At 39.8% G+C, this 144,179-nt stretch overlaps 1 protein-coding gene across 2 annotated transcripts; it reads right to left on the bottom strand.

Annotated features, from left to right (window-relative positions):
* Nucleotides 1–876: 876 nt before the first annotated feature.
* LOC122542742 (alpha-actinin-1-like) lies at nt 877–114,039 on the bottom strand. Of its 2 annotated transcripts, none has more exons than XM_043680731.2 (21): nt 113,540–114,039; nt 56,560–56,674; nt 53,662–53,781; nt 50,687–50,773; nt 48,036–48,123; nt 44,452–44,530; nt 44,144–44,225; nt 35,268–35,353; nt 32,005–32,097; nt 30,328–30,558; nt 28,076–28,223; nt 23,561–23,711; nt 23,178–23,286; nt 21,730–21,870; nt 21,309–21,491; nt 20,887–21,021; nt 17,973–18,152; nt 15,185–15,331; nt 9,629–9,709; nt 7,152–7,310; nt 877–3,245 (listed from the first exon to the last, which is right to left on the bottom strand). In XM_043680731.2, exons 1-21 carry the CDS (start codon nt 113,663–113,665, stop codon nt 3,087–3,089), a joined length of 2,700 nt encoding a protein of 899 aa, XP_043536666.2. In that variant the 5' UTR covers nt 113,666–114,039; the 3' UTR covers nt 877–3,086. The 2 variants fall into 2 exon arrangements, with proteins under 2 accessions (XP_043536666.2, XP_043536665.2); XM_043680730.2 differs by lacking the exon at nt 35,268–35,353 and adding an exon at nt 35,551–35,636 and having other exon boundaries at nt 113,540–114,037.
* Between the last annotated feature and the right edge of the window lie 30,140 nt (nt 114,040–144,179).

Genomic DNA, 144,179 nt, shown 5'->3' on the forward strand with positions numbered 1-144,179 from the left:
ATAATCAGAAACTTGGACTCTAGCCTTTGGGAGTTGCTGCACACCAGTAATGAACTCATTTCCTCACTTCTGTATTTGAAAATAAGCCAATGCCACTGGAATCTTTATGGATATTAAATGAAAAGGCAATAAGCAGTAAAGCAAATCCAAGAATATTAGTTGGCGTGACAAATCATTCACTTTTGGAATAAAACCATCTTTGCATTGTTGTACTTTGTAAGATTTAAGTTCAGAGTTAGCCTTTGCAACAGAGGATGTAAATAAAATTGGATGAAAAGTTTCAGAGCTCATAAATAAGCTGAGATATATTCCCCTCCTCAAAATGCATAAGGTCTCTGATGTCACTGAAAGGTTCAAGTTTTCGGGGCTGAATGGCTTACTGCTGCTCCAGCGTTCAGCATATGCATGGCGATTGCATCTCAAAGCTCAGTAAGGCTATAAATTCAGAATATCAATGATATGGATGTATGAGGTTTAAAAGAATTGCATTAAGAGTTCTTCAACAGACCTCTTAAAATAGAGGAATGCACCTAGTTATTACTGTTGGCAAATTAGTAACTGTGTTGGAACATTCCTCAGGTAGCAGTACCACTTAACATGCGCAAGTGTAATTTTTAAGCACCACAATTCTGCACCAGATATTCCATATATAATGAAAATGCTATTTTATGATAAGCCATGTCACATATGCAAAGAAGTCTGATTACTCAGATTGCTCACTCAAATTCCAAAATTCAACTGAACCAGCGGATAGGGTGGTGGTCCAGGAGCATGTTTATTAAGTGTGAAATTTCAAGTCTCATGCACATGCACACAGAAGAAACCAGTCAAAAAACTATGAGTTAATTTCAAAATAAAAGAAAAAAGTCCAGCACCTTTTCTTTCTCAAAAATATTGATGATTTATTTCATCTAATAGGGTTAAGGTAGCAGAGAGCAATTGAAAACACCCTTAGATCAAAATGTAGAAAGGCAGCCCTCACTGATCACATTTCAAAAACATGGTAATATAGGCTAATAACAGCAAGGGACAGAACATGTTCAGAGAAACTCCTCACCAATATTCCAGAAAATCTCATTTGTCCATTGCAATGTTCAATTTATTTCTTCTTAAAATCAAGCAGTAATTACAGTCCATGGAAGTGTTTCAGATGATATATATTTATATACTGTATAATAAAGTCCCATGTTAATGAAATAGAAAAAGCCCTCCATCACCACCCAAAAAAAATACTGCAGCTATTACTCTAACTCAAGGCCAGCCTGTGTCTCACAGCAATAATTCAAATATGGAGTAGATCCCAAAAGCAAGGAGAATCAAAAATAATTAAAACAAAACCCACAACAGCACCCGTTTTTTTTTCTCAACTAGGGACTTGTTTCTGCAAGAAAAGTACCTTCACAGAAAAAAGCCCAGCTTTGTTTTTTTTTAAAAAGGCAGTCTTCTCATTCAAATTAAAGGTCACTGCAGTATGTACAAGAAAAAAAAAGATTAAATATGAAGAGATAAATATCTTTTCTCTACCTCAAATAAAACGTGCTATTTTGCGCTCAACTGAACCGTCAAAATGATGTATACGGTGGTGGTGGTGATGGAAGGGGGAAGTGAATCTGATGAAAAATTTCAACCTTGTCAGGTGACCAATGTGCAGGAATGCAAGTGGAACTGATTGTTCATCATACACTTTAGTTAATGCTTCAAATATTTAAGTTTTTCTTTAGAACTGCATGATTTAAAATTTAAGATGCACAACTGGAATACCACAAGTTCATTTTAAACCCTTCTGATTCTTTAACAGCCAACTCACTGTTTTGCATTTGGTAAGTATAGCATGCCCCATTTCAGATTCCAAACTCAGTCATAACTTGGAGGTGAGCATGATTTTTGTTCACTGCAGATAATGTGGCTCTGGAGAAAGAATACTTAGATTCAGCTGGATTTGTGCAATTTTATATCCATCACCCTTGCTATTTCATGATTAATTCCAGTACCAATGATTTTGGTCCCACCTCAAATTTTGGTTATGCTTTAACACTGTCTCATCTTTTCTCCGACCTCACTGCACAACAACAACTAAAGTCAAACTTAATTTTAATAAGCTATATCTCATCATAAACAACTGACAATTATATTGAGGCAGCAATTCATCCTTGAGGGTTCTGGTGACCCTCAAACCAATTTGGCGTCATGGTTTATTGAAATGCCATCAGAAGCTTGTGACAAATTACAGTTTTCAAATCCACCACCAGCCTTCCATTTTTATTTTTAAAAAATGGATCAAAAGTTGCCTCTTCAGTTAGTGCCTTCCAACCCACCCAAACATTTGTTTTCTGAAGGCTTAACTCAGATTTTGTACAGTGAGTGCAGTGCAGAATATTTGGGACACCGAATGAGAAAACAATTGCAATCTGGATCAGTAATGATTTTCAGTGAAAACATTGAGGTAACCCAAACTCCTGCAAACAAATTATCAGCTGGGGATCAAGCACTGAAAAGCTCAGCACTGTAATGATAAAATACATTTGTGCTATTCATACATGGCCTGTCTGGTGCAAATTAATATTTATCTACCAGCTGCAAATAAAAATTTAATTGAAGCAGCTCAACTTTATCACACTTCTAGATTTTATGGGGAGAAACACGGGAGTGAAAACAGGAATACTAAATATTTATAGTAAAAAAATATTTAGTTTTACAATATCAAGTACAGTTGGAAAAATACAAAGGAGCCAGATTCCTATGGAATTTTCAGAATTTAAAAATCAAACCTCCAAAATTCCCAGACTGATTGACAGTTCCTGTGGCACTCAGTTGATATGCTCCAAATTGTTGTAACAGTTTGCAAAACATGTTTGCAGTATTACTACCCCAATATAGAAACAGAAAATGGAAATATTTGCATAGATTGAAGACTGAGAGTCATAATAAGACATAATGGAATGTAGAGTATAAAGGTTCTTCAGTAAATGCATGTGCTAATTCCAAAATGCTGTTTATAGCACTGACTTTAGGTGGCAGGGGAGAGAGCGCGCGTGCGAAAAAGGGGGAATAAAATAAAAGTGTGGGCTGGCTGCAGAAAGATCAGATTACAGGTCACTTTCCCCATATAAAGCTGTGGAGAAGGACATGTAATCCAAAGCACCAGGCACTGCGTCGGGTCCCCTATATGGTGCCATCCGGGCAATACAGTATTCAGCTTGATCAGGGGGAAGCTCACGTCTCAGCTCCTCTGCGGTGATGTAACTCTGAAAAGAAAAAAAAACAGGTTATCAATACCCATTAGGTGTTTCTGACATCCTAAGCAAGGGAAAAATGTTTCGACATATCCTGCTGAGATTAGGGCACCATTATTGCTTAAGTTAAACATGTTGAAGATATGATCAAAGCCACGTTGCTTATTCTGGGTTTGTGATCTGCATTCTAAACATGTTAATTTTAGAACAGATTAGTTTATTAAAGACTTTACAGAATACATTAAAAGATTCATCCAATTAGTAAGGATTGGAGGCATATATAGGCCAGATAAGCTTTTATCTGGATTTTAATTATGCTCATTTTCGTCCTGGGTGCCAGCCCACAAATGACCAGGTTTATTAATTCAAATATAACACTTAGTGTGGTGGAATTTGAACTGTACCTGTGTGTTACTGGTCCAGTACCGTGGCCATGTAGCTTAGTAGGCAATTATAAACTATAACATTAACTAGGGACAGCTTTTTGAAGTAATAATTGAGAGAATCCAACAGCTATATTTTGGTGTTTAAAAAAATTAAGCATTCCCAACCCAGATGCTCAGTTGCTGAATTGATCACTTCATACCAATTAAAATGAAAACAATTTTGGTAGATCATTGAATACATAATACGGAAGGCAACCAGGCAGTCAGCAGCTGTTTGGCAGAACTATCCAATTAATCCTATTCTTCAGTAGTCCTGCATACTTCTGACTTTAGCTGTTCACCAAGTTCCCACTTAAAGTTAACACTGTCTGCCTCCAAAACCCTCAGGCAGCATGTTCCAGGTAATAATTCAAAAACTTTCCTTTACTGTTACCAACTACCTTAAATCTCTGCTTTTTAGCTCTTGGTCCTTCACTGAAAACTCAATTCTATCAAAACACTGATCAAATCTCCTCCTAGTCTGCTCTGCTCCAGGGATAAGAATCTCAACTTCTCCAATCTTTTGGTACAATTGAGGTCCTTCATTCTCAAGGTCATTCTTCTCTTATACTCCTAGACAGTGGCATCCTTCTTGAACTGTGGCATTTAGAATTGAATAATATCCCAGTTGAGGCCTTAACTTCCCCCCCTCCCCCCACATAAACCAAGAAATAATTTCCAATATAACCACGCTGAAGCTCCAGATCAGAATGGATGAGACACTCAAATTTGGACAGTTGAGAGAGAAAAGTCATTTATTTTGCAAAACAATGTTCAGTCCTTAAAATGCCCAACCTGCTGATGAACAATAAATAATGCATTAAGAAAGAAAGCCCAATCAATAGATTGAGATTGATCTGCTCCTAAAAAAACTACAGCACCTAATATTATGGAGCCAATAGCAGTAGTGGTAGGAAACCACTTAAGACTGCTTCCTGTAAGACAACATTGAACTAGAGCTTTACTAGTCTTCTGGAAAATATATAACCATTCACAGAAGTTCGGGAAAAAGGAATAAGCCTTCAGGTATTACAAGTTATGACTTAGAGGTGCCAGTATTGGATTGGGGTGGACAAAGTTAAAAATCACACTAGGTTATAGGCTGGTGTTGTGATTTTTAGATATAATAAGGACTGCAATAACTAAAATGAAAACTTGAACGTTCATTTAATTGTCTTTGAAGTTGCATGGTTCATTCTGCCAATTAGTTCACATGAATAAAGATTTTCATATACTCAGAATGAATAAAAGTTGCATTTTTGCCATATGCTGCATTGTTTTTTCATGTTCACCCAGCAGATCTTGAAGGGACAATATTGGCAAATAGCAGTGGAAACCAGGTGAGTAAAGTAACTTAGTTAGGTTGGTAAAGATTTTGACTGGATCATGCAAGGCCTGAGCTTCAAGCGGAATTCTGTGAGCGACATGCTGCGTGCTCCTATGGGCCACATTAGCATTTAGATTTCCTGGCTACACCGGCTTTGAGAAACATGGCATCATACTTCCTAGAGCCCATCAGGGCAAGTATAACTGACCTGCATTCTCCTTTTCACAACATAACAAAGCTTGATCACTTCTGCTGTGGACATTACCTGAACTTAAAAAAATCATCTTTTTGGTGGCACTTAAAGCTAAAATTACAGTCTACCGTGTGATTAAGAATAAATTACTAGTTGATTGCAGTGTAGTGTTGAAATCACATGTAAGCCAGACGAGGCAAGAGCCTTCTCAATGGAAATCGAGAAACCTGTTGTGTTTTTTCAACAATGCAGAAGGTCTTTACCAATCTCTTTGGCATCAGTTCAATACTTAAGAGATTTTGGGATTTAACCCACAGGGTGGAGAAAAGACATGCTGTCAAAGCTTTTTAAATATACACTCGACAGTATTATAAATATACAGAATCATTAAATGAACGCTAACCTACAGAGTATGGATACCTGATATTCTTGGGACTCTAACCTGATGGGTGCAAAACAAACTTTAAACAGCATTTTCTTTTCAGCAATACTGAAGTCTTGAACTGCCAAGCAAATGTACGAATTCAATTTTGACATCGTTATTGTGTTGACTTGTTTTGAACTCTGCTTTTTGGAATCTATACTATAATAACTAAAGTGGTGGTAAATATCAGGGCAAATTAAACAAAAATTGAGACTAGGGTGCCTCGAATCCTAGATAATTCTGTTTTTGAACTTTGCTTCGCAACCTGATTTTGTAGATCCGAAAGGAAATTAAATGCAAATTTAATACAGATTATTTCTACTCTAAAAATAAATGGAGCTTTGAACCAACTATGCAATGCAGGTAGTTTTACTTGATTGGTAAAGGAGTAAATTTAAAATTACACTTTAGTTTCAAGACTTCTATTAAATAAAAATCTTTAACAGGCTCACTGTCTCTCCCATGCTTCGACTAGCTTCCTTTTGACTAATCAGTAATGAGGTATTTATAATATTTGGGCAAGTCAAGGTCCAACATTAAAATACTCAGTTATTTTGTCAGAATAAGAGTGCAGATGGATGGCTATGCCAAGGCGCAGAGTGAATTATTTAGATATTCATGCAAAATTAAAACAGGATTTAATCTGAATATTGTGCATCCATTTATGCAGATCCAAAAGCAGCCATTTACATTTAAACTTTCAGACTATACAATTAGTTAAATATGCCATAATAGTTAACTTTCAGACTACAGAATTAGTCTAAGAGCTTAATTTGTTTTCCTTGCCAGAGACGTTAGAAGTATTTCAATTAAATTTCAGTGCTTGCCATCCTCTATACTTCAACCAAATGACCAACTTTCCAGAGGAAAAAAAAAATGTTAACATGAATCTTACCAAGGCAAAAAGAATTCATACATGAGCATGTCCATTTACATTGTGGGATAAAGACGGAGAAGCTTAGCCAACCATCCAATCCTCAACACTAGGTTGCCAAGACCAGATGTAACATTTGTATAACCACCAACTCAGCTAAGATCACTGAACACAGATCTTGCGTGGTACTTATGCAGGATCTAATCATTTGATTGGAATAGGTTTTGTTTGAGCCAATGGATAAATAAAACATTTACTTGACACCACCAGGACAGGCTCAGACATGTCTTATGAATGCCTTTAACCAGACACAAAAGGCCTTTACTCCACTTGCAGATTGCATCTGGTTTCTAAAGCAACAGCTATAAATTATCACTGCAATGATTCATTGAAATGGAGACTAGCTGGAATTGTGCAAAAGATTAGGGTGGTGCTTTAAAGATCCTGAGAGGAACTTGAAAATTGCCTGTGCTGTTGCTTGTTACTTTCAGACTACCTTTGTATAGTCACTTTACTCGTGACAGTTTCAAGTCAAAAGCTGCAGAAAGCAGCAATACAATATCAGGGAGTGCTGAACAAATTTCAGGTCAAGAGATTCAACTGACTTACAAACAGAATTATGTTCTGGATCAAAGTTGTGCACCTTATAGTCATTCTGCAAGACTAATTTATTACCTTGTCTCCTGCCAGAATCTTGAAGGAGGCCATTACTTGTTCAGCTGTGTCAGTGTCTGTTGTCTCACGTGACATGAAGTCAATAAAGGCTTGGAATGACACTTCTTCAGTGTTGTTGGGGGCAACAATACTCATTATTCGTGCAAACTCTGCTTCACCCTGAGAGTAAAAACAAACTCATGACAGTGAGGAACTGACCAGAGTTAACACACCTGCTTGTTAATAAATAATCATTTTCTTTGTGACCATGTAGGATGGGTAACCTGTATCACCTATGATTACAAATTATTATGTTTGAAAACAATTTACAAGGATGTTGCCAGGATTAGAGAGTTTGAGCTGTAGGGAGAGGCTGAATAGGCTGGGGTTATTTTCTCTGCAGGCTATGGGGTGACTTTATAGAGGTTTATAAAATTATGAGGGACATGAATAGGGAGAATAGTCAAAGTCTTTTCCCCAGGATAGGGGAGTCCAAAAACCCAGCGCACAGATTTAAGGTGAGGGGGGACCTGGGGGCAACTTTTTCATGCAGAGGTTAGTTCATGTGTGGAATGAGCTGCCAGAGGAAGTGGTGGAAGTTGGTCCAATTACAACACTTTAAAAGGCATCTGGAAGGGTACATGAATAGGAAGGGTTTGGAGGGATATGGACCAAATGCTGGTAAATGGGACCAGATTAATTTGGGATATCTGGTCAGCATGGACGAGTTGGACTGAAAGGTCTGTTTCCATGCTGTACATCAATGACTCGATGACAGAATCAAGACAGAAAGATACAACAATAAACTAGTCTATAATTTATTCTATGTCCTTTCACTTCAGAACCCGCACCTCAAATGTAGGTCAAAGGTTATTCCAAGGGGGTTCTAAATGATTCCGGCTGATCAAGTGTGCAACTGCAAGCATGTTCCTTTCCATTTGACGTAGGAAGTTCCAAGCTTGCAGTTCACTTTGACTGGAGGTTATCCCAGGAGCTATGGAAAGCAGACAATCCTAGATCAGGTATTGGTCTGTCAAGTGGCAAGCGTGCTCTTTCTCCCCCCAAAAGTTACCTTCAGCTAAAGGGTCAGTCTATTAATGCAAAATCTCAGGTCACACTATACTAGGAGTTTAGGGTAACTTTGAATGTTCCTCCCAAAATATCCAGGCTGCAACTTCAGATCATAAACTGCCCTCAACAAGCAATTTTCAACAAGGGACATCTGCAAGCAGAAATGCTGGAACCCCTCAGTCCCTGGGTCTGGAAAGACAGCAGTGAATTATTCGGCTTCAAAATCCACCCTTGCTGAAGACAGTCATCTGAGCAGAGATTGGACATTCATGTTGGTGCATCTCTAGCCCACAAATCTTGAGATCAGCATACTCACTCCCTTCTCAGTCACTAGAGAACCCATATTTTCCAACTTTCCTTTTACTCTTCACTTCAAAAGGTTTAAATAGAAAATTTTTAAAATAAAAATTCAAACTCAAGGATAGACTCAGGATGTCTCACTTTATCCTGTCCAGTGATCTCCTCTGCTGTCCACACTCCCAACCACCCCTGCAACCTCAATATTATCACCAGCTGCAAAAAGCAACAGAAACCTCTAGCACAGAAACTACTGGAATGCCCAGAAACCTTTCATAGTGAAATCTAGCTTTTTTTGTTTGAAGGCGGAGGAGTTTCAGACACTGCTTGGAAAATGACCTCAGAATTATTCAAACTCAAAAATTCAAGGACTGTTCTTACACAAAGTACTGGCTGGGTTTTCAGACTGTTCATGCATCAGCCTCAAATCATTTTAATGGAGGAAACAGAATTGGTTGCTAAAGGCAGAAACAGAAAACCTCAACAATATCATATGCCTGTCTAAACAGCTCACGTGAACAAAGTCAGGAAACTGAAAAAAGTATTGCAATTAGTGAGAAATCATTTTATATAAAAAAAAGTGTCATATTTCCTAGTGACTGCCATTGGTTTCTTGGGTAATACAGTTTTTCCCGCTCACTTAAAAATTGACAAATTAATACTCAATACCTGTCAACACAAAGGTCAAGTCAACATAATGGCTTTGTAAATTAAACTTCGATAAAAGCAGGCTTTATTTACATTAAAATTAAATTTATTAAATTTTAATAAGGTCAAACCCCTAGTATTTCTGGCTGAAGATATGGAAAAGGAAAGAAGAACCGTACCAGACTGTAGCCCGTAGAGATAAGGAGAGCTCGAAAATCATCAGCGTCCATCAGCCCCGTTCGCTTCTACTCCAAGAGAAGCAAGCCAGAGAAAAAACACGCACACAGATGGCATTGTGCCACAAACAGGGGAGTTTAAAAAAAAAGACAAGTACAGAATCAAATTCAAAGATGGGAGTAAGCAAAAAGAAAAAAAGTAACATTAGGGAATAAGTGAATAAGTCAGGACACAGAATCCAGGAGAGAAATGGAGAAAAAAAGTTAGCTATTTACTGACTTTTATTGCATTCAAATCATCAATACCTGCTGGTCATTTCCAACATCGTAACCCAAGCTGATAAGGCAGGCTTTAAATTCTTCAGGTCCTAGTTTCCCGGTATGGTCCTACATGAGGTCATCGGAGCATGCAGGTAAAATGACGGGTACACACACACAGTGGAGATTGGTAGGGGGTGGAAAACACGGAGGATGGCGGCGTTGATATAGTTGGTGATGCAGCACAGCATGCACAGTACATGAAGCATGCATATGGGGAGAAGGAAAATAAAAATGTCATGTTAGACAAAGGACAAGTGAAAAACAGTTAAACCAAAAAGCAAAATGCAAATGAAACTTATGAATCTCAAACATCTTTTAGCTACAAAATACCATACAAAAATATTATATTATATTATGAGCAATTGATAAATGCAGCTTTATGCACCCTAAGATTTACACCATTTTGAAATTTCATGCAAAATATTTCAGTATTGCTAGGTACAATGTTTTGTGCTTCACAACTGCAGCTAGCATGATGCAGTCAGGCACTAATGGCCACATTGCAATTGGGCTCAGTCTTTTATCCCCTCAGAACAAGAGTGGGTTACTTATCCAATCAGACTTTTCTGGTCTGAGATCTCAAGGTAAAAAGGCACCTCAAACACATCGAGATTGTATTAAGTTAGCAAGAATTCAATTTTAATTTTTTTTTCCAAATACTTAAGTGAACAGAGCTGCAAGTACAATTCTATCATTGCAGCTTCACAGTAAATGACAACAATTCTGTTTTTCACCAAAAGATTAACATGCTAAGGGAATCATAGACAATAGGTAGAATGGTTATTTCTGTGGTGCAAATGCAAGGACATTTTTAGAAGTACTAAATATCATGAAGTCTCAAATAGATGAAAACCCAAAAAACATTGGACAATAGAAATATTAAAAGCCACATTTCAGAAACTGTGCTGCTGAAAATTTAGTTCTAATCACAAATAGCTGCAATCCATTAGATACTTGCTGGCAAACGAGGTGACTAATCTCAGCACCATAACAGTTAAGCTGCACCGCAACAGTGAATGTGCAAATCAAAAACCAATTATTTTCTGCATTCCACAACTGCAAATTGTGCCTTGCATGCATAACTCTTACAAGGTCTGGAGTATCTCTGTACAATTTCTGCTGAAACTGTTGGAACACTGGGTAGGGCAAAAAATGTACTTTAAAATTGCATTTATTGGACTCAATTTAAGACAAACTAAAAAGGACATTTGGATTAGCAGTTAAGCTGCTGTTGAAAATTTGCAAAGGGATGGATGGAAAATTGACATTTCTGATGGTCACTGAAAACATACTGCATTGAAGCTTACCATTTTTGGTAAATTTAATTTACACAAATGTTTTTGAATAAATCCAGATTTCCTTCTGCAAAGACACCAACAGGAGCCAAACACAAACTACATGTTGAATGAACATGCCCAGGTCATCCACTTCTGTGCCAACTGTTCTAAGCATTTTCAACATACTCGGGCCTTTCGCGACAGTTCATGTCTTGAGGCAATTTGAAAATACCATAAATGAATGTAATATATATTTCAGAGTTTTGGTCCAAGCTTTAGTTTTTGAACTATAATCATGACAAGATTGAAACAGCAAATCCCACTGAACCACTTGATGACGACAATGGGAGACATTTTGCCAAAGCTATTATGCAGATTGGGACAAAAATCAACATTATCTCAATATTTTTTCGATCATTTTAAAATCATAGCAAACAAACTTTCCAAAGGCAAATTAACATTAATGTTAAAGTGAACAATTTGTCCCATAGAACTGTTACGTTCCTCAAGGAGCAAACACACTGCCATTACAGTAATGACCAGGTATCAATGGTATCAGTCACAAAGTTTAAAAAAAACACTGTGCAAACAGGATGGTGGTAGTGGAACTGCACACTTGACAATAAATAGATTTCAAGTTTTTGCATGGTGTGGCATTCAACATCTCAATATACTGTGGAAAACAACAACAACATATTCAAGACTAAGCAATAAATGCTGACATTTGTTGATGGCACCTACATCTTGTGAATGATTAAAAAGAAACTATAGATTACCATGAACTGAACTAAACTAAATGTAATGCCACTACGTTACAACTTATTTGTGAAAAAGAGGCATGTTCTTTGCTATCAGTACACAAAAAACTTAGTGAACCATTATTGTCAGGGACGAACCAAGTAACCGCATTAAATGTCCCTTTGGAGTGAATCAAAAGATAATCTACAGGAACGTCAAGTGAGGAAAATATTCAGATTACAGGACATTTGATTCTAAATGATAGAGAGCAGCCCATTTTCTTTTTTCTGGTAATCACCCAGTAAAATTGGTTGAACATCCAATCAAAAGATGAGTGAGTGGTAATGGTTTCCAGAACCTAATGGTTGATATTCAAGATAGAATCATGGGGAGTGGCTAGTTGAGGGTGATAATGGAGGGTAATTAGAATGAAACCATAAATCTCAGCTATACTCACTTTTGTTTATTATATCTCTGCTCTAATTTGGAGACGTTAAGTCTTGAATGAGGTACCAAAGTAAGCATAGTACTATAATGCAGCTTTATCATGAGAAGTGGCAGTCCCTCAATGGGAGGAACAACCCCATCCTCCTCATTTGTCAACTACACAGGAGTTGAAAGATAAAGAGAGCTGTCATCCTGGTCAATTTCCCACACCTATTCGAGGAAACTTTGCATAAAACCTACCACCCTCCTAATGCACACTACTCTCCAATTGGCCAGATAAATATTCTAAAACAACCATAGATGCTTACATAGCACAAGTCTTGGATTGCTTTAAGTCAGACAATAGCCCCTAAATAACAAAGATAAATACTTTGTAATTTAGTACACAAAAACAATTTCCCATATATTCCAATTTAACGGACAATGAACAGAAACAGTAAGCAACTACTAGTCATTGCAAGTTAGACTCTTCATTGGTAACAATGTTCAGCATGTGGAAGATTAATTGATTAGTCAGCAATATGCTTGAATGGGAACTGGAAAAAGGCACAATTTGCTTTCTTTGAAGTATTCTGAAAAGATACACGAGCCATTAGATTAGAGGGGTGAAAAACAGGTGTAAGTGTTATGCCTCAGCTACAGAGCCCTGGTTAGATTACACCATGTACTGAGCAGCTCTGGGCTCCACACTTTGGAAATATAGAGATCTCCCTGAAAGATAGCTTCTGTTGAAGTTGAGGCGTGAAAAGAGATAATAGAAATTAGTGGTTGTACTTTCTGGAACTTAAGATTAGAGATAAGTTGATCAAAGTTACAGTCTATTAAAAGAGAACCAAAAAAAAAAGTGGACGCATTTTGGGGAATCGAGGCATGTAGTTAAAAATTGGAACCAGATCGCTTAGGAGTGAAATTAGACAATCACCTCTACTTGAAATTGAGGGAAATTTGGAATTCTCAATTGCAACTAGTCAATTACTGTTTTTAAATTGAGGTAGATTTAAGATATTAAAAGGGGCCCAGGATTTAAGCAGAAATGGAGTTATGACTCAGTTCAGCCATGACCCCTCAGAATGATGGAACAGGTTCAGAATGCTCCAACTCGACACCCATTCTTAGATGTTAACAGCAAAATTTTGTACTGCAGACACATCAGTTTCACATGTATCTGCAAGGTTAATGCCAACAGCTTTTCAAATGTCATTTAATCAGGACATACTATACCAAGTATCAACAAAACATTACCAATGGTATGCCTGTCTCCAATTTTTACATATGCAGAGATATTCCCTCACCCTCTGGTACATCTGATCAGAAGTACAACTCTAAACTAATCCAATTAAACCTATGCTAACCTAGATAACATTACAAGCACCAATGCAACTTCCTGATTAATCCCTGAAGCACTTCAAAACAATTTCAGATGTAAATTTAATAATGGAAATTAAAATATGCAGATAGAAATTACAATTCATGAATATGTAAATTCAAAAATTAATGTAATCATCAAACTTCATTTGGTGTAGAGGAAATCAAGCATAAATGTGGCATGTGCGAAGAGACGAAGAAACTATATGACTCAGTGCAACTCACCATTTAAGAGGAAATACACTTGTTAAAGTTAGTCAATAGTTTTGCAGCTGCTGGACACAACATTTCAATGTTTAAATAAAAGACAATCAATCAAGAAATCAATTGGTGATACAATACAACTCCTGCATTATCTGAAATGGCTAAATTAGTAGAGATTTTCTTTATTATAAATGCTGATTATTTGTCCAGAATAATTTGTCACAAGGGACTTTTCCTTCCCTTGTTCCCCCTCTTGTCCTTGCTCTCCAATTTACCAGATTTGTAGCAGTTAATAGTCAACAGTCACACCATTTGTGTTGACAACTGTTGCAATCCAAACTAGAATAAAATGAGAACAATTGTCTTGCTACAGCTACAACTCAAGGGGTGGCATTTATGTGCCTATGAATTGAACTCCTGACAAAAGGGGATTTTTTTTTCTGGTTTGTAAACCACAGGATGAAGGCAACCAGCAGATGCTTTCTGAAGTGTTCAGCCAACGACATTCCAAATTCATCCAGAGTGACTACATTGCTTAACTAAAAAAAAAAGCACTTCAAAGTCCTTTCTCCACTCATCTCCCTCAAAATAACGCAGTGAATTTAAGTTAAATGCACCCACTCCAGCTAGCAAATTGCAGTACAACAATGGGAATTCAGAACTTGTAATAAGGAAAATTCAAGAACAGTAGCTAGAGAGGGGCCATAAATGTCAGCCTTGCCAGCTCGTCCATATCCTGCGCATGAATGAATAAAAACATGAGTTTTAAGTGCCCTTGTGGAAGCAGACTTGTTACATTATTTCTGGGTTTGCACAAAGGGAAGCAGCTGTGATCCTCTGTTGCTGTTCAAGAAAGACTCAACGCAAAGAGGAGCTCTGCCCTGTAAACAACACTGGGCAGCCATATCACTCAACTAATGAACAATAAACCATTATTTTGCAAATCACAAACAGCAAGTTGATCAGCACAAATTCCTCTACTATTTTGAGATTCAAGAAATACATCTGGTAAAACAAATGCAGAGCTCGAGTGGAGAGAAACCAAAGGGTGATTGTGCAATTAGTTTTACATCACTGACTTCATTTCTAGTAACTTCATTTCTTTTTGAGCAAATTATTCAATATCAAAGTATAAACTAGATATTGCTGTAATGAGCATGGTGATCAGTAACGTACCGATTCCATGCCAGTCAGAGAAAACCAGTGGTATAATCTGGGTTTAGTACATAGAAACACTGAAGGTGGAGTAGTGTAGCTTCACAGGTCATTGTACAAATCACCAAATAATTAAGACCTACATCCATACTCCGTTTCAGCAACTGTACATTGGAGCTAAACGATCAAGTAATAAGACAACTTCAGCAGTATCAGCATAAGGGTTTGCAATACCACTAGTCACAGAACTGTACTAAGTGGTCACCTGAAATGCTGTAGAGCAAATCACCTTACATCTACCCGGTATTATTCATAAATTGATAAATGTCATGCACACAAGTGTCACAAAACGCACCTTGTCAAAGTGATTAAATGATGATCGGAACTCATTCAGCTGATCTTGGCTGATGCCTTTTGCGTCACGGGTGAGGATTTGGTTTTCTATTTCATTGATGGTTCTGGCAATTGTGGTCAACAGCTGTTCCCAGCCAACTCTGATGTGCTTTTATATGGAAAAAACCAAACTGAAGTTGTGGCATTAAGACAATTTATGGGGCATAAATCACAGCAGGAAATGAACAAACCATGAAGGTCAAAACAAACTCATCATCGGCTTTAAACTGCAAGTCTATTTTTGATTTAAAGGCAACATCATTATAAATTGGGTAACGTTATAATCATGAAGAGCTTTTGCCAGAAACTTGATTCTCCTGCTCCTCTGATGCTGCCTGACCCGTTGTGCTTTACTAGCACCACACTCCTGACAGCATGTTATAACCAGACATAATCAACACTAGTAAGTTGCCATCTTAATTAACCCTTTCCAGGTCAAAGTAGCACATAGCTCTGCTGAAAGCAAGATCTGGTGCAAGTTACAAGACTATCTAAAGCCGTAATTACATTAAAAACTCCATATTTGCGCTGTTTGCAACATGGCATCTCGGATTCGCCTGCACCATGCTTCCCTGAACAATGCTGCAGTGTGCATAAATATTTCAACATGAGAACTCTGCTCACCAATCCATGGTTGCAAACTTCTGCTTAAAATAAAAGCAAACTAATTAGACTAATTAGAAATTCAAAGCTAGAATGGTCCAGTTAAATATATTACAAAGTGCACAAAGTTAAATGTTAATGCTGTGCTGACTGCAGTACAAGTTCAGCAAATGTTTAGTTGCCTAAAAGGCCAATTCATGATCTTAATGTGGCTAATTTGACATTGGTAGTGACTCTGCCCTGTCAATATCAAAACAGTTAAGTATAAAAATGGGGCACCAAATTAGGTGAGCACAATATGCAGATCCCAGCATACCTCAACAATTATAAAAACTGGTTAGGTCTCACCTTGAAGTAGTGTACAACTGAGTATTATACTTTCAGGATGACACCAAGGCCTTGGCAGGGACAAAACAGAATTACAGAACAGAATTACTGGAGTGCTATCAGCAAAAACGGGGTTTGAATTAAGTAGAGTTTGAGTACTTTTGAGCAGAGAAGGTCAAGGGACGACTTAAAGGGATATCAAAATGGACAGCAGAGTGGCTCAATAATTAGCATTACTGCCTCAAAGCACCAGGGACCTGGGTTCAATTCTAGAGGAAATGCTTACAAAGTTTAAAAGACAGATGGTTAAGTACATGAATAAGAAATATTTGGAAGGATATGGGCCAAGTGCAGGCAGGTGGGACTCATTTAGTTTGAGATTATGGTTGGCATACATTGGTTGGACCAAAGGGTCTGTTCCCATGCTGACTCAAGGATTGCCTATTTGGAGTTTGCACCTTCTCTCCATTTCTGCATGGGTTCCCTCCCACAGTGGTTAGGTGGATTGGCTTTGCTAAATTGCCCATTGCTTCCACAGATGTGTAGGCTAGGTGGACTAGCCATCGTAAGTGCAAAGTTACAAGGATAGATTAGGGGTCTGGGTAGGACGCTCTTTGGAGGATTGATAGACTTAATGGGCTGAATAGCCTCTTTCTGCATTGTAGGGATTCTATGATTTTGGAATATTTATTCGCTAGAAAGGAGAAAACCATTTTTACTCAAGATGATCATAACTAGAATACACAACTTCAAGGTCAATTCGCAAAGTGGGGAGGACGAAAATAAGTTTATACAGTGAATTCTGATTTAATATACATTGCTGAAAAGGATAATGGAAACGGAGTAATTTCCAGAAAGGGAATTAGATTTTAAAATTCATAGGAGATGACCATGGCTGCCAAAACCAACAACTATTACACACATTAATACCCTGAGGGGAAGAATTGCTTTCTTGGACCACTTGAGTTAATCTTCACCTAAAAAGTGCTGATAGCAAGGGAGTTCTAGGATTTTGGCCCAACAGTGAAGAAATGATGTATTCACCAAGTCAGGATGGTGAGAGAGGAGATGGTAGAGGTGGCACTCATGCACACTTGCTGACCTTGTTTTGTTAGGTGGCAGAATTCAGCATCAAAAGGCAACAAGGTAAGATTAAATAGAGTTTGGGACTAATTGGTTAAGGCTCACACAAAAAAAAAAGAGTTCAGAGAGGCACAATGTGCCAAATTCTCTTCTTTACTGATTGCGAGCTTTTGGGAGAATTTTTGTTTGATTAGTCTTCAAATGAATAATGCTGTATAATGCTAGAGAGTTTAGCTTTTTCTTTTGGTATGTTTCATTATTTTTCCATCAGCAAGCTGCAATCAAAATGCATATTTTGCTTATTTCCTTCCAAACTTAGCAACTAAGAAGGAAAATTGAGTAGTGTGTGACAGATTTGAAATTTGATCTTTCACGCAAGATTGCAAATCTTTGGAATTCTGCAGCACAGATCACTGTGAACATACAACATTGAGTACATGCAAGTCGGCGATCAGTAGATTGTGGTAATCAAGTGGTATGATACTAGGGCAGGAGATGGGTTGTGGGAGGAAATCTTAACATCAGGGCAGGCTCAAAGGCCTACTTATGGCCTATTCCTGCTTATGAGTGCAAGATGTGCATTAAACCTCTCCCACAGAGATACAAAGCAAAAACAGCTGAAATGCACATCTGGCACTTACTTAATGACTAGAAACTTTCGAGCTCTACTGCAATCAGCATGTTGCTGATCTTAAATGATAGCCCCTACTGAAATTCCAAAAGCTTTAAATCAGTACCTCCATGGTGTAGTTGGTGTGTTTGTTATCAAAGATGAGTGCCTCCTGAATGAGCTGATGATCCTGCTCTAATTTCTCGATGTTGGGTTTGTAATTGATGATACTGCTCTCATACTGCTTCAGTTGATTTAGTTGGTCTTCCAACGTGCCATGCATTTCAATTGAAATCCGTCCGATTTCCTAAGTACAACATTTAAAAAAATTGAGTGCTTGATACAACTGTTGTGCCAACTTAGTGTCCAGTTTGACCCTCCTACCCCTTTCCCCACCCCCAAGGTGATGTTAGCTTGCATACAGGTGCTTTCAACTGAAGAGAATTGGACAGTTGCTTTGCAAATGCGATGGATAATTTAAAATTGAACTTTTATTTAGGTAACAAGTTGGTTACTTTTATATTGACCATTATATAATAAGTTCGGATACTTGTTATAAAGACCAAAAGCATCAGCAAATGTTCAATTTATGATCTTGCCAATCAACTTGCTCTCATGCAATAGATTAATTTATTTCTTACATGTGACAAAAGATGCATCATTTACACTATTTTGGAATTTGAATTTTTAAATGAATGTTGGCAAAACAGAGGCCAGTCTTTGTGGAACAATAACTAAACATAACATTGAGCCAGAAAAGTGATGGCAGACCCTTGGAGTATCAGAAAAAGATATTTATACAGTTGTCTATGACAGGTAAACACAAGGTATTAGATTGGTCTTCAGTTTGGAAGATTAAAGCATAAAGTCTCCCCCCCCCCCCCCCCCCCAAGTTCAAAAAATATAATAAATGTTGAGTTTAGATGTCAATTTAGTTTCTTTACCAAAATGGTGATTCCAGAAACAAGTCACCTCAGCAGAGTTCAATTTGTAAAGCTTTCAAATCCAAAGAGCTTGGTTGAAAATCTGAGAATGTAGAAAGCTCAGATTTGTGAAAAGGTCACGTCAGCAAATTTAGAAAGGATTAATGAACTGTCCCCACAGTCAACAGGGAAGAACCTGGAAGAGTCAAGTAAACCCTTTAAGTACCAAATTACAGGGTGCCATTTCTCTGAACTAGGGTCTCTAACAAATAATCTCAGTAAACAAGTTTAAACTTTTGTTTTTGCTGTGTTTTAAGATCATTCTTGCAAGGAGAGTTTTTTTCAATGTAGTTTCTTTTGCGTAAAAAGTTGTTAAACAATATCTGCACCCTTGTCTGAATAGAGGTCTGACTAATGACTACATTAACTGATTAAGAAAAAAAAGCCAGGTTTCATTCAGGGATCTTGCTTAAAGATCGTAATACAGTCTCTGTTCTAACTGAATTTGCATTATAGGCATTGCTCGATCTTTGTAGGACTATGTGGAAAACAGTGTCTAGAACAAATAGGGTAACTTAAAGGGGTCATTTTCTACTAATGTTCCTTCCATGCTTCCTCAAAGCTTCACTTATACACTTCTTTCCTCAGGTGGAAGTCACAAATCACATTACAATGTCATTTAACCATTCATTTCATCAACTTCATGAAATCTTACATTTTCAGACTATCGCCTGAAATTTTGGCATTCAGTCCAATCCAAAAGATATCGGAGTGTAGCTTTTTCAAACTTTAATACTTTCCCAACATTGTAATTCATGTTCAAAATTTTGTAGACTCACTAAATAAATCAGTTATGCTCTGAGCTACAAATAGTACAAATATAGAAGAGAGTTAGGATTGATGGATGCTTCAGGTTGGAAAATGTAACTTGGAGTACCATAAGGATCAGTCCTAGAGTCTCATTAATATTGACTATTAATATTAATGACTTGGAAAAGAGACAGAAAAGTAATGATCTAAATTTGCTGACAATACCAAATAAAGTGGGAAGGCACGCTGGTGAAGACGACACCAGGAATTTACAATGGGGTTTATAGATGAGTCAAGTGCGCAAAAACATGGAGTTTAATGGAGGAGGAGATGAGGTCATGCACTTTGGCAAGAAAAATGAACTATCATAAAACGATAAGTGGGATTGAACTCAACCTTATTTTTTGGTTCCATCCCCATTATCAATATGCCACCCATATCTAAACATATCAACAGTCAATTTATCAGCTGGAATTTTAGAAGCAATAAGTCTAATCATTGGTTTGTAGAATTATCACTAGAACTTTACAAAATTCAGCAGGAAGCATAATTGTAACAGTTGTACAAAGAGCCACTAATTTTAGACTGCAGGTAAGTAATGACAAAAGAAACATGTTAAGACCTAATGAGGGGTCATACTGGACAAGTCAAATCTCAGACTGAAACCCTGATAGCTAAGTTTTATTTTTGCAGTTTGGTTACTGTGACTGTCATTGGCAGCCAAGTGAATATGTTAAAAAGTTCTCTTAACAAAACAAGTTTAGTACATGAAGAACAATAAAAGACAATCAAGAAAAATCTTGAATAGCAAAAGGCACGTTTCAACCCTTGATGTCTTTTGTTTTTCAAACTAGAAGTAATTTTTTCTCAGATACATTGGAAAGGTCATTGAAGTAATTGGCGCCTTTGAGTTTTAAGAAAAGCCCTATCTACTTAAACCACAAAGTTTAAGACTCCTTCCAAGCATCGAAAGCCTGGTTTGCCAAAATTAAACTGCTCTTCTGCTGGTATGAAATGGTTCTTCTCAACCGAAACCAGATGGTTGCCCCAGTCCACCTTTCTGTATGTTAGGAAAGTCTGACTGTGCAAACTGTTCAATCAGTTCAAGGTAGTTGGTCTAGTCACTTAGCTCAAGTCATGTTTTCTTGAAAATGTTTGAATCGTTCAAAACAACTAATCAAAAGGAACAAGTCACATTGACAGAACTGAAAACAAATATTTTCCTCCACTTTCAAATCGAAGTTTTCAACTGATAAGAACCTTTACTACAATATACCGTCAATTGTGTATCCAAAACAAATTACCAACCTGCATCTTTGTCTGAATCCAGGGTCCAACAACATTAGCCTTATTTGCAAACTGCTCACGCAGATGTTCATTGGACTGTTGCTTGTTAAATTCTGCTTGCAAGGCTTGGTCCCTCGCTGGCACAAACTGTTGAACCTATAAGTCAGTGAACAAGTTGATAATACCAATTTTTGTTCTGGTGCAACATGCACAAATTCTTTTATTCACCCCTCACCCATCTACATTCCACCCATCCCATCACTCTTTAGGCCGTTGCATCAATTCATGTCAGGCTGAGACTTGTCCCCACACTGCTACAACTCCATGTGCAATAAATGGCATGTTCTCAGAATTCAAGACAGAAAAATCAATGATCAAATCAACAAAACTCTTAACTTTGTACAAGCTACTATGGATACTGATAGCCTTTAGCAGATTCTTACCTTATCCCATTTATCATTAATACTCTGCGAAGTGATGGATGTGTATGGATTTACACCAGATAATTTGATATTATAGGACTGGGCAATCTTCATCATTTCATTGTGAATACCCAGGATGGCCTCCCTCTCTTTGTCAGCATCTGGCAATGTTGCTTTGAATTGTTCATGTGCTGCAATAAGACCCTACAGGGAAAAAAGACAAATTAACCGAGACATAATGTAGTATTAGAATAGAATAGCAATTTATTGTTACTTTTATTTATGAAAATATAGTAAGATGTGTACAAGTTGCCATAATTCAGCATCAATTATAAAACTTAACAATTGAGAAAAAGTTCATCTTTTATTCAGTTACCCTACTTTATCATTTTGCATATACATACCCGAAAAGGAATGCAACATGTTTGATATATAATTGTACCTGAATCTCCTCAGTGGTATGGACAATAAACATGTCTTGCAAGTCTTCCATTGCTCCCTCCATCCAGTTATTGAAAGGTGCAGCTCTTTTGGCATATTCCAGGTATAACTGGTCAATTGTTTCCTGAAGCTTTTCAGTCCTCTATTGAAATAACAATTATTTATAAAAAACACTGCTTTATATTTGTTAAAGTGTTCGGAAAGCAGCCAATTACTTAGTAAATTAAAGCAATGGAAGCGTTTAAAAAACAAACATAATACCAGTGATGAGTAGGCATATGGCATGGGGATGCCGTTGTGTGTCTGGACTGTTAATCAGAGACTAGTATATTCTGGGGAACTGGGTTCGAATCCCACCGCAACATGAGGCAGAATTTGAGTTCAATAAGAATCTAGAATTAAGAGTCTAATGACAACCATGAATCGATTGTCAATTGTTGGAAAAACCCATCTGGTTCACTAATTTCTTTTAGGCAAGGAAACTGCCATCCTTACCTGTCTGGCCTACATGCGACTCTAGACCCACTAACTTGTTTGACTCTTAACTGCTGAGTAATTAGCATTGGGCAATGAATGCTGACCGAACCAGCCATGCCCTCAGCTCATGAATGAATTTTAAAAAAAAAAAATTCTGTATCTATAAGCATAGAAGAACGAACAAATAGACTTCTCTTGATTAAGAAATACCTGGCCATTCCTGGGAACAAAGTCAAATATGAAGGAGATTAGTGTTTTGCAATAAAAATATCTACTTGCATTTAAACAATATTTCTTACAAACACTGCATCTCATTAGGAACAGGAGGTAGGCCATTCAGCCCCACTGACTTTATTCCGCTATTCAACAAGATCATGGTTAATCTGTGGCCTAACTGCATATACTTTAGCCCATATCCCTCAATACCTTTGATTAACAAAAATCAGATTCATAATTAACTGATCCATTTGTAGTTTAGACATTTCCAAACTTTTACCATCCTACATGCATAGAACTCAGGTTTCCAATGAAGTACTTCTGAGGTTTAGTCATGGCAAAGGTAAGAAACAGTAGCCAATTTGTAGACAGCAAACTCCAACAAACCACAAACACTAAATGACCAAATGACCTGTTTGTGATGCTGATGGAGGAATAAATATTGGCCTAAACACTCACTTGCTCTTCAAAGTGTGATTGTAGATCTTTTATATTTATCCAGGCAGGAAGATAGCGTCGCTGTTTAAATAACGTGAAATATCTCATGTTGACTAATAAAATAGCGAAAAGAATAGGAACATTTTTCAACATCCAACTCAAAAAGGCTGAATATTGCAGACTTGGTGAATTGGTTGCTAAGCAAAATGTTTTCTGATCAACCTGAAGCTACCATCAAATGAGTTAGCTGGCACTAAAATTTGGTTGTAATATATTTATTATATCACATTCACATGAAATCCAATGCTCGGCTCTCACCTCCAGGGCATCCCTCCTGCTCTGTGTCAACGAGCCCAAAGTATCCCAGTGGTCACAGATAGTCTGGCAGCGTGCATTTACATTGGGAGAGTCATAATAATCCAGATCACTACAGAAGGAAGGATTTAAACATTAGTTAGCTCTGGTAACAGCTTGAGACCACAGCCACTTCTCTTGACAAGTATAGATAATTTGAATTGATGATAACATGTGAGCAACAGGGAGGCAACCGCCATATTGTTTCCTTCTCAATATCACATACTAATTGTTTTTGAATTTCAGAGTGTTGAATGATCCAAACTCAATGGCATCAGTTGCAAAAACAGCTCTTTAACATTGAATGGCTACATGGTTGGTGCAAACAATCATATTATTGTGCATACTTGAGCTCTTGCGCGATGGCAGCGATCTGCTCCACTCTATCTTGGTGAGCTGCCAGATCACTCTCAAATGCCTCATGTTTCTTCAGCAAGGCTTTAATGTCAGCCAGAGTAGCTGTTTCATAGTCTTTCTGTGTCAACATTGCTTCTTTATCTGAAAGATGATAAAGCAAGAGGTTAACCTGAGTTTTATCCAAGGAGGGATGTTACTCTTAAAAATGCTTATGCATACTTAAGAGCAGGTTTAAAAACCTACTCGAGACAAGCATTTCCAAATATGTATTGTTAGAAACAATGCCAAAACATCAACAGGTTCATACAGGTCATTCTGATATAATGCAACAGTAATGTTCCTCTGTAACCTCGTGCTGTATAAAATCACTATAGAAAATGGCACTGTAGATGACTGCCAATAGAATAATCACTATACCCATTTAGTAGCACATTTCTGTTATCCAAACAACACCCACAATTAGTCAACTGCCTTATAGCCAATTCGCTCTGATAGAACGTCTTATAGCAGAACGACCTATATATATGTTACACTGATTTCGCTAAAGTTTAATGGTTGGCCTGTGAAGGCTTTTCTATTCCAGTGGAATCTGTTACCTTCTTTGCAACTGGCCAGAAGCTTTACTGATTCCATAGCCCTAACATTAACCTCGTCTGGTAAGGAAGGTCAAACTTGTAGCCTCAATGGCCACAAACAGGGCTTAAGAGTATACTGCCTTTGAAATCCAGGCATTCAATCCTGCATTTATTTTCATATTAATACTCCTATTTGAATTTTTGCAAGTCTAGACTAGCAAAGGAAAATTGTAAAGAAAGTGCTGAAAATTAAACTAATTTCTTGTTAGAGTAATTTCAGATAATGAAAACAGACTTAAATTAAGTATCCCCCCAAGGACCTATGGCACTTCATATAACCTACAAAGTCAAAAAGTTCGGACACCTGGACCAGCTGTACAGATATAATCACATGGGATCAAAATGTAGGGACTTGTGTCGGGGAATAAATATTATAGGTTTCTGCATTAGAATTGTGAAACTACCAATAGTCAGTAGCATTAAAAATACAGTGACAGTTACAGGAATGAAGGTGGAAGACTGGAAAACTGCAAGCATTCCATCTCTGTTCAGAAAAAAAAAGTTTCAATTAAGCTCAGCTACTACCAGGTCAGACAGTTTAATCTTGGTGGTGGAAGAGTTCCTACAAACAATAGCCACACATGACTAATAGCTACTTGGACAAACGTGCACTGAAGAAAGCCTGCCTGAATTTGTTAAGAACAAATCCTGTTTCAGAAACTGGTTTGTTACCTCAAAGCTGGGAAGTCTATTCCAGTATGTACACAAACTTCCAAAAGACATTTGATTAAGTACCACATAACAGGTTTATTAGCAGGCACTTGTGGTTGGTTCCCTACCTCTGGGCCAGAAGGCCTGGGTTCCAGTCCCACCTGCTCCAGAGATGTATAATAATCTCTGAACAGGTTGATTGGAAAATAAACAGAACAAAGCTTGTGAGCAAAATTAAAACCCACAAAGTGGCAACTGAAAAGCAAAATAAAAATTAGTCAAGTGGCAGGTAAATCTAGAGTAGTGAACAGATGCCTTTTAGTTTGGAGGTCATTAGGACCTCTTTCTTGATTTGACAGTCAAATTTGTAAGTGACGAAATGAGAAAGGATCTTAACTACAGGGATATTAATAGATCAAGAGACAAACAGGCAGTGGAACAAGTACACACTGCAGTTTTAACATAACGCAGTCATGTCAAGGTTTGATAAGAGGAATGCAAAATTAAAGGACACAATTCTGAAAGAATGCAGTGGTATCTTGGGGTATCCATGACCAAAAAGCACAGGAGCAAACTTGATCCACCACTTACAGATCAGAGCTAATCATTCAGTACCACATACTTTTCCTGCATCATCCTAAGATCATTTAAGGTTACAGGAGAGGCTCAAGGTAAACAGGATCCCTATTTGAATAGGGAGAGGAATACAAAAGCAAGAAGGTCATTGTGAACTGTAAAACAACAATTCAGCTGGAGTCACGTGTTTACCTCTAAGCACCACACTTTGTAAATGCACAGGAGGGGGTGCAGAAAAATTTACAAGGATGGTTCTGACAAATGGGGATCTTTAGGTAAAAAGGATAAATTGGTAGAAATACCAACAGGCTGCTGTGTTATTGGCAAAGTTTTGAAATTTTATTTCCAGCATGCAATCTATTAAAATGTATTTTTAAACAAAATGAATCCATTCATTAAACAACTCTAATCTTACTAATTTTGCAAAAAAAGGCTGAAGGATTTACAAACAGAGACCAGAGAATCACGTCCACACCCTACACTGTGGCATTTCAAGTGCTCATCCAGACAATTAAATGCTGCACGAATACCTGCCTCCACCACTCCCTCAGATGGCACATCCGATATTTTTACCATCCTCAGTGAATTTTCTCTCCTCTGAATCACTAAGTTTGTGCCCTCTGGTTTTAGACATATTTGCCAGGGGAAAAAGGTTCTCAAGATCTACTCTACCTCAAAATTTTATATACCTCAGACAGCACTGATCCAAGGAAAACAAATTCAATCTCTTTTCACAACAGATTTTTCATTCCAGAAATCATGTGAATCTCCACTGCATCCTCTCCAATGAAATCACATCTTTAGGATTGCGTGGTACCACAACTGCAGTGTTCCATCTGTGACCGAACCAAAACTTAAATAGTGCGCTGAATTTTAAAGTTTGGGAAAGGTGGCATTAAGGGGACACAAACTGGAATTTGCGCCAACTGTTAAAAGCGACAATCAAAAAGACCTCGAAGTCTTTAATGACATCTGTTAAATCAGTTCCTGACATCACCTGGCAATAAGCTTTACCAAATTTGTCAACTAGCATCAACATGATGCACTTTCAACAGAATAAATTAACTGGTTTTCAGAAAGTAATGAAGGTGCTCTGTTCATGGATCCCACTAACATGTGCTTCAGGTACTGTAATGGGCAATGCAATTCACTTAGTTAAACTTGCATTAACGCTGTGCATTGAATGCAGAGAGGCATTCCACACATTTCAGATATCCATCAGAAAACCAAATGGTAGGCCTGGAAAGATAAAAATAAGAGTGATGTCCAAAAGCCTGGTTGAACAGATTTGTTTTAAGAGGATTTTAAAAAGGAGGACAGAAAAGCTGAAATATTTAGCAGCAATTTCCTTAGTGCAGGATTGAGAGACTGAAAATCTGACACCCAGTGACATAGAAGCTGGAGAGAGAGAAAATTAGTGTTCAACATGTGGCTTGACGAGATTACAGAAGTTGGTTAAGGCAGAAGTAAGATGACTTCATGAGTATCAGGGCTTTTCACTGGGAGAGAAGCAAGCAAGCTGTAGATGAGGCAAGTGCTACAATGATTTCAACTAGTTAGTACTGAAGGAGTGCAAGTAAGAGGCCAATGGCTAGTAAGGGGCTTCGTTTGCAGAGGAACCCAGTAAGAGGCAATGTTCAACAGGGTGGGTGTGTGGGGTAGATGGGATCCAAGTCAGTCTGGTGGGAATACCATGCTTCTAGGAATTCTCGTGCATGTCTCTGTTTCATGCCTCGTGTCGTGCAAGAACTTGTTACTGAAAGCTTGAGCATGAAAGCAACTATAATTCACAGGTGCAATTTTCAAGTTAAAAATTGGACACCATTAGCATTTTAATGGTTTTCTTTTCCAAAGCAGAACTAGAGCACTAAAGTCTTTACTCCTTTACATCTGTTCACCTATTTATCATGAGAATATATTTATTATGTCAGATCAGTTAAGATTCTCCAAGTAATTATTTTTCTGATGCTGAACAAAGGACAGTTTGATTATGGGGCCTTGTATTAAATACTACCAACAGGAAGCAAGAAATAAGTTTACTTGAGGATGCCTGAAAAGCTTAGCCTCTCTGTACGCAGTGTACATTACTATACTGCTGAGCAATCATGAAATTCACAAGTTGGACTGCCAATTTTTTTGTTTTGCAGATTATAGCCAAGTAGCTTTATTGATGCATTCACACAGCACAATGCTTAGATATTCCTGATGAAGAGCTCTTGCCCGAAACGTCGACTCTCCTGCTCCTCGGATGCTGCCTAAACTGCTGTGCTTTTCTAGCACCACACTCTCGACTCTGATCGCCAACATCTGCAGTCCTCACTTTCTCCACAATGCTTAGACATGCAGGAAATATTCCAAAAGTTAGCAGGTTTTAAGATGTTTTGCTCAGGTTGAGGTTATGGATGTAGGCTTGCTCATTGAGCTAGGAGGTTCGTTTTCAGATGTTTCGTCATTGGATGAAGCACTGGCGGTGTAGCCACAAGATACATACGAGGATTCCTAGAAGCACGGCATTACAACCAGAACTCTATCAACAAACACATTGATTTGGATCCCATTTATAACACACCCACTACATTTAACAGTTCTACATTAATTCTATTCCCATATATTATGTTGGTACAAATAGTAAACCATTATTACCTTTGGTCCAATCTTCATGAATGGTGGCTTTCTGCCTGAACTTTTCAGCCAAATGATCAAGTCTTTCCAGCCTCCTTATCTCATTCAGCAGCCATTCCTCATAACCCTTCTCCGCCTGCTCCAGACCTTGCCATGCATTATTAATATCCTACAACACAAGAGACTACATTACTCTATAGAAACCAACTAAAAATCAGTGACAAGAACGACTTAAAGCTAGGTTTGACCTCAAAAGCTACATTGCAATTAAGTGTCCCATACACAAAGGAACATGTGACCATGGACCCACCAGTTCAGGTTCCACTATTGGACTTCTCCTTGCTTCATGTTAGAGTTTGTTGTAAACTGCAGAAACTAATTGTTAGGTTAGATAATGATGCCAATATTGCATCACATTAACTACTAGTTTTTAAAAAATGAGCAAGATGATTGGTCTGTCGAGTGAAATATTGCATAATAGCATCCATGAAATGTTTTGCATACTTCTGGTTCTAAAGTATTTCAATTAACTGCCTTATGCAATTGATACTTGTGCGTAATATACCACGCATTAAAGATATCACAAAAGGAGATAAGCAACTAGTCTATTTATTTGTCGGTGGTGCTTTAAAAAAAAAGGAGGAAATGTTGCAGCTCTGACACCTGTAGAAATGTTTTTCTCTAGTGCAATATCTTATAAATTTCCACTGAGACATGAGGGCAGGGGACACTATTTAATGCTTTGGATGGATTATTAAATCTTAGGCCAAAACTGCAAACAGCAAATTTGCAATCGATTTGAGGTGGAGGTAAAAACGCAGGCAGATGGCGGCACAATGATAATGTTACTAGACAAGTAAACCAAATGATCAGGCTAATGTGCTGGAGACAAGAGTTCAAATCCCACAATGATGGCTAGTAAAATTCAAACTTGGTTAATAAATGTGGGTTAGAACTGCAATTGTGGCCATGAAACTTGCATCAATTATAAAATCCCATCTGATTCAGATCAGGACCAACTTTTTTAGAAAGGAAACCTGCCATGATTGCCTGATCTGGCCATCTTGCGACTCCAAATGCAATGTGGTTGCCTTTTAGTTGCTTTTAATTAAGGACAATTGTAGATGGGCAACAAATGCTGATTTTGCTTGGCAGTGCTTACACCCTGTAATAGAATAAAGAAAAAATGGAAATGGAAAATATAATTTCAAGCCCTAGGCTAGTGAGCAATTTGGAATATTTTAATTTTAAATATTTTAATTTAGCTCCATGTCAAAGGCAAATCCTACCCAACTAGTATATGTTACACTACTTGTATTTATTTGTGGAACCATTTTACATGAACATTGACCACTGATCTCATTCAAAAAACTTCTGCTTTGTCAACCAGTCAATTCAAAAACAAAAGGTACGCGGTCAGGTTGTTTTGACTACCTAAACCTCTAAGAAAATCAGAGTTTAGATGTTTTCTCCCAAAATATATAAATTCTATTTATAGCAAAATAAAAGCAGTATTGATGGATAGTTTCCAATGAACACAAACAACAAGCTCCAAGAATACACCACAGTGATGTCAAGCAAGAACAGAAATTGCATCAGCTATTACAATCAACTTAAACATAAATATTACTGGCTTAAAAGCCAATGAACAAAATGTTATGACTTTTTGGCATTCTAAACAGTGTAGTGCAAATTAAGACAACTATTTGGTTATTACTGAAGTACAGTATGAAAGCTCCTACCTGGAGCACAAGATAGCTCACTTGCCAAAATGCATGGTCTAGTAAAAAAAAAAAGGCCCATGCCAACCAAGTAGTTTCCAGATTCAAACCCTGCACCGTGGCAAGTTATCCAAACTCAAGGTGGTGAAACGTGCTTCAACTAACTTAAAAGCTTACTTCATAAGAAGGACCCAACAGCCATTTCAGTACATCAGCACACAAGTGGAACCTGCAAAATCTCACATAAGATGCCTTTGCAGGTGGAACATAAGAACTACGAGCAGGAATAGGCCATTTGGCCCTTCGAGCCATAAGAGATAAAGGTAAGGAGGATAATGAAACGAGAAGAGTTTATATATCTTCAAAATATATTATAGCTCATAACCCATGAACAACCTGGCTTTAACAGTGGCTAAACATGTGGATCTATAACCTCAATGATCATCAGCTGCCCCTCAAGTAGGGGATGACTTCAAGACAAAACAGCAATTTTCACTTCAAAGTTTGAATTACTACTTCGTAATAAAACAATAGGGTGAAAATTCTTCTTACCGAGACCATTTTCCCTTCAGATGGCATGAAGGCTGGTCGATTACTGAGTCGGAGTTTAGTCTGTAAGGTGTTGAAGTTGATCTCAAGCTGGCACTTCTCCTGCACTTTAGGTGGTTTATGGACACGGCGATAATCACGAAAGTCTTCTAGTTTTTGCTGCATAGCTTGCATTGTTTTCTCAGGCTCTCTGTTCTCTAGCCAGGGTTTGGTTTGACGAATCCACTCCAGCAACTGGAAACAAAATCATGAGTAAAAAAATGGAGGCTGTGCAACTGAAAACTTAAGAATTCAAAGGACAGCTTTAAAGTCAATTACTTTTTTATTTTAAAAAAAACTGTGCATTTATTTGGAATTGCTGCACTTGACAATGTTAACACCACTTCTATCCACTTTAACACAATGTCTGCTATTCAGTTATTTTGATCCCAGTTGTAAGGAGCACTCCCATGTTCAAATCCATTAATCAGTCCCACTTACAAAAGGAAACACATTGGCCATGCTAAGTTGCCCATAGTGTCAGGTGCATTTGTCAGAGATAAATGGGTCTGGGTGGGTTACTCTTCAGAGGGTCGGTGTGGACTTGTTGGGCAGAAGGGCCTGTTTCCATGCTGTTGGGAATCTAATAAAATCTAATAGCACTACCAATAGTACCCTCAATTTATTGGATGACAGATTTAATGAATTGAAAACCTAGGCCATTTCCTGCAAATAACCCTCAAGGCCACAAGACGTTTAAATATACTACTAGTGAATAAAACCCAAATTTATTCAAAAAAGTGATTATGTATGTTCTAATTTTCACTCAATTAACCAAGCATGCACAAGTAGATTTGACACTCAATAGCAGCTACAATGCTGTGGAGTGCCTAATTTACAAAAATAAACTTTTGTATAGAGACTAATGACTAGGATTTCAAATTTTGTTGGCATTTCATATGTAATTTCATGAATTCAAGTTATATTTACATTTGCGAAAAGGAACAGCATATATGTTCTGTCACAGCACTCAATTACATAGAAATCCTTGGACATCTCAATGTGAATTTAGAACAGAACTAGTTGAAGTGCTGCCACAGGATCTGAAAATAGGTGGGCCTTTAAGTTAATGTCTCACCTAAAATAGGGTAGCTCCAACAATACAACACTCCTTCAGTACTGCAGTGCAATGTCAGTAAATGAGTGCTCAAATCGTGAAGTGAGACTTAATATCACAACTGTGACAGAGGATGCTACCAACAAAGTCACAGCTCCTCCAGAATAGCTAAGAGGATAAACATTAGACAACATTGTACAAAATCAAACTCAAACAGAGTTTGTTAAATTCATCTTATACAACCAGATTTTGGATTCACCAATTCTGAACAATAAGCAGAAAATAAAATGGAACACAAACTGAATTTAGGCACATAGGACAGAAGCCAACCATTTGGCCCTTTTGGTCTATGCACTATACAAGACTCCTTCCAAAACTGAATCTTTAGAGCCATTCCATTTGTTTTAGAAGAATGACGAAAAAAATAACAACAGGAATCAAAGTAGAGTTAAACAACTGAAGAGTTTGCTAGTAACTTTTGGTTACTTTTTGGCTTAATGTCAAAATCTATGACTGCATTCCAAAATGCCTTTTAGAAAATAGATTGATTTGCACAAGTCAGAATACAAATTCAGAATACATACATCACTGGCCAGTTTTTCATAATCCTCCATCAGATGTTCATTTTCTTGGTTTACTGCCAGGACTTTGCAAATCCTATTGGCTGCAGTCTCAGCCTGTCAGAAATAGATGGATAGTTACAGCAACTTCAGTACATGTGTGAAATTACCATAAGTTAAAATTTGGGGAAGTAAAGTGGCAATGGAGAAATGTTGGAGAAAAATTGCCTCCAGTTATTGCAAAAATCATTGCTCAAGTCCAAAGTCAAAATGACAGATTTTGCAGCTTTTAAAAACATGGCTGCAAGAATAAACTCAAAATGAATCAAACAACAGATCATTGTCTGCAACGGAGTCTCACTTCCCAGTGAAGTAGACAGTATGAATGGATTCAGGTGGAAAACTGTTGAAAGATTGGTACAAGAGAAAAAGATTAGATAAGACAAAATGGAGGTCCGTTACAGTCAGAAACAGGGAGGTTATTATGGGGAAACAAAAACAACAGGCCAATAAGAGATCGGAGACACCTATAAAATTCTAACGGGACTAGACAGTAAATGCAGAAAACGTGTGTCATGGGACACATCCTAAGGAAATGAGTCAACCATTTAGGACTGGGATGAAAAGAGATTACTTCACAGTGTGTGGCATGCCTGTAAGATGCTCTGCCAAAAAGTGACTGAGGTTAAAATATTTTATGTATTCAAGAAGTTTGATATACTGCTTAGGGAGTAAAGGGTAAGGGAAAAGAGAGGGAACAATTGGATGATCAGTCACGATTATGCTGAATTGTGGAGCAGGATCAAAGGGCTGATAGCCCACTTGGTCTCATTTTATAGGCTACATTAACAGTAGTGGCAAATACCGTTTAATTTCAACGAAAGGTACAGCAATCCGTTTCCAGTAACTTCTCTCCATGTTTAAAGATGGGGGCACACAAAGAAAGACCGTCTGAAATTCTGACTACAAAACTTGTCAACAGTAAAAGGAGAAAAAGTAGGCTATTGAGCTCCTCAGGTCTGTGCTGTTACAGAAGAGATCACAGCTGGTCTGGAACCTAAACCCATACATGCTCCTTTGCACCACATCCTTTGTACCTGATTTTTACATTGAAGATATATTTAAAATTAATAATTTATATAGCAACAATTGCCATTTGCAGAAACAATTTTCTATAAACTTTGCAGAGAGTACTTCTTAATCTAAATTCCAAAAAAAATATAAGGGTTTATATTATGACCCTAGTCCTAGACTCTCAAGTCAATATCTTGGAAAACAAGTAGTCCAACCATTGTGAATTACCTCCATGTGGTGATCCAAATTAATGCAGAACACCGTAATAAATGCCAAGAAATTAATGTCAAAATGCCAATTTCTATTGTTAATTCTATGGTTAATGCTGGGCAGAACTTCTGTGCAACCAGCTTTGTACAATATGTTTGAATGGTATAAAACGACAAAGATTTGTTTAAAATGGAAACTAACTAGGACTTTTGCATTAAACATTCTTCATCCGAGGGTGCTAGGAAATCGTTCAAACAGATTTGAAGAATTACATATTTAATGCAACAGAACATAATGACTGGATGCAGAATTCTACCTCTACAAAAAGGTGTATAAACTAATGGGGTATTTTACCATGCGATCATGGTTCAGATCAGTCAGTCAATGACATTGGTAGCTATGAAGACCCTCAATGACAGTGATTAAGGACAGCAGAAACTGAAAATGAGGAAAGGGCATATTTCTCCAAAAAGTGCCAAGCTCTAAAAAGGCTAATTGCATGACATCCATAGCCAGAAAACATTAAAATGTAGTCAGAGCGGACAAAGGAAGAAATATCGTATGCATTAGATGGCCAAAAGCAGCATACAGGAAGAACAAAATTAGATGAGAACTGGCCAGAGATGGAAATGGGGTCTAGACTGAAAGTGACAGCACTGCATGACAGGTGAGAACAGGCTCAAAAATTATAGAAATGAACTTTTTAAAATATATACTTGTATTAGTATTTTTAGCACCAGTATCACTCAAGTTTTGACATGCCAGTACAATGGAAAAAATTAACTTTGAGTAAATCTTACCTTACCTTGCTATTGATGATGATTTGATGCAAAGTTAAGTTTGCTTTACAATTAGGGCAATTCAATGCTCAGTCATCTTGTAACGTAGTAGAAATTGGCTACTTAAAAACTAGCAAAACTGCTCCATTTACACTAGAAGTAAAAGTGTTTGTGAAGTGCAGCCAGGCCACTCCATATTGTAGACAGGCAGGCATTCAGAACTTTTTCACAATCAAAAATGTTCAAGAAAAGTTGCAAAAGAATTTAAGTCTGGAAAAAACTTCAATGATCTAAAAGTACAGTCCTGGGCAACATTTAATTCTTCACTGGATAATAAGATTATTCTGTGACACATTAATTTATTACAGAAGAGTTTTTAAGAGGTGGTTGAAAGTTGTAAAAATCAAAACTATCCTTGGAATATCCTACTTGCTCATTTACAGTAGATAGGATAACTTTTTTCTTCCTTCCTTAGACTACGTTTGTTTGTAGCTTTCTTCCAGGTTTCTTCCAAGTACAATGGACATCTACGTGTCAGCTACACAAAAGCAGCCCGAATTTTAGAAAATTCTCACCGTAACACTTCAGGGCGACCTATGAACTTTTAAGATGGATGGGAATGACATGATTTGCCCCATATTAATGGTGCATTACAATGACATTCAAATATAATCCGATCTAGTTAGGTTTGAACGTTCAAACAAGAGCAAAAACACAAACTCTTCCACTCAGATCACATGAGTTACAGACTATAGAAGGGAAAGCAGTCAACAAATTGATTCAGCCAACTAAATAGATGGATAAAGAATGAGGCAAGAGGGTAGAGAAAAAAGTGAGGAAAGGCAGAGTTAAGTGTTTAATGGTCCTTGATGCTCTACTTCCTAGTTTTGACTTTTCAATCAGGCATTTTCAGAGTCAGAGTAACTAAAGTATGACATATTAAGAAAACCAAATTTGCAGTAAATGCTTCAACAGCCCAAAACAGTAAAATACTACCACCAGGTTATTTTCATTTGCAACAAAAAAAAAGCTCATAGATCATCACAAAATATCCTGAACAAGGACAAGTATCATTTAGCCAATAGAAGATGCATAGCCTCAACAAAGAAAGATTGAAAACATCTAACAGTCGCTACTGTTGATCATGAGAAATAAGCAGCACACCAGATGACCAAAAGCTCTTAGGACAGAATGTTTGCAAGGTACAGGAGATAAAGAGCTCACCTTTTGAGCACCTGAGAAGGCATGGTAGTAGCATGAAACGTAAGTCATAATAGCCTTTTCATCTGGCCTGAGTGTGCCTACAATATCTGTGCAGAGAGAAAGTCAGAGCAGAGTAAGGTTGCATCATGCCACAAGCAGAAAAACGATTTATTACACGGTATGAGAGAGAACAGGTGCAGCATCATGCCTAGATGAAAAGAATATAAAAATCTGAGGAACAGCTGAAAGAGAAGCACGAGATCAGTTTTGCAGGAAGGGAGGGATCCTTGGTGACTTATGATACCTTCTGAGCTCCTGAAAAGGCATGGTAGAAGCAGGAGACATAGGTCATAATTGCCTTCTCATCAGGGCGGGCGGTGTTCACAATGTCTGTGGGTAAACAAAAATATTAGGAGAAGCTTCCAGTCGACATCTTAAGCTGCTGTAGTCAAACAATTCTGCATGCATTAGTCTCTCACCACTTAAAATGTCTAATTTTACCCATATTTTTACACCCTCCATGTTTCCATTCACAAAGGAGTAAGTGATGCAGTACTAAAACTCTTCCTCTGGAAAATTTACATGGGGATGCTCATAAAAGGAAATTTGAGGCACTTAACCCAAAATGCCTTTACTAGGTTCCGACCGCCAAAGGAAATGAAGCTCAGAACACTGAGGCAGATTGTTGCTGTTAAATTTTAATGTAACCTCTGTATTTGAGCCACAGGAGGAAGTAACCAGACATTAAAAGGTCACAGGGACAAGTGCAAAAGAATCAAGTATTTTTGCAGAAGATACATCCACCCAAGTAATTCAGAAGAGACAAAAACTTTTGATATGCCAATGTGCATGGAAAATGGTATGGAAATCTAGATGAAGATTTATCATAATGGGATGATAAAATGCACCAATTTATATTCTGTAGTCATTTTAACATTTCAACATCAATCTGCATTAATTATTTAAATTTTTTTCTTCAAATTTATTCCATCCTCAAGTTGTGCTTGCTTGTCTCATTGATCGAATGAAGGCCAGTACATTCAGTAGTCAAACCTCTAGAAGATGGAAGCCTGTTATCAGTTAGTATTACTACATGAACACTTTTTATTAATCACAGCCCGACCAGTTTCCCTATTGGTTAATAATGCACATAGTATTTAATATGAACTGTACTAGTTTCTCAGTAAGCTCACTTTGGAAGGAGCAAAAAAAAAAAACAAACCAGTACTTGCTCCTGAAAATTCTCTGAGAAGTGTTACTCTGGTTAACTAGGAAGGTACACTTCAGCTGGGCAAAACACCATTCAAAAGCAGAATTTAAATACTGTCCTCAATGTTCAACAGCCTTTAAAAGTATTTAAATTTCTGCATATTCTGATCTACAATTGATGCACTTTTTCCATAGGAAAAACATGCACATGAAAAAAAAAGGTAGCGATGTTTAAAAGGAAGTATTCAGTTATGTGGAAATGACCATGTGTGGTTAAAACATGTTGTGCAAGTGAAACAAGCATGAATTTCATAAACCAAGAGGTGGGTCAAATGCACATATTCTTGTTACATTTCAAGATTAACACGTCTCATGAGCAAGCTCATCTGTGGGTTGTTCAACCTACAGATAATTGACCACATTGAGCCGTGGTATCCAGCACTAGGAATTCAGCTTTTCAAGCCAAGGCAAATATTATCCAACCTACCTTCATATTTATTAATCCTGAATTTTGAGGGTTTGAAATGCAACAGGTATTTGGTAGACAAACTTCAAATCAATGTAAGAACAGTTAGTGTAAGCAATTTAAGAGATTTGTAAATTAATGGGAGCTCCAGCACGTACACACATGCAGTCTGCATGCAGTTGGATATTTCTGATTAGATTAGATTCACTACAGCATGTAAACAGGCCCGTCGGCCCAAGTAGTTCACACCAACCCTCTGAAGAGCAACCCACCCAGACTCATTCCCCTACATTTACCCCTGACTAATGCACCTAACACTACGGGCAATTTAGCATGGCCAATTCACCTAGACTACACATCTTTGGACTGTGGGAGGAAACCCATGCAGACACTGGGAGAATGACAACTGTCTGTGTGGAGTTTGCACAGAGGTGGGAATTGAACCCAGGTCCCTGGCTCTGAGGTAGCAGTGCTAACCACTGAATCACCATGCTGCCCTGTGACAGGTTAAGTAACAGGAATTACGGGTTAATTAAATGGTTAAATAAATGGACTTTCAGCAGTTCAAATCACGAAAGGAGGTGCTTTTTTTAAAAAGCAGAATTAAGAAACTGTAGTTTAGAATGACAAAGTTCTGGGGAACAAGAATGTTAAATGGGGAAGTCAAGTCTAGGGAAGCACTTAACTTCCACATTTATTTAATGCCACAAATAAGGGCTTTGAGCCTATCACAACATGAACACAAGTAAAAATTCTGGTCCATTATGTTGCTAAAGTGTTAATGTTACAGCAGCATCCATTGCAAATGATGAAATGTGACCAAGTTTAAAGATGCCTGGTCCTAAGAATAAAAAAAAAGGGCCGCAAACACAAATTTCATCAACGCAAATTGGCTATAACGCAACTGATGCTGTTTCTAAAGCACAAATTTTTAAAACACGTTGGCTATATCACAATTGCATCACCAAGACTAAGTGCTGACTTGCTCACTGAACAGGTAAGTCTGTTTGCAGATGTTACATCATCAGCACGTTTCTGGTAAAGCGTTAGTGTACTGTTCTGCTCACTATTTATATGCCTCAGTTGCTGAGGCGGGTGGTATCATTTATTGTTTTAGTGACTGGGTATAGGGTCTAACTCTAGATGTTTGTTAACAGTTCTGGATTGAGTGGCAGGCCTCCAGGCATTCCTGTGCATGTCTTTGCTTGGCTTATCCTAGGATAGATACACTGTCCCAGTCAAATTGGTGTCTTTCTTTTTTGGTTTGTGTGTACAGACACAAGTGATAGTTGATCATGTTTCTTGATGGCTAGTTGGTGTTCATGCACCCTGATCACTAGTTTTCTCCTGGTTTGCCTTTTAATGTTTGTGGCAGTCTTTAAATGGTATTTTATACATAACAGTGGCATTTGTTGTGGGTATGGAATCCTTGATATGTTAAGTGCTATTCTTATTATGCATTTTTTAAAATAGAGTGTAGGGTGGCTTAAGAACACAACTATCGTGTTAAAGAAGAACTACCTGTATGCTGTCTCAAATCAAGTCTTCCCTTCACAAAGTGGGCTGGTTGATCTTAAATTATCTTTTCTGCTTTCCCAATCAAGTTCAGCTAACTTGGTATACAAATAATTGGTATTGTTCCTGATCTGTATAGTTTAGCTACTGAATGGATAAGCTCCAAATCAACAAATTCAGTAAAGACCACTCAATTTTCATGCATATGTGTAACATATGATCAGCTCTGATTTTGGCAAGGAAATATCTGTACTATTATTCCCTAATGGCACCATATTCTACACTAATGATTTCACAATCAACTTAGATTTGTGTGAACCATTTCCTGTGATGCCTGGCTACAATATCTAGATGCTAGAAAGTTCTCTTATACAAGCATGGTAGACTTAATGCAGTCTGCACCCAGGGCACAACTGAACACTAGTCTCAAGCATTTCTGAACTTGCACTCCCTATCATGTCCTACCCCAGAAAGCCAGTTGAATGGTAGTGCCAAAGCCAATTTTACTTAAATGAAACATTGCAATGACATAGCCTAACTTAATGTGTTTCAGTACTTGTCTCAAGTGAAACCCCGGTTAACATTCTCCATTTACATAATTGATACTGATAAACCATTGATATGGATGTAATATACTTGTGATCTCTTTACTAAATGCATTTCATTCAATTACATAAACCAGTTAAAAATTTATTTCTCAAATAACTGAACTGCATTTATAAATACACAATATTTCATTAATTGAGAAGATGTTCATCAAGTAGAGCCACAGATAACTTCTGGCATGCACTGTATTTACAACATGTGCAGCAACACAACCAATTACAACATTACATACTAGTTTCTCAGACTAGTGTGTCAGCTATATCAGCTGAGAATCAATTGAAATTTTGGAATGTTTATTTTTAAATATTGCAATTTAAACCTGGTCTTTGGTTAGTATTGAAACTTAAACTGATTCAATACAAAGCACAACACCAATTTCTAATGCAAAGAACTGAAGTAAGCTTGGTTTGTGATTTAAAAAAAAAATGCCATCTATGTCTTTATTTTTGCACATTCTGGATAGTTCAGTGCGACAAAGCTAGTTATTGAGGCACACATTTCTCCCATTCCAAGTTGCCAGTTTTAAATGCTCTACAGCCCGCAATCATGAACAACCGAAAGAGCTCCATTGCTCAATTTGAACAAATTATACATTGCAGCTCGATCGAGCCAAAAATTAATCTAGTCAATTGACAAGGATATTAAAATCAGTGGGAACAAACATTAAATACACCTAACAGTATAACAAATAGAAAGCAGGAAACACCAACAGAGCTTCGTTCAGAGGTTCACTGAAGAGGTTACCTAGTATGGTGACAAAACGTCTTAAAATGAACCTTCCAGCTCAGCAAGCAAATGTACCTTCAGAACCTCAACCTGAGCTACAAACCTTCTCAAAACATGGCAGCCCTAACAATCATAATGGAGTGCAATACAAAGCTAACCGCTACTACACTTGTCCAAATTCAAACACTAATTTCTAAGAAATGACTGCCCCAACTCTTTGGCTTTGGATGGTCCACCAGTTCAAGGACAAGACAGAAATTACTGGTCTCGGGGGGAAAAAGGGAGTCAAGGTAGATGTTGATTCATGACTGAACTGAATAGCAAAGCAGGAGTGAGGTGGTCTGTTCCTGTTTATGTTAAATTACATTATTTATAGGTGGTACAGTTACATGTTTTCATAAACTGAGGAAATTTAGCCAGGTTATCTAATTAGCATTTGCAGACCTATCCAATACCAATTCCCCACATAAGCTGCAAGGACACTGTGCATTGCCCAAATTACAATAGGTTATCAAAATAAAAAGAGCATCAATTCAGACATCTAAGACTTGGATCTCAGTTTTATTCCCTTAGTCAAACTTTTGGCATTTCAAACTTTGGGCAAGTTGTTGGAGGGAATCCTGAGGGACAGGATGTATATGTATTTGGAAAGGCAAGGACTGATTTGGTATAGTCAACATGGCTTTGTGCGTGGGAAATCATGTCTCACAAACTTGATTGAGTTTTTTGAAGTAACTAAGAAGATTAAGGAGGGCAGAACAGTAGATGTGATCTATATGGACTTCAGTAAGGCATTCAACAAGGTCCCCCATGGGAGACTGATTAGCAAGGTTAGATCTCATGGAATACAGGGAGAACTAGCTATTTGGATACAGAACTGGCTCAAAGGTAGAAGACAGAGGGTGGTGGTGAGAGGTTTGTTTTTAAGACTGGAGGCCTGTGACCAGTGGAGCACCCCAAGGACCGGTGCTGGGACCTCTACGTTTTGTCATTTACATAAATGATCTAGATGCGAGCACAAGAGATATCGTTAGTAAGTTTGCAGATGACACCAAAATTGGAGGTGTAGTGAACAGCGAACAGGGTTACCTCAGATTAAAACAGGATCTGGACAAGATGGGCCAATGGGCTGAGAAGTGGCAGATGGAGTTTAATTCAGATAAATGTGAGGTGCTGCATTTTGGGAAAGCAAATCTTAGCAGGACTTATACACTTAATGGTAAGGTCCGAGGGAGTGTTGCTGAACAAAGAGACTTTGGAGTGCAGGTTCATAGCTCCTTGAAAAGGAGTCACAGGTAGATAGAATAGTGAAGGCGGTGTTTGGTATGCTTTCGTTTATTGGGCAGAGTATTGAGTACAGGAGTTGGGAGGTCATGCTGCAGCTGTACAGGACATTGGTTAGGCCACCGTTGGAATATTGTGTGCAATTCTGGTCTCCTTCCTATCAGAAAGATGTTGTGAAACTTGAAAGGGTTCAGAAAAGATTTGCCAGGGTTGGAGGATCTGAGCTACAGGGAGAGGTTGAACAGGTTGGGGCTGTTTTCCCTGGAGCATTGGAGGCTGAGGGGTGACCTTATAGAGGTTTACAAAATTATGAGGGGCATGGATAGGATAAATAAACAAAGTCTTTTCCCGGTGGTCGGGGAGTCCAGATCTTGAGGGCAAAGGTGAGAGGGGGAAGATATAAAAGAGACCCAAGGGGCAACTTTTTCACGCAGAGGGTGGTACATGTATGGAATGAGCTGCCAGAGGAAGTGATGGAGGCTAGTACAATTGCAACATTTAAGGCATTTTGATGGGTATATGAATAGGAAGGGTTTGGAGAGATATGGGCCGGGTGCTGTCAGGTGCGACTAGATTGGTTTGGGATATCTGTCGGCATGGGCGGGTTGGACTGAAGGGTCTGTTTCCATGCTGTACATCTGACTCTATATATGCCAACATTATGACTTAAAATTTTAATCAATTGTAATCAGATGTTGACAGTGTCCAGGAAGTTTTGAACCAACCAAATCAAAAAGATATGCACCTACCTACCAAAGTTTGAGAGAAGGTTTGTAGCTCGGGTGCTTGTTGTTGTGGTTCTGTTCGTCGAGCTGGGAATTTGTGTTGCAGACGTTTCGTCCCCTGTCTAGGTGACATCATCAGTGCTTGGAAGCCTCCTGTGAAGCGCCTCTGTGATCTTTCCTCCGGCATTTGTAGTGGTTTGAATCTGCCGCTTCCGGTTGTCAGTTCCAGCTGTCCGTTGCAGTGGTCGGTATATTGGGTCCAGGTCGATGTGCTTATTGATTGAATCGGTGGATGATTGCCATGCCTCTAGGAATTCCCTGGCTGTTCTCTGTTTGGCTTGTCCTATAATAGCAGTGTTGTCCCAGTCAAATTCATGTTGCTTGTCATCTGCGTGTGTGGCTAATAAGGATAGCTGGTTGTGTCGTTTCATGGCTAGTTGGTGTTCATGGATGCGGATCGTTAGCGGTCTTCCTGTTTGTCCTATGTAATGTTTTGTGCAGTCCTTGCATGGGAGTTTGTACACTACATTGGTTTTGCTCATGCTGGGTATCGGGTCCTTCGTTCTGGTGAGTTGTCTGAGAGTGGCTGTTGGTTTGTGTGCTGTTATGAGTCCTAGAGGTCGCAGTAGTCTGGCTGTCAGTTCAGAAATGTTTTTGATGTATAGTAGTGTGGCTAGTCCTTTGGGTTGTGGCATGTCCTCGTTCCATTGTCTTTCCCTTAGGCATCTGTTGATGAAATTGCGCGGGTATCAGTTTTTGGCGAATACATTGTATAGGTGTTCTTCCTCTTTCTGCAGTTCTGGTGTACTGCAGTGTGTTGTGGCCCTTTTGAATAGTGTCTTGATGCAACTTCTTTTGTGTGTAACATGCCCCAACACACAAGTTGCATCAAGACACTATTCAAAAAGGGCCACAACACACTGCAGTACACCAGAACTGCAAAAAGAGGAAGAACACCTATACAATGTATTCGCCAACAACGGATACCCGCGCAATTTCATCAACAGATGCCTAAGGTAAGGATAACTGAACGAGGACATGCCACAACCCAAAGGACTAGCCACACTACCATACATCAAAAACATTTCTGAACTGACAGCCAGACTACTGCGACCTCTCTGACTCATAACAGCATACAAACCAACAGCCACTCTCAGACAACTCACCAGAACGAAGGACCCGATACCCAGCATGAGCAAAACCAATGTAGTGTACAAACTCCCATGCAAGGACTGCACAAAACATTACATAGGACAAACAGGAAGACAGCTAACGGTCCACATCCATGAACACCAACTAGCCACGAAACGACACAACCAGCTATCCTTAGTAGCCACACACGCAGATGATAAGCAACATGAATTTGACTGGGACAACACTACTACTATAGGACAAACAGAACAGCCAGGGAATTCCTAGAGGCATGGCAATCATCCACAGATTCAAATCAATAAGCACATCGACCTGGACCCAATATACCGACCACTGCAACGGACAGCTGGAACCGACAACCGGAAGCGGCAGATTCAAACCACTACAAATGCCGGAGGAAACATCACAGAAGCGCTTCACAGGAGGCTCCCAAGCACTGATGATGTCACCTCGACAGGGGACAAAACGTCCGCAACACAAATTCCTTGCTCGGTGAACAGAACCACAACAACACCTACCTACCAAAACTAATTAGTGTAACATCAGTCCAAAATTCAACACCACTAAATTCGTTAAGTTAAATAGTCTGCAGAATTTTAGGCTCTGTGATACATTCCCATTAAGAAGCTAGCTTTCCAGGATAACCCCTATTGTAAGCAACAGCAAACAACGTCAAACTAGCCTGATAGCTGTAAAATGCTACAATTCTGCTATAGTCAGCAAAAATCTTTATCTTCTGCAAAGCTACCATTTCAAGAACCAAGGGTCTCAAGCCAATTGTACTCAACATTGAACACTCCCAGTTGGTGACCACAGCTTAAAGGTTACACAACTTCATTCCCAGTGCAAGGTGTAAAAAACTAGTAATATGACAAGCATGAAAACAATTTACTAATTTAGATTTGCTTTGAACTAAAGACTACAATCTTTTCTTTTAGGTTTCATGGGCTGAAAATTAATTTCACAATGCTTTCACTGTAATGACTTACACAGTACAGACCACTAGCTGATGTTGAAAACACATTACAAATGAACTTCAAATAGCTTAATCTATCAAAGACAGACTGAACAGAATATTTTACACAACTGGAACGCAAGTCATGCCAGGGCTTTCTCAAGGCCAGTCATGGAACAATTTTCCATACAAGAGTGTAACATGCCACAAACATATTAGTGTATACTTTGCTATTTTAGAGAAGGACAAAGTGTCTTACCTTCTGCATCCAACATCTTGGGTATATCCAGGTGCGTCTCAGCCACTTCAAAGGCATTATTCAAGTTTGTCAGTGGATCATCCTAAGTACAATAGGAAAAAGGTTCCAAAGATTCAGCTTTTAAAAATGTTCTATCACACTGGTAAGCATTCATTTTGAACAAAAATAAATATACAAGGACACAGAACTCCAGCTTCTCGAGAACAGATCTAATATTACAACATGTAGTGATTAGAAAGTCAAAGAGAAAATTTTGTTTTCCGCCTAAATCTTATTTTTCAACAGGAATGTTTTAAATTTTTACATACCTTCCTCAACTTATCGTAATCAATAAGTTCTGGTCTGTGTCTGTGGATGAGCGCATTGAATGCCAAACCATCTTTCCAACTGGACACCAATCAGAAACAAAACCCAATATTAGAACAGTTTCATTTTATTTCCTCAATGTATCAACTTCCATCATTTCAACTAGGATTCCTTTTAAAAAAAAAAGAAAGGGATACGGCATCTGTACTATATTACAAAAAAGCCTCAATTTTATTTCATAATGTTGAAGCAGCTTGGAATGTGACTAATTGAAGCTGCTGTAATAAGAATTGTTCCGTAAGATATGGAAAGAAGAATCAGACCTACAAGTTATCACTAGTCACTGGAATTTTAATGAAGACAAAATAGTAATTAGTTCACGCAGGTGGTCTTTCAGTGAGTTGTCTTTTCACTAGCAAGTTAAAATGCTCAGCGTCAATCTCCTAACTTCCTGTAAATGTGCCCATTTAGTTAGTAACAATGTAACACTTTCCCAACTGCTTTAGTTAATCAGCTTCCACCTTACTTCCAGTCAGTGTATTCCCTATACTACTCTCCCCTTCGCTTCTTTTGGGAAATACTAAAACTGCGCTCTCCAATTCTCGACCAGTTTACAAATGGGAACAATTTCACCCAACTCACTATCCAGATACCTCATGATTTTGAAAACTTGTATGAAATCTCTTCTTTGCTGCCTTTGCTCTAAGGAAACAGTCCCAATTTCTCCAATCTTGCCTCATAACTGAAACTTCTCATCCTTGGAAACCATTAAATATCAGTTTTTCCACTCATTTGCATAAATAAGAATTCCAATTTCCAAAAACTAAACTATGGCCTAAAGCAGATGATTCTGAAACTAGATTATGAACATTTGCTCTTTTAAATGGAATTCTGGGGCAAAACATAAAACTCCCAAGTCACGAGTAAAACATTGATAGATAAACCTTGCGCAGGGTGCAGACCTCATTATCTTTGGAAAGGCAGTGGCTAACAATCCTCCAGCATAAGCAGGGAGGGTTTATTAAGAATGCATCTGTTCTTCATACAGCAGTGTTCTGTAATGGTTTTGGGACATTTTCCAAAACAAAATCCAGAGCGAGTTGTGAGAAGATTTGTAGCTCAGGTTGAGGTACTGGATGTAGGTTTGCTCACTAAGTTGAAAGGTTCGGCTTCAGAAGTATCGTCACACTAGGTAATATCATCAGTGAGCCTCCGGATGAAGCACTGGTGGTATGGCTCACTTTTTATTTATGTGGTTAGGTTTCTTTGGGTTTGGTGAAGTCAACCCCTGTTTTTTTTCTCAGGGGGTGGTAAATTGAATCCCAGTCAATGCATTTGTTCAGAGAGTTCCAGTCGGAATGCCATGCTTCTAGAAGAATGGCATTCCAACCGGAACACACAACAAATGCATTGACTTGGATCCCATTTACCACCCTGAGAAAAAGAATGGGAAATGCGTCACCAAACCCAAGGAAACCTAAACACAAATAAAAAGCGAGCCATACTACCAGTGCTTCATCTGGAGGCTCACTGATGTTACCTAGTATGGTGACGATACTTCTGAAACCAAACCTTCCAGCTCAGCTCGCAAACCCACATCCACAAGTCCAGAGATGACAAAAGTCCAACTTGATATCAAAACTGTATATAACACTAAAAGCAAATCCAGAAAGGAAGATCTTTAGAGGAGTGGATACAATTTAATAGATAGGTGCAACTTTAGTTATAAAATAAGAAATAATGATAATTTGGAAAATTCAAGATGCATGGGGACAGATACCAATGGGTTTAATGACAATTCTTTTATCACAACCTTTTAAATCTTGCACAAAGACAATGCAGTACTTTGGGCTTTAGATAGACAAGCACAGGAGACATGATAAATGTATTCAAGGTAACGACAGTGGTTATTCATAGGCATCACCTCATGTACAAAAGACATTAGATTGAACCCAGATAATAAACAAAGACACACCAGAATGAGATAATAAAGCTACAAGGAGGCCTACAAAATACAATTTCCAGTTGAGCAATGAAAGCCAACAGTGATTATGGCAGTTCTCTAAAAAGCTGTTAAAAAAGGTGAATAGTAATTTAGGATAGGGAAAACTTAATTCCTCTTTTAGGGTAGTCAGTGACAAGTCTTCAGCGCAGGAAGTAGTTTAAGCATATACAGTTGCATTCTAAGAGAGTGAGTAATGCTTGAAATAGAAAATTTAAAAAGAAACTGTCTTTTGGAGGATTTTGGGAATGAACAAGAGCTTAGCCCCTGTAAAACAATATCCATGTGCCAAAAGATCTGCAAAAGAACCTAGCAAACTTGTAGGGATTCCTATAGTGTCTTACGACATTATAGAAACCAGTTCACAAATGCAATAAAATAAGAGCACATTCATGTCCTTTTACGCGGGATTATTTTATCCTTTAGTCAGTAGTAACATTTAAAGAGTTCAACTGTTTCAATCATATTTTTTTTAAAAACCAGTAAACGGTGAAACCTAAGCAAATAAAAAGCAGTGTTTCACTGGAGGCTCACTGATGTTACCTAGTATGGTGACGAAACAGCGAAGAGTCAGAGATGAACAGCATGGAAACAGACCCTTCAGTCCAACCCGCTCATGCTGACCATCTACCCCAACCCAATCCAGTCCCACCTGCCAGCAACCAGTCCATATCCCTCCAAACCCTTCCTATTCATATACCCATCCAAATGTCTTTTAAATGTTGCAATTGTACCAGCCTCCACCACTTCCTCTGGCAGCTCATTCCATACATGTACCAGCCTCTGAAAAAGTTGCCCCGTAGGTCTCTTTTATATCTTTCCCGTCTCACCCTAAACCTATGCCCTCTAAGATCTGGACTCCCCCACCCCAGGGAAAAGACTTTGCCTATTTACCCTATCCATGCCCCTCAATTTTGTAAACCTCTAAGGTCACCCCTCAGCCTCCGACACTCCAGGGAAAACAGCCCCAGCCTGTTCATCCTCTCCCTATTAGCTCAAATCCTCCAACCCTGGCAACATCCTTGTAAATCTTTTCTGAATCTTTTCAAGTTTCATCTGAAAACAAACCTTCCAGCTCAGCGAGCAAACTTACACCCACCGTGAATTGTATTAGAGAAGGTGGTGGCATGGACAAACGGCTGACATACCAACATTTCAAGTGTTGCTCAAGTTTCGGCTTTAAAAGAAAAGCGAATTAACAAAGTCAAAAGTGAATACAAGAATTCAAATTAAAATAACCAAATGGACAACTGGAGCATGTTCCAAATATCACTACGGTTGAACTGTAGCCTCGCTGTACCACAAAATTTGAGGAAAGGTATATTGCACATAGCATAACTCCTTCGCAGCAGTGACCGTCGTGACAAATGCTCAAAACGGCAACTACTATCTCAATTAATTTGCTTCAGGGTGTACAGAAATGTCACTAATCATGTATAGAAGATTACAAACTAGCAAGACTGGCTGTGGAAATAACTGGCTACTACAAGACCATTAAAGGGGAAATGCATCACTAATTCAAGCTCAAATCAATTTCCTGCTATCACCATGGAAAATGAGATATTCACATGCTGCAACCAATACCTGATGTGGAAGTTCTGCACATTTACATTCTTGTATGGTGCAGTCTTTCTCTGGCACCACAGCAGCAATCCCTCCTTGGCAGAGGTCTCTAGAAAAGGAAAAATTTTGGCAAGGTAAAGACAAGAAAATCGAAGTACTCTCCGAAGCAGCCCCAAAGCACTTCGTAGCAAGTAAGAATAACAGGCATCTTAAGAGATCACACCCAGACTAGCAAACTAATGCAGAGCAAAATTGCTATCCAGGATCATCTTGCTTCCTGTTAACTTGCAGACCCCACGGGATACTACACATCAAATACCACCTGTCTCTCAACGATTAACGTGATTCTGCCAGGAAGCAGTTCAAAAGCATCGCTTAACCTGGAGTGTGTATCAGTCTCATTGTAACTAAGGAAGGATAATAATTCCATAATAAAGCTCATCAATGACTACTGTGTGCAAGTTGATAAACTAATTTCTGAACATACAGGCCAACAGCTGCAATCATACAGCATCATACTGTCATCAAGTAGCTGGTTTTAGAAACAAAGCAACAACAAGCATATTTCATGCATTTTCAGATTCTTGACTTCTACAGATCAACTTCCCCACTTGAAATGCATTCAAAAATAGGTGAACAAAAGATTACAGTTTCTACACTGGAATACTAGCCAGTAAGACAAATGATCATGATTAAATCAATCTGCCTTAAAGTAGTCAAAGAAAGGTTATTTATCTTTAATGCTCACGTGATAACAGCCAGATTTGAAGTTATTTCATCTGTTTGGTGAAAATAATCAAGTCCTTAATTTCTAAGGTTTCAAAACATTTAAATACAAATCTGAGTCAGTGATCTCAGTTGGTTGGATGGCTGGATACCTGGCTTCCAATGCAGAATGACATCAACAGCACAGGTTCAATTCTTACTCTGGCTGAGATTACCATAAAGGTCCTGCCTTCTTAACCTTGCTACTCACCTGAGGCACACAGTGACCCTCAGGTTAAACTCAGTGCTAGTCACCTGAGCGCACAGCCCTATGGTCTACTGGGACTGTGACAACTTTGACCAAATATAAATCTACTCTGAATTTTTCACAGAGGATGGATATTTTTCTGTTTTGCTACCAAAAGCCCATGTTAAACATTTACACTGGGCATGGGTTTCCTCCAGGTCCTCCGGTTTCCTCCCACAATCTAAAGATCTGTAAGTTAGATGAATTAGCCATGCTAAATTGCCTATAGTCTTCAGTGTTTCACTCTAGAAATCTGGTTGTGTTTGGGACGGTTTGCTTTCTGGTTACAAGTTTACTCGCTGAGCTGGAAGATTTGTTCTCAGACTTTTTGGCACCATGCTCACCAACATCAGTGAGCCTCCATTGAAGCACCTTCTATTGGTGTGTCTTGGTCTGTTGCAGTGGGTGATATCACTTCCGGTTCTTTTTCTGAGTGGTTGGTAAACGAGGCCCAAATCGACGGGTTTGTTGATGGAGTTCCGGTTTGAATGCCAGGCCTCGAGGAATTCCCATGTATGTCTTCGTTTAGCCTGTCCCAGGATGTCCCAGCATTGTCCTGGGTTTCCCTCTGTCAGTGTTTAAGGCCACAACTCACTGCAGCACCCAGGAACTACAAGATGCTGAAGTACTATACAACATATTCTAGAACAACTGGTACCAGATAAGCAGTCTGCCAATTCTTCCACAACAAACCTAAACAAGATGACACAATATGCCCAGAAACTCTAGCCACACTACCACACGTCAAAGACATCTCAGAGCTGACAGCCAGACTGGCCCCTCGACATCATGGTTGCCTGCAAACCTACCAACACACAAAACAGCTTGATGAAGCTAAAGGGACCCTGTACCAGCAACCAGCAGAATGCACATACAAAATACCCTGCAAGGACTGCAACAAACATTACATCGGACAGACTGGTAGAAAACTAGCCACCAAATGATATGGTCAACTATCACTAGTATCCTTTCACACAGACAATGAGGGACACCAGTACAACTGGGACAATACATTCATCTTGGGACAGGCTAAACAAATTCCTGGAGGCTTGGCATTCAAACCAGAGCTCCATCAATAAACACATTGATTTGGACCCCATTTATCAACCTCTCAAAAAGAGCAGGAAATGATATCACCTACCACAACAGACCAAGACAAATAGAAAGCGGGACAGAACACCAGCACTTCAGAGGCTCACTACTTATGTCACCATGTTAGGTGACAAAATGTCTGAGAATAAATCTTGAGCTCAGCGAGCAAACTTACAACCTGAATGCAAACCGTCCCAAATACAATCAGATTTTTAGAGAGAGTTAGAAGAATACCTTTCGAACAAAACTATCCTAACATTTTAGAATTTGCAGAGCCTAAATGAGGCAAAACCATCGTCAACAGCCCTGTTGTACTGCGGGGGGGACCCGAAAAGGGAGCAAGAACTCAAATAACTGCTGTGCTAATTCACTTTGCGACATCCTTTACCCAACTTGTACGTGCCCGAAGTTAAGAAATATCCCACTATTTTCAACTCTAATACCATGCGTGGTGTTCAGGGTAGCAGAAAGAAATCAGTTCCATGGGCACAATAATCAGGCTAAAGAATTTAAAACCCTAAGTAAGCACCATAGGGGTTCATGTTCCAAAATGAAAATTTGTCCTTACCCTCCACAGATATGTCTTGAATAGCAAAACGAAGTATGATTGTCCAGATCATACCTAGGGTCATCTTCACATTCCCATCCACAATTTCTGAAAATAAAACATATCTGAAAATTGTACTGTTTTTGTTAATCTGAACTAAAATCTCAGCTGAAACTGATATTTCAAAATTAGAACAGAGTAGATACAAAATATTCGTACACCACTTTAAACTCTCCATTGAAAACAAGCTGCACAACAGAATCAAAACCTCAATCCTAAGTATTTCCCTGATCACAAGCTATATCCCTAAAATGTCCCCATTTACTTGACAACATTGCTGCATGGTTATTACATACTTGCTCAGTATGCATATAAATCTACATCATGTGGTAATAGATCCAAAAACCCAGTAATCTGAAATTTTTAAGTTACAGATAAAGCTGCATTACCATTTTTGAACAATTCAATAATAATCAAAAACATTAATATTTTACAAACTACTGCCAATACATCTTTATCAGTGCTTAATTCCTTGATATGTACAGCATCTCAAATTTTGCATCCAATAGCTCATGTAGGCAGGATCCTGCTGAACTTGACATACACCATGCCACTGTTTCCATACGCAAGGTCACTTTACATCAAGTAAACAAGTCTTGTATACTTTTATCATCAGTAGTCACAATGTTATTATTTGCTTTGTAGATGCAAGCACATTTCTTATCCATGTAAAAGAAAAAGTGCTTAATCATGACAATAAACACCTTTAACCTCTAGGAGAGCAATGTGCCCTCTTTGGTATGGAAAGCCTTGTTTATAGTTTATAAACAGCTTTGCACCATAAGTTTGCAGGTTTTAAGCCTGCTTAGTGCAACTGGATTGTCCACCAGATGAGATGTGGCAACAGGCATGTGGTAGCTAGATTAGATCAATTCTTTATTTTTAAAAAAGCAGTAGCAAGCCTTCTATTACAGGCCACTACATACTTCCAAGGAGTAGTCAGAAACCTTTCATGAAGGTTTTCATTTTATAAAGAAAAATGCAACAGAACTATTACCATGCACCACAGTAACAATGGATGCATCACAAAGGAGAACATATTTACAGATGTTATCAGAAGAACCCTGTAAATTAAGGAAAGCAGGCTCTCCAAAAGGAATTAAAATTTGGCATAGAATTCAACTGTTGAAAAAAGTTCCAACAGATTGGCTGGGACAGAAGCAAAGAAAGTCAAAAAAAGGAAATCTATTAAGTGCTTTCACATTCAATATACAAGAATGGAACAACTGTAGTCAATCATACCAAAAGAAAATCTGCATTCCGACGAAGGTTTTTACCTCATCAGAAGGGAAAGGGAATCATTGGAATTATAACTAAAAATAGCTTGGCACATCTGCTTTGCATTTTAAATAAAATTGTAGATTCTGACTTCAATCTAATTTGAACCTATTCCATAGGGGTATTTCACTACACTGTCGATGGGTACCATGTTTTAAGTGAGATCTTTAACTAAGATCTCACTGCTTATTGCTGTCACTCCAACCTTTTGCCATCTAGAACAAATTTAACTGTAGTCTGTCTTCACTCATTTGTAGTACTTTTGCCTCAGAGTTTGAGCTCAGATTTAAACTTTACTCTAGGACTTGAGGACATTCTAAAGCATCAACCTCGATTAACAAGGGGAGCTGTATTGGTGGGACATGTCATCAGGCTGATAAACATATGCTCTGCTGACTTTTAGAAAGACATTACAGGCATTATAGCATTATTGAAAGGGCACAGGAGTTTTCCTAGTAATTTGGTCATGTCAATTCCTCAAATAACTGGTTACTTTTGTCATTTCTTTTACAGGATCTTAGTGTAAAGTGGTTGCCCATTTCTTTTTCTTTTAACCAAGTAAAAACATTCCTAACTGGCTGTGAAGCCCTACTTGGTGACATCAAGTTTTATAGAAGTTCGGGTAGCATAGCATAGGAGGCAATTAGGATCGCTGCTTCTGCGCTGTATTTTTGCTTTTCAAGAACCAGAGTCCCATTTTCCCTCTGCACCAAATTTCTGCAATTTTATTTCCTCCAATTATTTATCCAATGTAATTTCCAAATCCTAACCATTGCACGAATGTTTCTCATATTACTTAGTTTTTGCTAAACATCTTAAAAATCACAAATCCAGTTATCATTTTTTCCAGCCATAACTGGTTTAATTATCCAAAACCCATAATTTTAAAAATTACTAAAACCAATCTTCTACCCTCTCCAGTTTATTCACACAACTGAATTCCTCCAAGTGGAGCTAATCTACTCTCGCTAAAGGCTTTACATCCTTCCTAAAGTGTGATGCCCAAAACTGGATGCAACACTTCTACTGGAACTGAATGATGTATTTTGTGTGGATTGATTTTGCAAAATGTTACAAAGATGCAAATCTTTTTTTACTGGTACTGGCAAGGGACAGTGTACAAAAATAAGGACAAGAGGCATCATAGTTCTTTGAAAAATTTCATAGACATTCATTCCTATCTCAAAGCTGCCAGATGAAAAGTTACACTTTGTTGCAAGGTGAAAAAAATACTGGGCCCAGGTCATAGTGGAATATTATTATTACACACTGACCTCTAGGAAGTTGCAAATCACAAACTGTCTTTTAAATATGAGAGTTTAACAAAACTCAAATTTATAAACTTTCCAATCAAAAGGACATTTGGCATTCAAAGTTTAAAATTATAGCATTATTGTCAAGCTCCATTGTCTTGGCTGCATGTCCAATTACAGCTAGCTAACCAATATAAAGGACCAGTATTTTGAGGAATAGATTAATGAACATATCTAGCTGCAGGCAATGTGGTAAAGCATATTTCCATGGATAGACTATATAGAAAACATCTAGGGTACATGGGATTATGGAATTTGGGACACAAATAGATGGATTGCACACTTCTTAAATGGCCTATTGTCTCTAATTCACAATTTTGCATGCACACAAGTATTTTTTCTTACCTTCTGCCCCAATGGAGACAAGTTTTACTCCTTTGGATGCAATGAAATCCAATGCTTTATTGACATTGTTTATTTTATGCACCCTCATTTTCCCACGCTCTGGTTTTGGTAATCGCTCTCCTAGAAGAAAGGAAGAAAACATTGTACATTTTCTTTTATTAATCTCTTGGATGAAATTACAAAACCATAATTCTGAGAACCTACTTTAAGTTACAACTCCAGTGAAACAGTAATACTAAAAAGACTTCAGTTTCAGATATTGTAATTTATTTGATGGATTAAATGACCAAGGGCATAACTAAAAAAACAAACTTATGAATATCAAGACTTACGAGCCAATACCAGAATTCAAAATTAAGACTTTACTGCGGTGGACATTTGGTGGATACAGGGGATTATAAAGACAACAGTGAAGACCTAACACTAGGGAAAGATATCAGCAAGAAAATGTTAGGATACATTTGAACAGATAAAAACGGAGTTTTGAGAAACTTTGTAGCTCAGGTTGAGGTTTTGGATGTAAGTTTGCTTGTTGAGCTGAAAGGTTCATTTCCAGATGTTTGGAAATGAACCTTTCAGTTCAGCAAGCAAACCTACATCCAAAAGAGAGAAACAGGAAAAGGCTATTCGGCACTTTGAGTCTGCTCCTTCAATATGACCATGCCTGACCATCTAACTCAATCCTCTGTTCACAATTTCACCCATACCCTTCAATCTCTTTAGCCCCAATTACACCCATAACTACTCCTTCTAAACCCCTTCAATGTTATGGCCCCAGCCACTTTCTGTAGCAGAGAATTCCATAGGTTCCCCAATCTCTAGGTGAAGAAATGATGCAAGTTTAAGAAAATCCCATCAGCAGACTAATGACAAATGCAATGCTGGACAACAACAATTATGTTACTTAAATTTCATATCGAATCTAAATTCAGTCATAATTTAAATATACTTAGCTCAATTCAGCAGTAGTCACTGCTAATTATCTATCTAGTAAGACGTGAAACTACTTTAGAGTTCCAGCTTCAATTCCCGATACTTGTAGAGTTAACTGATCTCAATAAGGGTGGTAATATTTTTACAAATCACTATCTAGTAATCCAGCTAGAATTATGCATATGCAGGCATTTGTTTGTAACAGGTTTCAGCTTGCCTGATACTACAACCAATGTGAATATAGACAGTCTCCAGGGTGCAACTGGGTTCGATTCCAAAATCCATTCGCAATTCAATTCATACACAAGTTGGAACACCATGCAGAGAAAAATAAGTAGCTGGTCATAACAAGGCAATGTTTTGTCTCGTCTTTAAAAATTACACTCCTGTATGCAATGTTTGTAAGTCAGATGAATGTTCATAAATTAAAGGAGCCCCTGTTGTCTGAAGTTCAATAATTAGTGTTAACAAACAGTAGCCACTTGTGTAAGATACACAGACATTCAAGGACTTCAATTGAAGCTAAAATTTTGAAGGCAGTCATTTGCTGAATTCCTCCATCAGCAAGGGACAAAAATAATGCCTTCTAATTAATCCTGCACAAAAAATCCTTATGTTCCATTTGTAACATTTGTGAGAAAGGAATCACAGCGAGATGGATTTCAATATCTCTTGGTTCTACTATTTTCTTTTCCCTCTACTCCTGATGCCTCTGAACATTTTTAAAGGGCTGTGGCTAACATTATAAAGGAGCATAGGACAGAAGGTAGTCGTCATCTGGTCCTTCAAGCCTGCTCTGCCATTTGATAAGATAATGATTGATCTGATTCTCAACTCCACTTTTCAGTCAACCTCCATAACCTTTCTCTCTATCTAGCAAAATGCTGTCCCCCTCAGTCTTCATTGCAAAGTAGCTATTATGGAAATGCAATTATTAACTATGAATCACATTGCTAACCCAAGAACAGGAAGATGTGGCCAATATTTCTATCAGGTATCTAAATGCCAACTGGCCAAAATCAGTTAACCTGGCATTGACTGGAGCACACAGCCACCAGCACTGAATCATCCAAGGAAAGGAGCGAAGTTCAATAATTCCTTATTAAAAAGTGCTTTGAAAAAATGTGAGAAATTCGAGAACAGCAGAAACACTTTGCATTGCAACAGAAAGTCCAGATATACTATTCACTTTAACTAGATTATGGATTTCTGAGAAATGTCACGAGCATTGACATTAAATCTCTATTGAACAAAACATTGAAATTACGCAGTGATAATGTAAAAGTTAGAACTTGTATAGCATAAGAAGTCTACTAAATATCCAAAAGCATTGTTTAGTTCTACAGAGACCTTGATTTAAAGATCACATTTTGCTATACGTGAGTGAACTCAATAACAGCTCATAATAGCCTGTCAATTGTTATCTCTCCTGCTTTGATTAAAGAAAGTACGCATTGACATTGATCATACCATAACCAAAAGCCAAGTGAACACTAGTGTAGTGATTATGAAAGAGAAGTCTAAAATATTTGCAGTTTAGCTCTTTGGGCTAGAATTTTAAAGGTAATTAGTTGTACAAGATAATAGCATCACTATTTGTATTTGAAGATTAACTTCCACTATCCTGTTCAAATAAAATATAAAATCAGAAAAAGGAAACCCTCACATTCTTTGAATGTGAAAATATTGGGTCCAATAGCATGAACATGACATTTTAAGCAGCCTGGGCATGATTCATTCTAAACTATACACATCTAGTCAATTTGCTCAGAATAAAATCAATCGCAGTTTTTAAGCCAGTCATGAGGGAGTAAGTCAATTAAAAGTTTCAACAGAAGGAAAAAGGAAGTGTGACCATTCAAACATGGTAAGAGTTATTTCTTTATCAATGAGTGAAAAGACTCCTGTAAGGCTGGACAGGTTTTTTAAAAGCTGTTTGCTTTTGCAGAGTTTGCTTGCCCTCACCTGAAATCACCTCCAGTAGTAGCATAAGTTTAAGTCCATCTCTGAAATCTTCTTCAATTACTTCAATCTGCGTCCCTGCCTTACGCAAGTGAGAGTTGCACCATGCTGTAAAGGTCTGTTTAAAAAAAAACAAGAACTCACATTCAGGCTAAGAAATTATAAAGACGACTAAGAAAATGGCATAGACATCAAATAAATACTTTAAAAATCAGTCTCGACAGCAAACAGACAGATATTGTGGAAAGCATGGAAAGCTTGGGAACCAAGGGACAAATGAAAATGAGGAACTTTAAAAGGTAGGAGCATCACAGAAATGAATGGGACTAAAAGTAGCCAAAACCAGTGGATCAAAATGCAGTTTAGTGAGTGAGCTGGTGAATAATGGAGTAATAATTAATTCCGTTGTACATTTCTTCATGAAGTGAAGTATTACAAGCATAAATCTTAAGACAGTTGTAACTGATTGAGTTATAAACATTCAATTGAAACCCCAATTAGTGCCAATTTGCAATTAGCCATCAATTCACACCAATGCCTGCACCCTCCAACTTTTAAGAGGTACAATAGAGACTATGGATGTGTTCGCTTTGATTTTAGATCTACAGCAGAGCCATTATAGATTGATAATAAGACTCCACTACCCTCAAAAACAAAACAGCAGCCAGCAACTCAGTAGTAGGGAAAAATGCTACAATTAATAGAAGCCTGCAAATCTATACTTAAAACTGTGCCAAATTTATGAAAGGGAAGGTGACTGGAGAATGTAACTAAGTTTGGAAATGGTGAAACTATAAAACATTTATTAGAATTTTACCAGTAAAGAAGGAGGCCATTCAACCCAGTATACCTGTACTGGCTCTCAAAAAAGAGTTAACCAGCCCATCCCACTCTCCAGCCCACCAACTTCACTTTCAAATTATACTCAACGCTCCTTTGAAGCTTCCTGTGGAATCTGCCTCCACCACATTCCCAGGCAGATTCCAAATCCTAACTGACTAAAGTTTCTCATCTAACTTTTTGTTCTCTTGCTGAAAATCTTAAAATTGTGACCCCCTAGTTACTGACAAATAATATTTTTTGGCAAAAATATTTACTAAAAATGCCACAAGTTATATACAAAAGTAGTGGCATTAATTGAGAACCAGTTAATCAAAGTGGAAACAAGAACTAAAAAAGGTCACTTTCAAAGTTGATTGCAATAATTGAGGTATCAAAGCATCTGTGCATGTGTCTTATTTATAATTTTGATCAATAACTTGGATGAAAAGATTGAATACAAGACATCTTGTTTGACAAATTTTAGGTTTAAAAAAGTCAGTATGGAGGATGATGCAAAGAGGTAGAAATGGGATTATGGGTAGGCTTGAGTGGTAGGGTTATGGTTAGAATGGATATGGAATCTGTGGAGAATGATTATCTACTGTGAAAGGAAAACTAGACAGGTAGGATTTTTTCATTCAGAAAGACTGAAAAATTGTTATGTTCAGAGTCTTGGTGGCTTTGTACAAGAATGTGTTAAGTACAACAATTAGAAAGGCAAATAAGATACTGCTTTTATTGCAAGGTGAATTTCTTTACTCATGTAATCCAACTGCAATTCCAGGCCACACCTGGAATACTATATGGAGTTTGTTCTCCATCCCAAAGACGGATGCAATTATCTTACACTGCAAAGGTTAACAAGATGGATTAATGGGTAAGGAGGTTAAGAGATTGAGTAAGCAAACAATATAGCATTGGAATAGGCCCTTTAGCCTAAGGCTGCATGAACATAGTTCTAAACTACTAATCTTTTGCAACATCCTTCCATTGCTATGACTAAGCCAGTTTTGTGTCCACTTTACCAGCTCATCTCCGACCCCATGCGACTTCACCTTTTATATCAGCCTAACATGGGGGAACCTCAAAAGTCTTGTTAAAATCATATCCCTTAGCATTTAGGATGAAGATTTTTGTATTTTTTTTTAAAATTGGAGGCATGGGTCTAGTACAAGGTGGGGAGGCTGGGGGGGGGGGGGGGGAAGAGAGAGAAGAGAAGAGAGGAAGCTGGTGAAATCCACATTAATCCCACATGGTTGCAGGGTCCCAAGGTGGAAGATGAAGAGTTCTTCCTCCAGGCATCAGGTGGTTAAGACTTGGCAATGGAGGCAGTCCAGGACTTCCATGTCCTTGGTGGAGTGGGAGAGAGAAATATTCAGCCATGGAAACTTGCGAAGGACCTCTGTTTTACATCCTCAAAGCCAGTGGCTGACCACTTTAACTCACCATCCCACTCCACCAAGGAGGTGCTGGTCCTGATCCTCCTCCATCACCAAACCCTAACCACCCAACACCTGGAGAAAGAATGCTTCAACTTCCGCCTTGGGACCCTGCAACCTCACAGGATTAATGTGAATTTCACCAGTTTCCTCATTTCCCCTCCCCCACCTTATCCCAGACCCATGCCTCCAACTCGGTACTACCATCTTGTCCTGTCCATTGTCTTTCCCACCTATTCGCTCCACCCTCTTCTCCGACCTATCACCTTCCCAACCACCATCTACTTATCGCATTCTCATTTTCAGCTGCCTTCCCCATAGCCCCACCCCTCTCCCATGTATCTCAGCTCTTCTCAGAATGGGTGTGTCTTTAGAGAAGTAGAAGTTGAAGTGATTGGTTAGTACACAGGCCAGAGATATTAGATTAGATTCCCTGCAGTGTGGAAACAGGCCCTTCAGCCCAACCAGTCCACACTGACCCTCCAAAGAGTAACCCACACAGACCCACTTCCCTCTGACTAATGCATCTAACACTATGGGCAATTTAAGCACGGTCAATTCAGCTAACCTGCAGACCTTTGGACTGAGGGAGGAAACCGGAGCACCCGGAGGAAACCCACACAGACACGGAGAATGTGCAAACTCCACACAGACAGACAGTCGCCCGAGGCTAGAATCAAACCTGGGAACCTAGTGCTGAGGCTGCAGTGCTAAACATCGTACCACCCTTAAAATCCCTGACAGTTTGCATTTGGTCTCACTGATGCAGAGGAGAGTTGAGAGTGTAGTGCTGGAAAAGCACAGCAGGCCAGGCAGCATCCAAGGAGCAGGAGAATCGACGTTTTGGGCATAGGCCCTGCCCACGCTTCATCAGGAATGAAGTAGTGTGGGAAATGAAGGAGATGCGATTGAGGGCACTGTTGATTGCTGAGGAAGGAAAATTACACTCCTTGAAGTAGGCAGATGTTTGGGATGTCCTGGAATAGAATTGCTCATCCTGAGAACAGATATGGCAGATGAATTGGGAGTAGGTGGTTTTGTAAATGTCGGACTGTGGTCGGTCACCAGAGGTCCAGGAAGGGGAGGGAGGTATCAGATAGACCAGGGAAATATGGAGGTTGGGATGGAAGATGTTGGTGTGGTGAATGAACTGTTCAAGCTCCTTGTGGGAGCAAGATGCAGCACCAATAGAGTCATCAATGTAGCAGAGAAAAAAGGTGGCGGTGGTGCCAATATAGCCATGGAAGAAGGATTGTTCCAGATATTCTAAGAGGCAGGCATTGCTGGGACCCATGCAGGTACCCATTGCCGCCTTATGATACAAGATCAAAATTTCTTAACTGTTGTTTTGTCTTATGTTGGAACAGAGGCTTTGAGAGAGTACCGAGCTGTCTACTGAAAGCCCCATAAAGTAAATAGCTAGTGATGCCTTGGTTTTTTTTTTAAAAAAAGGTAGGTAGGAACAACAGAAGCAGCCTGTATGGTGGGGCAAGCTCCCAGAGAATCTGAATTTTTAGCTTTAGTTTTAAGCAGCAATTGCTGGGGTCTTGAAGCTGGATTTGGAAGCTGCAGTATACCTCTTCGTGCTACTCCGATTTGTTTGTTTTGCCCTCCTGGACTGGAGAATTGCCTGTATGACAACCTATTTTACTGAATTTGCCTTTCGCCAAGTGTGTGTTTATGTGATGTTACTATATTGGAGCAGTTACTGTTTCATAACAGAATAATACATTTATTTAGCTAAGTTTACCAATAGAGTTTGGTTATTCAGCTTTCTTTTGTATTTTAACTATACTGTAGGAATAAAGATGTTGTTTCAAATCTGCTACTTTGACCAAAAATGTCTGGCACTTATTTAAAAAAATAAAAAGTTAGGATCTAGGCTATCATAAAATGTTTGAGGGTGTGGGGTTTGGTCAATCACAAAATGGATTATTTCTCAAAAGCAATTTGTGAAAAGGTCTCGCATTTATATACTTTCCAACATCTGTGTCAAAGCACTTTACAGTCCTTCATTTAAGGAAATTAAAACACAACTAACACAAGCACTGAGTGGCTGTCTGGGGTCTGCACATTCTTCCCATGTCTGCATGGGTTTGTGCCAGGTGTTCCAGTATCTTCAGTCCAACGATGTGCAGGTTAGGTGGGTCAGCCGTGCTAAATTGCACATAGTGTTGTTCAGGGATGTGTAGGCTGGGTGGATAAGCCATAGGAAATGCAGGGTTACAAGGATGGGAGAATGTGTCTGGGTGGGATGCTTTTCAGAGGGTCAGTGTAGACTCGATGGACTGAATGGCTTCTGATGAGCACTGTGGGAATTCTTTGATTCTATGACTAAGCAAAATTCCCTAGTTCTCCTCAAACAGTATTGGAATATTTTACATTTAACGAAGAGCAGATTTACAACATTTAGTATTTCCTTTTTAAAAGGTGGCATCTTCAGCCTGAAATGGTGAGTACTTTAGAATCAGACAAGGATCCTGTGCTCTCTGCAGAAGGAACTTAAATTATATCCATTTGACTCAGATGGTGAGTAATGTGCTTACATACCCTACGCCAAAGGGAAAAATTAAACCACAATATTGTAATGGAACTTCACCATTTAATTTGGCTTCTGAACAACATGTTGGATCTCATTTTGATCCAACCTCCATTGCCTTCAGATGAGAACAACAGGCCTTGTATCCAGTTTCCTACAACTAAAACGTTTTGCCAAGACATTGGAGGTTAGCAACATAACTTAGCAATGCAAGAGTACAGTCAGGAATTGGCCTGATCTAATATGAATGACAAATTTCCTCGCTGAAGGTGGTTGAAAAATTATAGTTTTTGCAATAATCCAGCAACTTTGGTAGTTTTTTTACCCCAAATGAGTTCAATTTCAGAATTTGCCATGGCACTAATAGAAACCTACGTCCCATAAAATTGCAGTGATACAATATCCATTATCTTTTGGAGAAAGTGGGTGGAAACAAATTTGTTTGGGCACTCAAAACATTCAACCGATCTTGAAGTCCAAAATGTCTGTGTAAATATAATAGTATCAATGCACATGGGCTTTTCAGAACATACAGGACAGAAACAAGCCAATTAACCCAGACAAAAAAAATTAAAGAATCCATAGAATCCCTAGTGTGGAAGCAGGCCATTCGGCCCATTGAGTCCACACCAACCCTACGAAGAGCATCCCACCCAGATCCACCTGCTACCGCTGTATTCCCCATGGCTAACCCCACCTAGTCTGCACACTGGTCAATTTAGCATGGCCAGTTGACCTAAACAGCACATCTTTGGGCTGTGGGAGGAAACCAAAGCACCTGGCAAAGAAACCCACATGGACACAGGGAGGATGTGCAAACTCCACACAGACAGCGATCGGAGGCTTGAATTGAACCCGGGTCTCTGGAGCGGAGAGGCAGCAGAACTAACCACTGAGCCACCATGCCACTCATCCTTCTTTATAATTAACATAACTTCTGTTTCTATCTCAAGTGCTCATCATCCTGCCCTCAGCTACTCACTGTGGCAGTGTCTCTCGCTTACAAGACTCGAATAGTAAGAATGGTTTGTGGCAAAAAGACAGCTTTAAAAATACATACTAATTATAAATCAACACTAAAAAGGAATAAAGGCATCCACAACTGGTTTGCTCATAGTATAAAAGTATGCAAGTATAAAAACTGAGTTTTTATACTCAAGCCTTGGAAAAACATTAAGTCAAAAAGCTCAAATTAACTTGAACAGTTTTCTTTAACGAAAGCGTGATTCTCAAGATGCAGAAAATTTGATCATGAAGCTATTTGCCAAAATGTTCTGAAGATATTTTAAAATAAAAGTAGTCATAGTTGAGTCAATAGTCTAACACCATTAAAAACATGATGTTAGTGCTTGATAAAACAGCATCGGAAATGATGCTGCATAGCAACTTTGTATTTTTGGGATCCTGGTCTCATAACAGTTGCACTTAATTGATGGCCACAGGCCAGGAATATCTCAATTTTAGATCCAATTAGCAGATCTTAAATCAAAGCAACAATGATGTACATGATCTCAAGGAGATTCAGCTCAAGAAGGAGATTCAGTGCAATTATCCTTCCTGATCAGCACCCAGCTGAAGTGCAAATGTAAACAGTGGAGAACACATTTAGAGTAATCAACAACAGCTTTGCTGGCTCAGTGTATTCATTTATTGCCAAATGAAGTGTTAAACAGGGAGTAAATATTCAGATTGATAGCTGACTGACCTTGTGAAAATTTGCAATTTTAACAGGTTTTAAATGACAATTCTACAGTGGAAATTAATTTGCACAGATTTGTTAGAATTTTCAGTGTATACAAACTACCCTCACCGCTTTTGTGAACCATATTCACAAAAGTAATCTCTGTACAAGTGCATTCATAGACAATAGAATGATACACAAAAGGACCCCCTCTTCAAATTTGTACATACAGATTTACATCTGAACATTAATTCTTACAAAACAAGGAGGAGATCAGAGTAAATAAAGGATTGCCTTTAACAGAAAATGGGAGCAAATTATGACAAGTTTATGAACTGGAAACACATTTCCTCATTTCATCTAGCTGAGTTAAGCTACCACTCAGAAACAACATTCTTTGGTGCTGAGGCTTTATTCAAATGGATGCATCCAGTCAGTTTGGATGTTTTTACATACACAGAATACCTTTAAGTGTAGTGACAGAAGCCACAAATTCAGCTCATATTTCTGATTAAACAAGAGGACACTACAGAATGTTTAAATAATTAATTACACATGGTAACCATCCAAACTTCTGCCATATCATAACCTTGGTTCTTAGTCACCCATAGGTTACAGTTTGAGGGGACGAGTACTGTATTGCAACAACAAGCAAATGGCACTAATGTTAAGCAGATTTAATCAACACCAACACAAACAACTGAGGCTTCTTATACAACAAACATTCGAAGCATTAAAACAAGCTGTAGCACATCCATGCTTAAAACTTATTAAAAATAGGTAAAATAATCTTAATTACTATCCCCTTTTCAGTAGTAGGATGAAATAATTTTTCAGTTATGATTTTCAGCAGTGGCTATGTATTTAATCAGGGAGAAAGTGAGGTCTGCAGATGCTGGAGATCAAAGTTGAAACTTTATTGCTGGAACAGCACAGGTCAGGCAGCATCCAGGGAACAGGAGATTCGACGTTTCGGGCACAGGCCCTTCCTGAGGAAGGGCCTGTGCCCGAAACGTCGAATCTCCTGTTCCCTGGATGCTGCCTGACCTGCTGTGCTGTTCCAGCAATAAAGTTTCAACTATGTATTTAATCAGAGCCCTTAAGCCAACATTTGAAAAAATCACAACATAGCAGTCCAAAAGTCAAAGAATACTTTCAAAACAAAGTATCTTTACAATTTTACTGGCCTTGAGCAAGTGTCAGAGAATGAGTTCACTGCCCCATTAACTGCGTCTAGTCAAAAACCAGTGTTTTAAGTAGAGGCAAAACAACTTGATGTTACAAATAATGCAAGTGCTCAAGAAACCATTGCACTGTTTGCTACTTTAGTCTTGTAGAGGTTTTATAAATCTGCTCACATGGTACTACACATCATTGGAGCAGGTGGGACTTGAACCTGTGGCCGTACTCAAGAGCTACAGACTCTTGTAGACTGAGGGAAGTGGTCAAGTTTAAATTTGTTAATGAAGTGGATTCATGAGAAAACAAGTATCTAACCAAAAATGTCTGAGGAGATAAGGCTAAAATAATTCACATTAAACAGAGGAATTTCTGTTTTTGAGTCATCAAATCAGTCTCATGAGGACATTCTGCGTAAAGCAAGCTATTGTCAAGTGCGAATGAGGCTTTCAAATTCCACAGCTCTTGTTTCAGGTCTTACTAATTTTAAATTTCAGACAATGCAGCTCTGAATGAAAAAAAAACAAACAACAAAATCTTAAGGAGTTCCACACTGCACATCTCCACTGCAGAATTATAAAGGGTGCAAGACCCTAGTTTAATAAATAAAAATTTCCTTTGACAGCAACATTTAAAGTTACAGATAGGTGTAAAATGCAAGAATAAGCCTCAGAAATGATAAAACGCTTAAACAAATAACAAAGTTATATTAGGCTTCCTTGTGTAAAGTTACCAAATCAAAATAGAACTAATCTGCAGTTCCTTCCAATCAGTGTATGATCGTGTTCATGTGCTCAGCTGTGGTGGACTGTTTGTCCTTGTAATTTTGATAACTTCTAGATGCTTTACTCAGGCATATAGCAACATACTAAAATTTAAACTAGAGATTGTAATTGATCAAACAGACAGTCTCTGATGAATTCAAGATAAATCACCTTCAGAAATCATGGCGATCTGGGTTACGTCAACCCTTTAGGAAAGTTCGTTCTTCCCAACAATTGTTGCAAAAAGATTCCACCCTACCAGATCTTTTTATGGAGAAAAACTGCTTAAAATTGCAAACATTTGTAAAAAGGCAACTGGTCAGGCAACCTGTTCTAATATTTACTTGTCAAGGTTCCCAAAAGGGGGGATCTAAGATGGCGGCGATCGGAGAAGATCACACTGCAGAGCTTTGCATCGCAGCAGGACGGTCCTTTAACCCACCCAACCCAGGTCATCAGGATTTCTTGGGGCGTTGGAAAGATTGTGGAGCCTCAAGAAACATTTAAAAATTGACTTACTTGTATTTTCAGCTGTCCAGAAATGCCCAAAAAGGGAGGAGGAGCATCAGAGACCAGGCCTGCAGCTCAGCCTGCTGCAGCCTCTGAGCCGATTATTCTCCAGGACCTGGTGAACCAGCTCTTGAAATCTCGCGAGATGTTGGGGAAATAGATTGAAGAGAAGCTGGCTCCAGCTTCTCTCATGCTGCAGAAGCATGAGCAGCAGCTGGGAGACCTGAAGAGGACGGATGAGGTGGAGCACAGGGTTACAGTGGTGGAAGCTGATGCTAGTTCATTCAAAGAAGAGATCAAAGCCCTCAAGTCGCAGGTTCGTAATTTGCGTGACCAAGTGGATGATCTTGAAAACAGGGGCAGGAGGAAAAACATTCGGATCATTGGTCTGCCTGAGGGCAAGGAAGATGAGCGGCCTGCGGAATTTGTTGGAAGATTGGCTTCTGAAATTCCTTGACTTGGAGATTGGCATGAGAGGATTGAAGATAGAGAGGGCTCACTGGGTCGCAGCGCGGAGGTCGGGTCTGGGTCTGGGTCAACGCCCTTGTCCTTTCCTGGTGCGGTTACATCATTACCAGGATAAGGAGAGTGTCATGGAGGCTTCCAGACTCCAGGGGAAGGATCCAAAGGCCCTAATTTACGAGGGGTCGAAGATCATGTTTTTTCAGGACTTTTCAGCGGTGGTGATCCAGAAACGAAAATCGCATGATGGTGTCAAGAGGAGATTGAAGGAGCTTGGGATTCAGTACTCAGATATCCGGCAGTGCTTCGGATCACCTTAGATGGATCCATGCATCTATTTGACAATCGGAGAAGGCAAGAGACTTTGTGGACAAACTAACCTAATTTAAACAATTTAGTATGTATAAATATTGTTGCTTGGGTATGCGTTTATCATTCTGTAAAAGAAAGAGAGGAAATCCGGTTGGAGCTTTGTTTTTCCCCTTTTTTCCCCTCTATAGATAATAATTTGGTTCAAACTGTCTGGCGGTGGTTAAGATATACATTTTAAATTTCTAAGTTAGGACATACCAAAGGATGGGTGGGGTATTTATTCCCCCTTTTCTTTAAGAATTTTTTTTATTCATACTGATATTCTATGGGGTGTTTATTCTTTTTAGCTTGTGCTTGCGATGCGGCTCTAGCTGGGAGAAGTGAAGGTGGTGGAGATGGTTGGATGCCTATTTATGGGCAGTTCGGGATGGGTAGTTGCCCCCTCCGGGCAGGGGGTGAGTTCCCCTACTCAGCGCTATTGGCGCTTTAAATGTTGGTTTGTTTGCTGGTTTTTGTTGTTTTTTATTTTTAATAATCTTGCATGTTTGTTAAATGTAGTGGTTTTAGTTTATGTAGTTTTAATATTTGGTGGACCATGCAACACTAAGGCTCAGCAATTTGTGGTTCGGGTTCCTCCTCTCTGTAACTTAAATGTAATTGCAGAAGATTATGGCTAATGAGTTGATTAAATGGTGTACCTGGAATATCAAGGGAAGGTCACTCACCAATTATGTGGAAGAAGGTATTCTTGAGTCTTAGAAAAGGAGAAGGTGGATATTGCTTTGTTACAGGAGACACATTTGGATGACAAGGAGCATCTGAAATTACGACAGAATGGCTTTGACCGAGTTTATTTTTCATCTAATACCAGAAGTAGGGGAGTGGCTATATTGGTAAGGAAAAAAATCTCATTTAAATTGTTGGAATGTGTTAAAGACACATATGGGAGGTTTGTAATTCTTAAAGCCTTGATAAATGGAAGAATATGGCATTTTAAATGTTTATTGTCCCCCAGCTCATCCTTTTAAATTCTTGGTAGATGCTTTTTCTAAACTGATAAGTCTCAAGTCTCAGCACATTATAGGGGGAATTTTAACTGCCTCATGGACCCCACAGTAGAAGGTTGCCTAAAAGGTCCCTAGATACCATCTACACAAACTAAACAGTTATTGGGTCTATGTGGGGAATTAGGGTTGGTGGATGTCTGGAGGTGTCTCCACACTACAGGTAGGGATTTCACGTTTTTCTCCAATCCGCATAGATGTCACGAGGATTGATTTTTTTTTACCCCTGCGGTAACCCTGGATCTGGTGGCATCCTGTACGATTGGTAATATTGCCATCTCTGATCATGTTCCAGTGTACCTCATGGTTAAAATTAAGGATATTACAGTGGATTCAAGGTACCGGCGAATGGACCCCTTTATTCTCATGGGCAGCAAGTTTATGGAGTATTTCTCTGGGGAATTTCAGGCATTCCTAGACATCAACATAGGCTCGGTTGATAGCTCATCTGTTCTCTGGGAAACTGCCAAAGCTTATGCCAGAGGGTTAGTTATTTCATATTCCACCAGTAGGAAGCAGCAGAAGGGCGAGCAGTAACATCTCCTTGAAGCATGGTTGAAGGCAGCCAAGGCGGCCTATTTTGACAGACCCTCGTTGGTCAAACTACAGAGGATTACGGTACTGCGGTCTACACTAAATTCCGTGCTCTCACAGACAGCAAAGAAGGAGCTAGCTTTTGCAAAGCAAAGGTTATACAAGCATAGTGACAAGCCAGGCAAATACTTAGCATACCTTGCCCTACAAACGATTACAGCGATTAGGGAAGGGTCTGGGAACCTAACATGCGATTTTAAAAAGATTAATGTGACGTTCCAGAGATTCTACTCCAAGTTAGATCAGTCAGAATTGTGAGGAGGGGCAGGCCAAAATGGAATGGTTTTTTAGAGATCTGAAGCTCCCGGGTGTGACTCCCAAACAACAGTCCTTTCTCAATGCCCCAATTATCAGAGCAAGAAGTGCAGGAAGCTGTGAGACAGCTTCAGAGTGGAAAGGCGCCCGGTCCTGATGGACTTCCCAGTGAATTCTATAAGGAATTTATAAATATACTGTCAGCCCGATGCTGAATATATTTAATGATTCATACAGTCGTCATGTTTGTCTCCCACCATCTGAGGCAGGCCAATATTTCACTTATCCTTAAAAAAAAAGGGATGGATCCAGAAGACTGTGCTTCATACAGGCCCATCTCACTCTTAAATGTGGACTTTAAGATCCTCTCTTAAGGCTCTTGCGTTAAGGCTGGAGACTGTGTTACCCTCTATTATTAAAGAGGATCAGACGGGCTTCATAAAGAGTCGCAGATCTTCCAATTACGTTAGGAGGCTGCTTAATGTAATTCAAGCATGCCAACAGCAGTCAATACAGGGATTGGTGATTCCTTTAGATGCAGAGAAGGCATTTGACAGTTGAGTAGCTGTACCTTTTCTATACTCTAGACCAGTTTGGTCTGGGCAAAGTTTTCATAAGATGGATAAAGGTTCTCTACAGTGTACTCCTTGCTGCAGTCATTAACAACGGGGTACGATCAAGCAATTTTAATATTTCTAGGGGCAGCTGGTAAGGCTGTCCCCTTTCACCATTACTTTTTACTTTGGTGATTGAACCGTTGGCAGAGGCCATTCATGGGGATCTCAATAGATCAGCTCCAGAAGTGGGGTCAAAATCACATATGATCTCACTGTATGCAGATGATGTTCTAATTTCTGGACAAATCCAGCAGTCTCAGTGCCTTGCCTGATACAATATATTCACGCGTTTGGCACTTTTTCAGGGTATAAGATTAATTTTGCTAAATCAGAGGCTATGCCTACGAGTGGCCTTACGAAAGAGTTGGCTTAGTGACTATAGATTCCCATTTAGGTGGTCACAGGGGGGTTGTGTGTATTTGGGCATATTCATTACTCCAGTTCTGGATTGGCTGTTCAAAGCCAATTTTACTCAATTATTTGAAAAAATTAAACAATATCTCCAAAGATGGGAGGCACTTCCAGTCTCATGGTTGGGTCAGATAGCGCTTAAGATGAATATTCTCCCTCGTTTGCTATACCCTATACAGATGCTCCCCCCGATTTTCAACAAACACACTCAGGAGACTGAACAGTTGGTTCAGCTCCTTTATCTGGCACCGTAAACGGCCCCTCATTAAATTAGCCAAACTGCAGTTGCTTCAGATCGGGGGAAGTAGACTTTCCGGACATTAAAAATTACCAATTAAGCTCGCTTTTGACCTACATAAGTGATTGGGTTTGTGGGGACCCTCTTTCAATATGGCGAGATATCGAAGCCTCCCAGGCAAGGTGCCCCCTTACCAGTGTTGTTGTTTTTGGACAAAGTGAGGACCGTAAGGGAATATTGCCATAACCCAATAGTCATCAATACTGTTAAAGCATGGAGGGCAATTCGGCAGAGGGAAGGTAATATTGGCAAAACATCTTTGTTTACACCTTTAGTGGGTATGCCAAGTTTCCAAACACGTTTGATAGATTCGGGATTTAAACGTTGGGCAGCTAGGGGTATATCTTGCATGGGTGATTTATTTGAGGGAGATGTAATGATGTCCTTCGATCAGTTAGTACGGAAGTATGAGTTACCTAATGGAGACCTCTTTCATTTTTTTCAAGTTAGGGATTTTATTCAAAAATAGATCACACTTTGACTGATCCCTACAAATCTGACATAGAAAGAGGGGTACTAATGGCTAAGAGTATACTCTCTGTCAGTACTCTATATCACCAATCGGGGGTGCCACGTCAGATGAGTCTGATCGACTCTGCAAGATGTGGGAAAGAGAGCTGGGTGTTGAAGTTTCTTCAGAGGCATGGGAGGATATTTGGGAGAATGCAAGGAAGATATCAATTTGCAATAGGACCCATGGTTTACAGTTGAAGATTCTCTACAGGGTCCACTTGGCCCCAGACTGTGTCAAAATTTAAACCAGGGGTATCTTCAGCATGTCCCAAGTGCAAGGTCTGTACGGGTACTCTTACCCATTGTCTTTGGTCTTGTGACAGGCTTTAAACATATTGGAGCGCTATGGTGGGTGCAATGGAGAGGATTTTAGGTGTGGGGGTGGAGAAGGACCCTATTTTGCTCCTTTTGGGCCTATCCATTGTATTTCCTGCAGACTCATAAAAGGAAAAACTTTTCAATATTCTTACATTCTGTCCAAGCATGAATATCTTGCTAGGTCGGATATCAGAAAACCCCCCAGGCCTGTCAGGTTGGCGGAAGATTGTTATGGAATATATTACCCTGGATTTTCTCACAAATATGGTACACCACAAAACTGAGAATTTTTACAAGACAAGACATGGCAACCCTTTTTGAAATACCTGGACACAGATTTATCTGCCACACAAACAAGGACTTTTATATAGCTGTAACGATTGAGTTTCATGAGTCCAATATCCAGGGAGGAGGAACTGTGAATGTATGAGTGTTTTGTTTGGCTGGGCTGAGTTATTACTACTTATTTGTTTGTTGTGAGGTATTTAGTTAGTTAAATAGCTAGTTTAGTTTTTTTTTAATTTTATACTTCTCTATATATGTTTATACAATTGTATAGGAGGGTGGGTTGGGGAATTGTTTTTATTATTTGGGTTTAGTTTTGTACTATTTTTGTACTGTTTTGAATTACATTGTTTTGTATTTGTTGCAATATTTAAAAATTTTTCTTAAAAATATATTTTAAAAAGTTTACCAAAAGAACATTGTCAAAGACTTGTGTGCCTCACCTTGCTCAATTGCCAAAATAATTAGGTTGCTTTGTTTGAAATGCTAAAGCAGTGGCTAAAGTGTATTTGAACTTCATTATACATTTGAAGGGAGCAGATATAAACAAGACCCTGCAGTTAGAACTCAAGTCAAAATTAAAACAGCCAAGAGGGAGGGGGCAGGGGAGAAATTTCTTAATGCAGACTTGCTTGCCATCATGCAATGACTGAGCCAGAGATTTTGAAAATTAAGCAAAGACAGACAGGAGATGTGAGTAGATGATGATGATGATTCAGAGCTACAGGGATGCAGTCAGTTAGTGGGATTAGTTTGGGATCATTAGTGAAGTGCCAGCAGACAATGGGATAATGAACCCTCTTCACTACTGGCAATGCTGAATTGGATATTAGATCACAGGTATGCATTTTTTAAGATTGCGCACAACCCATTAATAGCTTGCACTAATCCATTAGCATGTAAATTGCAAAAGGGGAAGTCAATGTTCATTACAAATTCCTTCAGACATTAATGGGTAGCAATTTTCCTTTCGTGAACCAAAATTCCTACTCCTGACTAGAAACTGCCATCTACATTGAAAGGCACGGTTAGTCATTTAAAGCCGTATTGTGGCATTTTAGATCTATACATTAAGATCCAGAGAGGGCTCTTTCAGTTCAAATATTATCAGCAAGATGGAGGCTGTTCCCATAACAGACCTACTAGTTGCTTTCAATTTGCTCCATTAATCACCTTTTTCTTCCACTGTTACGCGACTTATGGTTTCTTATACCCAGCTATTTATGGTTGCCGCAATGCTGTCATTATCCAAGAATCTTTCTTCTTGGCCTCCGAATATAACCTGTGTACAAACAGCATAAATTTTAAGTAGCATTTTCCCCTCAAACCCTGTTCAGAATACTTTTCACTCATTGTCACATCACCCATGCCAGTTTTAGAGATATTAGCTATCCCTCCATTAGATCTTCAAACAGGTTACAAGCTCACCACCCTTGTATGATGCTCACCTCCACAACTTTTCACTAGGATTTTTGTGCACTGGTCACATTTCACTTTCACTAAGCCCATTCCATCTTTCCCAACTTCCACAGTCCAACTGTGGTTTTAGCTTCTTTCCCCTGAGCTCCACTCTGCCAAAAACCCTCAATGCTGCTTTACTCAAACACTATACTTGACCTCAAATTCCCAAGTGAAACAATTAACTATATCAATCTCTCTCCAGTAGTAACTTGCACATCACTTTTGATTTGTAAAAGTTTTTATACGTTATCTTGCAGGATCACTCACGCTTCCACCCTGTGCTAGTGTAGGAGAAAATCTAGCTTCCTGTTAAAATGAACACTGCCTGGCTGAGAATGTGTTTGGAAGTTGGTGTGGCAATGGGCAAAAGCATAATTACTAAAGGTCTTTTTCCTGCTTCCAAAAGTGAACTTCATTTCCTACAGACTTCTTCATTTACATGTGTAGGTGATTACATGCACAAAGTATGTGCACTTCCTCATAATCAAGTATTTGTACATCATAAATACCTATCTTTGTAGATAACAGATTACCTTCAGTGAAATATGTACTACCAGCAATGCTACCTCTACCAGTCAATATCACAGTGCATCTGCATAATTCTTGTTCAATTTTAAAAAAGGATGGGCGGACAATTCCCCCCAATACTCATGTTACGATACCATGTAGAACAGGCCAAGATGAGAAAAAGGCCAATTATTGAGTCACCTTTTAGCTGCATGATTTCACAAGAGACTTAGCTTCAGCTATGCAGATAACACTACCCCTCAACAGCCACTCCCAGGTGATGCTTCAAGGAGATTGCCTTATAAGGTTAAGTGGCTCAGCCATAAAACCAAGTTATTCTTTAACGTAGGTGTGGTATGCTAAATGTCATTCACAACAATGTCATTCACAACAGCTCATTTTTTAACGTTATATTTACTGTTCAATCCAACTACAACAGGCTGTTTGAAATCACTTCCAAACAAAGGAATCAAGACATTGTAATTTACTGTACAGAAGGTAGCCAAATATTTGCACTTTTTAAAATGTGTAGGAAATGTTGAGCATCATATTCACAACTGCTGTATAATACTAGCATGATAAAATCATGCAAGCGCTGTCAAAACAATCAATTTAGCAAGCTCCATATTTCCTTTTCCAAAGTAGATTGCTATCAAGTCAACTAAAAAGTTCACATAGCGGTCTAATTTATGATGTAGAGGAGCCAGTGTTAGACTGGGGTGGACAAAGTTAAAAATCACGACTCCAGGTAATAGTCCAATAGGCTTATTTGGAAGCATTAGCTTTCAGAGCACTGCTCCTTCATCAGACACCTGAAAGAGCAGTGCTCCAAAATAACCTGCTGGATTACTACCTAGTGTTGAAATTTTTAACTGTCTAATTTATAACAACAGTACTACAGCAAGTAATGACAGCAAATTAGGGATATGGTATATAGCTCTAATTTTTGGTCAAACTACAAATAGAAAAACAAGGGCAAAAAATCTGTTAAAGTTTTAATGGGGGTTGGGGGAAAAGAGAAAGAGCATGCACAATGAGGGGAAGGTCAGTCAAACACTGAAAGACTATGCACTCGCTGTTCAATGTATCAAAATCAAGAAATTCTGAGACTAAAGCTTAACTGCATAAACAGATGCCTTATAACTTATGCAGAATCCTAGGTAAAGAAAATAACAGACCGGTCTTTGAATTTACCTCAACTTCAAGACTGTGGGGGCTTTTGCAAAACTAAAAAGAAATTGGCTACAGTTTATCATGGGAAATCCATAGTGTATTTACTGCAAAACAGTCAATGATGCTACTTGAAATTTCACCTATGTAACCCGTAGCCAATTGAGCGCTAGTTAACATTGTCTTTCTAGCTCCAAGAGGACCATTAAACTTGTTTAAAAAAAATAAATCAGATCTGCCCTATTGAATGGCAAAGCAGTCTTAAGGGACTGAACAGTTTGTTCCTGTCCCTATTTCTTATCGTCTTTATTGAAAATTGCCTTACAAAACGAACAGCTGGAAAAACATTAAATTAAGGAATCCAGAAAAAAATACAGCAATCAGTTCCAAAGGGAAAGCTCAATGGAGATTGGTTGTAATGTCAATTGGTTCTTTTCCAGATGAGTCATTCATATTCCCAAACTTGATTCCCCTTCTCTCTCCTCCTCTGCCCCCACCATTCAAATCGCTTGAGGGAAGATAATTACCCATACAATTTTCCTCCATTAGGCACATGACTGCCTTGGAATAATTTACCCTAGATAATTTTCTAGAAACTTTGCCAAGGACACTCCAATAGGATGCTCATATCCAAAGAGAAAATATTTAAGATCTTCCTAAAAAAAAAGGAAAGATATTGTAGGATAATGACACCTCAAAAATAAGAGATTTACATATCTTAGTTCTTCTAAAAAACCACCAACTTGAAGTTTTGTTCTCCATCTTCAGTGAAAACTTTGGGGAAAAAAAATTAATAAGCAGCCACAGGATGATTTAGGTAGAAATACATGGTTACTTATCCAGAGATGATTTTACTAACAAAACGGAATTTTAAGCCAAACAGCAGCTGCATGTATATGAATCAAGGAAACAGCACTGGGTCATATTACAGAAAAGCTGGTAACAGAACTTTCGCTGGCTTGAAGTGCTTACTCCTTCATTGTTGCCTATTTCCTTTGCCCCTGTATTGGTAAACATGAATCAGCAATGAACAGATTCAAAGAAATTTCAGAGATTGGGGTGAGGAACCACCATTTAAAACAAAGGATTTCTTATGTTCTGATCAACATTTGCCCAGAACCAAAATCTCAGATTACCCAGTCACTACCAAATTGCTATTTTCAGAAACTGAGAGCAAACGGTCTGTTGCTTCTCCTGCTTTATAGACACCCCATCTCACTGATTGAAGCAGCTTTGTCCATCAGGTCATGATGAGTGCTGTACAGATGAAAAATTAATTTTCCTACTTTGTATGATATATACACCCTTGGTCAAAAACACCTGTGCAAAGGAGTAGATTCATTTCTTTTATATACTTAGCAAATGAAGAAAAATGTTTATAAAATCTTTGATAACCATGTTTAAGAGCACTATTTTGACATGGCAACTGATGTTGTGGCAGGTTTCATATGTGCAAGTTATCATCCAAGTTAAGGACACCAGGATTTGCATTCTTCACAAATGCTGAAGTTCAAAGAAAGTTATTATTAACACTGCTGTGCATACGACAGGCAGTTCACTCTACAATTTGTACATTTCCACACTTTTTAACTAGTAGACTTCCTCTTGGACTGAAATGCACCAGTGATGCAGGCACATAGGAATAAAGAGTGAGAGTACACAATTCAGCCCTTCATTAAGCCCACTCACCATTTAACATGACCATAGCTGATCATAGCCTGGTCTCAACTTCACTTTCCTGCATGCTCCCCATAGTCCTTTATCCTGCTTTTCAGAACCTTTTTTCCATGAATCTGTTCATTGCTTGTGCGTACACTGCACTGACGCAGTGGGTTCCAGATTCACAACTCTCAAAAGAGATAGTTTCTTCCTCACCTCATCCCTGGAATCAACCTGGTGAACCCCTTCTGAACTGCCTTCCGTGCCACCACATCCTCAAGAGGCGCCAAAACTGGATAAACATCTACAGGTGTGGTGTTACTTATGTCTTATATAATTGTAACAACATGCATTTACTTTTATAATCCAGTCCTTTTGCAAAAAACGCGAAGATTATATTTGCCTTTATTGTAGGCAGCACCTGCATACGCACGACAGAGGAACCTCGATTATCTGAAGGGGATCTCAAGGTCCTGATAGAAACACTACAAAGAGCTGTTTCAACCCTCATTACATTTTTTTTTACAGGTACAATGATTAAAAATGAACTCTGCTCACTGAAATGCTGCTGAGAACAGTCCTGGACAGTCCAGGCACCATCTCCAAATGACTGACCTCCTGCCCGCTCTCTCTCCCCGCACTTTCCCTGTAGTTCTATAGGAGTGAACCCTAAATCCCCCTTCCCCAGATAATCTCTCCAACATTTTCACGTACAGAGCAACGGGTGGAACCAGTTAAAAGGGTGTACGCGCATGCGTGCTATTTGGAGACTTACCCCATAAAGGCAGCAGCAGCCTTACTGGTGACATACAGTCTGGTAGGGGGTTGGAGCTGTTGGATTGAGGGCGAGGGTGGTGGTGGTGCTGGAAGCAGTTGAGGGCAGACAGGGCGCAGGGTCTCACGCTCAGTATACTTTTGCCTAGTCTCCTGCACGGGGAGCAGACTTCACAGAAAACTCCAAGCCCCAGAGGAAAAATCAATTAACCAAATAATCAATTATCTGAACAAAATAGTGTCCACTCATCTAGTTTGGATAATAGAGTTTCCTCTGTATCTACAATTCATGCACAAGGACACCAGATCCCTCTATAGTGATGTAATTTGAATCGGTTTCCCATTTAAATAAATTTGCCCTTTTATTTTTCTGGCCAAAATGGATAATCTCACACATATCCATATTAAATTCCATCTGCCAGATTCAGCCTATCGATATCCATCTGTAAACTCTATTACAGCTGCTTTCCCCACCTATTTTTAGTATCATTTGTGAATTTTGCCACGTTACACTGATCTGCAAGTAGGGACATTTGATAGATTGTAAATTGTCAAGGTCCAATAAGTGAATCCTAAAGAAACCAGTTCGCCATCCAGAGAAGGACCCATTTATCGTGACCTTCTGCTTTCTGTCAACCAGCCAATACTCCACTCCTAACCCTCCGTACCTAAACTTCTAGATCAGTCTTTTATGGGATGTGTCAAATGCCTTCTGGGAGCCCAAATATACCACATCCACCAGATCCCCTTATCCACCCTGCTAGTTATATCCTCAAAAAGAACTCCAAGTTTGTCAAGCACAACCTGCCCTTCATGAAACTGTGTTGATACTGGCGAACTGAGCTTTATGATTTTCCAAGTATTTGGTTATCTTGTTCTTTATGACTTGACTCCAGCAACCGAAAACGACAGCTTATCGTTTTTGAAGGATGTCACATTCCAACAGCATAATTGACAGGGTCCTCAGCCAGGTCTGACCCAGCTCCCACACTTTGGCCTTCACCTTCTCTTCCCTCCCACAATAGGGATAGGGTCCCCCTCTCCCTCATCTACCATCCCACCAGCATCTACATCCAGAGGATTATTAGATGCCATTTCCATCACTTCCACCAGGATACCACTATGAGAGACATTCCCTTTTCTGGTCAACCTTCTCCAGGGACCCTTCCCTCCAAGGCACCCTGCTGCACTCCTCCTTCACTCCCAACATGTCCCCACAGTTCCTTCTCCTGCAATTGCAGAAGGTGTAAAGCCCTCCTATTAGTTCCTCCCTCAACACCATCTAGGGCCCTAAACACACCTTCCAAGTGAAGCAGCGCTTTACCTGCACTTCACTCAAATCTAGTTTACTGTATTTGCTGCTCACAATTTGGCTTCTTTACACTGGGGAAAAAAGAACAGACTGGGTGACTACTTGGCAAAGGACCTATGTTCTAACTGCAAAAATGACAAAGATTCCAGTTGTCTGGCACTTCAACAACCATGTTCCCTGGTCAATATCTGTCTTAGGTGTACTGCAGTGCGCCAGCAAAACTCAACGCCAAGCTGAAAAAAAAAGCACCTCATTTTCCATATGGGAATTCTGCAGCCTTCTGGACTCAATAGACTTCAACAATTGAGCTTCTTCCTCCATGTATTTACTCCAACCCCCATACACCAGGCTTTGACATCACATGGGCTGCTACCACACAACTCATTGTCAGCTAACAGTCGCCACCAACAGCTATTTAGGCTTAGGCTGATTTTACCCAGTCCTTTTTCTGTCCAGTTGTTTTCTCACCTTTTCTTCCCCCACCACTACATCCTCTGCATAAATACCCTTTTTCTAGCTACCAACAGTTCTGAAGGGTTACTGGCTCCAAAAAACGTTAACTACTTTGCCCCCACAGATGCTGCCAGACATGCTGAGCTTTTCCAGCAATTTCTGTTTTTTCTTTCATATGGAGAGAGAGTGTGGCTGTTCAAAGTCAAAACAAACAAGTCACGGAGATGTACAGCATGGAAACAGACCCTTTGGTCGAACCTGTCCATGCCGACCAGATATCCCAACCCAATCTAGTCACACCTGCCAGCACCCAGCCCATATCCCTCCAAACCCTTCCTATTCATATACCCATCCAAATGCCTCTTAAATGTTGCAATTGTACCAGCCTCCACCACTTCCTCTGGCAGCTCATTCCATACACGTACCACTCTGTGAAAAAGTTGCCCCTTAGGTCTCTTTTATATCTTACCCCTCTCACCCTAAACCTATGCCCTCTAGGTCTGGATTCCCCCACTCCAGGGAAGAAACTTTGTCTATTTATCCTATCCATGCCCCTCAAATTTGTAAACCTCTATAAAAGTCAGCCCTCAGCCTCCGACGCTCCAGGGAAAACAGCCCCAGCCTGTTCAGCCTCTCCCTGTAGCTCAGATCCTCCAACCCTGGCAACATCCTCGTAAATCTTTTCTGAACCCTTTCAAGTTTCTCAACATCTTTCCGATAGGAAGGAGACCAGAATTGCAAGCAATATTCCAACAGCGGCCTAACCAATGTCCTGTACAGCAGCAACATAACCTCCCAGCTCCTCTACTCGATACTCTGACCAATAAAGGTAGCATACCAAAGGCCTTCATCACTATCCTATCTACCTGTGATTCCACTTTCAAGGAGCTATGAACCTGCACTCCAAGGTCTCTTTGTTCAGTAACACTCCCTAGGACCTTACCATTAAGGTGTATAAGTCCTGCTAAGATTTGCTTTCCCAAAATGCAGCACTTCGCATTTATCTGAATTAAACTCCATCTGCCACTCCTCAGCCCATTGGCCCATCTGGTCCAGATCCTGTTGTAATCTGAGGTAACCCTCTTCGCTGTCCATTACACCTCCAATTTTGGTGTCACCTGCAAACTTACTAAGTAGAGGGCCCAGCACCGATCCTTGTGGCACTCCACTGGTCACAGGCCTCCAATCTGAAAAACAACCCTCCACCACCACCCTCTGTCTTCCACCTTTGAGCCAGTTCTGTATCCAAATGGCTAGTTCTCCCGGTCCTCAAAAGGCAGTCAGCCAAATATCTTGGATACTGCAGATTCTGAAGTTTTTCCTGACTTTTGAAAGTATATTTAAAAAATGACCTGGCTCTTAAGATTGAGCAAGGGCAACGCTAAGCTCCATGTGGATAAGACAGCTAAATTCAAAAATGAAAATGTAAACAAATTCAAATCAAGACAACACTACTAACATTTGAATCAAGTGTGGATCAAAGAGAGGAGATCACAGCTTGGTTTGAAAGGATAGACTAGAATACAAAGCCAAATTTCCCTTCCCAGAAAAGTGATTTTAGATATTCACATTGTTCACATCCCATTAGCATGAGCAAAGAAACTTCCTCCTGCAAAGACAAACTTTGCAGCCTCTTTCCCTCAAATCTAATCTTTTAAAAAAATTGTCAGTTTGCATAACATTAAATGTTTATCTAAAGTTCAGTCTCTTACACAGGCATTGATATTCAACTCTTGTTTCATCAAGTAATGTTTTAAAAACTTGTGTCAGCCACACCTAGTGGACAGTTAAAATACAGATTAAAAACAAGGCAGGGAATTTTAGTTATTCATAGGATTCTATACATTGCAAGTTCCCACAGAAAGTGGAGTGTTCAGAAAACCTAAACATAGCATTTTTTTCACAAAATCAAATCCTTATAACTAAATAGCACTTTAAACAGCGAGAAAAAAAGTCAGAGACATCACGTTTGAAGAAACAAAAACCTCAAATTTTAGTCCAGAAAATACTTGACTTTTGATCCAAAGGAATGTGCGTGGATGCATTAGGTTGTAATTTTTCTGAAGTCTTGAGATTCTGTAGTGGCAGAGGATTGAAAAACCACAAGACATCCTTATTCAAAAAGGGAAGAGGCAAAGGCAGGTAACTAAAGCCTGTTATAGCCTAATATTTATTGTTGGACAAATATTGGAATCAATTAAGTAGTAATGGCAGAACATTTGGGAAAAAAAAATCAATATTATCTAGCAGATCAGCATGGTTTCAAAAAAGGAAAATGTGTCTTGCTAATTTGAGTTTTGAGTTAGTCTCAGCGGAAAGTGGGGAGCCAGTAGATGTTGGGGAACGTGGACTTCCCAAAAGCATTCAACGATGTAGCTCATGGAAGGTTAAAGCATAAAATGAGCGCCCATGGTGTTAGCAACAGTATACCTGTATTGGCACATGTAAAGGATTGGCTAATGGGCAGGAAGCTGAGTGGGAATAAGGGATCCCGCTTCAGGTTGATAACCTGTAAATCAACACAGGGACCACAACTGTTTACAGCATACGTAGTGACTTGGAGGAAGGAAGAAAGTAAATGCACTATCGCCAAACTTCCAGTCAAGACAAAAATAGGTGGAAAGGCAGGTTGTGGGACTGCTACAAACAGTTTACAGAGAGATATTGGTAGTTTTAAAAAGTTGGCAAATACAGTATAATGTGGGATATAATGTTCACTCCTTCAAAGTGAGCAAATTCAAAGAACAGTATTACTTAAAAAAAGTTGCAAGCTGAAACAAAAAGGGACTGAGGGATAATGGAAGGCGGATGCGTATTTAAAACGGGCGCAGGAGTATAAAAGTAGAGACGTCTTACTGAAACCATACCAGGTATTCACTTAGAGTACTGAAAGCAGTTTTGGTTTCATTTAGGGAAACATATCATTTCACTGGAGGCAGATCAGCGAAGTTTCACTACGGTGATCCTTGGTATGGAGGGATTATCTTAAATGAGAAAAAGGCTAAACAGGTTGGGAAGTGAAGTGACCTAATTGAAACAAAGATTCTTAAAAGGTTTGACAAGGTAAATGCTGACATGATGCCCCCCTCAAGGGAGTGTCTAGGACCCCCAGAGGGCATAGTCTCAGAATGAAGGGGCATCAATTTAAGACTTAAGAATTTCTTCAAGACTGTTTGGAACTCCTTGTCACAAAGGAGTGTGTTTGTTTTGGGAGGGGGAGGGAGGCAGGCAGGCAAAGTCCTTGCATATATTTAAGGCTGAATTAGATTCTTGATCAGCAGGAGAATTAAAAATTACAGGGAAAATGCAGGAAAGCAGACCCGAGGAATGTCAGATCAGTCACAATCCTACTGAATGGTATAGCAGATTCAAGGGACAAATGTTCATATTCGTTATGGTTTAAGTGACATAATGAATAGAAATTTCAATAAGTTACCTTTTCCTCAAAACTTCATAAGCCAATATTTACATAATGGAGAGCAGGTTGCACAGTTCAAAACAGAAAACGTATAATATTTAGTGATACGTGTACAAGTACAAAATAGTCATTAAACCCAACTCTTTCCAGCCAAGAGACAATAAGGAGCACTAAAATGTTCCTACACTTCTAGCATAAACGTGATTCTGTGAAAAAGCAGTTAGATTAGATTACTTAGAGTGTGGAAACAGGCCCTTCGGCCTAACAAGTCTACACCGACCCGCCGAAGCACAACCCACCCAGACCCATTCCCCTACATTTACCCCTTCACCTAACACTACGGGCAATTTAGCATGGCCAATTCACCTAACCTGCACATTTTTGGGCTGTGGGAGGAAACCTGGAGGAAACCCACGCAGACATGGGGAGAATGTGCAAACTCCCCACCGTCAGTCACCTGAGGTGGGAATTGAACCTGGGTCTCTGGCGCTGAGGCAACAGTGCTAACCACTGTGCCACCGTGCCGCCCACTAGGAATCCCACTTTCAAATAGTTCAGTCACTCAAGATCATCCACAAGATTAATAATTGCAATCTAGTGCAGTGATGACTCATGCATTAGAAAGTTACAATGCAACTTCTCCATGTGACAAATGTACTTTTCAAATGTAGTCTGCATTTTGTTTAGTACATTCACAGGGACCAAGGAAAAAAACTTCCACAGCTACCTATTTTGTTAATTAATTAGCATATTTCAAGTTTCATAACCTCCCAGGTTCTTCAGAACAGTGGATTCAATAAAAAGGAACCAAGTGGTTTTAAAAAACACTACCAGATTTCTTAAACATTCAGCTTTACTCTTTAATTTCTCAAAGAAACAAGCTCCCTCTTGAGCAAATTAAGACGAGTGCTCCTTCTGCCTTTGATCATCAAGAGTATGAGATTTCAGAAACTGGAAACCTGGTTCAGACATCCACAAGGAGCACAGGCTCTCCTGGAAAGGTTACAAATTAGTCGTCTAAGAGTGACAGGACAAGAGCAACAATGGGAAACTGCTATGATAGTTTATTATCAATGCTCTTGGGTTCTACTAATATTACTATTGTATTTTTTCATTTCATTACAAAATCAGAGACAATAAATGAGAAAAGCTGAATGATAAACATCCCATTTAAAACAGAGATTTAATGCGAATGTCAACCGTCGAGCCAATTTTAATGAGTGTAATCTTACATTTTATGCAACGTCCCCGATTAAAGGAATATGCCCAAAATATTGACCCTCCTGCTCCTTGGATGCTGTCTGACCTGCTCTGCCTTTCCAGCACCACACTCTTCCGACTCCGATCTCCAGCATCTGCAGTCCTCACTTCCCCCAACATGGCTTCCTAACAATCAGCCACTGGTTTTAAAAATGTCACCTAGCAGTACATCACACTGCCATTTCAAGTTGTGCACTGCAAAAGACCTCATGTATCATAAACTAATTGGATTAGTCTCATATTTAGAACCTTTCAATCCCATGACCACTTAAAGACAACAGTGTATTCAGCCTCTCCCTATAGTTCAAACCCTGGCAACATCAAGTCTTTTCTGAACCCTTTCAAGTTTCAGAACATCCTGTTGAGGTTCTGTTCACTGAGCTGGGAATGTGCGTTGCAAACGTTTCGTCCCCTGTCTAGGTGACATCCTCAGTGCTTGGGAGCCTCCTGAGAAACGCTTCTGTGATGTTTCCTCCAGCATTTAGTGGTTTGTCTCTGCTGCTTCCGGTTGTCAATTCCAGCTGTCCGCTGCAGTGGCCGGTATATTGGGTCCAGGTCATGTGTTATCAACAAACACATCGACCTGGACCCAATATACTGGCCACGGCAGTTGACAGCTGGAACTGACAACCGGAAGCGGCAAAGACAAACCACTATAAATGCCGGAGGAAACATCACAGAAGCACTTCACAGGAGGCTCCCAAGCACTGAGGATGTTACCTAGACAGGGGACGAAACATCTGCAACATAAATTCCCAGCTTGGTGAACAGAATCACAACACGAGCACCCAAGCTACAAATCTTCTCTCAAATTCAGAACATCCTTTCTGGATCAGGGTGACCAGAATTGCATGCAGTATGCCAAAAGTGGCCTCAATACCCTATACAGCCACAACATGACCTCCCAACTCTTATACCCAATGTACTGACTGCCCTGGAAGTTTATAAGTTCATGTGGGCCACAGACAGGGGGAAACAAAGTCTTTTCCCTGGAGCGAGGGAGCCAAAACTGGAGGCTATAGGTTTAAGGTGAAGGAAAGATTTACAAAAGCGATCCAACAGGCAACTTTTTCATGCTAAGTGTGGTGAGTGTGAGGAATGAGCTGCTACAAGTGGTGGAGGCTGGTACAATTACAACACTTAAAACACAGCTCCCTGATGAAGGATAAGCACTCTGAAAGCCAGTACTTCCAAATAAACTAGGACTATAACCTGGTGTTGAGATTTTTAAACTTTGTCCACCATAGCTCATTACAGACATCTCCATGACATTTAAAAAACACATCTGGATGGGCATGTGAATAGAAATGGTTGAGGAGGATATGAGCCAAAAGTTGGAAAGTGGAACTAGATTTATTTAGGATACCTGGTCGGCATGGAGGAGTTAGACTGAAGGGTCTATTTCAATGCAGTACAGCTCTGACTATGACAGCAGATAGCAGATGCATGGGAACACGACCACCTATAACATCCCCTCCAAGCCACTCAGCACCTTGGCTTGAAAATATGGCTGGTCCTTCATTTCACTGGGTCAAAATCCTGGAATTTGCTCTCCAACAGCACTGAGTCTACCTGCAGCACATGGTGATAGCCACCTTCAAGGGCAACTTGGGACAGACAAATACTGGCCAAGCCAGCAACATCCACATCCTGAGTGAATAAAAACAAAGACCTCCAAAACAAAAAACTCACATTAGTCACCAAGCCACAGAAAAAGGCCAGTCCACTCAAAAAGAAAGCTCAGGCAGCAACTGTTTAAGTGAAAAGAGCTCATAAATGTGCAAAAACTCTGAATAACCTAATATTTGCAGTCAACGTTCATCAACAAAAATCAGCATGTATGAGATCAAACATGCAGATTTTCTTGACTGCAAGAACCAACAATTAACTAAATTCTGGGCAAACCTTGTGTGAAATGTCACCAAGAACACCCACAAATTGAGAGAGAGTTTGAGTATAAAAGAGAGAGGTGAAAATGGAAAAAAATAAGTGAAAAATGTGCAAATAAGGTGGTTAGGTTCGGGTGTAAGCCAAATTCCCTTATTAAAATACAACGCCATTGGGTAGGTTCACAGAACTCTACCCTAAAATTAATAACCTGTGCATAATCCTGATACTTGGTGATGAAAAGTAATATATTTTCAAAACAGCTCAATTCTTTTTCCAGACCTAATTCAGGTATGTCACATATGTTGAAAAAAGTTATTTGCTTTAGTGACTAGTGTTTAATTTAATTGAAATCATTGTACATCTTCAAAATATTACTGGAAACTGACAAACTTCATAAATCAGATCTTGCACAAAATTAACAATCTAACTTCAGCCATCTTTAAAGATTTTACTGGTATTGAAAAATAGAGTCAGAGATGTCCAGTTGAAAGTTGTAGGACCTGACCAGGTGAAGTCAGTTTTTAAACTATTCTCTTTTCCATTAGCCTATTAAAAGGTGGTGAAAAGGGTTAGAAACGTCAACATTTGTAAAAGACAAGTGTTTAAGAGACTTGCATTCACAAAACAGTGGTGTTTCTTCAGTATTCAGTGTTCACAATGGAGGGTTTTTTCTTACCACTTTAGACAAGATTCAAACTACACAACACTAACTAGATCCTTTGGCAACCTAGCCTGCTGTACAGGTTGTAATATGGTTTTCTGGCATGTTTCCCCATTTAACTGCACTTTGAACTATTCCCCGAATATGCCAAAGAACTTTCAACATTCCACTGAAGGAACTACCCTCCGTTTGAAATTCTTTGCGTACTGAACCAACCAGATTCTTTGAATCATTTCACTTGTACAAAAAAAGAAAGAAAAAAATGATAATGTAGAATTGTAATTGTAGAATTTTTATGCTCAGAGAACCGAAGAACCCTGTCTACTTGCATGTCATTACACATTTTAACACAAGATCTTGATCATATTCTGAACATTAAAAGACTACGCCATGATGGAATAAAACCAAGTGTGAGGACTTTTGTAGTTAAAAAGTTGCACTGTGTGAATAGATGTCTCAGTTCAATTTAAGCTTAGTGACATCTGAATAGTGAAAAAAATTCGATTAAGAATATCCATTTATTTTCAATACACACCTAAAGCACTTCAAAAGCAACTGTCAAAACACTAAATCATCTTGTATCTATTGACAATGCTTCCAGCCAAATGTAATTCACCTGAATTTACTTGGAAGGCAGTTCCATGTTTTGGTCCTCAAAGGCAATTAATTACATACTGCTACATGATAAAAGTGCAATACAATAATACATTAAGTTCACATTGTTATGTATTTATTACCTCCTTAACTATAACCACTGGCATACAAAGTTTGGAAATTAAATCTAAACCAGCCATTTCATTCAAATTAATAGGCATGTTGACCCAAGTGCACAGATGGCAGCCCATTAGTGATAACTGAATGTATAATTTTACCTTTTTTCTAGAAAATGGTACATGACACTTTCAAACAAGTGTCTACAATCCATTTTGCTCCAGTTATCCAGAGTAAGAGTCCAAACGACAATCAGCTTGCCTGCCTACATAAGAATAATGGAAAACCTCTTTCCTCCCTATCAAGTACTTTTGCAACTTATAAAGAAGTGTTACAACAGACTACTGCACCAAGACTGCCCCAGTCATGTTGAAGATTCAGGGTTCAGGGATCATTTCAAATTCCGTTTAGCCTAAACTTTTAGAACATGACAATCTTATTCCACAGTCCTCACCCATTAACAGAAAAGACTAAATAGATGATAGTTGAGTGTGGGGTGCTGGAAAAGCATAGCAGGTCAAGGGGAATCAGGGGGAGCAGGAAATCTATGTTTCCAGCATAACCCCCTCATCAGGAATGAGGCTTGTGGACCAGGCAGCTGAGAGATAAATGGAAGGGGAGGGGAGATAGCTGAGAAAGTCAATGTCTGGATATTTAGTGTAAACTTTTTAACCCTGTAAGACAAATTATTGACGAGGCCTGTGTACTAACGGAATAGCTCCAGTTAAGCAGCAAACATTTCCTATTAAGGCAGAAAAATCCAAAGTATTTAGTGGAGAAATCCTGCTAATAGCTCCGCTGTGTCTCAGTGGCAACAGTTCAGAAAAATGTTGGACAAAAGGTGACAGGCTGCATTGGAACATTGAGGAAATAACATTTCACAAATTCCTGGCAATGACATCTTGGTGCCGGTTAGTTTTTTCAGCAAAACTATATAAATGCATTATTTGGTACCTTACCAGACCAAGCTAAGTAGAATGTCAAACAGTAAATCACTGTTCCTTCATCATACCACTATTTCTGGAATTTGACCACAATATGCATTTGCTACACACATAAAGGAATGCGGCTTCAGCAAAAGTCAGGAACAAACTGAAAACTGTCCACTGAAAAGATACAAGGAAAACTTGTACCTCCATGTCTTCCTTATCAATTAGTTTAGCAATAGAAAAAGGGTCAATTTAAGGAGGTACAGTAGAGGGGGACTTAAGTCATATGTCATTGAATTTGGCAGGAGAAGCCGAGCACAACTGTAGCATATTATCCTCAGCTTTAATGAAGACAGAATACAAGGAGGAAGAAGTAGTGCTAAAACACTTTCAGCCTCAACTGGAGTATTCGGGGCACCACACTTTAGGAAAGTGTCAAAATATCAGAAGAATTGCAGAAGGAAAAATAAATCACAAAACAGTTCCAAGGATAAGGAACTTCAGTTACAAGACATATGTTTTCTTTGAAGAGAAGGCTAAAAAGGAGATTTAACAGAGGCATTCAAAAATCCGAGACAATTGGACAAAGTAGATGGAGGAAACGGCTCCGGATCAAAAGAACACTTTTTAAAATGTATCTGCATTCCTCCTTTTGCCAATTACAAGATGACCCCTTTCCCCACAATGTTGGTTAGATCTGGACTGCACTGCAAGGTGTGGTAAAGGCAGTTCAATCAAGGCTTTCAAAAAGAGCACGAGATCATCTGAAAAATGAATACACCGTTTCCAGGGAAAAAATTGGGAACAGCATGAAGAGAATTTAACCCTTGGACAGTCAATGCAAGCACGAGCCAGTTTGCCTTGTTTTATGCTTTCACAGCTCTGATTCCGTAAACCTAACTCCATCTGAAATACTTTTACTGAACCATGAGCAAATCCACAAAAAAGCTGGACCATAGAGGTTTACACCAACTGCAAAAATCTTAATGAAAACTATACCACTACCATCTAGAAGAACAATGACAACAAAGACATGACAACTTCACTGCAAGTGTCTCTCCATGTTACTAATTTGTTATAATCGCCTTTCAAAATCCTGAAACATCCTCCCCAATGGCTTTGTAGGTATATTCACATCAAATGGACTGTAGTGGTCCAAAGACAGCAGTTCACTACTACACTCTCAAGATGGGCAATAAATTCTGGACTAGTCAGCAACCACCACTTTCCATGAGTGAATTAAAAAAAAATGTGATGCTAACATATGTTTCAAAGTATGAATGTGCACATTTCCTATCCCTGGGAAGCAGTTACTTTTATTAGTTAATCTACAGCCAGTATCTTGGGAGGGGGCAGAAGAGAAAGATTTCTCAAGAAACCATTTAAGAAAAATGAGATTCCTGAAGTGAACTGCATCCAATAGCACAAATCAAAAAATTAAGCAATATCTAAAAAAAAAAGTGAGATTTCAAACAAAGCTGTTAAACCACATTCCTTTAGACCTGTAAAATTGTCAAAATTAAAATGCAGATTTGGGAGCTACAAAACAAAAGATGTACAGGGAGAGGTAAAAAAACTGATGATCATCTCAAAAATCCAAGAAAGAATGAAACAAAAAAAACTATACAGAGACTTGCTAACTAATTAAAATAACTGAATAGAACTCAGTAAGAGGGATGTGCAATGTACCGCTCTCAGAATCTGAGAGATCAAGTTCCTGAAGGAGCAAGTATTGAAATTCAATCTAGTAGATTATCTAGTTGAGAGAAAGACACTTAGCTTGGCTTTCATGCTAAATGCCATGTATTAAAAAGCCATTTTGATATACAGATAGCTTTTAGTTCATCTAAAATTTAGAAGCTAGGTGAAGTGTGTTCAATATCTTGGTCCAAAATAATCATTGCCCGAGTGGTAGCTGGATAGCTACAATGCTGTCTAGTTAATGTAATCCATAGGCAAAAACACCACTTGCTCAAAATGTGAAAACTTAAGAAAATGCAGAGTCTGGAATGATCACATTGCTAAGTCAGTTCAGTGATCTGTACATGTCTTGGAAGCGAGTGAATTGAAACATCCAAAAGCCAAGCTAGTAAATATCTGTATGTTTAATTATGCTGGCAGAAATAGAGTTTACTAGATAAAAAGAACATCCAAATCAACCAGATGACATATAGTACCTCTGCTATCTGAGCTAGCTTGAGTTGATTATACCAAAATTTGGTTTCAAGTAAGTTAAAACTGATCATACACACGTTTCATTCTATAAGAAAAAAAGAATAGCAGTACATTTGGCTCCTTGAATCTGCTCTATGATTTAACCACTCATGTGTACAGCATGGAAATAGACTGTTTGGTTCAACTTGTCCATGCCAAGCAGATATCCTAAACTAATCTAGTCCCATTTGCCCATATCCCTCTGAACACTTCCTATTCAGATGACTTCTAATGATGCAATTGCACCAGCCTTCTCCATTTCCTCTGGCTGCTCATTCCACACAGGCACCACCCTCTGCATGAAAATATTACCTCTTATGTCCCTTTTAAATCTTTCCACTCTCACCCTAAACCTATGCCCTCTAGTTTTGGACTCCCCTACCCCAGGGAAAAAAGGGACCTTGTCTATTTACCCACTCCATGCCCACAATTTCATAAGCCTCTGTGAAGGTCACCCCTCAGCCACTGATGCTCCAGGGAAAACAGCCTCTTTCCCTATAGTTCAAACCCTCCAACCCTAGCAACATCCTTGCAAATCTTTTCTGAACCCTTTCAAGTTTCACAACATCCTTCCAATAGGATGAGACCAGAATTGCACATAGTATTCCAAAAGTGGCCTAATCAATGTCCTATACAGACATAACATTATCTCCCAACTCCTATACTTGATGCTCTGACCAATAAAAGGAAAGCATACCAAATGCCTTCTTCACTATCCTATTTGTGGTGTCACCTTCAAGGAACTATAAAGCTGCACTCCAAGGTCTCGATTCAGCAACACTCCCCAGGACCTTGCTATTTATCACCCACGCCAATTCGCCCTTTATTCCTTGATCAAGAATCTCTCTCAGCCTTAAACTATACACAATGACTCTGCCCCCACTGCTGTGGCATGGACTTCCCAAAAAAAAGTCTCTAGGAGGAATTCCTCATGACTTAAATTGGCAGCCCTTTATTTTGAGGCTATTATTATGGACCAGACATCCTCAAAAATGTTAAAAGGTGATGACTTAGTCTGTAACTTTCTTATTTTCTAGATGTTCTAGATGCATGGCCACTTGTTAGTCTACACAATGTTAATCAAAACAACGGAAACAGTATAGTTAAAATACAATAGGAATTTAGAACAATATAGCTTAATTGGAAAACTTAACAGAATAGATACAGTAACTATTACTGATTAACTATCTCAATGTAGTAACAGTCCCAAACAAGTGCTTTGGCAAAAAGGCAATTTTAGAAATTCTGTCTCTGGTTGCAGCAGAGAGAAAAAAATAAGTGAACTAAAACTAAAATCTAGAAATCCTGATCGGAGAGCACCCATCCAGACTGCTTCTATTGTTCCAGCCTCAAGCTGTTTACTTTCCTGGCATTCCAACTAGACAGCTCTGTACCGGTCTTAAAACCTCTGCAAAAAGAAAAAGAGAAACCACACCATCATCACGAGACCCAAAAACATTAACTCTGGATCAGGTAGCATGCATGGAGAGAGCGCGCAAACAAACATTTCAAGTCTAAAATGATTCAGATGAAAGGTCAGAATAAGAACCTGAAAGAGCCATCTCAACTCAATGTTAGCTAGCTTTCTCTCTCCATAGATGGTGCCTGACCCACTGATTTCCAGCATAGTTTTTAGTACAGATTCCAGCATCTGCACAATTTGCTCCAACATTAACTCTGCTTTCTCTCCATAGATGCTGAAAAGTGAGTTTCTCCAACGTTTTTTTTGTTTAACTTGCCTACTGTGGCAGACAGAATTTTTAAAAACATTTTATAGTGGAACAGTACAGAACTTTAGTATAGAGAATTTGTCGATGCAATTGCCTGGTACACTAGATAACAAGTTTAATATATGGTTATAAGCAAGTAGTTAGAAGGACAAATGGAATGTTGTTTATTACTAGGAAAAAACAGGATGTTCTACTATAGTTATACAAGGAATTGGTGAACCACATCTGGTGGCGTTCTCTGCAGCATTTTGGTTTCTTATTTAATGCAACCCATTATTATGTTAGAGGAGTTCAGAGACAAACATGTACCATAGGGGGTGATACCACGTTATAAAAAGGTTGGCAAGCTTGGACCTGTATACATTTAAGAATGAGAGGTAATCTTATCTAAGGATGAGGAGGATGGGAGGGGAGACACGCGACAGGGTAGATGCTAAAAAGATGGCACCCTTAGGGAGAGTGACTACAGCAAGGAGTAACAGCTTAAAAATAAGAGAACTTTGAGAATCATAAGTATGTGGCATTATCTTCCCAAGGCAGTAGACAGCAAAGTAAAATGGAGGTCATACTCAGATCAACTAGAACAGGGTGGAGGGGCAAAACAGCCTACTCCTACTTCAGGAGCCACAGACTATCCTTTAAAAAAGTACTTTGAGGCAATAAAGTACTTTTTGAAGTGCAATTACTGTTGGAACACAAATGCAAAGTGTGTGAAGCAAGTTGCAACAAATAGCAACAATTACTAGATTTTAAATAATGCTGGATTGGAGAGAAACACTGACCAAGATAATATGGATAACATCCACAGACTTCAACATTGCAAGGATGTAAAGATATGATGACAAACAGGCTGTTGGGTCAGCAGCTGAAGGTCACAAAATTCACTTTAGTATGGTACAGGAGTTTCAGTCTAGATTTTAGTGCCTGAAGCCTTAAAGCCACAACTTGAACCACAATCTTAAATTCTAGCAATGGTGCCAAATGAGGTATAAATGATAAGCTCTATATTCTGAAAATAAGAGCTTAATTGACTCATGGCATCAGCCAAATTCATCAGCAAGAGCTTATATCTGGCTCAATGCAAAGTGCTACTCTAACTTGAGCACAGTCAAGGGACTACGAGACAGAATGGTTCACAAAAGGAACGGTAACAAGTGTATGTGGGTCTCATCCATGTAGATGCCAAGCGGAAACTGTAGACAGAGACAAAAAGCTCAGAATAGCCTACTCACTGATCAAACTAATACATGGACAGTAGAAGTCAGGCACCCTCAGTCTTCATTCTTCTAAATTTAATTAGTTACCAAAAAAAGTGGAAAATGTATCAGGATATGAATCCTTTCCTTCAACTACACTACAAACTAGAATAGATTGCATTCCTCAGATGATTTTTAACTAAAGAATCTGCACACATTTTCATCTCAAATACTGTATTGGAAACCTATTTCAAATACCAATCCATTATCCATCTTATAAACTCAGTATTGAAATTTCAGAGGGACAAACATGTACTTTAAGGTCTACAACAGAGTTCAACAGGAACTTCAATCAGTATTTACCCTGGAGGTATCAACTTGAAGTTGCTGTACTTAAGATGTTTAACAGAAGGTTGTAATTTCAGGAGCAGAGCAATAAGTGAGTTTTTGTAGCATCTCAATGTTCATATCCCAAAAAGGTTAACTGAATATTCATCACACTAGCAATTTTGTAAATTTGATTAGGCAAAGTTGGCAGAGAACATCTGTATACCAATCACCCAGGAAAAACAATTGCATAGTGGGTCATGTCATTGGATAAGTAATCTAGAACCTCACACTAATTCTTTGACATTTTCAAATGATATCATGGCAGATAACAAAATTTAGACCATAAGACATGGGCAGAAATTAGGCATTCGGCTGATAGAGTTTACTCCACCATTCGATCATGGCTGATGGGGGCTGAAAAACCTATTTTCCCATATTCTCCCTGGGGCAATCAAGAACTTGACCTGGCCTCCACAGCCTTCTGTGGCAATGAATTCCAGATTCACCACACTCTGGCTGAAGTTGTTTCTCCTTACATCAGTTCTAAAAAGGTCTTCTCTTTATTCTAAGGCTGTGCCCTTGGTTCCTCGTCACTCCTGCCTTTGGAAAGATGTTCCCAACATCCACTCTGTCCAGGCCATTCAGTATTCTGTATGTTTCAATTAGATCCCCTCTCATCTTTCTAAACTCCAAGTATAAACCCAGAGTCCTCAAATGTTCATGTTAAACCTTTCTCCCTGGGATAATTCTCATTAAACTCCTCTAGACCCGCTCCACAGTCAATACATCATTTGATAGTGTTGCAAGCAATTTTGGACCCCAAGTATGGTCTGACCACAGCCTTATAAAGCCTCAAATACAGCGCTGCTTTTATAATTCTAGTCCTCTTGAGATGAATGACATTGTATTTGCCTTCCTAACCACCGACTCAACCCGCAAGTTTACCTTAAAAAGAAACTTGGACTAGGACTCAAGTCTCTTTGCACTTGAGATTTCTGAATTTTCTCCCCAGTCAGAAAATAATCTATGAATTCACATTCAAGAATAGAGGCAAATCAAATCTGACAAATCTATCTGAAATGAACCATCTAGTTGACTAGGTGACCTTTCCAAAAAAAGAAAATCTGCCTTCCATACATGGTGTGGCAAGTGATGCAACACGAGGCATACAGCCATATGGTCTAGTCAAACGGTTGTCAGGAATAGACTAGCAAATCACATTAGAATAACTGCAAAATCTAAATAATGTAATACTGGACAGACCGCATGACATTGACCCAACAGCAAAAACAGGCTTGTCGACCCTACAAAGTCATTCTCACCAACATCTGCAGACTTATGCCAAAACCGAAAGCACAGCCTCACAGACTAGTCAAACAACTAGCATGACATGGTATAGTTTAAAATCACACAACAGCAGGTTATAGTCCAAAAGGTTTATTTGGAAGTACTAGCTTTTGGAGCACTGTTCCTTCATCAACATGAAGGAGCAGCACTCAAAGCGAGTCATTTCCAAATAAATCTGTTGGGACTATAACCTGGTGGTGTGTGCTTTTTAACTTTGTACACCCCACATCGTTGCAAAGTTTGTGTAAGTAAGTATGACCATGTCCATACCACCCTGGGTATGCCCTGTCCCACTGACAGTGGTGGCATTATTTCATATAGTTGGGTAGGAGTGTTTCAGGAATTTGCAATATTAACTCTAGACCCCAGGAAATCATGTGGCATCAGGACAAATATGGACAAGGAAGCATCTCAATTACCACCTCCAACTCTCCAAATTGATAATTTGAACATTTGGGAGGAAACTGGTGGCAAATACACTTCAAATGTTGATCACCATGCGTGGCTTACAAGCACCACTGCTGACGAAGCTGACAGAGTCCTAAAGGACATAGCTACTAAACTGGGTCTGCGGCAGGCGATGGAACAGAAGGGAAAAATATGTTGACCTCGTCCTCTTGACTTGTCACAGATGCATCTGGCCATGATAATTTCAATCTGAGTTTTAGCAAAACTTCCCTAATTTTATATTCTATCCCCTTCAAAATAAGGTCACTTCATTTTCCTTGCCTATTAGCCACTGAACTTGGATGCTAGCTGAGACATTCACTAAGAGGTCGCCCAAGTCAGATCCATAACTTTCTGCAGTCTTTCTCTGTTTAATATGCAACTCTCCTGTCCTTCCTGCAAGTGTGCATAACCTCACTACACCATCCCATCTGCCACATCACTTCTGTCCTATTCACCACTTGCTTTCTCACTTGATATCATCTGCGATCTTGGCTATAGTACATTCTTTCCTCAAAGACATAACACATTTTAAATAATGTGGCTCCAGCACTGAAATGTGTGGCACATCACTAGTTACAGGTTGCAATCCCAAAAATACCTTTATTCCAAAATATACTACCAACACCATGGGGCCTTTAAGTAGCCTAACATCCTTATCAAATATTCTGATAAACCAAATATATTACATCGATTGTCCCTGCCCGATTCCTGCTTATTACATTCTCAAAGAAGTCTAATTAATTTCTAGTAAATTTTCTGGCATGATTTCCCCTTCATGAAGCCATGCTGACTTTGCTTGACCATATTATATACTTTTAAATATTCTATTATTTACATCCTTTAAAACAGATTAACATTTTCTCAACAATACACATTAAGCTAACTGGGCTATAGCTTCCTTTCCAAAATGAAAGTCTTATTTAAAAAAATCCTCTGGAACTTTTCCCATACACCAAGAATTGCTAGCAGCCATGATGTGGGGGTGACAGTGTTGGACTGGGGTTGACAAGAGTTAAAAATTACAAAACCAAGTTTAGTCCATCAGGTTGGACTGTAACCTGGTGTGGTGTGATTTTTATACTTTGTAAATTGCTACCAGTGCATCCATGATCTCTACAGATGCTTACTTTAACATTCTAGGATGCATCCCATAACTTCCAATCCATAAAGATACTTCATTCTCAAAAGTGAAAAGATTCTCATAACTCAAAATACATCAAATCTTCAGCAGTTGTATGGCTAATAAACAAACTTGCACACAAATTGTTTTTAACTGCTAGCTTAAATGTATTGGAGGAAATTATAACCAAGCAGTATACTTAAATAAAGTTGACAGCTTTGTTGAGCCTAGTCAAACTGACTGTTGGACAGGAGTGAAACTTCAATGAGCAGAGTGAAACCCTCAGTGATTTTCTTCATTTAAATACACAAATCTTTCTTCGACCAATAAAGTTAATAAATTCTCACAGAAGGGTGGACACTAGAACGGAATAGTGACTCAATTGCTGTCTCACCCTTGAGGAGTAAAAAAAATTAAAAAAAATTAAAAGCGCAAAGCTAATCACTCTGGCTGTTCACCGCACATTCTGTTCTGGACACAACCATAAACATTTAAACTGCGCCATTTTCTCTTTGTATTTTATCGCCGGATGTAACTTCCTGCCACTTCATTCATCTTTGGAAAAACGAGTTTAAAACCATTTCATCTGCAGAACAGAAAAGCGTCTAGAAATACAAATCTTCGTATGAAAGAGTCCCGGGAATTCACGATCAGCGAAAAGATTGAAAGTAACCCCTTAGAACTATCCACCTAGCCCAAAGAAGTATTTAAATACATTCAAACACGTTACGCGACGTAAGCGCGGCGCTAATTAATTTAAATATAGTTAAAATTCACAACACCACGTTATAGTCCAACAAGTTTATTTGAAAGTACTAGCCGGTACTCCGAAAGCTCGTGCTTGCAAATAAGCCTGTTGAACTATAACCTGGTGTGGTGTGATTCTTAACTTTGTCCTTCCCAGTCCAACACCAGCTCCAAGTCATAATTTATATGCAAGTTACACTAATTTAGTAAACACATCGCTATCCATATGCTTCCGCGGATATCAAATTGCATGTGTTTTTAATAAAGCATCCCTTAAAAACACCAGGAACTGCCTGTATTCTACCGAAATGAAAATTAGCAGGATCAATTCGATAGGTTAAAAACAATGACTGCAGATGCTGGAAACCAGATTCTGGATTAGTGGTGCTGGAAGAGCACAGCAGTTCAGGCAGCAGAGGAGCAGTAAAATCGACAGTTCGGGTTCCTGATGAAGGGCTTTTGCCCGAAATGTCAATTTTACTGCTTCTCGGATGCTGCCTGAACTGCTGTGCTCTTCCAGCACCACTAATCCAGGATCAATTCGATGTCACTTAATGTTTGAACCATTTGTAAGGGACCTACCTACAACAAAGACAACACCCATTTATTTTGTATAAGAATTTAAGTTGCTCCGGGTAACGACAGTCCCAGAAACTTTCGTCCTCCTATGTAAGCTTAAGAATGTTAACTGAGGGGGGTCAAATTTTCGTTCAAATTCTCCATATTAGATTTGTAGGACACTGTACCTTCCACGATACATGGAATTTCTTGTAATCAGACCTGTTGGATAGTCATCGCTAGTGCAGGTCGATTTTATCCAGGGGTCTTAGATCTACCTCTATATACTGTCCCTAGCAGAGCTGCAAGACTCCCAAAGTTGCATTAAAGTTTTGTCCTGGTCTTCATATCCTGTCCACCCGCTTACAGCCAATTTGGAGTTATAAAATTATAGAATCCCTACAATGGGGAAGCAGGCCATTCAGCATATCAACTCCAGATGAACGCTTTGAAGACCATTCCATCCAGACCCATTTCCCCCTACCCTATCCCTGTGGCTCCATTCTAGCTTCCACATGCCTGGATACAATGGACAATTTAGCACAGAGTCAGAAACGTAGAAAATGACACAGACCAGTTGGTCCGACTCATCCATGCTGACCAGATACCCTAATCTGATCCCATTTGCCAGCACCTGGTCCATATTCATCTCAACCTTTCCTATTCATAGACCCATCCACATGCTTTTTAAATGTTGAAATTGTACCAGCCTCCACCACTTCCTCTGGCAGCTCATTCCATACACGTACCACCCTGTGTGTGAAAAAGTAGCCCCTTAGGTCTCTCATATCTTTCCCCTCTCACCCAAAACCTATGCCCTCTAATTCTGGACTCCCCCATGGCCACCCCTCAGCCTCCGACACTCCAGGGAGAACAGCCTATTCAGCCTGACTCTTGCTCAAATCCTCCAACCCTGGCAACATCTTTGTAAATCTTTTCTGAACCCTTTCAAGTTTCGTAACATCAGACTGGAATTGCACGCAAAATTCCAAAAGTGGCCTAAACCAATGTCCAGTACAGCCACACTAGGACATCTGAACTGCTATACTCAAATGCACTGACTGATAAAGGAAAGCATACCGAACACGTTCTTCACTATCCTGTTACTCTACTTTCAAGGAACTATGAAGCTGCACTCCAAGATCTCTGTTCAGCAACGCTGCCCAGGACCTCACCATTAAAGTGTATACATACTGATCTGCTTTTCCAAAATGCAGCACCTCACATTTAACTAAATTAAACTCCATCTGATCAATATCTTGTAGTCTGATGTAATCTTCTTTGCTGACCATTACACCTCCAAATTTTGGTGTTATTCGCAAATTAACTGTATCATCTACATTCACATTGAAATCATTTAAAAATGATGAAAAACAGTATCTTTGGACTATAGGAGGAAAGAATTGCAAATGTGCACCACTGGAAAAGCACACAAGTCAGACAGCATCCAAGGAGCAGGAGAATCAACTTTTCAGGCTTAAGCCATTTATCAGCCCTATATTCCTGACACTTTTCAACTCTGATCTCCAGCATCTACATTCCTCACTTTGTCCTAGAGGTGGCCCTAGGGACTCCCTAGAGAGTGGGATTCAAGGCATTTGATAACAGGCTGAAGTGGCACGTTGTTTAGCAATGCTGCCTCACAGCACCAGCAACCTGGGTTCAATTCCAGCCTCTGGTGACTGTGTGGAATTTGCACATTGGACTGTGGGAGGAAACCAACGGTGACAAAGTTGTGTAGTTAGATGAATTGGCCATGCTAAATTGCCCATAGGTGTTCAGGGATGTGTAGGTTTGGTGCATTAGTCAGGGCAAATGTAGAGGGAAATGGGTCTGGGTGGGTTATTCTTTGGAGAATCAGTGTCAACTTGTTGAGCCCAATGGCCTATTTCTACATGGTAGGGATACTAGGATTCTGTGAAACCCATGTAAATTCCACATGCTTGCCAGAGGGTGGAATCGAACCCTGGTACCTGATGCTGCAGTGCTAAGTACTGAGCCACTGCACCACTTCAACACAGCACGGTCAAATGCCTTGAAGCACAGTTCCCACTCTCTAGGAATTCCCTTTCCAGATTTACTCAACGTACTACTGACACTTCTTCCAACTCCCTGCTACAGGTAGGTGCTGTTGCCTTCCAATACTGGACTTCTTTTTAATTTAAGGAGAAAGTGAGGTCTGCAGATGCTGGAGATCAGAGATGGAAATGTGTTGCTGGAAAAGCGCAGCAGGTCAGGCAGCATCTAGGGAACAGGAGAATCGACGTTTCGGGCATTAGCCCTTCTTCAGGAATGAGGAAAGTTGGTCCAGCAGGCTAAGATAAAAGATAATAGTTTACAACCACCCTGTAGCTCAACATTTCAATTCCCCCTCCCACTCCACCAAGGATATGCAGGTCTTTGGACTCCTCCATCGTCAGACCACAGCGAAACGACAGTTGGAGGAAGAACGCCTCATCTTCCGGCTAGGAACCCTCCAACCACAAGGGATGAACTCGGATTTCACCAGTTTCCTCATTTCCCCTCCCCCCAGCCTGTCTCAGTCAAATCCATCAAATTCAGCACCGCCTTCCTAACCTGCAATCTTCTTCCCGACCTCTCCGCCCCCACCCCAGTCTGACCTATCACCCTCACCTTGACCTCTTTCCACCTATCACATTTCCGACGCCCCTCCCCCAAGTCCCTCCTCCCTATCTTTTATCTTAGCCTGCTGGACCAACTTTCCTCATTCCTGAAGAAGGGCTAATGCCCGAAACGTCGATTCTCCTGTTCTAGATGCTGCCTGACCTGCTGCGCTTTTCCAGCAACACATTTCCATCTCTTCTTTTTAATTTAACACAATCCCATTTATTGACAAATACCATCTGGCCTACATTTTGGAATTTTGGGTGTAGGTTTGCTTGCTGATCTGGAAGGTTCATTTCCAGATGTGACTGCCAGACTACTCAGACCCCTTGACATCATGGTAGCCCACAAACCCACTAAAACAGCAGCGAATGAACTTGAAAGGCCCTATACAGACAATGAACAAAACTAATGTCATTTACAAAATAGCATGCAAGGATGAACAAACAAGCAGAAAACTAGCCATCAGGATACGTGAACACCAACTAGCCACAAAAAGACATGACTCTCACTAGTATCCTCACATACAGATGAGGAAGGACACCACTTCAACTGGGACAACACATCCATCCTAGGACAAGCCAAACTAATGCACGCACGAGAATTCTTAGAAGCATGGCATTCCAACCGGAACGGTATCAACAATCAGGAGTTAGACTCAATCTACCACCTCCTGAGAAAAAGAACCGGAAGTGACTTCACTACAGGAAATATCACCACAGGAAGTGACATCACCAACCCAAAGAAACTCAAACATAAATAGAAAGCAGGAATTTTCAGCATTGCTTCGCCTGAGGCCCACTGAAGAGGTTACCTAGTAGGGTAACGAAACATCTGGAGATTAACCTTCCAGCTCATCAAGCAAACCTACATCCAAAACCTCAACCTGAGCTACAAATCTTCTCAAAACTCGCTATTCTGGAATTCTTCCTAAATCTCATCTTCTATAAAGGAGTCTAAAATGGTGCTGATTCTGACACCTATTTTCTTTTAGGTTGATTAAAGCACCATTTCAGCATCACCCTCCCAAAAGTCCATTCATAAACCAGCTAGCACTTCATAATACATACGTTTTTCCATTCTCGTAACAGCCCACAGACACATTTATTGCACTCCATTCACAATTTGGCTGAAATAGTAACCAAGTAACATAACTATATGTCTATATTCCTGACGTAGGACAAGAAAGTAGAATTAAATACATGGTGATTTGTTAAAGTAGTTTAACCAGGATAAGTAGAATTTTGAAAGAGCATAAACAGCCAGTAATGATGTTCATAATGGAATGACATAACATTGTAAAGCAAATTATAACAGTTTACTTAAGAGATTTTCACATCATGACCAGCTCAATTTTGGATCAAATGAAGTTATTACTTGATGGAACACAAGTTGTGTTTTAAATTAGACCTGTATTTTCTTAATATAAACTGTCAAAAGTTACATTTAGTTAGTTTTTCTAACATTCCAAGACTCTTAAAAAGGAGTGTCAATAAAGGATGGAAGCAAACAAATTAGCAAGACTGATTAAAAGCTTGGCTCAGGATTGCATTTAAAAGAAGGATCTTTACAGATGAAGACAATTGTTTAATGGGAGGGAATTCCAGATTTTAGAATACAGACAACCAATCACTTGACTACGAATGGCTGACTGCAGATATATATATGGGGAGATGCAGACCAGAGATCAATGATATCTCTCAAAAACAACTGAAAACAAATGAATTTGAATGGCTAAAGTATTGTGACACTTGTTACGTATCCGACATAATCCAATATAAAGACGAAGAACGTCAATGAATAACGCCAACACAAATTGACAGTAAATATTTCATGTAAAAAAAGTACATATGACAGATCGAAGCATTGCCTACACAGCAGCAACCTATACCTGTACACTGTAAGCACATAATCCAAATGGACGATTCAGTGCAGAATTGAGGGACTGCTTAAATCGGATTGGAACCTTTGAGATACACCAATAAAACCTGAAAATGTCTTCCCTATGGTACATCTTCAGATGAAAGGCTGTGTCTTGGGCAATATCCACCCCTGCCGATGAACAAGCAATTCAAGATGAGTAGTTTCTAAACACTTCTCAACATGTAGTACTTGTAGAGACCTGCTTTAAAAAGCAATACACAAGCTTTGAATAAAGATAAAGCAATGAACTACAGATAAAGATGATCCCAACTGATGTTACTATTGAACAAATCAGATCATTGAATTTTAAAAAAACCCAAGCCAAATTAATTTAACATCGTGGATTTTTACAGAAATTTAAGCGTGCCAGGCTACAAATTTGACTTTCATCAGACAGAAAATATGCAAAAGAAAAATATACAAACTAGGCTATCTACATATAAATAGTTTAAGCCTAACATTAACATTTGGCATCTACTCCTCAACATTTCAGTGAATCAAAATTCAGATTTTCCTTTGGTTCTCAAACCTGTATGTCTACTTAACTACTCCTGAGTTTGGTCCTGAGAACTGCAAAGTTTTGACTAACAAATCTTCCTCAGTTGAGAAACCAATGCAGACTTCTAACCAAACACTTCTGGTCTGGATGTTTTTGTAACCTGAAAACCTCACACCAAAGCTGGTGTATCCCCTCAATTGCTCTGAACCAACTCTTTCCTAGGAGAAATTATTCTTTCATCTGACTCCAGTCAGGTCTACTTCAAATTGACTAAACAACAAACCTGCTCATCTAGCTTCTGAAAGCTAAAGGCTTTGCTTTTGTTCCCCTCACCCATCAAGATCCATCCATATAAGCTTCCATTAATCCCAGAGGATACTTTAGTCATCTCCTGTAAAACATGCTGGTTAAAAATCATGCATCCATGAAATGCTTACCTAGTTAACTAAACCACTGCACACTAACAGAGCTGAAAAATGTGTTGCTGGAAAAGCGCAGGTCAGGCAGCATCCAAGGAGCAGGAGAATCGACGTTTCGGGCATAAGCGCTTCTTCAGGAATGAGGAGGGTGTGCCAAGCAGGCTAAGATAAAAGGTAGGGAGGAGGGACTTGGGGGAGGGGCATTGGGAATGCGATAGGTGGAAGGAGGTTAAGGTGAGGGTGACAAGCCGGAGAGGTCGGGAAGAGGATTGCAGGCCAAGAAGGCAGTGCTGTGTCCGAGAGTTGGGACTTAGGGATGAATGCAGATTTCTCCAGCTTCATTTCCCCTCCCCCCACCTCATCTCAGTCCCAACCCTCGGACTCAGCACTGCCTTCTTGACCTGCAATCGTCTTCCCCACCTCTCCGCCCCCCACTCCCTCTCCAGCCTATCACCCTCGCCTTAACCTCCTTCCACCTATCACATTCCCAACGCCTCTCCCCTAAGTCCCTCCTCCCTACCTTTTATCTTAGCCTGCTTGGCACACCCTCCTCATTCCTAAAGGACTTATGCCCGAAACGTCGATTCTCCTGCTCCTTGGATGCTGCCTGACCTGCTGCACTTTTCCAGCAACACATTTTTCAGCTTTGATCTCCAGCATCTGCAGTCCTCACTTTCTCCTTCACACTAACAGACCAAACCCATGTGCCACTAGTTTAAAATTCAAACTCGTTAACAGTACATGTAAAATCATATTTCATCTCAAAAAACATTTGTGGAGAGGAAAACAGTTTACCTCAAGTCAAGTCAGTCAAGGGTGAAACATTAGCAATGACTGTCTCTACAGATGCCCGAGTTTTCAGATTGTTGTCGCTCTCATTTAAGCTTTTCCATGTAACCCCATGAGATAAAAGTAGGCAACAACCAATCGTCTTAATAAAACAGTTCATCTATTGAATACAAATGAATACTTAAAAGCTGAAGAAGATGCTAATGATAAAGATCAGTGAGCAAGTGAAACATATCAGAAAGCCAGTTGTAAAAATAGCTCCAAAGCCCTTATGGTGCAGAGGTAGAATCTCTACCTTTGGGAGGCTGGGGTACAAGTCTCACCTGCTCTAGATGTGTATAATGACAGTCATAGAGACGTACAGCATGGAAACAGACCCTTCGGTCCAACCTGTCCATGCCAACCAGATATCTACAATGCCCTGTTCTTGGAATCAAAATCCGAATGCACCCATTTTGAATTTAACCTCCAGATTTGCCTCCATAATAGTTTACAAACCATATTAAGTTTCTTAAATGCTTGTCATATCCTTTTTGAAAACAGTTACTTCTAATGTTGGTAATAAACTAAAAAAAAACAAATCCTGGAATCAAAACAGAAAGGGAATGCTGGAATTAGGCAGTTAAGTCTTTGTTTTGAGTTACCCCTTCAGTGCAGCATTTTGAATGCAGCAATTCCATACAATAACTTTGTTTTTCATTTTAAAAACAATAAGTGAGGCAGCTAGGAATTACAAAAGAACATAGGAGACAAAACAAAGAAATTAGGCACCCATGCCACATGCTCATTGAGGATTGTTTCTGTTACCCAATTGAGCAACTCAATTCTTATATATTCTTACAATATGGGTGCATTTTTAATATACCAATTTAATAACAGAGTACTAATCAGTTTGCAAAGAATGTTAGTTTTTCAGTTGTTTTGCGCATAAACATTCCAAAGACTTTAGGTAGTGGGAATACAATAGCAATAGTTGTGCAGATAAAATGCATGGGAAACTAGATCATCTGGTGTACTTTAAAAAAATCATTTTCCACACCTACTACAAAAAAAAAGTGTATGGATCAATGAAGTCTTAATTCCTTCAGTGAGATTCCTAAGAAAATGCATTAATTCAATTCAAAAACAGTTAAGAAAGTTGGGGGGAGGGGGGCACGAAGAAGGGGACGAGGAGGTTTGAAAGGCTCCACTTCTGCTCCCAATTGGTATGCTCATACCTACCAAAATTAGTCCCAGAAGCAACTGGCTTTCGTGTCTCAATATAAAACTGGCATTAAATGACAAGAAAAAAAAATGTTAATTGAGAAAGACATACACTGTATATAGTATTTTGATAAGGTCAGTTCTCGGCAAGCTCTTGCTACTTGTCACTGCAGACTGGATCTCAGGAGAGATGCTAAAATGCCCCCTGCATTCCTCTAATATTTTAGATTTGAAGTATGACACTAGTCTTGAGCATGGTACGCCTAGCTGTGACTGCAAATAATAAATTCAAGAGGAAAATTTAAAAATCTGCTATACTGGTCCATACAGTTGCTATTAATAAAATAATCACTGATGGCAATAAAACTTCGTACTTTAAAGTTGCGAGCTTGTCAAACATTGTTTGACTAAATAGACTGGCTTTGCAGTTTCCCAACTCACGGGCCTAACTATGAAGAAAGCTCATGCAGTAAAGTTTAAACAGTGTGCTCTAATAAGGCTTATACTATAAAATGCAAGATCTGTTCACCTAGTAGGCAGTGACTAGCAAATGGCTGCATTAAAGAGGCATTTAGGCAGGCACACGAACAGGTAGGGAAGAGGGGGATACAGACCACGTGTAAGTAGATGTAATTAGTTTAGAATGGCATCATGATTGGCACAGACATGAGGAGCCAAAGGGCCTATTCTTGTGCTGTAGAGTCAGATGTACAGCATAGAAACAGACTTTTCAGGCCAACCAGATGATATCCCAACCTAATCTAGTCCCACTTACCAGCACCTGGTCCATATCCCTCCAAACCTTTCCTATTCATATACCCATCCAGATGCCTTTTAAATGCTGCAATTGTACTAGCCTCCACCACTTCCTCTGGCACCTCATTCCATACATGCACCACTCTCTGCGTGAAAAAGTTGCCTCTTAGGTTCAGGGTGAGAGGGGAAAGATATGAGACCTATGTCCTCGAGTTCTGGATTCACCCCACCCCAGGGAAAAGACCTGGTCTATTTATTGTATCCATGCCCCTCAATTTTATAACTCTAAGGTCACCCCTCAGCTTCTGAAGCTCCAGGGAAAACAGCCAAAAGCTATTCAACCTTTCCCTATAGCTCAAACCCTCCAAACCTGGCAACATCCTCGTAAATATTTTCTGAACCCTTTCAAGTTTCACATCTTTCCAATAGGAAAGAGACCAGAATTGCACACAGTATTCCAAAACAGGCCTAACCAATGCCCTGTACAGCCGCAACATGACCTCCGAACTCCTGTACTCAATACTCTGACCAATAAAGGAAAGCATACCAAACGCCTTCTTCACTATCCTATCTACCTGCGACTCCACTTTTAAGGAGCTATGAACCTGCATACCAAGGTCTCTGTTCAGCAACACTCCCTAGGAACTTACCATTAAGTGTATAAGTCCTAAGATTTGCATTCCCAAAATGCAGCACCTTGCATTTAGCGGAATTAAAATCCATTTGCCACTTTTCATCCCACTGGCCCATCTGATCAGGATCCCATTGTAATCTGAGGTAATCTTCTTCATTGTCCACATCATCTCCAAGTTTGGTGTCATGTGCAAACTCACTAACAATACAATAGCCTTGATTGCCAAAATTTCAAGTCATAATGGATGAGATACATACTTGAAATTAAAAGCCAATCATGCAATCACTTTGCTAAAATAACTTATTGCAGGTGCTGAGAATATGCGAGCATGTTTATGTCCAGTCTAAAAAGGTTTCTTCAGCATTCACCGATCTTCAACTATGAACCAAAATAAAATTCAACTTTTAATAGTAACAAGACTTCTCATTCCAGAAATGCTGCCACACATACTATTATAATAAAAAAATGCAAGAAATAGTATCACTAAGATTTGCAACACAATAAATCTCAACTTTAGTTACAGATTGGAGGCCAACTGGCAGGCCCCAGGATGTGGAAGTTAGCTCGTGGTATTATTAGCTAAAGCCTCAGATATCCTTTTTTTTAATCTGGTATGGCAGACTGCACAGCAAACCGCAACATACACATTCTAAACCACCAGTTGCAACTTTGCTTTTCAGAGAAATGTAGAAAAGAGAAATAGGCCAGTCAGCCATTTGAGCCTGCTCTGCCATTCACAAACATGTCTGATCATGAATTGCATGAGACTGCTTCTATATTAACCCCATATCTTTTTATGTGTTTAAGCCAAAGTGCTACATGCAACTCCTTCTTGGGAGTCATACAATGTGTTGCCCTCGACAGCTTTCTCTGACAGGCAATAATGTGGGCTCACCGCTCTGGAGTGAATAAGTTGAATTGGTTAGGGCAGCTAAGATTGTATTTGCTGGAGTTTAGAAGGGATGTGGAGGAGGATCTCACGAAAACCTATAAAATTCTAACAGGACTGGACAAGGTTGATGCAGGCAGGATGCACCCAATGGCAAGGGAGTCCAGAACCTGGAGTCACAGTCTAAAGATATGGGGTATTTATTCCTACTTTGATTTTGTTTGCCAGCTTGATTTCTACCAATCAAAATACAATACCCCAAATCCCATGCTTTAGTTTTACACAATTATGGGGACTTCTGGAGAACCTTTTGAAAATCCAAATAAACTACATTCATTGGCTCCCCCTCAAAATCTACTAATTACATCCTCAGAATTTTAATTGATTGGTAAAGGATGAAGTTGGTTTATTGCAGTCAAGTGTATCTAACTACAGTGAAAAGCTTTGTTTTCAAGCAGTACAGACAGAAAATTGCAAGAACATACAGAGCACAGGGTGCTGAGACAGAGTAAGGCATATAGATTACACTGCACAGAGGGTGCACAAAGCAAGACCAACATTATCTGAAGTTAGAGAGGTCCATTCATTAGTCTAATAATAGCAGGGAAAAAGCTGTTCTCAAACATGTCAGTGCATATTCAAGGTTCTGTATTTTCTGCCTGACAGAAGAGATCGTAGTACACCATTACTAGGGTGAGAGGGGATTTTTGATAATGTTGGCAGCCTTTCCACTGTAAGGCAAAATGTCAACAGAGTCCATGGTTGGAAGATTGGCTTCCACGATGGTCTAGGCTGTGCACACAACCTTCTGTGGTTTCTTATGGTCCTGGACAGGGCAGGTGCCGTATTATGCACTCTGTTAGTATGTTTTCTTTCGTAAATTTATGTTGACTGTGTCAGATCCTGACACTTTTTAAAAGCTAACCACTTTGAAAGTTAGAGATAAGTGAATTAGAGGGTACCAAGAATCCAGATGACTACTACTGCAACCTCTATTTCTAGGGTCACTTCTCTAAGTACTTTGTTATGTAGTTTATCAGGGCCTGGGGATTTAATCAGCTTTCAATCCAATCAATATCCCCAACTTCATTTCCCTATTCCGGATTTCCTTCACGCCCGCCCAGATTGTGCTTGACAGCAGTTCAGTGAGCAGAGTTTGTTTAAACATTGTAAACAAAAGACGCAATCAGCGTTGGAAACATCTCTTATATAATGTTTCTATTGGGACCCCGAGATCTCCTTTGGATAATCCGAATATCAATTATCCGAAATTCAGACAACTGACATTCAGATAAGAGGTTCCTCTGTATATGCCATAAAGAAAATTTAAATGTTCCTTCATAGCAAGAGTTTCACAGCCTGGCTAGCAGTTATTGCCTGTCCCAAACTGTCCTCAAGGCAGTGATGAATTGCCTTCTTGAATCCTTGCAACGCATATGCTGCAGCTTGGCTTAAATGCCCTTTGTCATTGGGTTAAGAATTTCAGAATCTTAACCCAATGACACTGAAAGAACGGGGATATATTTCCAAGTCAGAGTGGTGCACAGCTTGGAGGGGAATTTGCAAGTGGCAATCCTATCCATCTGCAGCCTTCATCCTTCTAGACAAAGTGTTTGAGTTTGGAAGATGCGAAGGAGTGGGTTGTGCATTGGATTGTGTGGATGGCATACACTGTTGCTTCTGACTGTTGGTGGTAGAGAGAGCAGAATAGGGTACCAATCAAGCAGGCTGCTTTGTCTTGGATGATAGCAAGCTTGAGTGTTATTGGAACTGCACACATCCAAATGGGGGAGGGGGGGGGGGGAAGAGAGAGAGAAGAGGGGGAGGAGAGAGTATTCCATCACATCCCAAAATGTGCCTTGTAGATGGTGGTCAGGCTATGGGGAGTCAGGATGTGAGCTAGGCTGCGGTATTCCTAGCCTCAGCGATGAAAAGTCATCAAGACTCTAAATGTTAACATAGTACAGGTTATACCGCAGTACAGGTCCTTTGGCCCATGATCTTTCGCTGACCTGTGAAACTAACCTGAAGTCCATCTAACCTGCGCTATTCTACTTTCATCCATATGTTTATACAATGGCCATTTAAATGCCCTTTACATTGGCAACTCTGCCTACTGTTGCAGGCAGGGCATTCCACACCCTAATAACCGAGTAAAGAACCTTTGACATCTGACTTGTATCTATCACCCCTCAATTAAAGATCACATCCTCTCATGCTAGCCAGAGGTGAAAGGCTCTCACCGTTCACCCTATTGACTCTTCTGATCATCCTGTATGTCTCTAAGTCACACCTCAACCTCCTAACAAAAATAGCCTCAGGTCCCTCAGCCTTTCCTCCTAATACCTTCCCGCCATATCAGGCCACATTCTGGTAAATCTTTTCTGCACCTTTTCCAATGCTTCCACATTCTCCCTGTAATGTGGTGACCAGAACTGTATGCAGTACTCCAAGTGTGACCATATTAGGTTTGTACAGTTGCAACATGACATCATGGCTCCCAAACTCAATCCCCCTACCAATAAAAGCTAACACACCACATGCCTTTTTAACAACCCCATCAACCTGGGTGGCAACTTTCAGGGACATATGTCCATGGACTCTGATCTCTCTGCTCACCCACACTACCAAGAATCTTACCATTAGCCCAGTACTCTCTATTCCCATTACACCTTCCAAAGTGAATCACTTCACACTTTTCCACATTGAAATCCATTTGCTCTTTGGAGTTGCACAGAGCAACTTAACTTGCTCTCTCTCCCCATGGGATGCTGCCTGACCTACTGTGAGTGCCAGCATTTTTGTGGCAGTGAGATTCCAGTTTCTGCAGTAATTTGTTCCTACATCCTGTTTCTGCAGGTCTCATCCAGTGCCTGGGTTGACACCAGATGGTCCATCTGGTTTCATTTCTTTGAGACTTTGTAGTCATTTATACAAACGAGTGGCTTACAGGCCATTTCAGATGGCAGTTGAGAGTCAGCCATATTGCTGTGCATCTGGAGTCACATGTAAGCCAGACCAGGTAAGGATGTCAGATTTCCTTCCTTGAAGGAGATTAGTGACTTTAAGAATTGGTTTATGGTACCCACAAACTTAATCTTGTACTCTATTGTCTGTCTCAAAAAAATCAATCCCTTCCTCCTCTTTTTCTAAATTCTAAACTGTTCCAACAGATCAGAATTTGCTGCTTTTGCTAATTTGTATGCCTCCTCCTAACACATCAATTTCCCTTTAAGCCATGCCCTGGCAACATTTCTGATTAAGGTTGTATCAGACAGGAATCAACAATTGCTGCAATTCACCTATGCACTCTTTGAATGTTTGCTATTGCCTTTCCACTGTCATCCCTAGTTAACGTTCCCCAATTTATCACAGCAAACTTGTGCCCCACTATCATTGTTTTTTTTGTTTAGAATTCAGAACCCTAGACTCAAATAGTTACATCACTCTCTTATTGTGGTTGCACAATGGGCTGCACACAACCAGATTGCCAATTTTACTTCTCATTACACAATAACTCACTCAACGGCTGAGGAAATTCTACACTGATCAATACTGCACAGGTTTGTTCAACAGTTAAAAGAACTCACAGACTCTATTCCTAAGTGTATTGAGTGCAAGTATTTAAGTAACCACAAAAACCAACCTTCAACATTTAGGGATACAATTGCTCATCTCACTTCCGTACACTTCAGTTTCAACATGATCCAATACTGCAGTGTGTTAATACCATGCTTTGCTGAAGCCAGTTACATTAATGAACACGAAATATATAAAGTCTTAAATTGCTTGATAAGTGTTGAGCTTTAATCAATTTCTTAAACACAACTGGTTAAATCTAAGGTTTGCGAATGAGTAGCAACTAAGCATAACATTAAAGGTGGTAGTAAGTCACTGCTTTCAGATCCCTACAAACTAAATTTAAAGAGACTAACATGCTGTTATTCTTAAGAATGTAAAATGGTTTTCCAATAAAATTATGCAAATGCACTCAATCCAAGGTGATCTAATCTTCCAAAAAAAATGGCTACAGAGATAATAGAGTACCAATGTCTACAGTTTAGTTTTTGCATACATTCCAGTTGGACTACACTATCATGTACCTACAAGATCAGAGGGCCTTTCATCTTTGGGGACATGGTAAATCCTCAACTGGTTCTGTGCAGGTCGCTACTCATTTAGAAACAAGACTCCAAATCCATCCAAGCCTACTGTAACAAGGTTCAAATTTCAGATTGGTTAGCTCAAAAAAAAATTGTCTAGATCAGCAACTTTTAAATAACTAGCATTAGCACAATGATCAGGTCCACTTCAAGGGAAACTTATAAAAAAACTTTGTGGAAGTAAAGTCTCAGAAAAGACATCAGTACAAACAGGAAGATTAAAAACTTCATGTTAGCTGACTAGCAATTCAAACTATGGACAATTACATTTTCAGGATTAGTTCATATAAATTTATTTGAAGCTTTAAAGCCTCACTGAAAGTAAAGGTTTTTATACACACTAATTCATACTCAGAACATGCTCCAGGTACTGCCTTTACAGGATGTCAGAAAAGAACAGCAATACCATCTCCACAAAAGAGAACTGATCAGAGAAAGTAGTAATGGAATTAAAAGAAACTGCTGAAAATAAACACCAAAATCTGCAAAAGGCAGGGCAGAATTCGGCTTATTGTCAGAACAGCAGTAAACTGCTCTCCTTGCTAATAGATTAGCAGTGCCCATTCCCAGGTTTTGATTTTTAGCATTTAATTTTATCACAAAATTCTCCTAAATCATGACTACAGTATAATTTGAAGTTCACCATCAGGTCAATTGTAAGGCTTGCGAAAAGGCAGCAAGCTTGTGCTCAGTTGTAAGCAGAAGGATTAGAAGAGTCTACATTAAAAGATGGCTTGAAACTTCAGACTGCAATTCCAATCAATAAAAAAAGCATATTTTCAATTTTTGAAGTTGCCAAGCTTCAACTGTTCAAATGTTAGTTCAACCAGCAATACAAACTTTAGCTTAACCTTTGACTTAAAATAGAGTAAGAACCTCTAAGTTGGTATGAAAACCAAGGCTCAGAATTATAAAGAATGACAAAAACAGATGACTTGCCCTACTTACATAGTTGTCCACACAAAAAAAATTGAATGGCGTTGTTTTAAAAAAACGTAGACATCACCACCTTGCAAAATAACAGGAACAGAAGCTGAAATAGTCAATTTGCTGGAATACTACTGATCACTTTATACTGCCAAGTGTCAATCAGATCAGGGCAAAGTCTATTCAGGCTAGTCATGATTGAGGTGCCAGTGTTGGCCTGGAGTGTACAAAGTTAAAATCAGAGTCAAGTGTGTGGGGTGCTTTAAAAACCACAGGTCAGACAGCATATGAGGAGTGGGAGAGTCGACGTTTTGGACAAAAGCTCTTCATCAGGAATTCCTGATGAGGAGCTTTTGCCTGAAAAGTCAACTCTCCCATTCATCATATGCTGCCTGACCTGTTGTGCGTTTCCAGCACACGCACTACTTCAAATTTTAAAATCAAACTAATGGCAGTCATGACTTCAGCAGCCTCAGTCTTGAGCTTTAGAGTCACCTTCAGACCCCATCTTCACCACAGGACTCCTTAAAACTACTTTCAGTCAAGCTTCAGGCCATCTACTTTAAAATCAACTGAAGTGGCTCAATATCAAATTTGCGCTTATATCACTGCTGCAAAACACTGGAAAATCTCACTGCAAAGAGTGAGAATTTAAAAAATGGAAGCTGAGATAATGATATTTTAAAATTAAAACTGTTTACCAACAAACTTCCAATTTTAAAAAATAGCCACTCCATGCCTTCAAAATTTTGGATGAATACAATTAGTAACATGGCTTTCATCACATTCAGGACTGTAAAGTTACCTTCGTGCAGCCCACTTTCAAACTCCTCGCAACATTGAAATACAGAAGAAAATGTACACGTTTTAAAAGTATAACAGTGCAGAATATAGTTGTTTCCTTCCAGCATGCAGGTGCTGCATTTTGGTAGTGCCAGACTTGTCCACTTAATGATAAGGTCTGGGGAGTATTGCTGAACAGAGACCTTGAAGTGCAGGTTCACAGTTCCTTGAAAGTGGAATCACAGATAGATAAGATAGTGAAAGTGGTGTATAGTATGCTATCCTTTATTTGTCAGCGCATTGAGTATAGGAGTTGGGAAGGCATGCTGCTGCTGTACAGGACATTGGTTAGGTCACGTTTAGAATACTGAGCCCAAATCTGGTCTCCCTGCTACAGAAAGGATGTTGTGAAACTTGGAAGTGTTCAGAAAAGATTCACAAGGATGTTGCCAGGGTTGAAGGTTTTGAGCTAGAGGTAGAGGCTACGGCTATATTCCTTGGAACAGAGACCGAAGGGTGACCGTATAAAAATTATGAGGGACATGGATAGGGTGAATAGTCATGGCATTTTCCCCACAGTAGGGTAGTCCAAAACATGAGTTAATGGTGAGAGATGAAAGAATTAGAAAGAATCTAAGGGGTAACTTTTTCTCAGAGTGGTGCATGTGTGGTACAAGTTGCCAGAGGAAGTGATGGAAGCAGGTACAATTACAACATTTAAAAAGGCATCTGAATGGGTATACAAAAAGGAAGGGTTTAGAATGATTTGGGCCAAATGCTGTTAAATGGGACTACACTAATTTGGGATCTGGTCAGCAAGACCAAGTTGAACTAAAGGGCCTGCTTCTGTGCCATGCATCTGTAACTATATTACATATAATGTTCAAGTTCAGAAATCAAAATTGAAGTTTTTTGGTTCAAAGATAAAAGAGCCACAAACTGAATTAGAGACAGACAGTTTTCAAAAATCCAGACTAATTTTTGCCAACAGAACAGCGCAGCCACAACATAATTTCAGACCACCAGGTTAACAGGCGTGTCACATACCTACAGTACGTGCGTACACACACCTAGAATTAACAGAGTTCGAGTAATTCAAGGCAGTGTGCTGCAGAAAGAAGCTGGTGACGTTTACAAGAAAACGCCGTTGACTGCACAAATCAGTTTTGCGCTTTGAAAAGACGGGCAGGAGAGGAAAGCAAAGTAAGAAAGGGAAATAAACATTTCCCCCACAAAGCTGGGAGGCCTTGTGCAATCCAAATGCATTGCACGTGGAAGTGATGTCTCCCCACGGCCTTCACCTTTCCTCCTCCGCCTAACCAAGTGTCTTGCCAAATGAACTTAAGGATGTGTCCGGGTGGGATGCTGCCCTTTTAGGGGTTTTAAAAAAAAAAAGAGGGAGTAGCCACTCACCTTCCGTTGCTGTCGCTCCCAGGCTGGGTCCAGCAACAGGTCGCGGTCCCAATCCTCCTCGGGCTGCATGTAGTCCCCATGGTTGGGCTGCTGCGACTGCGAGTTGGCTTCGTGATAGTCGACCATGTCCGGTGCGAGCAATAGAGTTTGAAAGGGGTGGGGAGGAGGGGAGGGAGGAGGGAAAGAAGCAGAAAAATCAATGCAAGGCTCCACCAGGTGTGGCAAACCGGGAGGAGAAAAAGTCACCAGAGAGCGGCGCGGTTTCAATCACGATCCGCCGTCGTCTCGACAAATGCCGATGCAAACACGCACGGAGAAAGAGGGTGGGCAAGCACAGCGAGCTTCGACCGGAAGCTTCTTTTCTTTTCTTTTTCCTCTTTGCCCCGGGTTCGGTTATTGTGCGAGATGAGAGGGTCCGAGACACGATCCTTCTCCAGCGGCCGCTCGCTCTCCGTCTGTCTGCCCTCGCGCTCCGCTTCTTGTGCCTCCCCCCACTTCCGCCGTCTCGCTCGCTCGCGCAAGCGCGCGCAGCTCGCCCTCAAACTCAAAAGAAAACGGTCGCGGCTGGGGCGGGGCACCTCGGCGCCAACGCGCCTGCGCGTGACTGTTCTCCGCTCCCTCCCTCCTCGCTCTCTTCCCCACCCTCCCCGGCCGAAACCCACGACTGCAATTCTGCGCCTGCGCATTTCTCCCACCTCAAGGCCATGGGCGGGATTTTGTCGTTGTAGGCGTCGACCGTTTCTGGCCCGTCCCTCCCCTTATTGCCCCCGAGGGCAGGTAAGAGTTAAACGCGTCTAAAGGAGTGGTGCCCCTAACAAATAGAAATCGCTGGAGGAGACTTGGCAGGTGTGGAGAGACGGGGTTGGGAAAATAAAAGTTAACGTTTAGAGAGTCCAGTGACACCCTTCTGATCAAGGTTCAAATCCCACCAGTTTCTTAGATGCTAACAGGTTGATTTAAAGCAATAAAAACAACAAAAAAATTGTGCTTCCAGCAGCATCTGTGGAGATGGAGCGGTGTTAAAATTTCGGGTACAGTGATACCTTTAATCACCCTGTTCTGAAGTATCACCCGCCTGTGGTTCTGGAGTCACATGTCGATCATAACATATCAGAATTAGGCCATTTGGCCCATTGAGACTGCTCCACCATTCGATCTTGGTTGATATGTTTCTAAATCTCGTTCTACTGGCTTTTCCGCCTAACCCTTGATCTCCTTACCAATCAAGTACCTATCTATCTCAGTCTTAAAGGCAATCAACTAATGGCCTTTGCAGCGTTTCTTTGTCAATGAGTTTCACAGATTCATCACTGTCTGGCTAAAGAAATTCCTCATCTTCCCACTCTTAAAGTTCCTTTCATTCGGGTCCTAATCCCTCCTACAAGTGGAAATTTCTTCTTCGTGTCCACTCTATTCCGTATTCTGAACATTTGATAAAACTGTCTGTCCTTGTCCTAACTCAATGAAGTACAGACGAGGAATCCTCAACCACTCTTCATATGACAAGTCCATCATTCCAACTGAGTAAGGTGGGTAATTATCTTCCCTCAAGGGCATTAGTGAAGCAAGTTTTTTTTCTGACAATTGGCAAATTTCATAGTCATCATTAGACCCCAATTCCAGTTTTTTTGTATTGAATTCAAATACCTCCATCTATCATGGTGAGATTTGAACCCCATTCCCCAGGACATTAGCAGAGACTCTGAAGCAGCGTCTTGAAACATTAACCCTGCTTTCTCTCAATTGATGCTGCCAGACCTGAGTTTCTTCAGCAATTTCTGTTTTTCTGTCAGGTCTTCTTCACCATGATGTTTTGTTTTATCCCCAGAACATTTCCTGAGTGTCTGCATCAGTATTCTAGTGATAATACCACAAGAATATCAGCTTCCATTGTAGCTCCCACCCAATATTTGAGGAGCAGTGATCTTGTTGCCTATTTCAAGGTGAGCAGCTGTGTGGAGGCAAGTAGCCCACGAGGGAAACATTCTCAACATTTCTCCTGTCAAGCCCTTTAAGGATGCTATCTGTTTCAATTAGATTAGCTCTCATTCTAAATTCCAAGGAGTAGAATCCCAACCTGTTTAGCCTTTGCTTATTAGACAATCCCCCCCACATCAGGGATCATCCAAGTGCACCATCTTTGAACTTGCCCCATGAAATGATATCCTTCCTTACATAAGGTGACCAAAACTTACAGTACTCTAGGTGTGATCACACCAGCGCCTTGTACAGTTGCAGCAAGGCTTCCCTATTTTTATACTCTAACCCTCTTGAAATGAAGGCCAACCTTCCACTACCCTTCCTGTGCTGCTGCCTCTTTGTGTGCTAGCTTTCTGTATTTCATGTAATAGTACCCCCAATTCCTCTCTGTTACAGTTTTCTGCAGTTTTTCTCCATTTAAAGAATATTCTGTTTTGTTCTCTGTTCCAAAATGAGCAACCCCAGAAACTTTTTCCTCTTCAGATAATTACCTGTACTCTTTTGAATGAATTTGCCACTGTACTCTCAGACAGTACGTTTCACACAATTGCCAATCACTACCTAAAAAGGTTTTACCCCTTGCTAATTTTACTTCTTTTGCCAATCATGTTAAGCTGGTGTCCTCTGGTTGTCAATCCTTCTACCACCAGGAACAGTTTCTTAAAATCTACTCTGTCAAAATCCCTCATGATATGAATAGGTAGAGTTTAGAAGGGTATGGGCCAAGTGCTAGCAAATGGCACTAGATTAGTTTAGGATATGTGGTCGGCGTGGACGAGTTGGAGCAAAGTATCTGTTTCCGTGCTGTACATCTCTATAATTCTATGATTTTGAACATTCCATCAAACTGTCTCAGCCACCTCCTCTCCAAGGAGAACAACATCAGCTTTTCCAAACAATCTGTCTTCCAACCTTTGCCTCCATGCTGATGAGTGAGATCAGTGGCTTGAGTGGTTTGTCTTATCAGAAATGAAATTTGCAACTGGAACAAACCAAGATAACTTTGAAAGTAACAGGACAAGTTCATAAAGTTGTTTCTTTTCCATGACATCCTTGGTTTTATAAATAGGAACATTAAAATATAAACTCATGAAAGTTACCATTAAAACTTTGAAAATTAAGTTTTAGACTATTGTGTCTGCACACTGAGATGTCAAGACCTAAAGGTTTCAGAGGTGATTTACAATACTAGTACCAGGTTTGATGGACTCCGAGTGTATGAAAACTGGAGTATCTGGGACTTTTAAAACATTTGATCATAGGATATGGGCATCACTGGCAAGGCCAGTGTTTATCGCCCATCCCATTTTCACCCTGGAGAAGGTGGTGATGTAATTTTGATTTGATTCCAGGACTTTGAACAGCGATGATAAAGGAATGACAATAGATTTCCAAATTAGGATAACGTGTGCTTTGGAGAAGAATTTGTAGAGGGTAGTGTTCCTATCTGTCTTTGTCACTGTCCTTCTAGATAGTACAGATCACTGGCTTGGAAGAGGCTGTGGAAGGAGCCTTGGGGACGTCATAGAATCCCTACAGTGTGGAAACACACAGACAGTTGCTTGAGGCAGGAATTGAACCCGGGTCTCTGGCGCTGTGAGGCAGCAGTGCTAACCACTGTGCCACCGTGCCACCCATTGTGCCACTGTGCTGCCCATACACCATTGTTAACAAAAAAATTATCTATCTCTGATTTAAAACTAATAACTTAGATAGCATCAACTGTCATTTGTGGAAGAGAGATCAAAACCAAATTCTAAAGTGCATCCAAACATCTCTCCTGAACAGTCTGGCTCTAATTTTTATATTCTGCCCCAATTTTAGACCCAACTGGTGGAAATAGTTTATCTTTAGCTGTCTGACTTTTCCTTGTAATATCTTGAAGACTTCAATCAAATCATCCCTTAATCTTTTAAATTCTAGAGAAAACAGGCCCAATTTGTATAATTACTCCTCATAACTTAACCAGTGAAATCCGGATTTCATTCTTGTAAACCTACGTTTGTACTCGCTCCAAGCCCAATTGAACCTTCCTGAGATATGGTGCTGGGATCTGCTCTCAGTAGTCCAAGTAGGATCTAAACAGGATGTTCTATAGTTGTAGTATATCTTCTGAATCCTTATACTCCAGTCCTCTAGGTAACCCAGCTGCCTTGATTATTTTCTGCATATTTGTGGCATTTTAAAGATCTATGTACCAGAAGCCCTAGTCTCTTTGGATTTCCATTGTATTTAATTTAATACCATGCAGAAAATAGCTTAATCTATCCATTATCAATTCAAAATGGATAACCTCACCCTTGTTTACGCTGAACTTCATCTGCCACAGTTTACATGTACAATATTCCTTTTGTAATTTTATTCAATACATGTCTACAATGCTACCTCACTTTGTGTCTCCACATATTTGGATATATGACTTTCTATGCCATTATTCAAGTCATTAATGGATAATGTGAGTAATTGATGCCCTATCACAGATCCTTGTGGGACACCATTGGTCACATCCTGCCAATTTGAGAACTTACCCATTATCCCTACTTTCTGTCACCTGCCACTCAACCAATTTCCTAATCATGTCAGTAATTTGCTGTCAATCCTGTGGGCTTCTCCCTCAGTTAACAGTCTCAATCATATGCTTCTGGAGGTTCATATAAACAAACATCCATAGACATTTTCCTGTCTACAACCTTAAGTCACCTCCTCAAAAAATTTGCTGCAGCAGTTCAAGAAGGCAGCTCACCATCACCTTTTCATGGGCAATAAGAGATTGTTCAATAAATGCTGGCTCAGCCAGTGATGCCTTCATCCCATAAGTGAACTTTTCAAAAATCCCTTCCTAAGCCAACTTACTCATGTCAGCTTTTAAAATTTTCTCTATTCCTTTTCTTTCAGTTCCTTTTGAAAGTGTCAAAGCTATTTGTCTCAAAAATTCCTGTCGTACTGCATTTTATATTCTTTACGTACATCCCTTTTTTTCTGGTTTTGTTATTATGTATCTTGTACTTAGGGGTTCTAGTTTGGGATTCCCTCAGCAGTGGAAATGTTTCACATCTAACCTATCCATCCCTTTAAAATCTCTTAAGTCTTTCCAAAGAAGAAAGTATGATTAGTCTTCCCTAAAGCTGTAATCTCATTTCTGCTACCTCCTTTTAGATTTGCTACCTCTGACTCTAAACTAGAAAACCTAAACTCTTCCCCCAAAAGGCTGTGGAAACTGGGTCATTTTAAATTTTCAAGAATGAGTTTGAGAGGTGTTAAGTTAAAAATCAAGGCTTATTTAATGGAGTTGTGGTAAAGATTAGCTATGGTCTAAATGAAATATGATAGAACAATCTCCAGCATGGTTCTGATATAATATCTGCATGTTATTGATTGTTATTTATCAGTGTCGAAGAGTGTGGTGCTGGAAAAGCACATCTATCTATCTCATTCCCAGAAAAGTAGCTGGGAATGAGATAGATAGATGAATGTAGGGGTGAAAGTGATAGTTCAGAGAGGAGGATGGAACAGATCAGTGGGAAGGAAGATGGACAGGTAGGACCGTTCAAGAAGGCAGTGCTGAGTTGGAAGGTTAGGACTGGGATAAGGTCTGGGGACGGGGAAGTGGGGAAATTGGTGAAATCTACCTTCCCCCCAGCTCCACCCCCTCCCATTTATCTCTCAGCCACCTTGGTCCACAAGCCTCATTCCTGATGAAGGCCTCATGCCTGAAACGTCAACTCCCCTGTTCTATGGATGCTGCCTGATCAGCTGTGCTTTTCCAGCACCACACTCTTTGACTCTGATCTCCAGCATCTGCAGTTCTCACTTTCTCCATTGTTATTTATCAACCTAGGTTATCCTCATACGTACCTTTAATACCTCTCAACCTCAGTTTTCAGTCCTGGCTGATCTCCCTGCCCTCCATAAGTAAATCCTGCTTACTTATACCAAATTTAGTTTACCCATCAGTTGTTCTACCTCTCTTTCCTTCTTTAAAACTCTGTACTAATTACTCTTCTGACCAAGCTTTTCATCATCTGACCTCATATCAGCTTACATTGCCCAGGTCCACCTTTGCTTTACAGTGCTCCTATGAAGTGTCTTAGGAAAGTTTATTGTGTTACATTGGATAATGCCAAGCTTGGTTTTCAAAAGCCTGTAGGATTTGTTTTATCACTTCCCCTTTCCTTGGATTATTATTTAATCTGTGAAGCAGGATGAGACATGTGTGTGTATCTTCTTCCAAAATGTACTCAGTGAGAGCTCTGTGATTAGCCTGAAGAAAGAAGACAGTTTATTGAAGTCCTAGCATCCAGACTTACAAGGATCCAATTATTGTTTAAAGGCAGGTGGAGTGATGCAAAACACACAGACAGCAAAAGAGTTTAGATTACCCACGAACTCTGGACAAACTGACAAAGACTGTCGAATCTTCAAAATAAGTAAAACTGCCACTTGGATTCACTATCAGTCTGCAGATTAGTGAACATCTATGGCCCAGTTCTAACTGATCTTGGGGTCAGTAAATCACAGCAAAAGCAGACTGGCATATTTGAAATTTGGAAAGAGTAAAGAAAAGAATTGGATTATACTCCTGATAATCTGTTCACTGTGTAACAAGGATTTGTTTGAGTATGTGATTCATCTCTGGCAGTGCAAAATCATGGTTTGCAAAGTCATTGAAAACATTATGTCTCATGCTGGAATACTGTCATTGGGGAAATAAATTGACTTATTTCAGGAATTTTGTTCTTTCCTCCCCCTTAGCTGTCGTCTTTTTGCTGTCTCTTTTGTACTGAGGTTTCTGAATAGCTCATTACAGACTGAGTTGTCTGGACAATACCCAAATGCATGGCAGACTCAACCCAAGGAATATACAAAATAAAAAGCCACCAGGACAGATGCACATTCTTTTTATGTATATTGAAATAGTTCTACATTTGTAATAATGACCTGCTTATAATATCTGGTCTAAATAAACATCCCACTATTGTGACTGTCTGTTATAATATTCATTAGCAGAAATCTTGGCAGGATCATCATGCTGCTGTCAGGTTTATTATTAAATTTACCATCAGGTTATGATTAAAGGTTCGGATTATAAACAGTCAAGCTCCAATGTTTAGAATCATCCAGTTTCTTTTGCATCCCATTCTGCTTTTCTCATATGACATTTACAAGTTTAAAAGGACCTTTTAGATTACACATGGTCATGCATAGATTTGCCAACTTTGTTGAGGTATTTCAGGTGGCTGGATCACAGGTCACCTGATCATGTGACAGCTGGTCAGGTGATATGCAATCACAACACCCACAAATATTAATGTGCTTACCTTATAAAATTCATGTCTACTGCAATTGATTATCTTTGTAAGTTCTTGACAATAACTAGAAGTTCTGAGAACCAGGAGGAGATATGTCAGTTGACGAAGCTAAAATCAAAACAAAAAATCGAATCGAAGGGGAATGGATTCATAGGGAGAAAACCAGCAATATAGAGGTACTTTGATTCATATTAATAAAGTTAACAGTCAGGTTCCTTTAGTAACTAACACTAATACAATTGGTGGTCTGTATGTAACATAGTAATAGATGCAAGGCTCAAATAAAAATTAGTAGTAATCTTCAATTCACTGCTCAATAGCAAATCCTTCCCACTGAATTGATCTCCTGCATAGGTAGGGCAAGGAGACAGATCCCATATTGGCATTTTTTTGGAAGGATTTACAAGTTGATCTCAACCTATTTGGCCACGTCATGAATGCCTCTTTTGTGGTATCATGTCTTGGAGTGGGACTTGACTACAGCTTCAGGCTCAGAGGTAGAAACGGTACTTGCTGTGTTGCCATTAATGTTAAAAAACAAACTCACTGACAATTATCCTGTAACCTGAGCTAGATTTAGTTGACACTACACTAGGTATGGTCAGAGTTCCTAGCCAAGCCACTGTTAAAAGGGTCCCACCTCTCAGCCTGTCTGTTAAATGGGAGAAACTGTCAAGAAAAAAAAGGAATAAAAAGAGAATTTTAGAGATAATCAGCAGATGAAGAAATCATATTAAACATGAATTTTGTTTCTCTCACCACATTTGCTGCAGGACCTACTGTTGTTCTCCAGCAGTTTGTTTCCATCTCAGATTTCCAGCCATCATATAACTTCATTTTTAGTCAATATAATAAGAGACATAGTTAAAACATGACATTTCATATCTTTGCTGTGACTGTTTGTCGAAACAGCACTTATTATGTTGCACACTGAGTTCTCTTTGTTTTTCACTCCCATCCTCATTGTCTCATACTGCCTATCTGTTCCTCAACATACAATATTAAGTTTGAGCTACTTATCATCATCTTCAATCTATAACTTGTATTTTAGATCAAATATTAAATCAGGCTGAATATGCCTGTTTCATTTAAAACAAAATAAAATTAATTTGCATCTTCATTGAAGAAGAACAAAGAAATCTGGGGACATGGCTAATTTTCATCCTCATCTACATGTTAGTTGCTGATGAAGGGCTTTTGTCCGAATGTCGATTTTCCTGCTTCTCTGATGCTGCCTGACCTGCTGTGCTTTTCCAGCATCACTCTAATCTTGACTCTAATCTCCAGCATCTGCAGTCCCACTTCCGCCTACATGTTAGTTGTATCAGTTGAAGTTAAGCACATACAGGTGGGAGCTTTGAGTGCATATATACATTCACTTACAGAGAGCTCAGTGATGGTGTCCCTACCTGTGAGCCATGTCATCTAGGTTCAAGCCCTACCATTTCCAGAGGTGTGTAATAACATCACTGAATAGGTTGATTAAAAAATAGTTCTACATTTACTGATACAAGAGTAGAGTTAGGAGATATATATTTGTAATGTTTCATTCTGTGAATAAACATATTCCAAGACTGGTTCTGGTTTCATCATTCACCATTTAGCTTCTGGACCACAACAACAGATAGTGAACTGGATATCAAGCCCTGCTATTCCCAGCATCCTCATCACAAAAGTTAAAGATTTTTTACAACTATGCAGAAGTTGCCAGGCTCAGGGTGACAGAAAACATGGACAAGGTTTCTGTACTTAACAAGAATGACTATTTATTACAAATAAACAGATTCTAGGTACAGTTACACAATCAATGTATAAATCTACTAGTTAAAACTCTAATCCACTTATAAACTCTCCTTACACACATTTGCACACGTACAGGAAGAAAAAAGCATGGATGTTATAGACACAAGGAAAACTGGAAAAGCTCTGTAGTTTCTGTTCACAGGATTGGAGTTTACAATGAGTGTTAAGATTACTTGCTTTCACAACATGCAGTAATCCTTCAGCAGTCCTTAGCTTTAAAATAATTATTTTTCCATTGCAGTCAACAATTAAAAATACAGAAAAAACAACACTCCATCTTTACACTATTAGAAATAAAATAACTTTTCATTCATCTCATTGCTCTTGGTATGACTTTGCTGGGCACAGATTGTTGCAAAACAATTTTCACCACCTTCAGGTACCATGTCCTAAGATGGTGTTAGTGATTACTGACTTTCATTGGATTTACATTGGTCCATGATGATGCTTGATAAGATACGACAATGATGGTCATTGCTTTCTGCAGAATAGCTGACCAAGTAACTCCTCCTTTTACCCCTGTCACTTGATATATTGGAAGGATGTACAGGCTGATAATCAACTGTTTGGTTATCAACACACACCACGGCCATTACTTCGTTGAGCTTCTGGCCTAAAGTAAGAGACAATACCTCTGTGCCCCAAGATGTCACAAAACAATTAGTACACTCAAAATTAATTGATTGTTTGCAAAGCAATTTGTGACATGCAGAAGACATGAAATGTTGTTCAAATGTAATTATTTGGTGAGCAGGGCGGGTGAAGGTTGATAGTAATTTTGGCTCATTGAGTTTTTACATCAAATTGTGCACTGTGCAGAATAGAAAAGTCTGAGCTAGAGATTGAAGTATAGTAAAGCAATTTGAGATGAGCACCAAAGCAACTGTAATATTAGATCAGTTGGCACTGGTACCACAGCTGATCATTGTTTCATGTTAGAGTGTAACAATTTAAGTATGTAGAGTAGCAGAGGGTTCTGCTTTTAATCACAGGGTAATCAACACATCTTCATTTCACAGACTTTGAGAAGCATTTCTGATGCAGTGATAGCCCACGGCGATTTAAAGTTAACTGCAGCTGCTTTTGCCTTGTGTTTTATGGTGTGCTAATACCTTCAGCTCTCAATGCAGAGTCTCTTAGATTGGCAGCAATTCAAATGAAGTTTGCTGGATTTGTCAAAGTTATTGATTAGTGGGATCCAATAACAATCATATCTTGCCTGCTGATGATCTTAGTGAATTCATCAAATTGACTTGGGAATTGCAAGTTGGTAGTTTATGCAAATTAACTGCTTAAATTTCTTATCTAATTCACTGTATTTGTATTTCACAAATTCTCCACTCCTGTCTTTTTACATTTTTTACAAAACATTTTTTCCCATCACCAAATCACTCGTGATATTATATTAAACAATTAAGCATCACCAATAAATCACCCATTTTCCATTCTTGCTCTTAAGATATCAACTCAATAATCTAATATCCAGTAGTTCTAACTGCCTCACCTAAAGCATCAATTCACAGCGAATTCTATCCCACTTTATCCGATGTCTGCAAGACTGCATATCCATTGGGTTATAATCTGGATTTGAATTTGACTGAAAACTTAATTCTACCTTTAGCATTCTCACACTTGTTGGTGCATGTCACTGTCAGTACAGTAATCTACATTCATTGCCTGTGGTAGTGTGATCGCTGGAGCTGCCAAAGTAGAGATGTTGTTCTTCTGAAAAAGAATCATAGCAAACTCAAAATGTTAATTCTGTTTCTCTCTCTACTGTCAGATTTCCTCCAGTACTTTCTGTGCTTGTTTCAGATTTCCAGTATCTGCAGTATTTTACTTTTATTAGAGGTGTGATTAACCTTGACCTGCCTCTTTAAAACAAATGCTCACATACTGCTTATAGATATTTTCCTAACCAATCTGTTCAGAGATGTTATTACACACCTCTGTAGCAAGTGAGACTTGAACCTGGGTGCTTGGCTGTCAGGTAGGAGCACATCTACTGCACGCAAGGGCTACTTTGGTAAGTGGTACCAAAAGGCACAAACTGAGACTTGCTAGAGGTTAATTATTGAAAACAGATGCTTAATTGCAAGGTCAGAGTAAACAAACAGGAAATGATTAATTTTAATCGTCCGAATGCCTTTCATACTTTGAAATGGCGTAACAGAAATATGTGCTCTGAACACCAGATTTGGGAGTATAAATAACTTCACAATTGCAGTAATGCAGTGAGTGATTACAGTTTTACTGCATGCACTGTGTTTCCATATTTAGCATTTGTAAAACATTAGTGTAGTTTTGCTTCCTTTCCACCACAATTTATTTAAGTCAACATCTCAAATGCAAAGCAATAAAATTAACTAACATAATAGAAAATGTATGATTTTCACACAGAGATCTTTTTGGTGTGAAGACCAGTAATAGTCCTAGTGTGAGGAAATGTTTCATATGTTCGCAGTAGCAATTCTTGGGAGTTTGAGCTGTCTCCTACAACTATAAATTTGTTCTCTATTTGTTAGCCAACATTTCCTTGGCTCATTGTCCAACTCTATAGAATTTTTCTCTGCGTTATTCTCTTCCTTTCAACTTCAAAGGTCGCATTCACATGATCATTAGCTCTTCTTGTAGTTGAAGTGTCTTTTATGCCTGCAGGTGTTTCTTTGGTAGCAGAACATTCTTGCTTACAGTTTAACTGTGTCAATGTCTAACACATCTGCAGAGTAGAAAAATCCCAGTATCAATTACTGTTCAATTGATCTTAGGCAGGGCAACAGAAAAGTGCTACATTTGGCCCGAGGTCAGAGAATAGAATACATGCTCCTGATAGCTATTCGGTGGCCCCTACTAGGAATGCAAGTGTGAACATTTGAATGGAACAGGGAATTGACTGAGCAGTGTTGAGAAGTAGTTAAATTGCTACTTAGCACTTCCTGCCATTGTTGACACTGAAATAATGGCTTTTTGTTTTGATTTACAACTGTTAATGGGTGAATGATGGTGGTGTAGTTGATTGAACAGCTTGAGAGGTTGGATGAGTGTAAGTAAAAGATGTTCTTTGAAGATAGTATTATTGATCTTGACCACCCACGTATGACCTGGGAGCCACTAGTGTCAGGTATTTAGGGACAGTTGGTTGAATCTCAAACGGTGATGAAAAGACTACAGACAGGAGGTGGAAGACCTGGAAAAATGGTGCACTGAGGACAACCTCGCTCTCAATGACCGTAAAACCAAGGAACTCATTATTGACTTTCGGCGGGATGTTACTCATGCCCCCCTACACATTAACAGCACAGAGGTGGAACGAGTGGAGAGTGTCAAGCTCCTGGGAGTGGTCATCCACAACAAGCTTTCTTGGACCCTTCATGTGGATGCACTGGTTGTAAAGGCCCAACAACGTCTCCTCTTCCTCAGGCAGCTGAGGAAATTTGGCATGACGATAAATATCCTTGCCAACTTGTCTGGATGTATCACTACCTGGTATACCATTCAAGTTCAGAGATGGTTACAGAGACTGGAGAATTCGGCCTGGACAATCACAAAGGCCAAACTCCCATCTATAGAATCCATCTACCAGGCCCGCTGTCAAGGAAAGGCGGCCAGCGTTCTCAAAGATCCATCCCACCCGGCAATGTTTTTCTACAACCTTTACCATTGGGGAAAAGGTACAGAAGCCTGAACACATGCATCAACTGGTTTCGAAATAGTTTCTACCCTACTGTTGTTAGAATACTGAATGGACTCACAAACTCTTAACATTCGCCTGTACCTGTGTTTTCGTTTTTGCTGCTGTTTACCTATTATTTACTTATCTGTGCTACTTAACGCTGTGATCTGCCTGTATTGCTCACAAGACAAAGCCGTTCACTGTGCCTCGGTACATGTGACAATGAATTCAATTCAATAGATCTATTAATCCTCCCTGGCCACCTGCTCCCATTCCTTCAGCTGCTGTGAGGTTAGTGCCTCCTACAGAAGCATCATCTCTCTCTCCTATCAAGCTGCATCTGTGAGCCTAAGAGTCCTTGCCTCTTTGCTGGTGCTCCATTGTGCAGCTCCTATGTGTAGCCAGTGTCAGTACAGTCAACCTTTCAATGAGTGCTGCTCCCCTTTAAGAGCGATGGATGGCCTTTAAGAGGAGTAGGGTGGCAACATCATTTAGTTATCAGTGCATGCTGTTTGGTCCCCTGATCAATGCCCAGTCGGTCAATAGCATGAAACCCATTCAAAGATGGGAGTTCAGCAACCACTGAACCCAAGAATAAGTGTATGCTCATTTTTAACCCTCAGTCTATGGTTTGTGCTTCCTGAAGATACAAGTTTTGCATTTATATTTCTCAATTTTATCTCTTGTGAGGCAAAAGTGAGGACTGCAGATGCTGGAGATTAGAGTCGAAAGTGTGACGCTGGAAAAGCACACAGGTCAGGCAGCATTTGAGGAGCAGAAGAATCGACATTTCAGGCCAAAGCCCTTCATCAGGAATGGTATCTCTTGTATCTATTATGAGCCCATTTCATAGTTTTCTACTTGCTTTCAAGAGCTCGTAAAAACCGAACACTTTTGGACTGTGTCTTTAATCTTCTTCCTCTTCTCCAATTTCCTCACTTCCCATTAAATGTTCATCTTGCAAAATACTTTGAGATTGTTATCTAGCTGATTAATGCTACATAAGAAGGTACACTTGTATCACTCTGTGAACCTGGTATGTGAACTATGGCCAGGTTTTCTCATTTAATCATTGTTATTTAGAACTTGCTACCACACAAGTTTCCTTCCTGTCTCAGTCTTAGTTAAAATTGTTTGGATGGAGCAGTTTTTGTTAGGTGTGTCCAGGAAGGATTCGTGACGCAATATGTAGATAAGCCAACTGGAGGGGGAGGCCATATTGGATTTGGTGCTTGATAACGAACCATGCCAGGTGTCAGATCTCTCGGTGGGAGAGCATTTTGGTGATAGTGCTCACAACTCCATGACCTTTTCCACACCCATGGAGAAGGATAGGAGCAAATGGTATGGGAAAGTATTTAATTGGGGGAAGGGGAATTACAATGCTATTCGACAGGAACTGGGATGCCTAAATTCGGAACAGAGGTTCTCAGGGAAATGTACATCAGAAATGTGGAGATTGTTTAGGGAGGATTAGATTAGATTAGATTAGATTACATTACAGTGTAGAAACAGGCCCTTCGGCCCAACAAGTTCACACCGACCCGCTGAAGCGAAACCCACCCATACCCCTACATTTACCCCTTACCTAACACTACGGGCAATTTAGCATGGCCAATTCACCTGACCCTGCACATCTTTTGGACTGTGGGAGGAAACCGGAGCACCCGGAGGAAACCCACGCAGACACGGGGAGAACGTGCAAACTCCACACAGTCAGTCGCCTGAGGCGGGAATTGAACCCGGGTCTCAGGCGCTGTGAGGCAGCAGTGCTAACCACTGTGCCACCGTGCCGCACACCGTGCTGATACTGCTGGACAGGTTTGTCCCACTGAGGCAAGGAAGGGATGGTAGGTTGAAAGCATCTTGGGTGACAAGGGCTGTGGAACATCTAGTCAAGAGGAAGAAGGAAGCTTACTTAAGGTTGAGGCAGTAAGGATCAGACAAGTCTTTAAAGGGTTATAAGGTAGCCAGGAAGGAACTGACGAATGGACTTAGGAGAACTAGAAGGGGCATGAAAAAGCTTTTAGGGAGTAAGATTAAGGAAAACCCTAAGGCATTCTACACTTATGTGAGGAACAAGAGGATGACCATAGTGAGGGTAGGGTCAATCACAGACACTGGTGGGAATTTGGGCCTGGAATCAGAGGAAGTAGGGGAGGTCCTTAATGAGTACTTTGTTTCAGTCTTCACTACTGAGGGTGACCTTGACATTTCTGAGGACAGTGTGAAGCAGACTGATATGCTAAAACAGATTGACGTTAGGAAGGAGGATATGCTGAAGATTTTGTAAAGCATAACAATAGATAAATCCCTTGGGTTCGACGGGATATACCCTAGGTTATTACAGGAAATGAGGGAAGAGATTGCTGCGCCATTACCGATGACCTTTACGTCCTCACTGTCCACTAGAATAGTGCCAGATGATTGTAGGGTGGCAAATGTTATTCCCTTGTTCAAGAAAGGGAATAGAGATAATCCTGGAAATTACAGACCAGTCAGTCTTAGGTCAAAGTATTGGAGAAGATTCTGAGAGACAGGATTTATGATTACTTGGAAAATCATAGTTTGAGATAGGAAAAAGTGAGGACTGCAGATGCTGGAGATCAGAGCTGAAAATGTGTTGCTGGAAAAGCGCAGCAGGTCAGGCAGCATCCAAGGAGAAGGAGAATCGACATTTCGGGCATGAGCCCTTCTTCAGGAATGAGGAAAGTGTGCAAAGCAGGCTAAGATAAAAGGTAGGGAGGAGGGACTTGGGGGAGGGGCGTTGGAAATGCGATGGAAGGAGGTTAAGGTGAGGGTGATAAGGTGAGGGTGATAGGCCGGAGTGGGGGTGGGGGCGGAGAGGTCAGGAAGAAGATTGCAGGTTAGAAAGGTGGTGCTGAGTTTGAGGGTTGGGACTGAGACAAGGTCGGGGGAGGGGAAATGAGGAAACTGGAGAAATCTGAGTTCATCCCTTGTGGTTGGAGGGTTCCCAGGCAGAAGATGAGGCGCTCTTCCTCCAGCTGTCGTGTTGCTATGGTCTGGCAATGGAGGAGTCCAAGGACCTGCATGTACTTGGTGGAGTGGGAGGGGGAGTTGAAGTGTTGAGCCACGGGGTGGTTGGGTTGGTTGGTCTGGGTGTCCCAGAGGTGTTCTCTGAAATGTTCTGCAAGTAGGCGGCTTGTCCTCCCCTATACTGGGGAGACAGGGTTAGTAAATTTGCTGATGACACAAAGGTTGGTGGACTTGTGGATAGTGTGGAAGGCTGTTGTAAATTGCAATGGGACATTGACAGATCCAGAAATGGGCTGAGAAGTGGCAGATGGAGTTCAACCTGGAAAAGTGTGAAGTTGTTCACTTTGGAAGTTCAAATTTGAATGCAGAATACTGGATTAAAGGCAGTATTCTTGACAGTGTGGAGGAACAGAGGGATCAACTTGGAGAAAGTCGATTCCCCTGCTCCTCTGATGCTGCCTAGCCTGCTGTGCTTTTCTAGGAACAGAGGAATGTTGAGGTCCATGTCCATAGATCCCTCAAAGTTGCTGTCCAGGTTGATAAGATTGTTAAGAAGGCTTATGGTGTGTTGGTTTTCATTAGCAGGAGGATTGAGTTTAAGAGCCGCGAGGTTATGCTGCAGATCTATAGAGCCCTAGTTAGATCACACTCGAAATATTGTGTTCAGCTCTCGTCGCCTCATTATAGGAAAAATGTGGAAGCTTTAGAGGGGATGCAGAGGAGATCTACCAGGATGCTGCCTGTACTGGATGGCATGTCTTATGAAGAAAGGTTGAGGGAGCTAGGGTTTTTTTCAATGGAGTGAAGAAGTTTGAGAGGTGACTTGATAGTGGTGTACAGGATGTTGAGAGGCATAAATAGAATGGATAGCCAGAGATTTTTTCCTGTGGTGGAAATGTCTATCACGAGGCAGCATAATTCTCAGGTAATTGAAGGAAGGTTTAGGTGAGATGTCAGAGGTAGGTTCTTTACTGAGAGAGTGATGGGGTGCATGGAGTGGTAGAGTCAGATACATTAGGGCCATTTAAGCGACTCTTGGATGGGTACATGGAAGATAGTACAATGAAAGGTATGTAGGTTATTCTCATCTTAGAGTAGTATATAAGATTGGCACAATACCAAGGTCCAAAGGGCCTGTACTGTGCTGTACTGTTCTATGTCTCTAATAGTAAAATCCATTTATAACTAGCTAAGTTCCCATTTGAAGCCTCTACCTTGATGAGAGATGTTTGCTGAATCCTTTTTCATTAGTGAGAATTATACAGCACGGAAACAGGCCCTTTGGTCCAACACGTCACACTTGCCTACTTTAACCTCTAAAGCTTTCCTATTCATATATCTATCCAAATGTCTTCTGAATGTTGTAACTGTATCTGCATCTACCACTTCCTCTGGTAGTTCATTCCATGTACAAATCACCCTTTGTGTGAAAAAGTTGCCCCTCCAGTCCTTTTTAAATTTTTCTTCTCTCATCTTACAAAATGCCCCCTAGTTTTGAATCACCTCATCCTAGGGAAATGACAATTGCTATTCCCCTGATGTATGCTCCTCTATAAGGTCACCTCTCAACCTCCTGCACTCCAGTGAAAAAAGTCCAGGCCTATCCAGCCGTCCCTTATAACTCAAGCTCTCCAGTCCCAGCAACATCCTGGTAAATCTTTTCTGAACCGTCTCCAATTTAATAATATCCTTCCTGTAGTAGGGCAACCAGAACTGTACACAGTACTCCAAAACAGGCCTCATCAATATTCTGGGTCAAAAGGTGTGGCACTGGAAAAGCACAGCCAGTCAGGCAGCATCCAAGAAGCAGGAGAGTCGACGTTTTGAGCATAAGCTCTTCATCAGGAATTCCTGCTCAAAACGTCTACTTTCCTGCTTCTCAGATGCTGCCTGACCCACTATGCTTTTCCAGTGCCACACGTTTTGACTCTGTCCTCCAGCATCTGAAGTCTTCACTTTCTCCTCATCAACATCCTGTACAACATCAACATGACGTCCTATTTTTAATGGTCTGAGCAATGAAGGCAAGCATCTAAACATCTTCTTTACCAGCCATTCTACCTATAGTGAAATTTTCAAAGAAGTACACATATGGAGCCCTACATCTCTCTGTTTGACAACACTACCCAGGCCCTACCATTAACAGCATAAATCCTACCCTTGTTTTACCAAGATTTAAACTCCATCTGCCACTCCTCAGCCCATTGCCAAATTGATCAAGATCTCTTTGTAATCTTAGATTATCTTCTTCACTGTCGACTATACTACCAATTTTGATGTCATCAGCAAGCTTATTAACCATGTCTGTATTCTCATCCAATTCGTTTATATAATGACAAACAACAGTGGACCTAGATAACCTTGTCCATGATATTTTGTACCATTTGACAAGCAACCTCTAATGTTTAAGTAGCCTTGTAGGGAATGTAAATTCGAATTCTCTCACTATTTTCGTTAGTTTTGTTCAATTCCATGCTGCCTGTTTGACTCTACCTGAGGGGAACACAGCATAAACTTGCTATATTTGCTAAAGCTGAGTACCAGATAAAAAGAAAACAAGTTTTCCAGTCCCTGTCCTTAGTAAATTAGTTATACAGTAGCGCCTCGACATACGAACGACCCCGTTCACGAACAAATCGGTATATGAACAGGATTGTACGTAAAAATTTGCTTCAACGTACGTACAAAATTCAAGGTACGAACGAAGGTACGAACACAAAAAGCCTGTGGTTTCATTGTAATTGTTCTGCTTTGCTACGCGCACTTTGAATATCCGAACAATGGGAAAATTGATTCAGTTCACAAACTTTTCAATTTGCAAACCGGGTCCCGGAACAGATTAAGTTCGTAAGTCGAGGTGCTACTGTATTTAATTTGGTTTTGCTTTGGGTTAATATGTGTAATATGTGGCAGCAGCGTATACCATCTAGAAGATGCACTGCAACAACTCAACGTTGACAGCACTTTCCAAACCCACAACCTCCACTACCTAGAAGAACAAATGCAGCAGATCAATGGGAACATGCTCTCCTTAAAAGGGCAATAAAGCTGGATAAAAGGCAGCACACCACCTGTCCTGAGTCTTTCTGCCCTATTGAGTTGCTTTCCTTATGGTATGGGAGAGAAGCAGGTATTACAGGAGATGAAAGTGGGTGGACATTGTGCAGGAGGGGAGGTATCCTGAATGAGTGAGTAGGCAGAGAATGTACGCTATTAGTATGTTGAAGGGTCGGATGGCTGAGGGTGAGTAGAGAAGATGTTGTGAGCAGTGGTAAGAATGGTAGAGCATGTGCTCTGGTATGAGTTGGTTACAGAGCAGAAATACAGTGAGTGTGAAGTATTAGAGAGAAGACGTTGGAACTTATTCTGGCAGAGTGGAGAAGGTCATTGAGTTTCTTCCTACAATATTTGGCATTCCTCCAGATGTCTGAGAATGCTTTAACGTGGGACAAGGCTAGCATGGTCTGGCACCTTGGCTTCCACTGCTGGTCCTGGGACAGAGTCCTGTGTTGGCATCACCCTGTCCTGCAGGACCTCCAAGACTTTGCCTGCAAAACAGGGCATGAACCTACCCCTATCTGGCATGTCCAGGGCAAATTTCAGAAATCATTTAGGCAGCTCTGGACTGAAGGTGTTTGCCTGCGTGCACAACAGGCTTTTAAAGATGGTGCCAATGAATGGAATGCTGGTGAGTTTTGAGATATCTGTTGTGTGAAGAGTTGTTCTGGGAACAGCATGTGGTAAAATGGTGCAGAATTTAGATGTGAGATACACTATTGGAGCAAGGCAGCTGATTAACAACGTAAGTTTGGCAAGATATGATAACATTCATGAGGCAAATAAAAATCCTTCAGAAAACAAAAGCAACTTGGGCTTAGACAAAATTACATAAGATTCAGCCCCAGATTTTCTTTGTTGTTCCTTTCCTGAGGGAAAATGGAGTAAAAGCAATATTCTAGCCCTTCCCTGTGATCTTTGAGTCACCACGTGAACAGATCACTGAAAGGTCAAACCAACTCCAGCTTTTAACCAACAGCCAGTTTCATGAAGGTAAATCTTTCCATATGTCTTTCTCCAAACTCTCAAACAGCATAGGTGGATCTGTGAATTGCCACAAGTTTCATGAGTTTTTCTAAACCCTGACTGCAACACCTAATAGCCAAATAACTCATATAACTTGTCCTGAATTCTAATAGCACACAGATATTCAATTGCTGTTGGCTTCTTCTACTGAGACTTCTACTCAGAATCCATGTAGTTCAATTGCCTTTCCTGGGATGCAGCTAAATAAATCATCACTTCTAACATGGAGACTGTGTGTCTCACAATTCTCTGACTTTCAGTCCCTGTCTGTAATTTCTGAACTCTCTGATGAGAGGATTCAGGGTAATCCAAGATGGAGGACAGGAAAAATTTCTGGTTGTAACAGACTGCTCCTTTTTTGTGGTATTTCAGGTGTTGGAGGTGATTGCCTCGAATTTTAGGAACAGCAGTTACTGTTTTATATGCTGTTGCATTGATTTGGAACTTTGGAGAAAAAGAAGTCAAAACAATAGCACTTTTAAAAGACAGAGGGACAGACAATAGGCAGCACATGGTCAGGCCAGTGTAGGGGAGAGAGAGAGAAAGAGAGGAAGAGAGAGAGAGAGAGAAAGAAAGAAATCCTCACTGCTAACTGATACAGCAGTGAATCTGCACAGTTACTGCCTTTGCTGTTGAATTAATGTATCGTTGGACATCAGAGTACATTGAGGAAAACTTAACAAACAGTGAAATTCACAACTGATCCTGGAGGAACCTTTTTGGGAGAAGTCACAGCACAGAAACAGATAAGTGAATAGTATTAAGTATAGCCTTGCTGTAAATCTACAATAGTGAGTAGAGTGGTTTCTTTCTTGATTATATGTTTTATTCAGAGATGTCTCTTGATTAAACTTCAAAATGTAAGCCATAAATATTAAGTTAGCTGGGAGCAGTATTTGTAGAGGAATAGGACAGTGCTATTTTCTGAGTTTGTAGATTGGAAGAAGCAAAAATAGCCCTAATAGAGTCATAGAGAAGTATAGCACAGAAAAAGACCCTTCGGTCCAACTCGTCCATGCTGACCAGATATCCCAATCCAATCTAGTCCCACTTGCCAGCACCCAGCTCATACCTCTTCAACCCCTTCCTATTCATATACCCATCTAGGTGCCTTTTAAATGCTACAATTTTACTAGCCTCCACCAATTCCTCTGTCAGTCCATTCCACATACACATCACCCTCTGAATGAAAATTTTGCCCCTTAGATCTCTTTTATATCTTTCCCCTCTCACCCTAAACCAATGCCCTGTAGTTCTGGACTCCCCCACCTCAGGAAAAAGGCCTTGTCTATTTATCCTATCAAGCCCCTCATGATTTTATAAACCTCTATAAGGTCAACCCTCAGCCTCCGACGCTCCAGGAAAAACAGCCCCAGCCCATTCAACCTTTCCCTATAGCTCAAATCCTCCAACCCTAGCAACATCCTTGTAAATCTTTTCTGAACCCTTTCAAGTTTCACAACTTCCTTCTGATAGGAAGGAGACCAGAATTGCACGCAATATTCCAAAAGTAGCCTAACCAATCTATATATACACTCATTCACTCTCTTCACATAGACTTATAGAGATGTACAGCATGGAAACAGACTCCTCAGTCCAACTCGTCCATGCCGACCAGATATCCTAACCCAGTCTAGTCCCACTGCCAGTATCTGGCCCATATCCCTCCAAACCCTTCCTATTCATATACCCATCCAGATGCCTTTTAAATGTTGCAATCGTACTAACCTCCACCACTTCCTCGGGCAGCTCATTCCATGCATGTACCACCCTCTGCGTGAAAAGGTTGCCCCTTACGTCTCTTTTATATCTTTCCACTCTCACCCTAAACCTATGCCGTCTAGTTCTTGGCTCCCCCATCCCAGGGAAGAGACCTTGTCTATTCATCCTGTCCACACCCTTCATGGTTTTATAAATCTCTATGAGGTCATCCCTCAGCCTCCAATGCTCCAGGGAAAACAGCCCCAGCTTATTCAACCTCTCCCTATAACTCAAATCCTCCAGTCCTGGCAATATCCTTGTAAATCTTTTCTGAACCCTTTCAAGTTTCACAACATCTTTCCAATAGGAAGGAGAGCAGAATTGCATGCAATATTCCAAATGTGGCCAAACCAGTGTCCTGCACAGCTGCAGCATGATCTCCCAACTCAATACTCTGACCAATAAAGGAAAGCATACCAAATGCCACCTTCGCTATCCTATCTACCAGCAACTCTAGTAGAAGGATATGCTCTTCCTGTCAGATGTGAGAGTTTAGGGAGAGTTTGTGTTACTGAGGATTATATCTGCAATAAATGCCGTTGGTTGTAAATTCTATTAGATGAAATGGATTGGTTGAAGTGACAGTTAGAGGCAATGAAGAATTTGCAAGAGCAAGGCTGTGATGGATGGCAGTAATAAGAAGGGAGAAAAGTCACAGATACAGTCACATAGATGGGTTAACTCCAGGAAAGGTAAGAGAGGTAGGCAGTAGTCTTCTGTGGCTATCACCGTTTCAAACAAGTATGCTGTTTTGGAAAATGTAGGGGTGATGGATTCTCAGGGAAATGGAATACGAATGGCCAAGTTTCTGGTATCAAGACTGGCTCTAATGCAATGATGGGTATGTCGGGTTTCAAGAGATCGATTGTATTACGTGACTCTCTAGTCTGAGGCACAGACAGACGTTTCTGTGACCAGCAGCAAAAAATCAGAATGGTGTGTTGCCTCTCTGGTGCCAGGATCAAGGATATCTCAAAGACAGTGCAGAATGTTCTCAAGGGGGGAGAGACCAGCAGGAGGTCATTGTACACATTGGAACCAATGACATAGGAAGGGAATAGGATAAGATTCTGAAGGGGGAATATAGAGAGTTAGGCTGGAATTTAAAACTGAGATCCTCGAGAGTAGTGATATATGGATTACTCCTGGTGCTACGACTAGTGAGGGTAGAAATAGGAGGATAGAGCAGATGAATGCATGGCTGAGGAGCTGGTTAATGGGAGAAGGATTCACATTTTTGGATCATTTGAATCTCTTCTGGGATAGACGTGACTTGTACAAGAAGGACTTATTGCACCTGAATTGAAAGGGGACTAATATACCAGCAGGGAGATTTTCTGGAGCTGCTTGGGAGGATCTAAACTAGTAAGGTGGGGAGAGAGGGTGGCTGGTGGGACCCAGGGAGATAGTGAGGAAAGAGATAAATCTGAGACTGGTACAGTTGAGAAAAGAAGCGAGCCAAATAGTCAGGGCAGACAGGGACAAAGAGAGCAAGGTAGGACTGATTAAATTAAATTGCATTGATTTCAATGCAAGAGGCCTAACAGGGAAGGCAGATGAACTCAGGGCTTGGTTAGGAACATGGGACTGGGATATCATAGAAATTACAGAAATGTGGCTCAGGGATGGACAGGACTGGGAGCTTAATGTTTCAGGATAAAATGCTACAGGAAGGACAGAAAGGGATGCAAGAGAGGAAGGAGAATGGCGTATTTGATAAGGGATAGCATTACAACTGTACAGAGGGAGGATATTTCCGGAAGTACATCCAGGGAAGTTATTTGGGTAGAACTGAGAAATACGAAAGTAATGATCACCTTATTGGGATTGTATGATAGACCCCATAATAGTCAGCAGGAAATTGAGAAACAAATTTGTAAGGAGATTTCAGTTATCTATATGAATAATAGGGTGGTTATGGTAGGAGATTTTAACTTTCCAAACATAGACAGAGACTGCCAATTTCTGATTCAGTATGTGGATTTACCTACTAGAGAAGGTGCAAAACTTGACCTACTCTTGGGAAATAAGGCAGGGCAGGTGACTGAGGAGTCAGTGGGGAGTAACCAGCAATCATAATTCTGTTAGTTTTAAAATAGTGATGGAAAAGGATAGACCAGATCTAAAAGTTGAAGATCTAAATTGGAGGAAGGCTGATTTGATGGTATTAGGCAAGAACTTTAAAATTGGGGGCAGATGTTCACAGATAAAGGGATGGTTGAGAAATGGGAAGCCTTCAGAACTGAGATAAAGAAATCCCAGAGACAGTATATTCCTGTTAGGGTGAAAGGAAAGACTGGTAGATATAGGGAATGCTGGATGACTAGAGAAATTGAGATTTTGGTGAAGAAAAAGAAGGAAAAGAAGGAAGTATATGTCAGGTATAGACAGGAGAGTACGAGTGAATCCTTAGAAGACTATAAAGGCAGTAGGAGTTTACTTAAGAAGGAAATCAGGAGGGCAAAAAGGGGACATGGTATAGATTTGGCAAATAGGGTTAAGGAGAATCCAAAGGGTTTTTACAAATACATTAAGGACAAAAGGGTAACTTTTGGTTAAGGAAGACAATAGGGCCCCTCAAAGATCAGATCGTCAGCCTTTGGGTGAACCCCCAGGAGATGGGGGAGATACTATTTTGCATCAGTGTTTACTGTGGAGAAGGACATGGAAGATATAGAATATAGGAAAATAGATGGTGGCATCTTGAAAAATGTCCATAATACAGAGAAGGAAGTGCTGGATATCTTGAAATGCATAAAGGTGGATAAATCCCTAGGACCTGATCAGGTGTACCCTAGAACTCTGTGGAAAGCTAGGGAAGTGATTGCTGGGCCTCTTGCTGAGATATTTGTATCATTGATAGTCACAGGTGAGGTGCCAGAAGACTGGAGGTTGGCTAACATGGTACTATTATTTAAGATAGATGGTAAGGAAAAGCCAGGGAACTATAGAACGGTGAGCCTGACATCAGTGGTGGGCAAGTTGTTGGAGGGAATCTTGAGGGACAGGATGTACATGTATTTGGAAAGGCAAGGACTGAATAGGATAGTCAACATTGCTTTGTGCGTGGGAAATCATGTCTCACAAACTAGATTGAGTTTTTTTTTGAAGAAGTAACAAAGAGGATTGATGAGGGCAGAGCGGTGGACGTGATCTATATGGACTTCAGTAAGGCATTTGACAAGATTCCCCATGGAACACTGGTTAGCAAGATTAGATATCATGGAATACAGGGAGAACTAGCCATTTGGATACAGAACTGGCTCAAAGGTAGAAGACAGAGGGTGGTGGTGGAGGGTTGTTTTTCAAACTGGAGGCCTGTGACCAGTGGAGTGCCACAAGTATCGGTGCTGGGTCCACTACTTTTTATCATTTATATAAATGATTTGGATGTGAGCCTAAGAGGTATAGTTAGTAAATTTTCAGATGACACCAAAATTGGAGATGTAATGGACAGCAAAGAAGGTTACCTCAGATGACAATGGGATCTTGATCAGGTGGGCCAATGGGCTGAGGAGTGGCAGATGGAGTTTAATTTAGCTTAATGCAAGGTGCTGCGTTTTGGGAAAGCAAATCTCAGCAGGACTTATACACTTAATGGTAAGGTCCTGGGGAGTGTTGTTGAACAAACATACCTCAGAGTGCAGGTTCATAGCTCCTTGAAGGTAGAGTCGCAGGTAGATAGGATAGTGAAGAAGGCATTTGTTTTGCTTTCCTTTGTTAATCAGAGTATTGAGTACAGGAGTTGGGAGGTCATGTTGTGGCTGTACATGGCTTTGGTTAGGCCACTTTTGGAATATTGTGTGCAGTTCTGGTCTCCTTCCTATCGGAAGCAGGTTGCAAAACTTGAAAGGATTCAGAAAAGATTTACAAGGATGTTGCCAGGGTTGGAGGATTTGAGCTATAGGGAGAGGCTGGACAGGCTGGGACTGTTTTCCCTGGATCGTTGGAAGCTAAGGAGTGACCTTATAGAGGTTTATAAAATCATGAGGGGCATGGATAGGATAAATAGACAAGGTCTTTTCACTGGGGTGTGGGAGTCCAGAACTAGAAGACAAAGTTTTTAGGGTTAAAAATCACACAACACCAGGTTATAGTCCAACAGGTTTAATTGGAAGCACACTAGCATTCGGAGCGCTGCTCCTTCATCAGGTGATTGTCTGATGTAGGAGTGGCACTCCAAAAGCTAGTGTGCTTCCAATTAAACCTGTTGGACTATAACCTGGTGTTGTGTGATTTTTAACTTTCTACACGCCAGTCCAACACCGGCATCTCCAAATTAAGGTTTAGGGTGAGAGGGAAAAGATATAAAAGAGACCTAAGGGGCAACCTTTTCACGCAGAGGATGGTGCGTGTTGTGGAATGGGCTGCCAGAGGGAGTAATGGAGACTATTACAATTGCAACATTTAAAAGGCATATGATTAGGAAGGGTTTGCAGGGATATGGGCCGGGTGCTGGCAAGTAGGTTAGGTTGAGATATCTGATCGGCATGGACGAATTGGACTGAAAAATCTGTTTCTGTGCTGTACATCTCTGTGACTCTATGACCCCTGAACTGTTCCAAGTGGTTAATTAAAATCTTTGCTATAAGTCCCTTTCCTAGCACTATGCAGAATTGAGTGTTGCTACCGAGCAACTCTTGGAACTGCTTGTTCCACAAATGTTACCAGTCATAGCTTGCTGACTTCCTTGGTCCAGAATAAATTGATTATGACTAGAGGATTTCATCACTCCACTTGAATGTTGCTGCATAAGAGAATATAGTGTTGGAGGTATGATGTTAGCTTGGACAGACAATTGGTTACCTAACAGAAAATGAAGTTAGAATAAATGGGTAATTTTAAGGTTGATTACTGTAACCACTGGGGTGCCACCGTAACCAGTGCTGGGGCTACAACTGCAAGTCTAGAAGAAATTAGGGAGGCAAATGGAAATGTTGAAACGAACATGGAGTATAAAAGGAGGAAGTCTTATTACATTTGTACAGGGTGCTAACAAGATCATACCTACAGAAGTACCTTTCTTTCTCATTTTCAAGGAGAGAATTTACTTAGAAACAATTCAGACAAGGTTTACTGAGTTCATTCTGGGATGAAGCTGTTGTCATATGAGGAAAGATTGGGCTGATATTTCTTGGGGTTTAGAAGAATGGGAAGTAATCTTGTTGAAACATCAGTCTGAAGGGGTAGACAAGGATAGATGATGAGAGAATATTTTCCTTCCTGAGGAAATATAGAATTCAGGGACATTGTTTCAAAATGACAGCTTTTCTACTTAACATGGAGATGTGGAGGAATTTCTTTTAAATTAGATTCCTTACAGCCCAATAAGTCCATCCAAAGAGAAACCCACCCAGACCTATTTCCCTCTGACTAAAGCACCTAATACCATGGACAATTTGGAATGGCCAATTCACCTGACCTGCACATCTTTGGACTGTGGGAGGAAACCAGAGCACCCAGAGGAAACCCATGCAGACATGGGGAGAATGTGCAAACTCCACACAGACAGTCATCCAAGGCTGGAATTGAATCTGGGTCCCTGGTGCTGTGAGGTAGCAGTGCTAACCACTGAGCCACTCTACCGTCCTCTTCTTGGAGGATCATTAATCTTTGGAATTCTCTACTTCAGAGAGCTGCTGGGACAGAGTAATTGAATATATTCAAGGTTGAACTTGTAACGGACCCATCCACCCAATCCTTCAAAGCACTACATGCCCTGTATGTAACGGAGTATATCGATTATGACTTGGACTTATCAGCTATCTCAGAAATCATTAAACTGGGCAGAAACAAACCATTCTTAATCCTAAAAGGAGATTATCCATGATCCCATTGACTGTTGGGACAGGTGCAAAGGGACTGCTTCTAATTCTTTTGTCCTGTATTCAGTTTGGACACTAAGCCTCAGGAACTGATCTTTTTGATAGTACTACATGGATTCAAGAGAAGGATGTCAAAAATGTGAAATTATGAGAACAAGCTTGAAGAACTTGAATTGAGAAGGTTAATCAAGCTGTTTAAAATGATAAAAGGATAATATAGGGCAGATACAGGGAAACTATTACTTCACATGAGGGATCTAGAATACTGAGACAAACCTCACTAAAATGAGGGTCCAGAAGTGAAGTCAGAAAGCACATTTTCACACAAAGGATAGTGATAATCTAAAACACTTTCTGAGCCAGAAGCTGCCAATATTATGTTTTCAAACAAATGGATTTTTGTAAGGTAAGTTACTTTTTAATCAAATGGTATGAAGCAAGAGCTTGTGAACAGAGATGAGATATAATCTACCATGATCTAATTGAATGATGGAACAGACTCAAAACACAGAATGTCTTACTCTTTTTTCCACGCCTCTGTGATCCTTGAGCAGATATTATTTGATAGGATTACACTTTGTAGTGATGATCCATCGAGTTTGATTGTCAAGGTCACAAATGAAGGATAACTTCTCAGATGCGATACAAGAGAGTTGCTGGTGACAAAAAAAACTGTAGCCAAGATGGCATGACTGTGTTCAGCAGCAAAGATGTAGAAAAGGACAAAAATGCACAGTAAAGATAGTTCTATACATTAGTTATTCACTTTTGCTGTGAAAATGTTGGGTTTTGCGATATAAACTTAATTTAACTTTAAAGCTGCAATTACTGTATCACCTGAATATTTTGTCAAGTTGAGACATGAATGCCTTACTATAATACCCAAAGACACATAATGATGTAATAATTATCTGAGTTGCTTGGATACCTGAATTTTGCTGGTTAACATCTGAAATACCAATCATATAATATCGATTACAGTTTGTTTTGTAACAGCTGCATTACCAATACAATAAATAAGTGGAAAGTGTTCCCATTAGCAGAAGGATTGATAATCAGAGGAAACAGGTTTAAAATAACTAGCAAAAGAATCAGAAGGGAAATGAGGAGGCATGTTTGTACACATCAAGTTGTCATCAGTGGGAATTCACTACTTGAATGAGTGGCAAAAACAGATTCAACAGTAAGTTTCAAATAAAAACAATATATGCATTAAACAGAGCAAGCACAATGAACTGAATGGCTGCCTCTTTTCAGTCTGAGGTTGGGGAGAAGGAACAATAGAAAAGTAATCTTTAAAACTTTGTGAAGGAGAGTTGCTTTTCAGACTGGAGGCCTGTGACCAGCGGTGTGCCACAAGGATTGGTGCCCAGTCCACTGCTTTTACTTATTTATATATAGAGGAACCTCGATTATCTGAATATCAATTATCTGAATATCGGATTATCCGAAGGAGATCTCGAGGTCCCAATAGAAACATTACATCAAAGACGTGCTTCCGATCGCGTCTTGTTTACAGTGATTAAACAGGAACTGTCTCCAAATGACTGACCTCCCACCCTCTCTCTCTCTCTCCCCATTCTTTCCCTGGAGTTCTACAGAGCGGTGTATCTAAACCCCCCTTCCCCAGATAATCTCTCCAACATTGTCCTGTACAGGGCAGAGGTGGAACCTGTCAAAAAGTTGCAGTAAAACGTTTTGTGTGTGTGTGTGCACATGCTATTTGGAGACTTACCCCACAAAGGCAGCAGCAGCAGCAGTCTTGTTGTTGGTGTCCAGTTCAGCTGGAGACCCGGAGAGGGGTGGGAGGGGCAGTGTTGGACCCGGGGGTGGTTGGCAGGGGCTCGTCTCCTGAATGGGGAGCAGACTTAACAGAAAACTCCAAGCCCCAGAAGAAAGGCATTTAATCAATTAACCGAATGATCAATTATCCAAATGAAACAGTGCCCGCCCATCTCGTTCGGATAATCGAGGTTCTTCTGTAAATGATTTGGATGTGAACATAGGAGGTATGGTAGTAAGTTTGCAGATGACACCAAAATTGGAGGTGTACTGGACGATGAAGAAGGTTACCTCAGAGTACAATAGGACTTTAATCAGGTGGGCCAATGGGCTGAAGTGTGGGAGATGGAGTTTGAATTAGATAAATGTGAGGTGCTGCATTTTGGAAAAGCAAATCAGGGCAGGACTTATACACTTAATAGTAAGGTCCTGGAGATTGTTGCTGAAAAAGGGACCTTGGAGTCCAGGTTCATAGTTCCTTGAAAGTGGAGTCCCATTTAGACAAGATAGTCAAGAAGGTGTTAAGTATGATTGCCTTTATTAGTCAGTGCATTGAATGTTGGAGTTGGGGAGGTCATGTTGCGGCTGTACAGGACATTGTTTAGGCCACTTTTGCAATACTGCATGCAATTCTGGTCTCCCTGTTAAAGGAAGGATTTTGTGAAACTTGAAAGTGTTAAGAAAAGATTTACAAGGATGTTACAGGGTTGGATGGTTGAGTGAGAGGGAGAGGCTGAATAGAGTGGGGTTATTTTCACTGGAGTATTGGAGGCTGAGGGGTGACATTATAGAAGTTTATAAAATCATGTAGGGCATGGATGGGGAGATTGTCTTTTCCCTGGGGTGGGGGAGTCCAAAACTAGAGGGCATAGGTCGAAGGTGATAGGGAAAAGATTTAAAGGGACTTAAGGGACAACCTTTTCACGCAGAAGGTGGTGCGTGTATGCAATGAGCTGCCAGAAGAAGTGGTGGAGGCTGATACAATTACTACATTAATAGGGCAGCTGGATGGGTATATGAATAGGAAGGAGAGGGATATGTGTCAAACGCTGACAAATGGGATGAGATTAATTTAGGATATCTAGTCGGCATGGACGAGTTGGACCAAAGGGTCTGTTTCCATGCTGTACAGCTCTATGACTCTATAGAATAAGAATGATCTCATTTTGGCTGTTACGTCAGCTTGCTTCTTCCTAGAAAAATAAGATAGTGAGATTGCATGTCCTAAGCATGTTGCTGATTGTGAACATTTCACCTTCCTCTTTGGTGAGACTGGGCCTTTGAGAACATACGAAATAGGAGCTGAATTAGATGCTATGGCATCTCAAACCTGCTATGCCATTGAATAAGATCATGACCAATCTTCTATGTTATCTACACTTTTCCTCATTATTCTCACATACCTTGAGTTCTTTAGTACCTAGAAC

Source organism: Chiloscyllium plagiosum, unplaced genomic scaffold (assembly GCF_037043375.1).
Source record: "Chiloscyllium plagiosum isolate Xiang-an unplaced genomic scaffold, Cpla_swu_hap1 HiC_scaffold_47, whole genome shotgun sequence".
Taxonomy (NCBI): domain Eukaryota; kingdom Metazoa; phylum Chordata; class Chondrichthyes; order Orectolobiformes; family Hemiscylliidae; genus Chiloscyllium; species Chiloscyllium plagiosum.

What these genes read in the sequence shown, in the direction of transcription:
- LOC122542742 (XM_043680731.2), bottom strand. Translation starts at nt 113,665, where the DNA reads ATGGTCGACTATCACGAAGCCAACTCGCAGTCGCAGCAGCCCAACCAT. An exon ending in TGTCTCCATTGGGGCAGAAG is followed by an intron (nt 50,774 to 53,661) that starts GTAAGAAAAAAT and finishes TTTTATTTTCAG; the next exon opens with AAATTGTGGATGGGAATGTG. An exon ending in CATTTAATCACTTTGACAAG is followed by an intron (nt 9,710 to 15,184) that starts GTGCGTTTTGTG and finishes GACCTCATGTAG; the next exon opens with GACCATACCGGGAAACTAGG.